General features: G+C 46.7%; 1 protein-coding gene and 2 long non-coding RNA genes across 3 annotated transcripts; all 3 read right to left on the bottom strand.

Annotated features, from left to right (window-relative positions):
- Positions 1-27,482: 27,482 nt before the first annotated feature.
- Positions 27,483-30,871, bottom strand: LOC142590584 (uncharacterized). The gene is made up of 3 exons (XR_012830195.1): positions 30,449-30,871; positions 28,382-30,317; positions 27,483-28,323 (listed from the first exon to the last, which is right to left on the bottom strand). It is a non-coding gene; the product is annotated as an uncharacterized LOC142590584 (long non-coding RNA).
- Positions 30,872-32,672: 1,801 nt separating this feature from the next.
- LOC142591271 (cholesterol 7-desaturase nvd-like) lies at positions 32,673-96,165 on the bottom strand. The gene is made up of 8 exons (XM_075703607.1): positions 96,089-96,165; positions 80,111-80,188; positions 76,703-76,865; positions 76,254-76,380; positions 52,656-52,844; positions 51,855-52,276; positions 34,963-35,136; positions 32,673-33,378 (listed from the first exon to the last, which is right to left on the bottom strand). The coding sequence occupies exons 2-8, from the start codon at positions 80,167-80,169 to the stop codon at positions 33,214-33,216; spliced, it is 1,299 nt and encodes a 432-aa protein (XP_075559722.1). The 5' UTR covers positions 80,170-80,188; positions 96,089-96,165; the 3' UTR covers positions 32,673-33,213.
- Positions 96,166-119,664: 23,499 nt separating this feature from the next.
- On the bottom strand, positions 119,665-138,263 carry LOC142590583 (uncharacterized). Its single transcript, XR_012830194.1, has 4 exons — positions 138,082-138,263; positions 137,938-137,979; positions 124,295-124,419; positions 119,665-121,146 (listed from the first exon to the last, which is right to left on the bottom strand). It is a non-coding gene; the product is annotated as an uncharacterized LOC142590583 (long non-coding RNA).
- Between the last annotated feature and the right edge of the window lie 5,916 nt (positions 138,264-144,179).

Below are 144,179 nucleotides of genomic sequence, written 5' to 3'. Positions count from 1 at the left end.
ACTGGCACAATGCCAGCATGGCCAGGACCGTGTTATCGCTTACGCCAGCAGGCTCCTCTCGCCCGAGGAGCGCAACTATTCCATCACTGAGCGTGAGTGTCTGGCCCTAGTTTGGGCGGTTGCGAAGTTCCGCCGATACTTATATGGCCGACCCCTTTTCCGTTGTCACAGACCATCACGCGCTTTGCTGGTTATACTCATTGAAAGACCCTACAAGAAGACTTGGTCGCTGGGCCTTACGCCTCCAAGAATATTCGTTCTCAGTCACCTACAAATCTGGCCGACTACACAAGGACGCTGACTGCCTGTCTCGCTACCCGGTAGACGAGCCTGACGACGCCGATAGTAGTACCACCAACGGCATTTTCTCTGTGTCTACCATCGCTAACATCGCCGATGAGCAGTACCGAGACCTATCGCTGCGAGTACTCGTCGAGCGTCTGCGCTCTACGCCTACCGACGCATCTGTTCGCCGATATGTCCTCCAGGGCGGCATTCTGTACCGAAGGAACTTCCTCCCTGATGGCCCTGATCTTCTTCTTGTCGTGCCAAAACATCTACGACAGACTATGGTCTTTGAGATGCATGACGCACCCACTGCAGGACTTCTTGGGGTAACCCGCACGTACGACCGCGTCCGCCGCCGCTTCTATTGTCCTGGTCTCGCTCGCTCCGTCCGACGCTATGTTGCTGCCTGTGATCCCTGCCAGCGTCGGAAAACACCTCAGGTGCTACCTTCCGGTCATCTCCAGCCGATCACCGTCCCTGTGGAACCGTTCTTTCGTGTTGGATTAGACCTCCTCGGTCCCTTTCCCACGTCATCCTCTGGGAACACATGGGTAGCCGTCGCAACTGATTACGCCACCCGATACGCTATCACGTGGGCTCTCGCTACCAGTTGCGTCACTGACGTCGCGGACTTTCTCTTGCGTGACATTATCTTAGTGCATGGCGCCCCGCGACAGCTGCTTACTGACCGTGGTCGTAAGTTCCTCTCGAAAGTTATCGCCGACATTGTGCGTTCCTGCTCTATTCAACACAAGCTGACTACATCATACCATCCTTAAACCAATGGCCTGACAGAGCGGTTAAACCGTACTCTTACCGACATGCTGTCCAAGTACGTTTCGAAGGACCACCACGACTGGGACGTCGCCCTTCCTTACATCACATTTGCTTATAATTCTTCCCGGCACGACACCGCCGGATTTTCTCCATTTTATCTACTCTACGGTCGCGAACCGACCTTGCCCCTCGACACGGTACTTCCTCCTGCTGCGATCTCAACAACCGAGTATGCGCGCGACGCCATCGCCCTCGCCGACCATGCACGCCAGGTTGCCCGTGCTCGACTGACGGACTCGCAAACCACGCAGCAGCGTCAGTACAACGCCCGCCACCGTGACGTACACTTTTCGCCTGGTGCACTCGTGCTCCTGTGGTCGCCCTCTCGTCACGTGGGACTTTCAGAAAAGCTCCTTTCGCGATACACAGGGCCCTGCCGCGTGCTGCGCCAGGTGACGCCTGTGACGTACGAAATTGCTCCTGTGAGCTCAACCTCGTCATCTACTCTGGCATCTAGCGATGTCGTGCACGTCAGTAGGCTCAAGACTTACTACACTGCTTCAGACTCCGGCCTTAAGTGGCTACGGCACGGCGCTTTTGCCGCCGGGGGTAGTGCTACGGGATAGTATTTCCACTGACGAAGAGGCGAGCAGTAAGAAGACGACGACGATTTGGAAGGTAGCGCGGGCTGTTGCCTCTTTGCCAAGCGCAGCGTTTTTTCTTGTAACTATACTTGTACATAGCTTTTCGTCTGCGTCTTCCTACGTAACAATATCTGAGAGGGTACGGTTCACAATTAACTTTGTAGTGCAATGTTTACAACAAAGTGTTATACTGTCGTATAATACATCCCCTAACTGAAGTTGTCGCAGTAGTTGGAACGAAAATTCGTGTTGAACCTTATCAAAGGCTTTGGCGAGGTCAATCTGGAGAATAGCTACTTGATCCGTACTACCCTTTATGCACTTAAGGATTGAACGTGCGATATGAACATTTGTCTGTATAGAGCGGCCTCGAATTCCGCATGTTTGATGATCACCTACTAATTTAGTAATGACTGTCTGCAATATATTTGTCAGTACTTTTGCAGATATTTTGTAATCTACGTTACATAACGATATCGGCTTATATCCGTTTACTCTCTTTATTGTTTCATCATCAGTGCTCTTTGGTATTAAGGTTGTGTGGCCCTGATAGAAAGATGGAGAAAGCTCACCATATTGATAGGCTTCCTCGAAAAGCTGCTCCAGAAAAGGACACAGGAATTCCTGAAATTTTATATAAAATTAAGCCCTAAGGCCATCAGGACCAGGCGTCTTGTTCTTCTGCAGCGTTTCAACGGCAAAATTAATTTCTTCTCGAGTTATTGACCCATCAACGCTTATTCGATCATCTTCTTCTAAGTGTGGCATAAGCGAAATAAACTGATCAGCGTTTTCTTCGTATCCATTCTGAGGCTTAACTGCAGGAAAAGATCTTTATAGTGATCTTCAAATAGGGTTATTATTTGGGACGTTTCTGTGTATATAGACCCACCAGACACAATTGCCAATATTTGCTTGGAAAGCGCGTATCGCTTTTCAATACCGAGAGCCCTTTTTTTGGGCTGTTCCTCTATGAAGCGAGTTGTGCGTGAACGCACCATTGCTCCTTTGTACACTTCCGTCTCATGTTTCTGTATTTGTGCGCGAACTGTATTTATTTCATCGCTATACAACCCTGGTTCCTGGCTTTCGAAATCGTGCAGCTTGTGAAGTAGACCATGAAGGTAATGCTTTTCAGCTTTTTTTTCTTTGAGACAGCTCACATGAAATGGCAATTGCCTCATTTTTTACTCTATTTTTGAACATTTCCCATTGAGCAAACAAAGGAAGCTGTTGACATTGTGTTATTTCTAGCCATAATTCTTTCACTTTGTTTACAAAACTTTCCTCTCGCATAAGTTGTGTATTAAGTTTCCACAGTTCCCAGTTTGGAGCAAACTTGCGAAATTTTCGGGGACCCCATGAAACAGCTACTAAACAGTGGTCTGTGAAAAATACAGGCTTCACGGCGTAGTTGTGAATGTTAGACCAGAGATTCGTCGAAACATACACACGATCAAGTCGAGCATGGGAGACGCCTTGAAAGTGCGTGAACCGCACCCAAGAAGGTGTGTAGGCGCCCACGTCTATTAGATTGTGATCGTCCGTTAACTGATGCAGGAAAGTAGCACTTGCATCATAACGATTAGTTAGGTATGAGTGATCTCTGGAATGACAAACACAGTTGAAGTCTCCCAACAGTACCAAATCTCCGTCAGTATCTAGGAGCGGAGCAAGTGAGAGGAAGAAAGCCTTCCTGTCACTCACTTTTGAGGGAGCATAAACGCAAATAAATCGCCAATTACGGGAATGAAAAGAGAAGTCACAGCATATAAGGCGGCCTTCCCCATCAACACGTAGCGACAATGAAGAATGATTTAACTGCTTTAACTAACAAGAAGCATCCAGCGGAAGCGCCACATGCTTGGCTAATACACACCTGGTAATCAGGTTGAAATGTTTGCAGCGCGAGGTTGACATCACCAGCAGACGATATCTTTGTCTCTTGCACTGCACCAACATCAACTTCATACTGCCTAAGCACGTGTAGTAACTGCTGCTGACGCCTTATATTCCTCAGCCCACGTACGTTGAGTGTCGCTACACATAAGGGGAGGGTGAAGGCGGTAGCCATTTTGCTCACCTAAAGATATTGTGTTTCATCGCCCTTGGCCATAGGTAAATCTGTCGTCTTGCTCCCTTTGGACTTCTTTGTGGCACTCTCCTGACTACGCTGATAAAGCCGGCGCGGCACATTACCACCAGGAGAGGAAGTTCGCTGAACACTAGGAGACACTTTCTCGGGCGCCTGTAGTGCACTTTCTGTTGCTTCCTCGTTGCATGGTGCCAGACGTTTCCTTGCCTGACTTATGTCCACCGCCTCTTCCTCTTATTCCTTGTCATCAGGGGGCTTTTCTTTAAGGCTTGCTAGGCAAGGTGGGCAAACTGAGTCATCCTCGTGAGAGCCGCTGGCTGCAACCAGCTGGTAGTTGTGGGAGACATGAACGCTAGACACACGACTTGGGGCTACCAACAAGACACGCAAAAGGGAAGGTCGCTCCTCGATGCGGTTGACCAAATGGGCGTCGAATTGATAACCAACCTCCTCCAACCAACCCGAGTAGGCAACAGTGTAAGTCGAGACACGTTTCCGGACCTGTCATTTGTCAAAAACGTAAGGGAATACTCATGGGCGCACCTGGGCGAAACATTGGGCAGCGATCACTATATCCTCAGCATCTCGGTATCCACGCCGAAACTCAAGAGAACAATTGGCGAAATTAGGCTTACGGACTGGGAGGCATTCAGGCAGTACCCCCCGCCCAAAAATGGTATAACGGACATAGCGGAATGGATGCAGCACCTCCGGGACGCCCACATTCAAACCACTAAAACCATTCAGCGCAAGGTCGAGACGCCCGAAGTCGACCGCCGGCTCTTACACTTGTGGGAAGCCCGTAAGGGCCTCCTCAAACGGTGGAAGCGACAGCGGTTAAACCGGAAACTACGTCTACGAATCGAGAAAATAACAGACGAAGCCAGAAATTACGCAAACGAGTTGACGCAGCAAAATTGGGTACAGTTTTGCACCTCGCTCAAGGGTACCCTGAGTACGGCGCAGACGTGGGCCATCCTACGTTGCCTGAGCGAGCCCGACAAGGCGAAATCGACAACCAGTCGGACGCTTCTAGAAATCGCCCACAAGTTCCCCGGAAACGACCAGGATCTGATTGACACCCTAAAAACCAGATACCTGGGTAGCGACCCCATACAACCCTGCCTCCTAAAATATGAAGGAGAACCAAGACCAGAACTGGACGCTCCCATCACGGAGGAAGAGGTGTATGCCGCGGCACGAGCCTCACACCACAACACTGCTCCCGGAGTTGACAAAATCACCAATGCCATGATTAGAAACCTGAGCCCGATGCACATGCAGGACTTGACCGAATACCTAAACGGGGAACTGTGGTGCAAGGGCCACGTACCGAACGAGTGGAAACACGCGGAAATCGTGACCATTCCCAAACCCGGCGAGAAGCCCGCGATCGACGCCCTGCGTCCCATCTCGCTGACTTCGTGCCTCGGCAAGCTGTACGAGAGGGTCATCGAAACCCGCCTCCAACATTACATAGAGGACGGTGACCTCTTCCCGCACACCATGCTTGGCTTCAGGCCGGGACTTTCTGCTCAAGATGCGTTCCTAATCCTAAGGGAAGAAGTTCTCAAGGGCATCCCGAAGGGAGGAGAACACCTCCTGCTCGCACTCGACCTAAAAGGGGCCTTCGATAACATCTCCCACGAGGCCATTCTCAAGGGACTGAACGAGATCAGCTGCGGGGAGTGCATCTTTAATTACGTTAAATCGTTCCTGACGGGCCGGACGGCAACCATCGGAATAGGCAAGACTCGATCGGATACGATCGACGTGCCGAACAAAGGAACACCGCAAGGGGCGATAATCTCCCCGATTCTATTCAATGTCGCGATGCTAGCGCTGACCAAAGCGCTGCGGAAGATCCCCGACCTAGGTTACGCCCTGTACGCAGACGACATCACGCTCTGGGCCACCAAGGGCTCCCTAGCGCGAAAAGAGGCGACCTTTCAAGAGGCCGCGACGGCCGTGGAGAGATTTGCGGCAGCGAGCGGGATGCGTTGTGCGCCCGAAAAGTCCGAAGTGATCCGGTTGCACGGAGGAGGAATCTACAAGTCCCCCGGCCCTATCGACCTCTATCTTTAGGGCCAGAAGATAACGGAAGGCAATAAGACTAGGATTCTGGGTTTTTGGATCCAGAGCAACCTGAAAGCCTCCCACACCATCCAAACCCTAAGGTCTGCCACCAACCAGATCTCGCGGATTATAAAACGAATTACAAGAAGCCGCAAGGGCATGCGAGAAGAGGACACGATTCGCCTCGCCCAGGCTCTGGTGATCAGCAGAATAACGTATAGCATGCCGTATCACTATCACTCGCTAAACAAACGCGACCAAGAACAAGTCGATGCCATCATCAGAGGCGCGTACAAAACTGCCCTGGGTCTCCCTGTCACCACCTCAAACGAGAAGTTAGCGGCCCTCGGGATCCACAACACCTTCGCTGAGCTGTCGGACGCGGTTATGGCATCGCAAAAGGCCAGACTACCGAACACGGCGGCGGGCAGAGCCATCCTCCACCGGACCGGAACGTCAACGGAGCTCCGTGCCCTCGATGGGCAACGATCACTCCCGCCAGAGGTCAGAGGCAAGATCAAGGCGAACCCGATACCGAAGCACATGAGTCATGAACTCCATGAAGGACGACGCAAGGCTCGCGTCGACAGACAGCGCCGACAATTCAAGGGTGACCCGTACGTAACGTACGTGGACGTGGCGGCGTACCCTGTAGGGGGCCTCTTCGCGGTAGCCGCCGTGAACGGGAGACAACTCCTTGACCCTCGCGGCCTCCGTAAGGGCAGAGACCCCAGCTGCGGCTGAGACCATAGCCGCGGCGCTGGTAATAAAGCAAGAAGACAGGGTAGGCAGGGAAGTCCATGTCGTTACCGACTCGCAACAGGCCTGCCGTAACTTTACGAACGGACGAACACCGCTACTGGCGGCTCAGATTCTAGGCCCGAGGCTGCAAGAATACCATCAAATCCCGTGGACGCCGGGTCACGCGGGTCTGGAGGGGAACGAAAGGGCGGACGCCCTAGCTCGAGCGCTAATCAACCGAGCGGGGCAAGACCAATCGTCTCATCAATCCCCACCCTTTACCTTCATGCCCCTGCCATCCAATTACTGCGACCGACTCGAGATCCAGCGACTCAACCGCAGGATTTATCCTCCGCCTCACAAAAAGCTCAGCACTGAAGATGCCGTAGCTCTCCGACTTATACAGACCAACACATTTCCAAACCTATACAGATACAGTAAAATGTTCCCACATACATATCGCGGCATCTGCCCCTGGTGCGGCGACACACGCCCTACACTCTTTCACATCTCGTGGGGGTGCGAGGGCAAACCTCAACACTTAAAGACTCCTAGCACGTCATTTGAGCGGTGGGAGGTACAGCTCGACCGGCGATACCCTGGCGGGACAAGAAGCTATCGTCCAGCAAGTACGTCGAGCAGCCATGGCCAGTGGAGCCCTGGAATGAGGACGCCACCCACTCGACCTGAAGAGCAACCACCTCGATGGTCCGAATAAATGTTTTTTCTCTCTCTCTCTCTCTTGAGCTGTTGTGACTGCTTGGCATTGGCTTCAAGGACTCCTGGTCTTCGTCCCTAATGCCACCTGTAGTCTCTCCGGTAGCATCTACTACCTCTGTAGAATCCATGAGATGGTCCAGTTGTGGCTCGTCTGTGCTATATTGCCAGAACGAAGCTTATTGGCGTACGTGGACACGCAGGCGTCCGCCGAGTGACCAAATGGGTGGCACTGTAAGCATCTCGGTGTTCTGCATTGTCGCCGAACGTGTCCCACACGCTTGCAACGAAGGCACAGCGGAGGCCTACCTGGGATAAGTACGAGGCACTGGTGTCCATAAATGGACATAATGTGCGGTATTGAGCTTACGGTGATAGTGTGCTTGAGCACCAAGGAAACCTCCCCATTGGTTGTCACCCACTGTTCCATACCAGTGCATCTCCATACTTCTTTCTCCACCGACTTCACCTGACCATAGGCCTGGAACGCCTCTTCAACGCGTAGTGGTTCAAGGTGAGGTGGAAGCCATAGTAATTTAAGCTTGATGTTTTTAGTCTCCGGATCTATCACCATGCACCTCAGCCCTTTGACACGGAGCTCACCACAGGCGACGAGAGTCTGTTTTGCCGCACTACTAGCCCAAGTAACCATCCATACATGGCTCATTTGATACTGTCCGACACCTACAATATCTGAAGTATTCACTACCTCAAGCAGAGCGTCTCGGAAGTCAGAAGCACGGTATGGTCTGCCACTCAAGTCCGCATGAAGGAAAATGGAATTCAGAACATCGTTACCGGTTGGTAGACGCGGGAGGACAACTTTGTAACTTGCATCTTCGTTAAAAACGGGGTCGACGATCCTCGCCCTAGGGCCGATACGCTGTTTCCAGCAGAGAGCATTTTCGAGCACAGCCGTTCCACACGGTTTCTTCTTCTTCCCCCTTGGTTCATAAGACAGGATACTTAGACAATGTTAAGCATGGGAACGCAAGTGCGGCAATATAAAAGCGACTCCACATTTTGTGCAAGCTATGCAGTGAGAGTCTAACGTTGAGTGTACTTGCAACCATAAGCGACTGCGAAAAGAAATCAGCCCGAGTAGTCTTAGGGTGATTTAAACTGAGGCACTACGCCATGTATACGTGTAGCGAGCTCAAACGGGGCACCGAAGACGACAGAGAAGGCAAATTTCTCTGTCGCTTAGCTTGTGCCGTTTGACCTACACATCGCTTCAATTCCCAACCTCCTTGGAACGGAAAGAACTTAGGTTCTATTGACCAAGAAAGTCTAGCCGTCTATCAATGACTTGCGCGTTTAATGTGTATCGCTCATTTATGGTGTGCGCACGAAGGGCATGGCTCTTCACATTCCAGTTTTAAGTTTCACGCAATTTTCTCACGAAGAGGCAAGGTGCTGCTTTGCATGCAGTTCATTCGACAATGCACGAACTTCGAACCATTCACGATTTATAGACAATACCGTTTTCGCCGCATGGCTCCATGACACGGACGAAAACAGCGAAGTGCCTGGGGAGTAACTGTTGCCGTTCGTCCTCCCATTGCTCTCTTTCCGACCAGGGACTAAACACTTACTCTCCGAAATTTTCACATGGCACGCACATTCATGCAGTTAGTCCTTTGAGGGACGAAAGCGCCCTTTTTAGGACTAACGGCGCAGTTACTCCCGTTTTCCCCGGAATTTTTCTTAGAGTATAGGGTTATGCACCCAGTTGCTATTTCCGCAGATACCTGCGGACGAAACTAGAAGCACTTCGTTTTAGATTCATTTAGGTTAAGCCTATTTCTTTCGCACCACGCATATATATAGCATATAGTACCTAAAGCTACGGCCTTTTGTCAGCAACTATATGCGTGGTGCAAAAGAAATAGGCTTAACCTAAATGAATATATATATGAATATATATATTATGAATGAATATATCCTCCAGAGTCCTCGCTGAGGCGACGGAGGACTCTGTAGGGGCCGAAGTAGCGGCGCAGTAACTTCTCCGACCGGCCGCCTTGGCGAACCGGGGTCGATACCCAAACTTGATCACCGGGTTGGTAGACAACCTCGCGATGGCGAAAGTTATACCTCTGGAAGTTTATGGATTTCTGATTCTGGATTCACTTGCGTGCAAGCTTGCGAGCTGCGTCTGCGAGCCGGGTAAATTCCTCCGCGTCAATGGTAATGTCGTATTGTTCTGGGAGGAGCATGGCGTCCCCGCACGATGGTTGCCTCACGGCCGTTGAGCAAACGGAAAGGATTGAACCCAGTAGTTTCTTGAACAGCAGTGTTGTATATGCGAATACAACGCAAGGCAAAACATCGCCCCCGTTCTTGTGTTCGCTGTCGACATACATGGAAAGCATGTCAGCGATTGTCTTATTTAACCTCTCCGTAAGACTGTTGGCCTGAGATGGTATGCAGTGGCTCGGCGATGAGCTGTGCCAATAAGCATCATCTGAGCTGTGAAAGCTGTACCAGGATCTGCAATTACTAATGCTGGTGCACCATGCCGGAGGACTATGTCGCGGATGAAAAAGTGCGCAACGTCACTGTCAGTGGCTCGCTGGAAGGCTCCAGTTTGGTACTATCGCGTCAGGTAATCAGTCGCAACCACGATCCAGCGGTTGTCAGCTAAATACTTAGGGAAGGGCCCGAGAAAGTCCATGCCGATTTGTTGAAATGATTGTGTTGGTGGTGTAACAGGCTTCAGCAAACCGGCTGGGCGCTGAGGTGGAGTCTTTTGGCGCTGGCAGTCGCGGCAAGTTTTGACGTAGTGTTTGACTTCCTCAGCAAGCTTAGGTAGTTGCGTTGTCTAATTCGGGCCAAGGTGCGAGCGAATACCAAATAACTTGAAGAGGGCTCATCGTAGCAGGCGGACAGAATATCGGCACGCAGTGCGGATGGAACGACAAGGAGATGTCCAGTTGCTGACGGGTAGAAATTCTTTTTATACAAGACATTGTTGTGGAGACAAAACGAAGATGGTGAACGCGTGAATGTTCGTGGAGGATGCGAACTTCAGCCTTCAAGATAGTCGATAAGTTTCCCGAGTTCTAAATTGTCCCGCTGTTGCTGAGCCAAGTCAGATATACTGACAGCGCAAAGAAAACGACCGTCATCATCAGCATCACTTGAAGCCGCTGCAAGTGAAGCGCACGAAAGACATTCAGCGTCAGTGTGCCTCCGTACAGACTTGTAGACGATTGTTACATAAAATTCTTCAAGACGAAGGCTCCACCTGGCAAGATGTCCTGAAGGGTCTTTGACATTGGCTAGCCCACAAAGGGAATGATGGTCGGTAAACATTCTGAACGGACGACCGTATAATTATGGCCGAAACTTAGCTATCGCCCAGACGACACCTAAGCATTCCTTTTCAGTGGTAGAGTAGTTAGTTTCTGCAGAGGTTAAGGTGAGGTTAGTGTAAGCAATATCACGTTCAACGCCATCTTGCCACTGCACAAGGACTGCACCGAGGCCGATGTTGCTATCATCAGTTCACAGTTCAGTGTCGGCATCTTCAAGTAAGGGCGGAGCCTGGAGGCGCCGTTGAAGCTCGGAGAAGGCGGCGCTTTGCTTCGGGCCCCAAACAAGCGGGATATCCTCCTTTGTTAAACGAGTGAGGGCTTCTGCGATCTTGGAAAAATTATCTACAAGGCGTATGTAGTATGAGCAGAGGCCCAAGAAGTGGCGCCCGTCATGTTTGTTGGCTGGCGGTGCAAATGTGGCAACAGCCATACTCTTTTCTGGGTCTGGTCGAACACCTTCATTACTAACAACTTGGCCGAGGAACTTCAGTTCTTGATAACCAAAATGGCATTTCTCTAGTTTTAATGACAGGCCTACAGAGAGAGAGAGAGAGAGAAAACATTTATTCGGACCATCGAGGTGGTTGCTCTTGAAGTCGAGTGGGTGGTGTCCTTATTCCAGGACTCCACTGGCCATGGCTGCTCGACGTACTTGCTGGACGAGAGCTTCTTGTCCCGCCAGGGTATCGCCGGTCAGCTGTACCTCCCACCGCTCAAATGACGTGCTAGGCGTCTTTAAGTGTTGCGGTTTGCCCCCGCACCCCCACGAGATGTGAGAGAGTGTAGGGCGTGTGTCGCAGCACCAGGGGCAGATGCCGCGATATGTATGTGGGAACATTTTACTGTATCTGTGTAGGTTTGGAAATGTGTTAGTCTGTATAAGTCGGAGAGCTACGGCATCTTCAGTGCTGAGCTTTTTGTGAGGCGGAGGATAAATCCTGCGGTTGAGTCGCTGGATCTCGAGTCGGTCGCAGTAATTGGATGGCAGGGGCATGAAGGTAAAGGGTGGGGATTGATGAGACGATTGGTCTTGCCCCGCTCGGTTGATTAGCGCTCGAGCTAGGGCGTTCGCCCTTTCGTTCCCCTCCAGACCCGCGTGACCCGGCGTCCACGTGATTTGATGGTATTTTTGCAGCCTCGGGCCTAGAATCTGAGCCGCCAGCAGCGGTGTTCGTCCGTTCGTAATGTTACGGCAGGCCTACAGATCGAATTGCAAGAAACACGGACTGAAGCCACTGCAAGGGTTGTTCAAATGTCTGAGAAAAAACAACGTCGTCGTCTAAATAGATGAGACATGATTCCTCCTTAATACCTGGCATACTTTGAAAGGTTGCGGCAACTGAGCATAATCCGAAGGGCAGCACCTTAAATTCGTACAGGCCGTCAGGAAGTTACGAAAGCAGTCTTTTCGCGATGTCGTTAATCAACTTCTATCTGCCAGTATGCGCTACGTAAATCCATTGAGAGGAAGTATCGGGCATGTCGAAGACGGCCTAGAGAGTCATCTATGTAGGGAAGGGGGTAGACATTTTTTTTTTCGTCACCCTGTTCAGTTTACGGTAATCCACACAAAATCGAAGAGTGCCGTCCTTCTTGACAAGGACAACTGGCGACGCCCGTGGGCTGGTTGATTGTTGAATTACGTCGTCTAGCGTTTGCTTCACTTGACAACGAATCGCCCCTGGCTGCTTTTGTGACACGCGGTAGGCGTGCACGGGACGTTCGGTCGGGTCCATTGTAATACGGTGCTTCGCGATGGGGGTCTGTGCGACTTTTGACGTGGGTGCGAAACAATCGCTGAACATGCATAAAATACTCCGTATTCGTTGTGTGTGGTTGACAGCTCGGGATTTACATCAACTGTACTGACCACCAAGGTGTCAATCTTGGAGGTTGAAGAAATCTCAGCAAGCGTAGGACCTATCGCATTCATAATATCTTCAAAGTGAGCGATGGCCCTTTTTTTGCCAGGTGTTGGTACTCGCTGCCGAAGTTAGTCAGTGAAAGCTCAGTCAATCGGCGGTTCAGTGAGAAATGCCGCGGGCATTCTTTTATTATTTCTCTCCTATGCGCAGCATCCAAATGATTCGAGTCAACTCTGCACTTCATAATTTCATCCTCTATTAAACACTCATTCTTCAGCAGCATGGATTATATCGGGACGACCCACAACTACCAACCTCGTTAGCTGCATGATGCATGCCTCTCAAGCAGTGTGTAAGGACAGCTGGATGTAATTTATTTTGACCTCAGTAAGGCGTTTGATGTTGTATGCCACAAAATAATCATTCAAAAGTTTACATACCTTTATCTGCACCCCTGTCACAGCGCTGATAAGAATCTACCTACGCGACCGGCACTGCTACGTTAGCGCAAATGCTCAGTCGTCAGAACTTATGCGGTTACAAGTGGAGTTCCTCAATGGTCTGTCCTGGGCCCTCCTCTTTTCTCGCTGTTTATTAACGACGTTCGGGCAGTCATTCAAAACTGTTCAATTTTGCTATATGCTGATGACGCGAAATCTTTCAAAGCGATAAAAAATGCTAATGATTGCGCCGCTCTTCAAAAGGACATTGCGAATTTTGCGTCATTGTGCGCTGGAAACCAAGCTGACCATAATTGCATCAAAAACGAAAATTGTAAGCTTCGCGCGGAAGAATAACTGGACTTTATTTCCTTATAATATTAAAGATGTTCTCCTGCCAAGAGCTCGGGAAACAAAGGGCCTTAGAGTGTACTTCGATAGCTTTCAGAGTTTCTCACCCCACGTTCAACAGACGAGGCAGTGCGCACTTCAAAGGCTCGGCACAATATGTCGGGTGACTGGAGACTTCAAACAACCTGGGCCATTTGAAACTTCATATGAGAGCGTATGAGTTCCAGTTCTTGAGTACGCGTCTGTCGTTTGGGGCGGCACTTGTAGGTCAAATTGTGAACTCCTCGAAAATATATGCAAAAAGTTCATATCTATTTTTAAACATCGATTCCGTGAAAGGCCTTCCATCCCTAAAGAGCTGACAAAGACACGTTACCTACCCTTACCAGTAGATGCAACGAATGGGATGTTCTTTTTCTCCACAAATTAATACATGGAAAAATCTGCTGCTCGCACTTGCTTTCTAATGTACGCTTATACATGCCGCAGAAAGGCACAAGGAAACAGCGCGCCTTTCAGGCTTCAGATTTTTGCGACCCTCACACTAAGAAAAAAAAGAGTACCGCTTACTCTTTTCGGAGAGTCTGGACTCGCCACGTATACGACACACTTTGTGGGAGACACCCGAACTCTCTTTCGGCAGAGAGTCCCGAGACTATCTGTGCTCGATACAAGGTGGTTACGTGACTCCGCACACAATAGTCATGCACACTCTCTTGTAGTAGTCTCCTAACCTTCTCAAAAGGGTTACACGACTACTGCTGAGGGAGTCCCGTTAACTATTCTGCATGAGTCAGACGAGTCAAGATAAAGGGTCACATGACCACTGCTCAAGGATTCGGGCAACTAGTCGTGATGAGTCTGACGACTCCAGCAGTGTGTGTCAAGTTACCCTTAGTGTGTGGTGCAGGACTCTTGCAAATAGAGTAAAATAACTAATCCATGTAAGTCGTTTGACTCTCGGATGGCAGTGTCGAGCCGCTTTTCAAAATGTGTCACCAACTTTTGCTGTAAGTACACACGACTACGGCTAGTTCTCAAGATGACTACTGTGAAAAGACAACGTATAAGAACCCATAGCAAACTTGCCAAAAAGGACGTGGCAGGTTAGCAACAATAAGTTAACATTTCATCACCCTTTGTTGTCTTCTGGAAAATTCAAATGTATTAGTCAGCACAGAATCACCATGAAAGCAAGACAGTTCTCATTACTATTAAACTGGAATCAATAGCCAACCAAGCAAAACAGCCTTAAATAAACATCCAATATGTAGCCTGCAGGTGCATATGCATGACACTGCAATGCAACTCAGAACCATAATGAGACCCCAAAATATTAGGTAACTCCTGTAGAAGTTCAATTAAGCACTGCACAAGTCTCTAATGTCAAAACATTTATAAGTCAAACCTGTTTCACTGTTCTTCGAGACAAGTTTTTATTTAGAACTTATGATTTAACATATTAAGCAAGTAAGCTACACATAAATAAAAAAGGCCGCACTTATGTACAAAGGAGACCCAGATAATCAAGTGCAATAAACAATATTCCAACTTAGATTACATAATCTATGCGTTACACTATGCTTGCTGAAAACAACTGGTCGGCAATTGATAATCCAATCTAACAGTAAGAACAGCTGTCTTACCTTATGGTACTCTTGTTGGCACTTTTCCCCCACAACTTGTGCGTGTTAGTGGCAGTTGAAAATTGATCTGAAAAATACCACATTAAAAAGTTGTGCATCAATTTTATTCTGTCATACAACGTGCAACAGTGTATAAAAGCTTCACAACAGATATTACAAAAATAAATACAGCAAAATTTATACTAATTGTTTATTTATGTTGACAAACATACTTTTGCAAGACGAAGTATAATAGCTGACACAGACAATTTCACAGATTGCAATACCCACTAATACAAAACCTGCCATATTGCAAACACGCTGACAAAATATGTAGCACAGGTAGCTGTATTTTGTTACGGCAAAGATTGCACATGAATAATGAGGACAAGGGAGGAAGCAGAACACATAAACTATACCCAGCTGCATGCATGCAGCTGTAGCAATACACATGGTGCACCAATGTCCAAAAGAAAGAGGAAGATGTGAGGAAGGCTTCTTTTACTCATCACAAGCTATCCTGTAAGAGCAGATTATGCACTGGCTGTAATCTACACTCAGCACACACGTAAATAAGTTACATTAGGTGCCACATTTACAAATCACTCATACAATGTTCTTGTGATTGTCCTTATTCAGATTTTTAACTTGGAAAGCATGACTGAGTAACATAAAGCCTCCCTATGGCTTGGCACATATACAGAAAGAAGTGTTTCTATAAACACTGGAAGTCATGGAAGGATGACTGACACATACCTCTTAATTCTTTTGTCTTTATGATTATCTACCACAGTAGTCTTTTGTAGAGTGAAACACATCCAGATAATACACTGTGGGCAACAAAGTGTGAATACCTGTTCTTGATTTCTACCTTTCTCTGGTGTCCCGCTAAGGTAAGATTGGTGCAAAAAATTGTCTTCTCAATGTATGCGTTCCCACAAAACAAAACAGGAGCAGATGATAAGCCACATTAATGGTGCGTGAAATAAAACATCTGTTCTTAACTTACCACTGCCATTCCAATCTGGTGCGATTTTCTGCTTTGTTGTGCACTCTAGCACAGGTGCTACGCAGTTCACTTGGTGCCCAAAGCAACTCTCACACCATAGCAGGATGTCAATATTGTTTTTCAAATTCTAAGCGAAACTCTGGTTATGGGGGACAATTGCAAACTTAGTTTTGCTTTGTATCTTCATAATGTTGTAGAGCAAGGTAGAAAGCAACAGATATTTATAATTTGGGTTGCCACTGTGCATTGCATGGATATGTTTCAATGAATGATAAAACTACATGGTAGATAAACATATGAAAAATAAGAGAATTAAGCTCGAAGTCTACCATATCAGTAACTGGGAATATTATGTGTAACTGAAATTTTGTAATTCCCATTGATGAAGAAACACTTTTGACAATATGTGCCAAGGCAACTAAGTCACTCATGCTCACAAAGGAAACAAAATAAAAACAAGCAAGATTGCAAGAAGTTCCAACTTGCAACCTAAAGTGAGACACCTCACATGACTGACTTATGTATTTACTGAGCATAAATTACATCTAGCGCATAATCTGCTTGTACAAGATGACGAAAAATGAGTTACTGCTGCTTTCTCTCTGGGGAATTTGGCTCTTCTGAACACATGCACATTGTGTGGCACAGCTGCGTGGATGTAGCTGGGCACAGCTGTTATTCAGCATCAGTCTGTTTTTATGGACCTGTACTATTATCGTTGTAATTTATAATTAGCAAATAGTCTAACTATTGGGTTGATCAGCTCCATTTTAAACAAAACATACTGACAGATTTCCCTGTTTATCGCTAACAAAGAGATGGGTACATCATTTCAGATTTCAAGAAACAGCTGTGGAACAGAACAAATGCTGAAGACCGAAAATCTACAACGACCAGTACCTTTTTTATTAAATGCCATGTAATAGCTCTTTCTGCAATGAATACCATTATTATCAAAAATTGTAGCCTGAAAAAATAATTGGCAAATATTTACAAAAGCGACAGGGATTAGAACTGCACGTTAATTTCAAATGTCTTCTTAAACAAGATCACAATATTTGAAGTTTCATTAACTTCAGCAAAACGCTGACATCCCATTATTGAAGCTAGTCAGTGCTGAAGGTATTGTTAGCTTGTAGGAGTCCTCAGACTGGCAGCTCTGGAATATTTGTCACCATACTTGGTGGAACATGCTTTGCTCTTTCAGATATTACTTTGCCAAAAAGCCTTCTGTAAGCCTTGTGTGACAATTCTGTGTGGAAGAGAAATCTATTTGATCATTACTTTTTGGGTATATGTATCTCAGAACTGGTGCTAGTCCGAGTTCTTACAAAGTAGACGTTATGGAGTACTGTAATTTTAATGCCTGCCACTGCTATAAATTTCTGGTAGTGAAAATTGTCGCACTTTCATGAAGCAGCTATGTTCAATAATTAGTGGCAGTCACCGCTGAAACACTCAGTACAAAACACAACATAAATACATGGAGTCAAAATATAAATGTCCAACAAGGTCACGTCTCAAGTCTACATTTCACAGAGCTGTCTTTTTTTCTGTTAGTGTGCCAATACCAATCGCACATTCACAAACATTTTAGTATTGCACTTCTGGTAAATGCAGGAAAATTCACCGTCTTTAACAGAAGCCCTTGGGAAGACAGCCCAGAATCACTTCGACAAGAGGACTTGCCTTAAGCTTTGCATCGCTATGTTGTAGGTCACTGTAGCAACGGGAACGTTTTGCTGATTGAATATTACTCGAAATATTTTTATTATTTGTACTAGAGGTTTGAAAAGAGACCCAATTGTAGAGTGCTTCATGCAGATTTCATATATTCCATTAGCTTCTGTTTAGCTGCTTCTTGAGTTATGTCCTACACAACAGCAAAATATAGTCATATTTGCAGGCACTTTCTTGTGTATTAAATTTTCACAAAAAGCAGTGTGCTGCAGTTAACTCAACTCCCTGTAGACTGCAAGGTGCCGATATCTATTCAAACAGCACGTAAAGTTACTAGAAGTATGCAAGATTAGTAGGCAGGCAGGCCTGCATACTAATCTTGCATACCTCTCATGTACTCTGAAAAAAAATTATTGAGAATACTTCAATAATTTTTTCACACAATAGCATGAGAATGAGCTTGTGCACTTATAATTGTCCTACACAAATTAAATTTCGCGTACATACTCTTCAAGATAAGCAGAACACCAATATCTAATTGAAATTGCAATCTGCAAAAATTATTTAAAGTGGCCTAATATTTTTTGCATAGTTCCAGAAATTGTACAAGCTGTTTGGATAGGTATCGCCACTTTGCGGTATACAACTAGCTAAATAAGATACAGCATGAAACTATTTGTGAAACTTTTATAAACAAGTGCCCATAAAAATATATTGCCACTATGTAGGACATAACTAGAGAACACCAGCTACACAAAAACCAATGACAATTCAAATCTACATAAAACTCCCTATGAATGGCCGTACATTCAAATTTCTAGCACAAATAATTTAAAAAGTTGTTTCGAGGAGCATTTCCCCTTAAGTGGGTGTCAGTGTTTCTACCAAAGGGTTACAAAATACCTTGAGGCATACCATAGGAAGTTTTATATATAGCACACACACGCATCTGCCTAAAAAGCCCCATGCCCTGCTTGCATTCCTTAGACATTTTTCTGCGTTCTGTTGTATGTCACCGTTTGCATCCCTTAACACTGACGGCGCAAACCCCAAAAAAACAGCCTATTAACACACTGAATCTTTAGGCTGTAAAGGGGTTGTATGCGAATGGGGGCAGCCAACTCTAGCATGAGAATAAAGAAATATTTGTTCTCGCATTAATGAAACCAGTCAAAATATAATCTCGCAAATGTGGAAATGAATGCACGAAGAACCTTGCCGATTGTTACATTAGTGTCCCGAACAAGATCTTTTGATGTTTATAATTCCTAGTTTAATTCACTTTCCTATATTAACTGGGCTCTGACCTAGAATACTAAGTGTAGGAGACTAACCCAGGCCTGGAAGCCAATATTTAAATCTGAAATAGACACTCATTCCCCGACCACATGGCACTGCTACGTCATCAGAAGAAGCATGCATCCATGGACATATAGTCTGTAAAATTATTTTTACATGATCTGTAGCGTTACTCTTGCACTAACAAATTCTGAAAATTAGGAAATACATCTGCTATTTAAAGCACTGTTGCAAACCCGTGTTTTTGAGAAATGCAATACTCAAAAGGTGTAATACAACCAATGTGTGCATGAAACCTATGCAGCTGCCTTTGACATTCGTCAGTGTGGCAAATAAGAACTGAGAAATGCCAAGGGTATCATAGCTTTCATGTTTCAAACCTTGTATGCGAGTACCAGTATCTTTGCAGTGAAAGGAAGTCACATTATTACCAGACTCATGAGAGGAATTTATGTTTCTCTAGTTCAATATATTCTTTCTTGTGCTCCTATATCCTTGAGTTTTTCAAAAATAACGGGTGCTTGAAATAAGTGCTCTATATTGCTCTCAAATTTATCCTGCACCAGAGCCTGTGTTATGTTACATTTCTTGAACACATTGCAGTGCTGTAGATTATCAAAGGAAGAAAAAATGCAGTAAGTTCGCATTTTAGCCTTCTGTACAAGAATTAAGAACCTATCAATTACATCCACAAGTACAAAAGAACTACGAGAAACGGGGCTTAAAGGCAGGTATACATTAGAATAGCAGGAGCTGATGGTGAGAATTCTAAGAGAAAGGAACTATTAAAAACTAGATACTAAAGACACATATGAATTATAATAACAGAAATATTTGCAAAGAATTTGAAGAGACAAATAGAATGTCTGTTCAAATCACTCCACCCCAACACTCATCCATGGTTCGATAAGTGATCACAGTCGGTGATGCTGTTTGGATAGATGAAAGTGAGGCACAACTGTCAAATAGGTAGCACATGTAGAGGGGTCACCAAAGGTTGCACACTGGTTGCACAGCAGGTTGCCTTGATCTCCGGACTCCCTCGACCCTGATGCGTTGAACCTGGTTATACGTCGTTTGCACGAGGCCTGGCCCGAGTGTGCGGCATGGCTTGGGTAAAATTTCGAGGCAACCTGAAAAACACAGATCCATATATTTAGCCCCAAAATATTCTGTACCATAGGGCAAATCTGAAGTTTACCCTCTGCACATTGCAGATGATCAAAATATTCTGTACCATAGGGCAAATCTGAAGTTTACCCTCTGCACATAGCAGATGATGAAAACAGACACAAGTCACCAGACTCAAGGTATATAAATGTGCAAAAGTGGAAATGAATGCAAAGAGCTGCTTATAGGATGGAATCCATCATTTTGTCTTTTGTGGATCAATAATAGTATATTAACATAATGTGTACATGACCCTCCCTATTTGTGTAGGTAGGCTATTCCATGCCAGCTGTTCCAACCTGGCACACGACCACTTGGAATTTTATTTTGAACACTGAGGGCCCTTCAATATAGAACAAATCTCAATTTCACGCAATACTTAAAGCAAAAAAAATTTTTACTGGCATAAACATTATGTCAAATTTTGTGTAACGCACCAAAGAATGCATCATAAAATGGCATAGCCAAAAATATGGTTCCTTCATTAAGAGGGCCGAATCTTTAACGACAATGAAGAGAGGCCTTACACCAAAAACTTAACTGCTTATTAGCCACGACTCAGTTTATTATGGCTGATTAAAAATGGACAAAATGGCTTATTAACTTTATTTTCATAGAAGTGACCTACAGCAAAAGCTGCAAATTTATGGAATCTATGTGTTTAGGACTTGGCCTGTGTGCAAGAATGGTATCAGAAAGATACATTATGCAGCAGTGCAGAGAGAGGAGGATGAACTTGGAAAAGAAGTCAGTTTTGGCGTACGTTTATCGGCCTACTTACCATTGAGGCAGCCCTAGTAAATTTATGCCAAATACCATGTATGAGAGTACATTGTATTGTTTTTAAATTGGTAAAGCTTTATCAAAGTAGTTTTTGTGTTAAGCAAGAAAAAAATTGTACAAGTGGTCTCTTGTAGTTTCAAAATTTGCATCGCATTTCGCCTAATACACATAGCCTCTTGGCGGCAAAGACAAAATGCATGGACTTGAGCATCCCTGCACGGATAGCAGGGAGTCTAAACTGATTCGAAGTTACTTCTGTTATTGCTGAGTGACTACAAGCCATTTCACTCAAAAAGACGCCGCTTAATTACAGGTATTTACCTGAATTTTTCTGTCGGCTGTCAGCCTGCTGGCATCATCACTAAGGCTGCCAACTCCCTAGTGGACATAGTCGGGACATGGTGGTGGCAGGATGCAGTAACAGAAGCCGCCAAAGGCTCCCAACTACCTAGTGGACGTAGTCAGGACAGGGTGGTGGCAGGACGCAGGGGTAGGAGCCGCCAGAGTGCACCTGCAACAAATTTGCACAAATGTTCTTAGTCCTACCATGTCACGATTTACAATAAAAATTGAGCTGTCTGTGTAACATGGCTACCAATACAAATAAAGATAAACAGTTAGGTCCTACGACACAACTAGAAGCCCGACAAAAAGAAACAGTACTTATGTTTATGAAAATCCAAACAATGAAACAAAAATGTGTAACTGGTTTGTGCATGGAAGCTCGGTTTAAACCTGAGCTCATACCATCAAGTGACCTGCTAGTCAACTGTAAGCCTGCCACCTTAAAATGTCATTGTAAATTCTTTTACATGCATTATGTTAAGCTTCATTAATACAAGTTCAAAATCTTTTAATATAAGTAAATCACCAAGGTAATTCAATTAACGAATTCCAGTGGTCGTTAATGCAACAAAGTGCAAGCTCGGAATGAAGCTGGCCAAACTGGGCAGTGAAAAATAACAATGTGATTCTCTACATCTTGTTTTCCTGGTTTTCGCTCTAGCACTGGAATATACAAGAATTTTGACATTCCTGATATTTCACCCTGCTAATTTTTATGCCATAATGCATAATACTTCAGCAAGAGCAATGATGCTTTCTTTTAACTGTAAATAGTGATAGAACAAGAAAATTTATTGGAGCCAACGTTTTGAGAAGAAAAATCTTCTCTGTCGAAATATTGGCTCCAGCGATTCTTGTTTAACGGCTCTTCATCAGTTCACGTCTCTGTCTTCCTGTGTACCTCTGTACTTTCAATGTTATGTCAATAAAACTGTAATAACGGATCATTAGTAAATGTAGCTGATGCGGAACTTGGGCTTGTTGGTAGATAACAACAGAGTAACTGCGCAACGTAGAGATACGGACAAAGGAGGCTTGTGTGTGTTGTCTCTTCCAGCCATGTCTCCCCTTTGGGCGATTACTCTGTCTAAATGTAAAACTGTTACCCTTTGCACAATAATAGTAAAATGCATAAAGACAGGAAAGTGGACACAAAAATTACAACAAATGGCATCATATGCTAATGAGATATGCAAAAGTGCCTGCTACGATCTGTCTCACCCATAACGTGCTGGATAAGATGGCGTCTTCTTCTGGATGTTGGCATTTCTTGAATACCTAAAGTAAAGTACATTTCAAAATTACAAAAATACACAGAACAACAGCAGTAGCAGAAGAGACAACGCATTGTTTAGTAAAAGTAAGTAAACTAATCTCTGATACACCGCAGACGAAATTTCCTTTATTAAATTAGTAGAAAAATACACCACACCTCATCTCATTTAATGCTGTGAGCGTTTCTTGGTACAAGAAAAAAAGGTATTTCTGCATGAAAACAGTAAAATAATCATAGCCTACTACTTTTACAAAATACGCTACAGCGACTAAGCCAACTACGGCTGTATATACTTAAAATTGTTATATGCACATTGCAATAGCCAAGACAGGATAAATTTGGGTTCATATGCAGCTCACCGGGAGATACAACTTTGCAATCAACTCATTTCTGCTTGCCAAATATCTGCACTAACATAAGACTACAAATAAAAAGACCCTCTTTTTCATAAAACACCGGACTCAAAATAGAAAATCCAGTAGCAATATTACAATTTCACCACATAACACAGCCAGGTTTTGTAAGCCTAGTAGGATTTACTATATAAATGTTGCAGCATATTCATGCTTTCAAATATTTACAACCGTGAAAATAAAGATTAAGTAAAAATAATACATTATATATAGGCTTAGATTGTGAGCTAATGTGTTTTCTACTTACAGCCAAATGCACAAAAAACTTGTTCTCTTTCAGCGCTTTTAAAGCGCTGTGTCTGTTCGCTTGTGCATGCAGCCGCTTTACCGCTCTTAAAATTTCTGTGCTGCCACATCGCCTGACACTGCCGTACAGCGTTGTAGCGCTTTTATTATTCGCGGTAATATACCTAAAGCGCTAGGAAATCTTCAGAATACACAAGCTGCCTTTTCGACTACCTGTCTTCGCCATGCGAAAGTCACACTGGCGCTAGTATTGTATCTACACTTCAAGTTACGCAGTACTTGATATTCTACGTATTTTTCGATGCGACAGGCCACTCGTCACTAAAGTCCTTAAGAACGGTGTTTCTCCTGGCAGTACAGCTTTGCAATAATTTCAGATGCTCTCCTGAGGCTTCCGTCGGTCAGTAGTATTTTCGCATACATACGCGCACGCATGCCTAAGAAACGTCTGTGAACTGCCAAGAGAAACGTGGCGCAAAATGTAGCCATACCGGAAGGGCCGAGTACGCGCCGTTTGTAAACTCGGAACAAAAGCTGATATGCTTACCTGAGACGTTAAGAGAAATATGGCACAGGTCACTCCCCGCTGGTAGTCGTTCGTATGCATCTGGTCGTCTCTGTCCGTTGCGATCTCCCATATCACAATAAAAGATGCTGTGCAAACCGCAGCACTTCGGGCGCTTGTGACGGTCCGGCGAGCTGCACTTGCGCGATGTCGGCAAAGACGAAATAGGCGACACGCTGCTACTGGCGGCGGTCCCCCTCGTCGCAATCACACAGCACGGACAGAAGCTCCCACCGTTACTTGCCGCAACGCCTGGTTGCAGTCGCCCCTAACGCGGCGATTTCAGAACCACTCAACGACAACGTACCCGCGCGTGATACAGCGCAACTGTAAAATGGCGTCATGCTACTGACGGCGTCGGCTTTGGATCATTTTGTGTCTGCACAACTGGGCAAAACAGTTGCGCTAGTTTCGGTTTTGTTTCCTTGCGTTGAAATAAAAACTGTTTTGCTCACTGATAATTTTACGTTACTTAAGTAATGTTCACGAATGAAACAGCCATGAATTTAACACGCGTCTTGAAATACCCGCTGCGTTCACTTGGCAGAAGCAAAATTTGCTCGTCCGAGTGTGGTTGTGTTTGAAATATCTATCGCTGGGCTGTCGGAGCGTGCTCGAAGTGTGAAGACGCGGCGTAATTGTCCTTAATTTGCTTAGCTATAATGGTGCGGCTGCCCTTGATTTCTGTCGAGTGCAGTTTGCTCTGATGTAAGGTAGAACTACAAAGCCACCCATGTTACTGAATGATCTAGTGCACCTGAAGCTGCCAGAACTCCGATATTTCCTCCACAAGTTCTTGCGACTGTGTGCCGCGATCACCAAATGGGAGCGTAGTCATTTGGCGGAGATTTAGCAACACATTTTCTAGAGCTATCGTTCACCGCTATATCACGACATGGAGAAGCAGCGGGGTTGGTCCTTAGTGAAATTTTCTATTTATTGCGAATTTTGCGATAGCAATTATATGGACACAACCGTCGAAATATATCTGTCGGTGTTGCCGTGACCTTACGCATAAAGTCAAGTGCGATAAGATCCTATCCTGCGCCGTTAGCTGTGCGCGTTAAAAGAAGTGTACGAGGGCGAGCCGAGATGTACAGTGTCTGGATGGGTGCCCCAAGTATCTATAGGTGGTCACGTGATAAAACGCGCGCAAGCCGGGGAAAGGAGGCGCTTATTTAGCACGCTTCTCCTCAGGCCGTTGCTCTAGCCCGGTCTGGCGCCACTCTCGCTCTGTCTTGGAGATAATTTCCGATGGGTGCAAAGTGGCGAGGGGAGGGGGGGGGGGGTGAGGGGAAGGGCGCTTTTATTGCGCCATTTCAAGTTTCGGAGGCGCTTCGAAGGATGAGGCAGCAGCAGTGTTCTGTCCGCTCTGTTCGCGCCCTTCATCACGCCGAGGCTGTGACAGCGAGTGTTCGCGGTCATTGAGTGAAATCTGTTCATGTTTGCACGTGCGCGTGTGACCCCGTGCTTGCTAATTTACGGAGTAAGCGATTGTTTACTGCAGTTTATTCAGGTGATGAAACTACGAACCTTGGTTCGTGCAGTTGTTCGTGCAGTGGTTCATGCAGCATTGGGGGGAAACTGCTACATTTTTCTTTTTAAATTTCTAGGGGGTTCAAAAGCAGTGCTGCGTTCGTTAATGTTTGTTTCTGGTCGCGGAACGCAACGCACTCCGGTAGCCCAGTGGCTTTGGTGTTGCGCTGCTGAGCTCGAGGTAACGGGAACAATCACACCCGCAGCAGTCGCGTTCCAATGGGGGCAGAATGCGAAAACGCGCGTATATTGTGCATTCCGTGCGCGTTAAATAACCCGAGCTGCTGAAAATAAATCTGCAGTTTTCCATTACCGTGCGCCTCATAACAAGATCTTGATTTTGGAACCTAAATCCTCAAAATTTAACTTTACGTAGTGCAATTACATTTACAATCGACACTGTTGAGTGCGCCTATACTGAACTTGTTATCTCGTTGCTGTGCTCTCTGTAGTAGCCAATGCTATATTTTTTAGATTTACTTATGGTCAGAATCCAGTTTGACAAATCTGGGTATTCCTTAGCATAGGATGCCAGCGTGTGAGATATTAACAAACATGTTCAAGGAAAATCGATATTTAGAGTTCGATGTAATTGCAGAACATGACAAGCTTGACGAAAGAATGATACACCGCATTACAACCAGGACAGGAAACCGAGGGCCTGCCTAAAACATAAGACGTTATCCGGTATTTCTTCTCCTGCATTTTAATCTTTCTCTCGCCAGAATCACCTCGAATATCAGAGGAGTCGCGATCTTGCACGACGACTCTTCGCGTGCTATTAAGAGTCAAACGACCCACACACAAATGTTGACTCTTGTTTTGTGACTCTACCCGCGCGAAAATGGGTCTTCGTAAGAAAAAAGAGAGTCAAGTTGCCGTGACTCACTTTTTACTCTCTTTTTTCTTAGAGTGCTCTATCTAGAGTGCAGGCGACATATAACGCCCATTCAGAGCACCTGGATATCTTCATGCCTAATTTTAATATTTTCCTGAAAGGAGTTGCAGAGGAATTTCAATAATTGAACAAAAACTCTCGTATCTGTTGTGTGTTTCGTCATTCTGTAATCCTTTTTCTGTTCCTCCACTTTTGCTTTGTGTTCTATTCGTGTACACATTTTGTGCTCTGTTAAAATGTGTATTTGCAGAAATATTTTTTATGTGCGCGCGCATGTGTACGTGTGTGCCATAGAGTTACTATACTGACTCTAGAGGACAAGCTACCCATAGGGCCCATGCATTGAAATCGGGAACCGCAAGAGCGCCGCCATGTTGCTACGCGCCGAGGTTGCCAGCTCCTGGGACGCTTGCTAGACTTGGTGACAGTAGTCAGTTTTAATCCGGCAACCGTAGCAGCGTAGCAGCATGGCGTCTCGCTTGTGGTGTCGTGATGTGTGCGTGCAGCCGTGTGTTTGGGCTTTATAAGTTGGTTCTTTATTCTATGTTGCGGGACTGTGTGGGTGTGGTACATGTTTGCCGTACAGGTGGCAGTTATGCAACCGAGGGATCATCCTGTTGAAGTTTCCGGCGGTATGCGGTTTTCAGCGGTCACGCCTGTTGCAGAAGTGTCACTCGACGAGGTTACGAGCTTGAAGCTGTGGTCAGATTCCTCGTTGGCGTTCTGTAATTCTCTTCGCACGGACGCGGTATGTTGCAAAAGCCGCTTTCGCGATCTATCGTCGCGACGATAGATCGGGTTTTTTTATTATTATAATTACTGATCCAGCTGTAGGGCACATGTAACCGACAAACGGAAGTCTCAGGAGAGCACCCGAGATTATAATAAAGCAGGCGGCGCAAGAACTCCAGGGCACCCAAGGGTACAGTGGGGGGATCAAAGCTCGAAGCAGAACGGTACATAGGTTGGGGCCGCCGAGGCAAATGTGTGCCAGGGAGTGTTCGCACGGACAGCTCCCCTGGCACGCGCAGCAGTGCCTCCCAAGGTCGAGATACATTAAAGGCACCTGCGCCCATGATCTTTCTTTTGCCTCGGTGCAGTGAGCACGATTAACGAGAATAATATGGAGAGCATCCGGTGCAGTCGCGAATGCGTCATGGCAAATGTAGCTCGCGTCGCCTGGCGTGTGTAGTAACATCAGAGTTGGTTGTATGAACTTTATGCATGATACGCTTTGTTACGGTACCTAAACGGAATGGGTCTAGAGGATGGTGTTGGAACATTTTTTCGTACCGCCCTAATCCTATACCCCCCACTACAAACACACACACATACCCCCCCCCCCCTTTTTTTTTATGTATACATACAATTCCTTGCCATGACGGATCATAGCCTCCTTTACTTTTGAACAATAGAGGAGGCTATGGACGGATTGAACAGTTCAAGTTGTCAACTTGTCAATAACTGTCATAGGAATTGCTGTAATAAACACAATTCCACGATCGGATTGTTTACTCTCATTTTTTGTTGTAACACTGAGGACTACATAGAACTTTATTTTGTATATGTGAGAGAAGCATGTGGATATCACGAGCTTAAGCCAATGTGCGATACACAGACAAAGCAGCTGCTACAACATGAACTGCATTGAGGGCCACACAACACATACGTAATTAAAGGTGCAAAATATAGGAGGAAGCTTCAAAATACGCTCTGTAGCACTGCAAAGTATAACATATATTGTATGTGTACAATAAATGTCCAAAAAACAATGCATCAATGTCCCATTTGCCTTCAAGTTTATTATCAAGTTCAAGTTTACTGAAGTTTATTATGAGCATATGTACAACAGGAATCTACTGACACACCCGCAGTCAAGGTGGCTGTTCGAGGTGTGCTGGCTGCCTCAGTGTAAGAAAAAGAAATTGGGTGAATGTCGACACCAGTGCCACTGCTTCTTGCCTCTGACCTGCAAGTGCCTCCACGGCATCTTTGTGCACAAGTGTGCTGGTGTGGCGAGGCGTAGGAGTCATCCGAGAGAAAGAGCATCGTTTACATGGAAAAGTGGCTGTTCACATTGCCTGTCGCTTTCCCTCAAATGTTTCCTTGGCGACTAGGGTGACACACCCGCAGTCGAAGTGGCTGTTCGAGGTGTGCTGGCCGCCTAAAAGAAAAAAATTAGATGAATATCGATACCAGTGCTATTGCTTCTTGCCTCTTACCTGCATTTGCCTCCACGGCCAGTAAGTATGAGGGAGTAAGTATGAGGGAGCTGCTGTGGCTAGGCGTAGTCATTGTCTAAGCAAAAAGAAAAGGCCATTCAAATGGGGAATTATGGAAATAAATGCAGTTGTTATGTCTGCTTCTTGCACTCTTCTTGCCTAAAAGTTTTCAAACATAGTGTCCAGTACACACCAGCACTCTGGCTGCTTCTGCTTTTTACCTGCAGGTGTTGCTGCGAGATCCTTAGTATGGCTGCGTGCAGCATTGTAGCACTTGGTGGAGGCACTTGAAGTGGTAGCCAAAAATATAAAGAATCCTCCTTGTCTGCATGAATGCTTTCAATTTCTAAATGCAGTGGTAACTATCACTATTAGTTCAAGGCCACCCACATCTATGTGGCAAGTGCCATAGCTCGAAACTGAAATTTTCTTTTGTGTTTCACAAGGCGTCTGATATGTCCACATTAGATGTGATGTGTTTGTTTTTATTTATCCCAGTGTGGAGAGAGCATCATTAAATTGTTTTTTATTTTTGCGTGTCTTGTTTTTTGGTTTATTTCTGAATTTATCAACCAGCAGTCTCATGATGCTAAAGTGACTTATGTAATGGCAATCAGCTTTTGTTTTGCAGAAAAACAACGCATTTCCTGACCCATTGTTTGACATCCTCTCACTCGCATAATTTTGCAGAGTACTCTACCTATATTGACTTGCTTGACCTACACTAAAGAGTCTTGCATTTTCAAATACGACTCTTTCCTTAAAATCATTTGACACTTCTCGTAATTTCTGTACCTTGGGCTTCTGATACTCTGCATTCACCATTTTTGCTTGTTTCTGACTAGAAATGTCTTCTTTAATTTAGAGCTTAAACTTTACCTTTGGAACACACGGAAGGGCTTGCCATTGCATATATGCATAAAAGGGAAATATGTTTCATTAAACATTTGCAAAATCCAACTGAAGATTGATGAATGCAGCTTGAAGTGTGATATGACTGAATGAGCCATAAAAGTAACTCATTTCACTTGGTAAATTAAAACACATATTAGTGTGATGTACAAGATACGTTACACTAACGTGGTGGGTTCTCTTGCTTATACAGCAAAATAATCGGTGCGCGAGAAAAAACATTATCTTTGCATACCCCTTGTACACACTGATTTAAGAAAAATGAGCTGGAGCTGTCCACATGATCACTTATTTTACTTGCGAGTATACTCAACAAAAGTGTGTCCCAGCTGCTTAGTGGTATTTGAGATTATGTCAGTATTGCATATGGTGCCTGTTGTCTCAAATAATTAATTTTGAACATGCTCGCAGGGATCTGATGTGCATATCTGCAGTTTATGGATACATGTAAAAGACTCAGCATCAAGTGCAAGTGAACGGTCCCACAAACCCGGAGTCGACCATGCAAATAGATTCGCTGCACAAATTTGTGACCAGAAAAATATTCCACATGAAATGGCATGCAAAGAAGTGTTGAAAATATTGCACAGTTAATAAAACGCCTACGCTATTAATATGTGGGTTGATGCACTCGCTATGCAAAACGGAGGTGAGGCGTGCAGACAGGACACAAGAGTAGAGTATTTACAAGCAAACAACACGAGCGCTGCCCACTTCTCTACTCTTGTGTCCTGTCTGCACGCCTCACCTCTGTTTTGCATAATGAATCCTTACCAACTAGCTCAGCTTTCTGTCGTTCTAAGTCTCGATCCACTCGATTTCGTCCGCATTAGGCACTCGCCTCTTGATTACTTCGTGGCACAGAAATACTCGGCATCAGGCTGTTTTTCTGCTGTGGCCTTTGTAGAAGCATGATTGCTCAAAGTGCAACAATTAAACAGATTCTTTGAGTTGCTTGCGGCTTCGCCAGTACAATTCCGGTGCGCTGGTCCGCCTGTCCAGCAATTTCCTACTGAAGGGAAACCTGCAAATAAAAACACCGCTCCGCATGTGGAAAAATGCTCTACTGTGACGCTTCTCAAACGATTGTGATGCACCACAAGAGCTGCCTACTCGCGTGATATTCTCAACAAGGAGGTACATTCGTTTACTTACATGTGAAGTTATATGCCAGAGCACTTCGGGGCTTCGGTGGCACATAAGGCACGAGTTTGCCATTGCGTCCGATGTCGACGCGCGATCGCATGTCAAACCTAAACTGTACGAAACTACTGCGCATCCAAAAAACAGATTCGAAACCGAAATTCGCGTCATTCTTTATTGCATGAATGCGTACATCGTGATTTACATAAGTCACGGACTTAGCGATCGCTTTCTGTAAACCGAATATTAACGTACCACCTTCATAAAGCCATCAGGTATGCGTTTTTAGATGACAAAGCATAAGGTGACCTGTACTTGCTTTCAGCTCTTTCAATAGTAATTGCGCTGGCCACATTGACCAGTAGCAACAGGGCGGCGCCCTAGAGGTTCCCACTTTTCCGGCCCAGCTTTTCCTCTAGAGTTGTTCTACTAACTCTATGGTGTGTGCACTGTTTTCCTGTGCGTTGCCTAGTGCGCCAGCCCCAATACACTCGAGGTTATTCCTGGACACTTTAACACCACCTTTGATTGGATTGGATTGATTGATTGATTGATTGATTGATTGATTGATTATGGACGGAGCGCTTGAAACCTGCTTCACCCAAGCCGCAGGTCGGCCCGGTATTTCAATATCTCCGGGATCGGCCCAAGCCCACTTTTTTTATTGTTGACGCACAAACACAATAAATAAATGGAAATGGGTATTTCATTTAGTATCATTTATTATTATTATTAGGGGCAGTGTGTTCAACAGAGTGATGCTGCTGCTGCTGGTGGTAATGATGATGATGAAGCAGCAGGGACGCAGCTGCCTGTTAAAATAATTTTATATGGGATGGGTGCTACAGAATGACTGGGTCAAGGAAAAGCGCAGGCGTAGGCATGATAATTAGGTGAGGCAGGAAGTGGTAAAGGTTAAAACAGACATGTAAGGAACATTTATGGATTAGCGGCGCATGGGAAGGCAAAAAGACGTGGCTTGAAGTTGCTTACCTATAGACAGGTAGTGATAGCAGAGATGAAGACAATTGATTATTGTCGTTAAAAGCGATATTAATGAATTCAAGAAATTGTGCCAGGTGCTACTGGTAGAAAATATGAGCGCGCATATGGATGATTTAGGCGGATATACTGATTACAACGGTTCCACGGAGCTGGATCTGTCTTCTGGAAACAAGAGCGAACTGGAAGACGTGGCTTACAGCTATCCAACGGGCTGTAAGTCACGTCATGTCATGGCAGCGCAGGCCAATGCGATGGTCAATCCACGTAAGTAGCAACGGAAGGTGCATGCGCACTGAGCACACTCCTTTGCGAGCGTGAAGCTGAGCGCAGTCCCTACTGCTGATCCACCTCCAACGCAAACAGCAATGCGCACGCCTGCTCCTGTGCGCTCAATGGTTACAATGAGCGGTTGCAAACGGTATACAAGGTGAACGTCCCACGTAACTCGAGCCAAGAATTTAAAAATGAAAATCGCGTCAGAAGAGATTTGAACCGAACACGTATTATTTACGCTGGCCTATAGTAACTCAGGCAATTTTACTGTTTTCCGCATAACTCACTCATTAATTAGGTTAAATTACCCCACTTTTTAATTATTGGCTGAGGACCCCAAGTATGATGCGCAGATTTGTAGTCCACCTTCAGAAACCACCGACAGAGTTGTTTCCTGTACGATACGTCTCACGTAGTCCTTTTTTCCCGGGTGACAAAAGAAGCCCACGAAATATTTAAAAAACAGTCACGTGACGGTGCGCTTGCGCAGTGGTATCGTGCTGCTCTCAAGCGTGCGTTCGGTGAACATGGTCGGCTGCATCGTGGCTGGCGACAGTGAAGCGGCAGGGCGTTATGCTGGTTGTAGGCAGCTGGGCCGGCGGCTCCCGTCTGATGACGGCGCAAATGCATGCTGCTGGTCGAGCGCTGCCGAGGGGATAAAGAACGCCCTGCCGCTTCCCCGTAGCCAGTCACGATGCAGCCGACAGTGTTCGCCGAACGCACGCTTGAACGCACGATACCACTGCGGAAGCGCTCCGTCACGTGGCTTTCTTTTTTCATATTTCGCGGGCTCCCTTAGCAACCCGGAAAAAAGGACTACGTGAGACGTATCGACAAAAAACAGCTCGATAGGTGGTTTCTGAAGGTGCTCTACAAATCAGCGTATCATACTTGGGATCCTCAGCCAATAATAAAAAGTTAGGTAATTGAACTTTATTAATTAGTGAGTTATGGGGAAAACAAAAAGTTGCTTGAGCTACTATAGGCGAATAGTATGCGTCCGGTTCAGTTCGCTTCCTACGCGCTCATATTTAAAATCTCCGCTCGAGTTACGTGGGACACCTTGTAAATGTGCCGACAAATAGCAGTCGCTATGCCGGGTTCATTGCAAAAGGCTAACTGACATTTCCTATGGGGAAAAGATGAGAGGGAAAAACATGGAGGTTTGTCAGTGCAAGCACAAGCTGGCTACTCTGTGTTGGGGAAAGGGATAAATGTAACGAAAGGTGATAGAAGTATGCAACGCGCTACAAACTTTGTCGGTCGCACAATTCACGAGTTCTTATGATTCTAAGCAGCGAATGCCTTGAGTGCAGAAACCCGACTGAATCTCTGTCCGTTCTTTTTTCAGTCGTCTCCCACCGCATAGTGGTAGCGCCGGAAGATGCACAGATACCCGATTTGGGATGCGGGCCGCGAAGCTACGCTCGAAAATAAGTTCACGTGTTAAGTTCTGGCCCGCTGTCCATAGTTCATGTGACACAGTGGGATGTCCGCGGTCACCAATCCAAGGTGCGCTCGCGTATCTCCTGCCACGTAGGACTGCTGCTGCTGTAGAACTGTGAGTACCACTTGCGGAAGGCGGCAATCGACTGGTCTTCCTTGACAAGCGTTGGCCTGTTTAGGTACAACTTGTGGTTCCACACTGCCGCGTCTCGGTCCACCTACGAAGGGTAAAAAAGGCGTAAGTGTGCACATTCAACGCCGCAGAATGAGTGAGATTCTTAGTACTGCATTGTATCACGTGTAACAAGCGAAGAATCTGCGTGAGACAACCCGCACAGTTCGAGAAAGGGCGCCAACATGGACCTCACTGAAGAACCAACTCCATCAGCAGAACGGAAAGCCATAACCACAGATCTGCAGCATGGTTGATCAGAACCTACAGTCTTCAGAGAAGCGCACAATTAGAATGTATGTGCATCGGTGGTCACTGACGTGACGTTAACACTTATAAGAAGGCGGGTGACATGCGGTGGAATAGCGGTAAGAAGGCGAAGATTATAGGGTTTTACACGGCGGAATGGTCACTTGGCCAAATCAACTGATTCAGTGTTTACAGAGATAATTACGGCATATAGGAGCAATACGTGCTATTCTTTTACAGAATGCGCACATGGGAACGCAATATTAGCTGCAGTTCTGAATTTCTGCATCATTCGCAGTGGCAACGACAGTGTCCTGTTAAATATAGAGGTGTATGTTACGGTTGACCGAAAGGAGTGCCGCAGACCCGTATCGTATACAGTTGTTGCTCGCACTTCTCATCGATTGAGAGTTCTAAGCTGCGCTAGTTTGTTTACATTGAACATGGCTAACAGCGCAGAAAATGGTTTGCCCTCCCGCCATCTGAGTTGTTCGCCATCACCTTATTGTTTGACAGCAATTTGCGCTACCTTCTGACATGGATGAGATATGGATGAGAATGACATGGATGAGGCTGCACAATTAAACGCGTGACCCTGCACCATGCATCAATATGACGCTTCCATACCGGCAATATTATTAGAATATTGTAAGATATCTACTGCAATCTGCATGCGTCATTTGCCACATATATACTTTGCAATTGGCACATACAGCGTATGTAAGGAACTTCTGCGCTTGTCACAAATTTGAAGCATAAGAATGCTCTATGAAGTTTTGGCGCACAGCACAGTGAAAGGGCGAGAAAAAATTGTTTGGCAGCGTCAGACGAGGAGGACGAGTGTTGTTTGCAGCAGGTGAACCTAAACATGCAAATGCGGGCCGGTTTTCGCCCTGCCCGACCACCCCTCATGAAGTGGCGTTAGCATACAAACAAATCAGTGAAACCTGGATAACGTTCTTTCACTATGCCGTTCAAAGTGTGAGCGCAGTACGTAATGCCTTTAGTTCACGGTAATTTTAGCAGAGTACAATCGAATGTTGACGCTAGTGAAGCTGCACAACATGTGTGTAAGTTATAAATGACAAAGAACGATATCAGTCTAATGCATGTTTGCCACAAGGTATAGGTAACATCGCTTATTTTTGTAGGGAACTGAGCGCAAAACACGTTTGCTCAAGAGGGAACAGGAACTTAGCTAGGCGCTGTTCATCTTCGCTCTTGGGCGTGCGTGTTTTGCGCTCAGCTCTGTATTCAACTTTGACAAATTTGCCCAACAGGCTCTTTAGAACTTAAGTTTTGATGACAGCCATTCTAGTAAACTTTCATTTTGCTTGTCTTTGTGAATCACGTGAACCATGGAAATCAATTTATCGCATACCATGTTTCGCAGCGTCATGGTGTAGAACCTCCGCAGCAGCCAACTCACTCCTGGCTCGAAATACAGCCTGTGTACCACTCTGATGTCGAAGGGGCCTTCTGATGTCAGTGATTGGACGGCCACGTAGTGTCCTGTAGGGCCCCAAACGGATATAGCGACGAGTGCAGGTCCTATCTGCACGAGTGATACAGCCAGATGGATCATTTCTGTTCAGTCACAGAAATCTTGTATATAGGTTGGTGAGAAAGATGTAAGAGAAAGAGGTTAACGAGGTGTGGGCCCATATGGTTACCCTAACGCGGGGGAAGTGGTGGCAAGGGCATAGGCCGAGAGTTTTCATTCCCCCCCCCCCCCACATATACATACACACCACGTGAATGCGCTACCACCCGCATCATAAAGCAGCGCCCTCAAATAAGCTGATTGAAAGTAACTGCATTGCATCTCGCAAACCGGAAGATACAGCGCATCACCTTGATAATGCTACGGAAGGAGCATCATCAGCAGGTTTCGCGGGTTGGCAGCTCTTCCTTCCTCTCATGTCTGCGGTCACACTCACTATCCGTCTCTCAAAGCCGAACAATTAGATTGATAACAAAAGCCCCTTGATAACGCGGCCGAAGTGTCGCTTTGACCACGCACGAAATGCGAAAAGCAATGCAATAGGCATAGAATGTTCCAAAATCCTGGTGTTGCTCGCACCGAAAGAGAGCGCGCGAAGCTAAATTTCGCACCAGAAACTTACTTCGGACCAAAGCCACATTAATGTGACCGTTTTATTTTTTATGAAAGTGTACACGTGCCGTAAAATTTGGTTAGTGTCAAAAAATAAGAAGTAAACCAACCGGGAAGCGACCAACGTGTAGAGAAAAGGCAAAAACGATGCGTTCAAGAAAGCAAGAATACCTTCTCTAAATCAGCCGAATTGGCAATCAGGTTGTACGCACAAAAAAAAAAGAAAAGAAAAGAAAACATCACATTTCAGCGCGCCCTTATTATATATGGATTCGTAAGGTCTGTTGAACACCAGCCTAGAGAACGTGTCCGAATAGGTCTCCTTTTGCAGGTACGCAGTACTGTGTCCATTGTATCACATGTTCAGTGGCTTTCTTGATGACCGACGCCGGAATTCTACGGCAGACATCCTAACCTGACGTCCGTCTCAATCATGTAAGCACCATCTTTCACATAACCCGGGAGGGGGGGGGGATGCCCTGCTCCCCGGAAAAACTCCGGAGGGGGGCCGTATAGTCGGCGCCTATGGGCAAGGGTAGAAAATAAAAATGGGAGAGAGGTGGACTTTTGTGTACAAGTATCTTATTGTCCGAGCCCTTGCCACTGGTAATACATTAGGCGTTGTACTGGGGTCGGGAGATTCTCTGAACATGGTGGTTGCGCTGCTCAAGGAGTCACCAGAGCATAAGGCGTAAGTGCTCTGGTTGATGAGTCCAGCTCATTGACGAGTTTAGAGGACAGAGTTCTGGTGCGCTGTAGACCTAGACGAACTGTAATGTTCATCACTGTCACTCAGTCCTGTCGACTTCAAGAACCGCGGCAGTGCTTTTGTGGCTCTGTAGCCGCTGCTGCGACATGCGAGGCGGTCCCACGATTTTGCTCTCACCGTAAGGTATCCCACTTAGCTGGCTTAGGGGCTGCTGAGGTCAATTCGTTAATAATTACAGAAGGGCAGTCACGTAGTCTTTCTTCGCCACGGTAGACATTTGAAGCAGCGCTGTCGGCTATTCCAACCAAGGATTAGTAACTGTTCGCGAACGCAAGGGCCAGGCGCAAGCGACCACGCAGAGGTGCTTGTAGTTAAAGGTGGGACAATGCCCTCCGCGACGGACCTCCCGAGGTCCTCCGAGCTGCGATACAACGGGCTCGAAACATCAACAGAATCATCTTAGGGACCCTGGACTGAGGGTTCCTCCCACACTGCTCTCGCCATTCAAATATTATTGATAAAGATGTTTTACTCTCTCTTGTCGTTAAAGAGGAGCACACAGCAATAAAACGTGAAGGACGTCCTGCATCCAAAGAAGGAGCGTGAAGAAAGAAAAACCAACTTGGCTTTAAGGAAGAGTATAGTCTGAACCAGGCACGTACCCAGGATTTCTTGTTTTTTTTGGGGGGGGGGCGCAACCCAAGGTAACCTCTCTGCCTAAATGAGGGGGGGGGCACCTTTATTAGTGTAAACGTGAATAATACCAACCGTTCGCCATAACACCGCGTAAATGCGCAAAAGAGAAATCAAATAAGGTCTATCTCACAGGTATACGCCTGTGAGATAGATTTCTCCTTTGCTTGACAAACAAGGAACCACATCAAATTGACTCGCGCAGGAAAGAAGCGCAAGAAGAACACTGCTAAGAACAAGTAAACAAGTGAAAGTGTATTTCTAGTAAGGTTTTTCTTTAAGTTAGCTCTGGAAGAAATACACAGAAATATATATTTGCGGAACAATCAGAGTTCTTTTGGATCCCTCGTTTACTGCTCTACCAAGTTAAGTGCCAAAACAGACTCGTGCTGTTATTTGGGAAGTTTCGTAACGATACGTGGATATGCCAGTCCCATACGACCGCGTAGAGCGCAGGACGCTGCGTTCTAGACGTGCTGAGCCCACCGCGGAAGGTTAGAAAAACACCCACAGAAGCATAGCATAGAAGTGGCTATGTCAGGCGGTTCGACTGATAACGGTAGAAGCGTCATTCAGAACATACGGAATCCTTTTCCAATTGCGGCGACGTTTTCTCTACGTCTTTTTTAACTAAAAAGATGTTGATACATAAATAGTTTCACAAGTAACGGTTAAATTTGTTAATTTTCGTTTTTCCTTCCTGTTTGGCTGTCGCCTCGGCTGTCTCCCTTAGTAGATCGCTTAATTTCTCAACACCTTGCGACTCTTGCTTCCAGTTGCCAATTTTGCATGAAAAATGGTGTACAGTTAGCGAAAAACCAGATGAAGCAACGGGTGACATTCGTACTGCTTATGGGATTAACGGTTATTGCAGGGTTTGATCATGGACGCTGTTTCGCATGATATTTGACACCTTATATAACCTATATCACTGGTGTATGGTTCCGAAGATATGCCAGCGTCGCGGCGAGCCGTCACTCGAGGAAATAATGAAGCAAAAGGAAAAGTTAAACGCAACTGGCGTTGTCTCCGGCTGCAACTCGTTCCACGAGTATACAGACCAGCTGACTACGAACTGAACTTCTTTCCTGGTCCCTGGATCAGCCTAAGCAAAGAAGGTTGAACTAACGAAGCAACAACGATGCGCTTGGCCGTTGCAATAGATGGTGACAACTGAACGCGTCTCGAGTTAATCGCGCGGGCACCGAATCGATGAGGAAAGTGTCCTTCAAAATCCGGGAGATGCCGATAACTACTGCCATCCAAAAGGAGCGAGAAAGACAGCAAAATGTTGACCGCCGAATAGCTGCCACGTCTCAAGATTGATATGGCGGCGCTTTAGGAATGTGTGTGAGGAGTGGTGGCGCGGGTGGGTGGGGGGGGGGGCACTTAGCTTCGGAGGGGTGGGGGGGTGCGTGCCTGGTCTGAACCATCTTTCGCTTGGAAGACCGGCGCAGAAGATGATGGGCAGAGCGAGAGAACACGGCAACCCCTTGCTTTATATTTCTATCCGTTTTCTGTGCGCTGATTAAGTCAAAGATGAATTTCTGCCAACAAGTCCAAATGTTGATTCCTACAAAACTTCTTAGCTCTGATTACCTTCCTCACACAAGAAAGTTGAGTGCGCCAAATAATGGCCCTCTCAGGCGTGGATAGGCGCTTTTAGTTGTGGGCGCGCGTACTACTACGAAAAAGCGGCAAATAAATGACAGACCAGGCCGAAAAAGTGACTGACCATTGCTCTGTCTAAAAGGTGCCTTTTACCTTACCCGCTCTTTTTCAGCTGTTTAGGCATACATATGATGCTTTCTTTGTCTATCTTATTCAAGAGAAAAAAGAAACACTTGCTAGCACGCCAGACAGCACACACATAACGGTACATTCAGCTGCTCGAAATCGATCGTTCGGAACACATTCACCTTGTTCTTTCAGAGCACCGCCTTTCACTTCAGAGAGCTCGGAGGCGCCCCCATATTCGACCTAGGAGCGCGAGCGAGATCTAGTGGACGAGCGGCATGTGGTTTTTGCAACTTTCGCTGATGTCGCGGCTTCTGCAGCGGCTGCTTAAGACGGATGCGCGGTTTGTTGATCCAGCATTGTTGTTGACAACAGAAGCTTTCTCTTTTCGGTCACCGATTGCTCTGGCTAGCGGCTGAAATTTCGACTCTTTTTTGCACCACGGAGGCAGTTGATGCCGCGATCGAAGCTATAGTTCAGAAGCACCTCCTGGCCTTCGAGGATACCTTCACAAAGTACATCCTCACCATGCTCGAAATCAACACCAAGTCTGTCTTGATAAGATTCCGAGCCTTCCCGCTCAAGTCACCACCCCAACGAATCAAGTCGCCACTCTCACAAACCAGGTCACTGGCCGAACAGCCCAGGTCAACAGCTCCATAGCACACACAAAGAACAAATACGTCATCAAGTCCTATCTCGACAGCTTTCTCAGCACCACCGAGCAAGGCAGAAAGAAGGCTTGCACGAACAGTCACAATGCCTCCCACTCAATCTCATCCAACCGTGAATCTGCCTGTGAAACTGAAAAGCCTGATTATGGCAACCCCTAAAACCACAACAAAGAGCCCGCGAAATACCCTGCGCCTCTGGCAATAGAATCGCCGGTCCTTCCACCTCTGCTATGCAAACCTACGAGAACTCGTCAAACAGGACCATCCCGATGTCACTGCGCTACAGGAAATCAACACCCACAATGTGCGACTTCAAGTCTACGCCGCTCATACACAAGCCCCCCAACGCACAGCCACCCTAACCAAGAAAACTCTCACAACACTAGAACACAAAATAGAAGACCTCCCCATCGAGCCCACCCTAGTGGAGATCCTGCCAGACGAAAAAACGCACCGAAGCCTCTTTATCGCCAGCATATACAGCCCTCCTGGTGACCAACTCCTGGAATTTTATATTTTATTTATTTATTTACTTATTTACAAATACCTTACAGGCCTTCCAGAAGGCATTGTGTAAGGGGGAAATACGGTAGGAAATAAGGGGGGGAATCGGGGAAGAATAAACATCAGTACAATGAAAGGAATATTCACGCAACATGGAAAATTAATACGACATTAGCAAATACAATATGAAAAGCAATAACAAAAACAGTAAACACAATAACATAATAGCATATTATTATTATAAACGTATTTGCATGTATACAGTAATAAGTATAGTTAAAAATTAGGATCACTGAAATTCTTTTTTTTAGCTTGTAGAGAAATGAAGGAAGAAATTCAAAAGAAGGCAAGCTCTGTTAAACGGTTGAAACGACATATTGATCAATTAGAAGATTGTGAAATGCACTGTGTTTCGATTGGCAAGTGATGTTATCTGGTAAAGTGTTTCATAAACGGACCGCACGGGGCAAAGCCGATAAATTAAAAGCGTATGTAGTGCTATAAATTCGGGTGTCGCTGAACTGATTGTTCAGTCTGTGACGTCGAGGATGCTTTATTCAGGTTTGATAAGGATAGGCCAACTGTGTGAATGAATATACGAAATAATAATAGAAGCGAAATATCACGGCGAGTACTTAGTGGTTGCAACGAAAGATGGACTTTTCTGTGGGTTACACTTGACTGCTTACTATAATTTTTTTTAAATGAAACGGCTCGCTCTATTCTGGATGCTCTCCAGGAGTTCGATTATGTATTTTTGATGAGGAGGCCATATACAAGAGGCGTACTCAATTTGTGGCCGTACAATAGTTATGTAAGCTAGTTTTCTTAGTGGTGACGGCGCAGTTCTGAAGTTGCGGCCCAGAAATCCTAACGCTCTGGAGGCGTTAATTGAAATGGAGGTGATGTGATTAGTCTATGAAAGATTGTGCGTAAGGAACACTCCTAAGTAGTTATATTCTGTGGTGTGGTCAATGATGTTAGATTCCAAATTATAAAAAAAGTGAGAGGTAACAGTTCTTCGAGAAAAGGAAATTACTTTGCACTTGTACACCTCTAGGGACATGAGCCACGTAGCACACCAATCACTGATATGTTCAAGATCATTCTGGAGTGCCGCGTGGTCAGCAGAACAGTTAATTGAATGGTATACAACGCAGTCGTCAGCAAACAATTGTACAGAAGAGGATATATTACTCGGCAAGCAGTTAATGTAAATTAAAAAGAGAAGAGGTCCGAATACACTGCCTTGAAGTACACCGGAGGTGACGTCAGACAGGGCAGAGGAAAAGTTAGCAACAACCTTTCGCGATTAGAAAGAAAATTACGAATCCATGATAGGGTTAGTGAGTCAAGTTTAATTGCAGAAAATTGATATCAGGCGACTATGGGCTACACGATGAAATGCTTTCGAGAAATCCAAAAAGATGCAGTCAATTTGTTTATTACTCTTCGTATGAAAGCAAGTCTGACCTGGATTTTAGTAGTCGGGTTCCGCAAGAAAATCGTTTTCGGAAACCATGATGTTTCGGGTAAAAAAAAAGTTATTATATTCAAGATGAGAATATATGTCGAATGCGATAATGTGTTCTAACATTTTGCACCAAATGAACGTTAATGATATAGGACGGCAATTTTTACGAGAACTCTCATCTTTATTAAACACAGGCACTACTCTTGCTGTCTTCCGTCTGTAAGCATAACATTTGTAAGGGATAGGTCAAATAGGTGTAGAAGAATATTGCTGGATACTAGTACTGCGTTTTTTAGTATTTTAGAATTTATACATCTATGACAAAGGATGAAGATATCTTAAGGTTATCTATAAGATGGACTACGCCTTTTAAACTGATAGTGATGGGAGTCATGCACGGGAAATCAAAATCGAGTACAATAGGTATGTTAGAACTATCTTCTCTTGTAAAGACGGATGTGAAAAATGAGTTGAATGCTGTCGGACATTGACTGTGAGGAATAGGTGAGCAGTTTTTATCCTGCAATGAAATATTACTGCACTTATTGCTAGGGTTATCTATGCTACAGAAGTTACTTAGATTACTTGTAAGGATTCCTGGTTGATCTTTTGAGAAATATTTATTCTAGGCGACCAAGAAAGCTGTGCAGTACTCCTGTAGATAGCTTTTGTATTTAACCCAAGCCAATGTTGTTTGTACGGGCTTCGCCTTTTCATGTAGGCGTTTCTTATTGTTTCTTATTCTGTGAAGAATGGCAGCAAACCATGGATTGGAATTATCGTTGATTACAGTAGCAAGAGGGATGTGCTTTTCAATTAACACAGCCAACTTATTTCTGAAGAGAACCCAATTTTCATTGACAGATCTGCTGTAAAATGATGGCTCCAATACATCATTAAAAGGTTGTCTAGCTCTGAGTTAATTATGCTATAGTTACCTTTATTGTAGTCTCTATTTTGCTTTGTGGTGAAACCGGTGGACGCGCACTGAATATCGATGGTCACTTGGAGTAGCTGGTGATCACCGAATTCATCTAAGTAAGTTATGTGTGTGACAGTTGCTGGAGCTGTTGTTAAAATGAAATCCAAAAGATTGGAATTACGAGTCGAGTGATTAACTACTTGAAATAGGTTAAAATCGAATGTTAAGGTAATAAAGCTTGCGCCTATATGACACGATGAGGATGAATTAAACGAGTAAATTAAAGGGAGATTGAAACCTCCAAATTGATACATTATATCTACCTGATACAGATCAATTACTTCATTAATACTGCCATGTAATGCAGTTAGGAACGAAAAATCAGAATCCGGCACACGGTAACAGTTACCGAGCAGTACATTCACGGTTGATACGGAGCAGACCACCCAAATGATTTCAAGGTTAGTATGGGTTTTAACAACAGAAGATACGATATTCTTTTTAATTCCTATCATGACACCGCCCCCTCTTTTCTTATCCCGGTCGCGACTGCATATGTTGTAAGTTGTGTTACTGGGGAAATTTTCGTTGTCAGTTATTTCAGGGTTTAACCAGGTTTCGCTAAAAGCAAGAGCATCCGAATTGCAGTCAAGAACACAAACAAGATCGCGCTTTGACATAATACTATGGATATTAGCAAACGATAATGATAAGAATGAGGAAGTATGCGTTTGCTTCCGTTTATATATTGATTGTGCACATGCGTATTGTGTCGGCAAAGGGAAAATAGAGGAATTCCAGATCAAGCTACAGAACAGGTATTCGGCTTTAACTCAGGAAGAGGACCTTAGTGTTGAAGCAATGAACGACAACCTTAGGGGCATCATCAAGGAGTGTGCAATAGAAGTCGTTGGTAACTCCGTAAGACAGGATGCCAGCAAGCTATCGCAGGAGACGAAAGATCTGATCAAGAAACGCCAATCTATGAAAGCCTCTAACCCTTCAGCTAGAATAGAACTGGCAGAACTTTCGAAGTTAATCAACAAGCGTAAGACAGCTGACATAAGGAAGTATAATGTGGATAGAATTGAACATGTTCTCAGGAACGGAGGAAGCCTAAAAGCAATAAAGAAGAAACTAGGAATTGGCAAGAATCAGATTATGCGTTAAGAGGCAAAGCCGGCAATACCATTACTAATATGGATGAGATAGTTCAAGTGGCTGAGGAGTTCTATAGTGATTTATACAGTACCAGTGGCACCCACGACGATAATGGAAGAGAGAATAGTCTAGAGGAATTCGAAATCCCACAGGTAACGCCGGAAGAAGTAAAGAAAGCCTTGGGAGCTATGCAAAGGGGGACGGCAGCTGGGGAGGATCAGGTAACAGCAGATTTGTTGAAGGATGGTGGGCATATTGTTATAGAGAAACTGGCCACCCTGTATACGCAATGCCTCATCACCTCGAGCGTACCGGAATCTTGGAAGAACGCTAACATAAACCTAATCCATAAGAAAGGGGACACCAAAGAATTGAAAAATTAGACCGATCAGCTTACTGTCAGTTGCCTACAAACTATTTACTAAGGTAACCGCAAATAGAATCAGGAACACCTTAGACTTCTGTCAAGCAAAGGACCAGGCAGGATTCCGTAAGGGCTACTCAACAATAGACCATATTCACACTATTAATCAGGTGATAGAGAAATGTGCGGAATATAACTAACCCTTATATATAGCTTTCATTGATTACAAGAAAGCGTTTGATTCTGTCGAAACCTCAGCAGTCATGGAGGCATTACGGAATCAAGGTGTAGACGAGCCGTATGTAAAAATACTGAAAGATATTGCTACGGAACAGCCGCCACAGTGAGGCTGCACTGAGGAGGAGGAAGACGACGTGGGCCCCGCTTGATATAACGTTGCCATTTTGGCCTTCCGTTAGCTTCCCTGTAAATAAATTGTATATAGTATTGGGCTCCAGCTACACGTAACATTAATTTGGTGAAAGTGGACGTTCCCCGTACCCATCATGGAGCTTCGCAGCGGTCGCAACGGCGACAGTGCAACTTCGGCTCCGGCCGGCGGCACTTCATTTACGCAACCGTCTCCGCCTGCAGCCCCGACCTACGTCGCCGTCTCACCCCCCCCCCCCCCCCTCGTGATCCTGGTGTTTTCAACGGAGTCGGCAGTCCTGATGTTGCGACTGGCTCCGCTTACACGAACGTGTCAGCACCAGTCACAGGTGGGATCCGACTATTATGCTTGCGAACGTTCTTTTCTACCTCGACGGAGCTCCACTTGCATGGTTCCAGACTCACGATGGGGAGATCTCGAGCTGGGATCTCTTCAAAGAGAAGCTCCGCGACCTCTTTGGCAATCCGTTCGGTAGCCAAGTCAATGCCAAGAAAGCCCTTGCCACACGTGTACAGACGTCGACCGAGTCCTACGTGTCGTACATTCTCGACGTCTTGGCCCTTTGTGCCAAGGCTGACCCGACCATGTACGATAAGGTTAATCACGTCATCAAAGGCATTGCTGTCGACGCCTTCAATTTACTAGTGTTTACGAACGTCACCAGCACCGATGCGATCCTCAAGGAGTACCGCCGTCTCGAGCATGCTAAAAGCCGCCGGGTATCCCAGCACATCACGCGACTTCCCAACACAGCTGCTACGTCATCCTGTGAAGTCCTCTTGCAGCAGCCGTCACGATGTGACAACTTGACCCGCATCATTCGTCGTGAGGTCGAAGCGGCACAACCGGCGGCCCCTTCATTCACATCACCTGATCATTCTCCGGTGACAATCTCCTTGATCCAGGCCGTCGTCCGTCAAGAGTTGTCCAACGTCGGCCTGCAATCCATTCGTTCCGTACGCTCGGAACCTCTCTCTCCACGCACGTCCCCACCGTGCACTTCTTACTCTTCTGGACAGCGCAACCGCTCCGAATGGCGACGCATTGGACATGTCGCTCGCCACTGTCGCAACCGCTGGACTTCTCCGACGCGCTATTCACCTGATTACCACCCTCGCCCCTCTAGCGCATCCTTTTCCTTCGCCCCTTCTGTGCCCGCTCCATCATCTGAGCCTGCGACGCCTTTGACACGACCCCGCTACTCCCGCTCGCCTTCTCCCTCCCGTCGTCAATCTCGTTCGCCCCCGTCACGCCGTGCTCCTTCTCCGACCTACTCGCCGCACCCCCGACCGGAAAACTAGACAGTGCAGCCTCTGGAGGTGAAGCTGCAATGACTACATTGGCACGAAATCCTCGCTTCACATTACCCACGAAAAAGAATCTTTTGGACGTTGTCGTCGGCAATGTTCCTCTGTGCGCGTTGATTGACACCGGGGCGCATGTGTCCATTATGAGTGCTGCTCTTCGCCGTCGGCTCAAGAAAGTTCTGACGCCCGCCCCGAACCGATTTGTACAAGACGCCGACAGGGGAACTGTCGCTATTGTTGGCATGTGCTCTGCCCGACTCACCATTGCTGAGAGACACACAGTCGTTCTCTTCACCATCATCGAGCATTGCCCTCGCGAACTCATTCTCGGTCTGGATTTCCTTGCCAATCATTCGGCCCTCATTGACTGTTCGGCCGGCTCACTTCGCCTTGACTTGCCTCCTTTTGCCGACCCTGTGGACCCGCCTCCAAGCCGTTTGAGCTGCATGGATTTTATTCGCCTACCGCCTAAATCTGACGCACGTCGACTTGTTGTCCTCATCAGCTGTACCTGACGGCAATTACGTGGTCGCACCAATTCCGGCAGTTATACTTACACATGGTGTTACCGTGCCGCACATTGTGCTGACAATTACTGGAAACCGCACCTGCCTTCCCCTTGTCAATTTCGCGCTAACCGCGCAAGTTCTGCCTCAGGGGATTTCATTGGCTATAATCAGCGCTTTACAGGACGATGAGATCGAGCCATTCACAGTGGAAGATCGTCACAGCTCAGCCCATACCGTGATGTCATCGCACGGTATTGACGTCGACATTGAGAAGATGGTTTCCTCTGACCTTACACCTGTTCAAGCTGAAGCCCTTTGCCGCGTTCGTGACGGCTATCACGACATTTTTTACTTTGACAATCGACCCTTAGGTCAAACGTCCGTCGTGACCCATCGCATACACACTGGCGATGCGAACCCTATTCACCGACGTCCATATCGTGTTTCTGCGTCCGAACGAGCTGTTATCCAACAGGAAGTCAAAAAGATGCTTGCAAAGGACATTATCGAGCCTTCCTGTAGTCCCTGGGCTTCTCCCGTCGTACTTGTCAAAAAGAAGGATGGAACGTGGCGTTCTTGTGTAGATTATCGCCGCCTGAACAAAATCACAAAAAAAGACGCCTACCCTTTGCCACGTATTGATGACGCTCTAGACTGCTTGTACGGTGCCACCTATTTTTCTTCTATCGACTTACGGTCCGGCTACTGGCAGATATCCGTCGACGACATGGACCGAGAGAAGACTGCATTTATTACCCCTGACGGCCTTTATCAGTTCAAGGTGATGCCTTTCGGTCTCTGTAACGCGCCCGCCACCTTCGAACGAATGATGGACTCTTTGCTTCAGGGGTTCACGTGGTCCACCTGTTTGTGCATTCGTACGACGTCATCGTTTATTCGCCCACATTTGACACGCATCTAGACCGTCTTTCAGCGATTCTTGATGTGTTCTGCCGCGCCGGTCTCCAGTTGAATTCGTCAAAATGTCACTTCGCTCGGCGCCAAATCACCGTCCTTGGACACCTCGTGGACGCCAGAGGCGTGCGACCTGATCCGGACAAAATTCGCGCCGTTACGAACTTTCCTGCTCCGAAGCCTACCAAGGACGTTCGTAGTTTTGTAGGGCTCTGCTCTTATTTCAGACGCTTTGTGAAGGATTTTGCGACAATCGCACGTCCTCTTACCGACCTCTTGAAGAAAGACGCCCCATTTTCTTGGGGACCTGACCATGCCGCATCTTTTTCGCAGCTCAGTATTCTCCTTACCACGCCTCCAATTCTGGCCCACTTTGACCCGTCTGCCTCAACGGAAGTTCGAACTGATGCCAGTGGTCACGGCATAGGAGCAGTGTTAGCACAACGCCAGCGTGGACATGATCGCGTTATAGCCTATGTCAGCCGAATTCTATAACCCGCTGAGCGCGATTATTCAATCACAGAGCTCGAGTGCCTCGCTCTTGTGCGGGCTGTTGCGAAGTTTCCTCCATACTTGTACGGACGCCCCTTCTGTGTCATCACTGATCACCACGCGCTCTGCTGGCTATCCTCGCTCAAGGACCCCACGGACGACTCGCTCGCTGGGCGTTACGCCTGCAAAAATATACCTTCTCCGTGGTATATAAGACGGGACGCTTGCGCCAGGATGCCGATTGTTTGTCCCGCTACCCCGTCGACGAACCGACTGATACGGACGCCATCGCTTGCGTTTTCTCTGTGTCCCAGTTGCTTGAAATCGGCAACGAGCAACGCCGCGATCCTTCATTACGAGCCCTCATCGACCACCTGGAGTCAACGCATGGCGACGCCTCTCTCCGGATGCTTCTCCTTAAGGAGGGAACATTATACCGCCGCCATCTCGATCCACACGGCCTTGACCTTCTGCTCGTAATTCCATCACACCTGCGTTCGACTGTCCTCCAACAACTTCACGACGCTCCCTTGGCTGGACAATTGGGCGTCTCGCGCACATACGACCGTGTACGCCGTCGATTCTTTTGGCCGGGTCTCGCCCGCTCCGTGCGGCGCTACGTTGCCGCTTGTGAGCCCTGTCAGCGCCAGAAGAAGCCCTCCACACATCCAGCTGGATGTCTCGAGCCGATCGACATCCTACCGGAACCCTTTTTCCGTGTTGGTCTAGACCTGTTTGGACCGTTTCCTCTCTCGGGCTCCGGAAATAAATGGGTTGCCGTCGCTACTGATTATGTTACGCGGTACGCAATCACCAGAGCCCTTCCGACAAATGGTGCTACTGACTTGCTAACTTTCTGCTCTATGACATCATTTTAGTGCACGGTGCTCCGCGCCAATTATTCACTGACCGTGGTCGCAGCTTTCTGTCGGCAGTCGTCGAGGACATCCTCCGCTCCTGCCCGACAAAGCACAAGTTCAGCACGTCCTACCACCCACAGACCAACGGCCTCACGGAGCGCCTCAACCGGACCATCACCGACATGCTTTCAAAGTACGTTGCGACCGGCCACCACGACTGGGATCTTCACTTACCATATGTGACGTTCGCGTATAATTCATCGCGTCACGACACCGCCGGCTATTCACCATTATAGCTCCTATATGGCCGAGAACCCGCGTTGCCCTTAGACACTTTGTTGCCCTCGGCCACACGTTCAACCACTGAATACGCCCGCGACGCGATCGCACACGCCGACCACGCGCGCCAGCTCGCCCGCACCCGTCTCACAGGAGGCCTCACAGGAGCATCAGAGACGCCTTTATGATTGCCGCCATCGCGACGTGCACTTTACTCCGGGTTCTCTGGTGCTTCTCTGGTCACCCATTCGACGTGTGGGCCTTTCCGAAAAGCTGCTGTCGCGCTACACTGGCCCATACCGTGTGGTGCGACAAGTGACCGATGTCACGTATGAAGTCATCCCCGCCGACCTCTCAGCTTCATCGTCGGGTGCAAGTGACATCGTTCACGTGGCGAGGCTAAAGCCATACCATACACCTTTCACCGCGGATGTGGAGATTAAGCACCGGGACGGTGCTTCTACTGCCGGGGGTGATGCCACGGAACAGCCGCCACAGTGAGGTTGCACTGAGGAGGAAGGACATGACGTGGGCCCCGCTTGATATAGCGTCGCCATTTTGGCCTTCCGTTAGCTTCTCTGTAAATAAATTGTATATAATATTGGGCTCCAGCTACACGTAACCATATATATAGCGGCTCTACAGCCATCATAGTCCTCCATAATGAAAGCAACAAAATCCCAATAAAGAAAGGCGTCAGGTAGGGAGATACGTTCTCGTCAATGCTATTCACAGCATGTTGCAGGAGGTATTCAGAGACCTTGATCGGGAAGAATTGGGGATAAAAGTTAATGGAGAATACCTTAGTAACTTGCGATTCGCTGATAATATTGCCTTGCTTAGTAACTCAGGGGACCAATTGCAATGCATGCTCACTGACCTGGAGATGCAAAGAGAAGAGTGGGTCTAAAAATTAATCTGCAGAAAACTAAAGTAATGTTCAACAGTCTCGGAAGAGAACAGCAATTTACAATAGGTAGCGAGGCAAGTGGTAAAGGAATACATCTACTTATGGCAGGTAGTGACGGCGCATCCGGATCACGAGACGGAAATAATCAGAAGAATAAGAATAGGCTGGGGTGCGTTTGGCAGGCATTCTCAGATCATGAACAGCAGGTTGCCATTATCCCTCAAGAGAAAAGTGTATAATAGTTGTGTCTTACCAGTACTCACCTACGGGGCAGAAACCTGGAGGCTTACGAAAAGGGTTCTACTCAAATTGAGGACGACGCAACGAGCTATGTAAAGAAGAATGATAGGTGTAACGTCAAGGGATAAGAAAAGAGCAGATTGGGTGAGGGAACGAACGCGAGTTAATGACATCTTAGTTGAAATCAAGAAAAAGAAATGGGCATGGGCAGGACATGTAATGCGGAGGGAAGATAACCGATGGTCATTAAGGGTTACGGACTGGATTCCAAGGGAAGGGAAGCGTAGCAGGGGGCGGCAGAAAGTTAGGTGGGAGGATGAGACTAACAAGTTTGCAGGGACGACATGGCCACAAGTAGTACATGACCGGGGTTGTTGGAGAAGTATGGGAGAGGCCTTTGCCCTGCAGTGGACGTAACCAGGATGGTGATGATGATGATGGATCAAAGCCGACCTTGCCCACTCAAAATTTACTTGGGCCACCCACAAAATTTGGTGGCCCACCTTCAAAATTGACCTTGCTCAATTCGAAAATTGAGTTGACCCACGTTCAAAGCCGACCTGGCCAACCTTAAAAATGTTACTTTGTCTAATTCGAGCTTATGACAAAGGGATCCCGTCAAGTGGCAGTCACGTGACCAAGTAAGAATCATGAGTTGTAAGGTCACACGACCAAGTGATGACATATGACAATGCCACGTAACCTGGATGTCGAAATAGTATGCACGTCAATATAGTCGACACGCCCAGACACGCCGTACCCAAACACGCCGCGGCCTCGACAAAGAATGCAAGAAGTATCGCGCGGAAGAGTAATAATGCTTTCGCAATCAATGCACGTAAGGAGACTTAAGTACCTCTGTAACTTTATTTAGAATGCTTCCGCTAGTTTATCGCAGTCTTTTTCGAAAATATTCGTCAGCATGACCTATCGGAAATTTACCACGCTCACACCAGGGTCATTGGGCGATTAATAGCACATTAACCGCTTCAAATGGCTTAAACAACAAGCGCGCGCACTGATTCTTCCGCAGCGCCAGGAGGCAGCTGGCAGAAAAAGCGTACCGTGCGCAGCGCGCGCGAAGAAGGCTGTCGCTACTTTCCACAATAGAGGTGTTTAGTCAAGGGGGGGGGGCAATCAGAGCGCACACGGTGACGTGTGCTCGAGCGTACGGTTAGACGACCGGAGGGAGAAGCACGGTTGGCGCAGGAAAGTAGTTGGCGGCGTTTCCGGAGATAGAGCATGACAAGTGAGTGACCACGATTGAGGTGGGGGATGGCACATCGATCTCCACAACGACAAGTAAAACGCTCCTCTCTCCTGACTTCAAGATATCGCGCACATAATTTGCTATGAACGTCCTGTACTAACCATCAAAAGTTCTCCTATAAACGCTGTGTACCAACCTGAAAAAGCCATTGTTACGAATACAAAAAAAAATCTACAGCATATCACCTAGAAGTCGCCGCAGACCACCGATTTGTGCCACTTTTCAGAAGCTCTAGGGGCTAGGCTACCGTTTAGCCGTTTAGTCATGTACGTAACAGTTCAATACTAGGTACCAGGTTACTTGAACTGAAAGCCAGCGTCACCTCATGATTAATCACGATAAAATATGCAGCTATTCGTGTAACCATGCCCTCACACCCCCCCCCCCCACACACACACACAACTCAACTGCAAAGAGTTCATAGCTATCGCCTTGATGGGATGATTAAGGCGATTAGCCCAAGACAATTTTTATGTCCAAGTCATCCACACGCTCACTGGTCCTTGGCGTTAGAAAAAAAATTGTCCACTCAGGATCATTATCAGATAAGGAAACGATTACATATTTGTACAAAAAGTTGACCTGCTTCACCAGGCAGCACTATGAAGTAAACAGGGCGTTCTATCGCAAAATGTTGTCCTGTTCAATCCACATTTCGCATTATTTCTAACAAAACGAGCTGGCAGGCTCTAACATAAGCATAGTGTCTGGAAAGAGGAGAAACTCAGCGTGTTGTTTGGATGTACCTGGCGAGCCTCGACATGATGACGCAGATAGTCGGGCTTCCAGCCGAGGATAGATATGAAGGCCTCAATGACCACCGTAGCCTCGTGCTTGTTTGGGCTCCACGTAACCACCCATTGGTGCTGGAAAAGGCGGCCCTTCCACGACTCGCCCATGTTCTTCTCGAACTCGGTGCCGTTGACCAAGCTGCTCGCCTTGTGGATCTTGTTGAAGTGACCCGAGTCGGCGCCATTCTCAGCTATGTCCTGGATGTGGCAGTGCACCGAGTGCTCGAATCGTCCCGTAGACTTCGACTCCAGAGTGTGGCTCAATATATCCTCTGGTACGTTCCATGAGGGTGCCTTGCCGTCTGCATGGTACCATACGAACACCAGGCCGAGGAGTTCCTTAGACGTCCAGACCTTCACCTTGGCGAAAGAAGGGGCTGCAGGAAGGAACGAGATAATTCATTGCGGTTTAGAAAGCTCGTCGCGGCTCATCGCTGGAGAATTACGTATATGATAGCTACTCTCAGGGCTTACTGTTAGGAAGCGCATTGCAATGAGAACTGTGTGAATGAATACTTTACAGAGTGGAGATAGTAGATAGTCTTGCTGGTACAAAGATATATGACGCAGCACTGCGTTGTATTGGCGTTGAAATAACTTAGAAAAACTTAGAAAAAATAACCAGTGCCTCGGTCCCTCTTGCTGGGAGATATTCAGTGCACGCAGGACTTTGGTAGTTTGCCAACTGGCCGAATGAACCCTTCAACCATGGTTGTGTGAAATCGTCAGCTCTGAAAGCTTACCAAGCCCACTCACCTTTGACGGAGTACGGCACGTGGGTGCAAGATCCGTTTTTACAATCAAACTTCCATCCGTGGAAAGGACACTCGATGATGTCTCCCGCCACACGACCCATCATTCCCAGGTGGGCGCCCAAATGCGGACAGTATGCGTCGAATACTTGCGCCGTACCGTCCTCACATCGGACTGCGACGAATTCCTGACCTGCAGAAAATCCACATTGCGTGCGTATATTAATGCAAACTATGGGTTCGTTTTGTTTACTTTTGTTACTTATCCTTGTTTGACCAGAGTCAGCTGTAGCATGTTCAGTGTGATCACGTGACCTGGCTGTAGATATAAAGGATTTCTCGTTCTGACAATAGTTATGCGGAAACGCACAACGTGGAGTTAAGTAATTAATTAAGGGAAAATGAGACATCCACTCAATCGTAGCAATTGCTACAAATAAAATCCATACGGGTTCCTCGAAAGAAAAACCTCGCAGTTGAAAAATTCCTCCTGGTCCGGGACTCGAACCCAGGACCACCGCCTTTCCGGGGCAACCACTCCACCATCTAAGCTAACCAAGCGGCTAGCAGAGGGCAGGGCGAAGTCAAATTTGTCAACTCGAAGCAAATGCAAGTCTTTGGCGTAATAGTTCTGCACTTCCTCCAATTGCTACGATTGGGTGGACATCTCACTTTCCCGTGATTTCTCGTTCTGAATAAAATTAGTTGGAAGTTGGCGCCAGTCCTGGCGTTGTGTTCTTCGCCCTCGTCTAGTGTGCGCAGTGTATTTCTTTGAACTTATCCTCGTTCGTGTTTACCTTAAAACATTATTTTCAGAATGTTTTGACCACAAGTGAGAACGCTGCCATACAGAACGTGCTTTCAGCAAATGGATTAGCGGGATTTGGCATCCCTAAGGACCGCACAGCCGGGCTATTGAAGACGGTGAAATGGTGTCGCTAGGTCACTAAATAGTGCATTAGAATGTACTGTTATACTTTGCGGTTAGATAGAAAAGAAGAAAATGATGTATACGAGTGTATAGGCCACGCCAGCCCGAACGCAGAGGCAACGCTTTTCAATGATTGTCGAATCGCTGCGGCATGTATGTAAATAATCAAGCTAACGCAACTGCCCAATCAGCCTATGACGGCGGCACCTGCATTTCTTTCGAGAGTCGATGTAGCGAAAAAACTTCGCCCATTTGCGTGTAACCTAACATTGCATCAATGAAATTACCCGACTTTAGTAGCGCACGCCTTCACACCTTGGACCCTAATTTATAACTTTATATTTCGACCGACCTCCCACGGCGTGACTGCACCCTTCTAGCCCGTCTATGGCTTGGACTAGCATCCTAAAAATGGGCAACTGGAATTGGAATGGAATGAATTGGAATGGCCAACTGCCAACTTTGTTTGACACTTCTGCAGGTGCAGCGAAACGATCGCTCAGCTTCTTTGCGAGTGCCCTCGTTTCGACCCGCAATGAGCGACCACTCTCAGCCACGTTAGACCAGCTGGACAAACTCCCACTCACGCAAACTAAAATTCTGGGGCACTGGCCTACAATGACATCAGCACGAGCCGCCATAAAGGCGCTGCAGTCTTACTTATGAGATACCGGACTGCGTGACAAATTGTGACTGAGTCCTCTGTTATGTGGAATGTATTAGTGGGACGTCCACACTAATATGACTACGTGGGGCCTTCACAGACTGCGACAACGCCCACAGATACACTTCTGCATCGTTTTTCACGCGTGAGCCTGTATGCCCCCATTTCGAAGACTCGCGATGCGTATGTGTGAAGCTCAGCGATAAAAGTTGGCACAGCGCCATGAATGAGGTCAGCGGCGCACACGGAGGAAGGAAACTCGGGAGAGGCCCTGACGTCACTCTCTGTGAAGCGAAAGCGAAGCCGGAAGTTGGCGTTGCTCATGGCGTTGCTCCGCCTATTGGGCCAGCTCTCCTCTCTTGTTTACATTTCTCGCGAAACCACGCCGCGCTGCGCGCAACCGTGCTGTTCGGACTCGTGCGCTCCGCAGCAATACTAAACAATCGTTAGCACGTTAGCATGATTCCACCAAAGAGGGCAAAATTTCCCGCGGATATTCCTTCATCCGTTGCCATTGTCGTGGCGCGGTACATTGCCTACAGCGTTGCATCCGCGTTCATTTCACGAACTTTAGTCCCTCGTGTCCCATCTGGCCACAGCAACATCCGGTAGAGCACGGTCCAGATAACACAGCGCAACAAAACACGGAGACCAACGCAAATCTGCCCGCACGGCGCCTTTGCCACGGTACGAAACCTACGGAGCAACACGTGTGTGCGCACAGACCAATAACAAAGCCGACATTGTGGCCCAAAAGGCGTGGCCACTACAGCAAAGAAATAAAACAGCAAAACAAAGGAGAACCTACTACGTCATTTCCTCCACACTTTTCTCCTAGCGCGCGGAGGGGGTAGGGCCTCTCATTAGTTTCCTTCCTCCATGGCGGCGCAGATGTCACGGCGGATGATGGATGACCTACATAAGTATAGGCGAGCGGCACTGCGGATCACGTCATCGGCACAACTGGCGTGATGCCAACTCGCACAGGTAGCGCTGCTCGGAGCGGATGGCACCTCACAACTCGGCTCTTGGAAAGAACAGTCGGTGCTTCAACGTTATGAAGTAGTATGGATGGAGTGGGTCCTTCCATAAGACAAAGGCGGGCTAGTTGGCTTGACATATTTGTGCAAAATTTTCTGCGCACTAAAAGACAGCAAGAAATGGACACAAAGACCAGTGCAGGGGCCCTTCAGGTCCTTCCCATTATCTTGCAGACAATAACATAAACAATTAGGTAAGCAATAAGAGAATAATTAGATAAACAATGATGGCCGAAACGAGATAAAGTACGCTACCGCGAAATACGGATTCACTACATGGAATGAGGGTCGCTTTTTTTCATTTATTCTTTTTCTCTCAACTTTTCACACCCCTTTCTCCTTTCTCTGCTACGCCATAGCCTACCGAATATATCTTCTGGTTAGCTTCCCTGTCTTTCTTTTACATTTCTTTGTCTCTTCTCTGTGAACATACGAGGTGGTAAATTTCAAAACTAGTTCTTTTTAACTATCCAGCGCTTCCTTGCCTTCCCACGCCACATTTTCTCTATCCTACCCCCGCCCCTTGTATTTGTATGGGAACTGCGAGCGAAGAGTGGCAGGGCTGTTCACTCGCTTCGAGACTGTGTCGGTTCTACCCATTCTCTGCCTTCTCTCCCCCATCCTCTCTTCTGTTCTATCTAGCTTCCCTCTGGACTTGCACGTTGGTAGAAAGGTAAGTGCTGGCGGGGCTCTCGGATAATTACACCTGTCAAGAGGCTAATGTGGCGATGATCCGGGAGCTGCAGAGGGCATTGTGCACAATCGACGCGATGCGGTCCAAACGAGTTTCTCGCGTCTCTTTTCTTCCCTGCCACGCTCCTTCCATGCATATACACGCTCTGAACCACTACTCAACGTGGCGTGCCGACAGCAGCAGCAGTGGGAAAGTCGAAGGAAAAGGCAAAGAAAACTTCGCTTTAAAAGCCAGGCAAGCACGGAGCTCGAGAAAGCGAATGCTCATCGTACTTTTTTACATTCCCAGCATTTGGTATGGGCAGTTCGTTCTGTATGGCCAGACGCTCAACAGCGGAATTTTGTAGCCCAGTTTTAGAGTGTTTGAGGCAGACCGTTGAGCGAAACCAGTCCGATCTACGGTACACAAGCACCTGGATGCTGTACGGCAACAGTACACATTGTGACAGAGCTCTCGGCACAAGCGACCTTCTTGCCGGATAACGCGGCAGGAACTTTCCACGGCATTCTGCACGTGTGTGGTCACTGATAGACGACTTGCTAACAAACTGCCACGCCTTTCCTTTAATTAAAGAAAGCCAGGGGGGTGTGTTGAGTAACACATTAGCAACTTCATTGACAGTGTGACGGACACAGGGACAACCACCCCGTTGGCCGTCGTGTACGTTTCGGACAGGCCATATCAATTTGCGCCTAGAACAAGATACGCGCACGTGTCCTCGCCAGGGCCGTCGTCATGCGCATGCTTCACGCAAAAAAGGACTACTTTTCTTAACTAGTTATAAATTTTACAACGAATGCACAGAGTGCGCCACAATAGTGATCGTGTGAGGCATGCAGTGTATAACGACGAATAAGAGGGAAACGTAAACCTATTTTTCAGGTTTACAGTGTTTATCTTACGAAATGTTTGCCGAGGGCAATACGGTTCAAAATTTTATGCAATTTCTAAATGCTCACGTTCCTTGAACTATAAGCTTGTAGTAAAGTTTACGCTTTTGAATCCGCAGACATTGATGTAATTGACGACTGAGTACTCCTGGCTTCACCTGATCAGTTAAGAACTGCTAGAAAAATAAGCAGCGGTGCATTGTTAGCATGTCCTACTTATTATGTTGTAACTCATGGCTCAATAACGACCATTGTAAGCTATATAGGTGCTCATCATAGACGAGATATTTTTCTGACATCTAGAAGCCAAGACACCTTAAAGACCGCCTATTGTCGACATTCGGGTTTTTCAATATTACATTTATTTCTTCACTTTCATTTGGTAGTACAACGCTGTGCAGCAACCCAGGGGCGTTGGTGGGCAAACAGCTACGTCGTTGTCGAGCTGTTCATGAGCGCACGGCGATTAAGAAAAATAAGGCTGCACGTGAGTTGGTAAAGGTCACCCAAACGTTGGCAGGCTGCTTTAAAGGGCCCTTCACCAGGCCCCATAGCAAATTTCGCTTATACGCTGAAACTTGCTACGTGTCTTCTAGGGAGCGTTCTGCCGCAAAAAGTTTTCAAGTCGTCTCCAGTAACAGCCGAGATAGAAATATTTCAGTATCGCCAACCCATGATTTCAGGAGGCGTGCTTCACCGCCAAAATAGACGCTCTCTCCACTTTCTGCGTCTAGACTCCTAAAGCAAAATTCCTTTCCTGCGTTCGCTCATATACCAGACCTCGAGGATCGCGTGACGCATACGTCACGGCGCATACGTCATTTTTACGCATACGTCATTTTTTTAAGTGAAGCTTTCTTTGCTATCGACTTTTCAAGGGAATTGCTGCTGTTCTGGCTGCTACTTCATTAAAACTTCTTTCTGGGCGAGTTGGTGCATACTTGACATAAAAATTGTTACAGCGCAATCACATGCAACCACAAAGTATGAAGGACGGGACACAAGCGCTTTGACAAGCATGCACTTGGGCTAAATTTTACCCACGAACTACTTGACGCAGATGTCTTAGTTTTTAGACCTGAGACTAACCTTTCATGAAAAGCACGTTTGCTGGGGCTACTTCCCTCGCGCAAAAAAGGACTTGTTACCATATGATTCAACGCATTCCAAAACAGTAAAAAGAGCTATAGCGTCGCACTGTTTGGAATCGTCTCTTCAGAAGTCGTGCCCGCACCTGATGCAGCAAAGTTTTGAGAATCAGGCCAGCCGACTTTTGGCGGCGGGGTTCCCCCATTCGGTCTTGATTGCAGTGTCTGAGACCCTCCTTCAGAAGCTAAAACTGGGATCACGAGGAAAAGATGACCGTCGGAAGACCGACAAGCCTTTGGTTGTGCCATACCTGCACAAGACTTCCCACAGTCTCAAGAAGGTAGCCAACAGGCATGGGGTTTCCGTTGTTTTTTCGGCACCCAACAAGCTGGCACAGTTATGGCCACGCATCTGCAACTCTAAAAAAAGAGGTTGTCAGCTAAAACATGAGAAGCCGTTCATCAAGTGTTCCACAGGAGTGGTCTACGCCATTCCCTTGAAGTGTGGAAAGGTTTATGTCGGCCAAACCGGCCGCTGCATTAATGAACGCTTGGGGGAACATGCCCAAAATTTAAGCAACTTAAAGGACAAGTACGCACATTTGGTCGCGCACGTAATTGAATGCACAGGATGCGAGGCTCGTTTGGGAGAGACGAAGATTCTTGGCAAGAGTGCCGACGCGACGGCGCGCGTCACTTTGGAAGCGTTCCACATACACAAATATGGCAGGAAGTGCGTAAGCACCCCTTCTGTATCGCTTTTTGCTGCAGAGCTTCATTTTTTGGAAGCGACTGCTTACTGATTTCAATGTATGTTAATATCCCTCGCCTTTTGGTAGCGTTTTTCTAGTTTTTTTCGTTTTCTTGTTTTTTTCTGCGCTGATTCTGTTGACTGCTGGCACGTCCGTTCATTGATGCGCATTGTCATTTTTCCCCGATTGTATCACTCCCTTCCCCCTTCACTTCTGCCTTTCCCCTTATATAAGGTATCCGTCTTCCGTCAATAAAATTTTGTTGACAGTAAAACAGCGCGTGTGTCCCGTCCTTCATACTTTGTGGCTGCATGTGATTGCGCTGTAACAAATTTTATGTCAAGTGGCTGCTACTGTCGGCGCACCACGTCGGGGGGGGGGGAGTTCAGAGCGTGTATATACATGGAAGGAGCGTGCAGAGAAGAGACGCGAGAAACTCGTTTGGACCGCACCGCGTCGAATGTGCACAATGCCCTCTGGAGCTCCCGGATTATCGCCATAGCAGTCTCTTGAAAGTTGTAATTATCCGTGACCCCCTCAAAGCGTTTACCTTACAACGTGCAAGTCCAGAGGGAAGCTAGATGGAATGAAAGAGAGGAGGGGGAGATGAGGCAAAGATTCATAATAAGGTTCGTTATAGCGCAACACAAGGACAACAGAAGGTATAAAACGAGGACACGTCGCTGACTCTCAACTGATATTGTATTGAAGATATGCCTAACATATAGATAGGTGCCAGTTGATAACCATGACATGCATGAGACACAGATGCATCGAAGCAACTGTGACAAACTAACGCATAATCAAAATTGAGATAGGTAACGCGCAGTTCCTTGTCATGAAGAGTGATAGACGGTTCGCTGATGCATGCCTTCTCCCTAATCTTTATATTGTAAGCCTCGGAGATTTCCCTTGTCAGTTGGCTGGCGTGTTTAAAAATGACACTAGTTGTGTAAAATTCGGGGCGACAACCGCACGACTTGCAATGCTCCGGGAGATTAAGTGGCGCAACGCCTTGAAGAGATAGCTCGTGCTCCCTAAGTCGAACGTTCACACATCACTTCGCTTGTCCCACGTACTCAATCAATATTTGGGGTTTTACGTGCCAAAACCACTTTCTGATTATGAGGCACGCCGTAGTGGAGGACTCCGGAAATTTTGACCACCTGGGGTTCTTTAACGTGCACCTAAATCTAAGCACACGGGTGTTTTTGCATTTCGCCCCCATCGAAATGCGGCCGCCGTGGCCTGGATTCGATCCCGCGACCTCGTGCTCAGCAGCCCAACACCATAGCCACTGAGCAACCACGGCGGGTGTCCCACGTACTCTCTACCATAATATAATGGAATGGCATACACAACCTCCTTAGCACAAGTGATGTACCTGTTCACATGTTTGACAGTGCATTTTCCCTGCACTTGCTTATCCTTCAAATTATCAACTGAGGGGCATATGCGACCTATCATGTTTCGCAGAAAAGCGAACATCAGTGCTGTACCTTGAACCAACGTCCCTAAGCCCATGCGCTAACTTGTCTACATACGGTACTACTGCGTTTTATTTTTCTTCTAATTTCGTTTTTATACCTTCGTCATTCATGCCCGATGCCGCGAAGCACACTTTCACTCACAGATGAAATAATCACTTCGGCGTAACCAGCGTCCAGTAAACGATTTACCTGATCAGAAAAAGAAGCTTTCGACATATGAGCATTTAGAATAGTCTTTGCTATAGCCCGCTTCACTACCTTAGAATGACCGGATTTAGAGTTCAAAATGGGCTTGACCGACCTGGGATATTTCCTGCACACATGAGACGCTCTTGTGTGCTGGAACATGTGCTCAAACATGTGAACAGGTACATCACTTGTGCTAAGCAGGCTGTAAATGTCATTACAATATGTTGTGGTAGAGAGTACATGGGACAAACGAAGCGATGTGTGAAGGTTCGACTTAGGGAGCACGAGCTATATCTTCAAGGGGTTGCGCCACTTCATCTCCCGGAGCATTGCAAGTCGTGCGGTTGTCGCCCCGAATTTTAAATAACTAGTGTCATGTTTAAACACCCGAGCCAGCTGACAAGGGAAATATCCGAGGCTTACAATATAAAGATTAGTGACAAGGCATGTATCAGCGAACCGTCCATCACTCTTCATGAAAAGGAACTGCGCGTTACCTACCTCACTTTTGATTATGCGTTAGTTTGTCACAGTTGCTTCGATGCATCTGTGTCTCATGCATAGCATGGTTATCAACTGGCACTTATTTATATGTTAAACATATCTTCAATAAAATATCAGTTGAGAGTCAGCGCCGTTTCGTCATTTTATACATCCTTTTGTCCTTGTCTTGTGTTGCGCTGTAACGAACCTTGCTATCAATCCCAACCAACTGGCCCAACTTGCCGTCTTGATGAGACAGAGAATGGGTAGAACCGACGCCTTGCCGCTCTTCGCTCGCAGTTCCCATACAAATACAAGGGGGGGGGGGGGCGAGGGTATAGGGAAAAGGTGACTTGAGAAGGCAAGGAAGCGCTGGATAAGCTTAAGTTCAAGGTACGGTACGTCTCTGCTATTTATGATAAATAAAACCATGCAAATATATCTAACGGACAACTTACGCAGGGCGTGCGGAAGCAGAGCCACATTAATCGAAGCGCACCACAGGGTCTAGGCGGTACAACGGAAGCGGTCGTACGTCAATCAAATCAACACTTCTGTGCCCGCCGCGGTAGCTTTGCGTTTATGGCATGGCTCGAGGTCGCGGCTTTGATCCCAACCGCGGCAGCCGCATGTAAACGGAGCGAAAAAAGAAAAAAAACGATCGCGCACTTTGATTTAGGGACACGTGAAAGAACACCACGGTGCCAAAATTAATCTGGTGTGCGCCACCACGGCCTGTATCATAATCCGATTGTGGCTTTGGCACGTACAGCCACATAATCCAAATCGAGATTAATACTTCTGCCACGATGTGATGTGCCATGTGAGGCAATGACAATGCTCAGCCCTCTCAGAGGTTATCAAATATGGCGCACAACAACGCCTCAAGCAAACACCTCTGCTTTGTGTTTTGTGTACTACGCATAGAAACAGTAGTGGTGCTCGCGAGGTAGCATTTAACAACTCACCACTCTCGTGTTGGACAAAACGTTGAAGAAACTATACATTCGCCGTCAACGTCACTGCTAATTATCTTCAATCAAAGCAAACAGCACAGAAAGCTTCGCTTACCTCGACTGCCACGTGCGTGGGATCTGCATAATTTTTTTTCTCCTCGCCTTCCGTTGACGGCGTCGCGTGCATGCTGTTGAGATTGTCTCGTTCTGCACAGCACACGATTTCGCGAGTTGTGCACGAGGACACCTGACACGCGATATAAGTCTGCACTACGCGAATACTGAGGCAGACAAGCGGATCTGAGAGCATGATGCCGCGCTGGAACACGGTAGAAAATGACATAGTTTCGGTGTCTGCGCGCATGACTTGGGAACGAGCAGACGAAACGGAAGTACATCTCTCGCTGCGGTGCGAAGTAAAGTAGAAACGTTCAGACATTCGGTTTGTGTGTTTTATTATTTCTCTAAGGTTTAATTCGCCTATTCTAGCAACATATTGCAGAAATAACAGATGTTGGCTTGAATAATTCTCGAAGTCACGTGTCACTACGAGCGAAGTCACAGCGCGAACACGTGTGCGGAGGCGCACGTGCACGTCATCCTCTGGCTGGGAGCGTGGCGGTCGCGAGAAAGGAAAACTGCGTTCGGTTTGAAATTTCAGATTTCTCCACGGCGCGTAGCGATGTAATACTTCGCAGACACGATCGTTATCGCGCATTGTATGCTGTGCGTTTGTCAGCACAATATGGCCAGACATGGTGAAGGGCACTTTAAGGTGCAGTAGAAAGCTGCATGCCGTGCAGCCATATTTCCGCACTGCAGCGGCTTCCCTGTCATTGTGACATGAAGGGATAGCATATACGCTGACTGTGCTTATGGTTTAGCACACAGCCATTCTTCAGTCAGAGCACATCTCAATACCGCTTTCTAGGAAAGGCGGTTCAGCTGGTGTCTTCATTCGCATGGCGTTCACCTCATGCTATTTGGATCGACCCGGAACAGCAGCATACACCCATTCGCACTTGTGACTCAACATGGAATTTTTGAAAGCCGCGTGGGTTTGACAGACATGATCGCACATGTCTACACCATAATCCTTTTAACGTTGCCTATACAAAATACTAGAATAAAATTAAGCGCGTAGGATGGCCGCACATATAATCCGCAATTGCAATGTTCTTTAGAGCGCAGCTCTTAGGCGCCCGTTCCTGCGGCAAGCATCGGCCTTGGCGTAACCGAGCGAACGAGCACAACAGCGAAGGATGAAAGAGCGATCGCGGAGCGTGAGATTAAAGACGCGAACGACAGAGACCATTGAGAGCGGCCCCTTGAGACCTGAACGTCGTCCCCGAGGGCACTGTGGTCGCTGCCCTTGCGTGAGCTCAAAGAAGGTGAGAAAGGAGAATTTTTCTTAACCGGATGTGACGTCACATTCTTGTTCGTTTGTTTTTTGAAATGGCTAAACTCAGATGGCATGGCTCGCGCCTCGTTCGCGCACGCATCCTATGCATATGATAGTGTCTTGGTTCGCTTCTTGTTTTTTGCGCATGTTTACAAGCTTTAATTTGCGGACACTGCCGAAGTCCAGGCCTTGGTGACATGTGTTACTCAGCTGCCGGTGCTACCACGACGCATTTGAAGCAAAGTGTCGTGCGATTACCCGTTCTCTTGCTGACACCTGCAAAAACCGGTTGTGCATTCGAGCTGTGGTCGATTTGATCTCGAAATTCGAAGGAACAGAAATGGTTGTCGCAGGATAATTGATTTGTTCGTGCCTTGAACAATTGCTACTGCAGTTCCTATGCGTTGCACCGATGTAAGTCGACCGGCGGTAGCTTCCACACGCAACCAATGCATGCACTCGACTAGTGGGAATGTCGTCCTGGAATATTCATGTCGTGCGTAGTTCTTTTTATCCGTATCTATAGGATGACTACGCTATACACCTCTTATTCACCCATGTAACACATTCCTGCATTTATTTACCTTTCTCACTGCTTGCGCTGACAGCGGTAGAGGCGTCAGAGGCTTTCATTCGTTGCCGATAGAAAGCGAAAGCGTATTTCCTTCACTTAAAGCTTGTTATCAGCTCTCTTGTGAGCCGTGGAGGTAAATCGTACAATGTGTATGTTGTGAGCGAGCTGGTAAACGAAACCACTTTACTGCTGCTGTCGCTTTTACGGTAACTTTCAAAATTAAACATATATGAGTGTATGAATCGGCTCACCAAACTTTCTATACAAGTCCGTTGCTTTTGTTCATATATCATGTGCGTAGCTTTGCAAGGGTGATATACACTGTAAAAAGAGCTACAAGGCAGATGACGAATACTGTCTGCTCTAATTGCTGTCTGTGCTGTTTTTGAGCTCCTCGACGTTGAAATTTTGCGCGTTCTGCCGGCGCAAGCAGCGCACTCCAGTCTTATCACACCTGGCAATCGCTCGTCGCGTTTTCGCTAGCGTGAATATCGAAAGAAGGCGTATGTTCATGCGGGGCCACAAAACCGTCAAAAACTTGTCCCACCGAGATTCAGTACACGCCAAACTTACTTTCTCACCACGACCGAGCTGCTTTTCGCTAACTGCGTCACAAGTCTCGGTTGCCTGCCGTAAAACACTGAATTCCTTGAAATGCGTCGCAGATTGTCAAACAAAATTTCTTACCTTGCCGTAGTCCAATAGTGAAGTAGTGGCGGCACGTCGAAGTGCACAAAAACGCAAGAATACACCGGGAGCCCAACAAATAAGCTACGTCCAAAAGAAACGGGTCGCCGAACAGGCGAACTTCACATGCGCAGCCGGCCTAGCTAGCTTCGGTGGCGTGTCTGGCGCTTGACGTAAGCATATGGCCTGTTTGGCGTGCCGCTAGCTTGTTGCTAGGTAGCGCAAGAAAAATAAGCCTCAAAGTATAAGTTCATTTGTACTCAAAACTTTTAAGTTTTAGCGGAAAAGAATTTTAACAAATAAAACGTCTCAGTTCTTTTTTTTTTTTTCGGTGCTCGCGTCAGCTAACGGATGGGATAACACTAGGCGTGACGTGTTTGCTGCTGCCAGTTTTTGTCGAGTGTCCCCTCTTGTTCAATTGAAGTTATTTCAAAAAGCAAGGAAAAAAAGCACGAAACATCTTGCACCTACAAAGAGGAGGCGATATTTTTATGCTGTCACGAGACTGCCGCAGCGGCTCGCCGCCAGTTGGTGTGGCTGCTCTGCCGTAGATGCGTTTGAACGCCGGCGCCGCGCCGCGCTCGTTTGACTGCTAGTGTGCATGGGGACTTTCTGCGGCGACGATCGCTCCTAGATAGCGCCGGAGTAGCGCGTGTCGTCTGTTCACCGATGATGCCATCGATAAGGCATGCGGCGAGCGCGTCAAAACAAAGCGCTGCATGAACGGAAGTCTATCTGCGGCGGCTGCAGAAGCAGGAACGGCACTGCACCGGGACTAGGCGAGGCTCGTCGCCGTAAAAAGCGGTGCGGCCGGACCCGGACCAGCGTCGGGACCTTCCTATGGAAAGCCGCAGCTGTGCATTCTGAATCGCGGCCACGCGTCAACCGCGCGCTGCCTCTCGGGTTCTCCCGATTAGTGAGGCATGCAGCCGCACCACTCTTAGCTCGTTTGCAACGTGCCGCATGATCAGATTGTCCGCGCCAACCAATATATCGCTAAACCAAAACACATATACAGCTGCGTTCAAATTTCGCATTAGGAAGTATCGCAATCGGTAAATTCACTCCCAAAGGTCGTCCTAATCGTAGAGTTTCATACAATTACTAGAGGAAACTGCGGCGCTAGTGTCTACGGGAGCTGCAAGCAGGATAGTTCAGCCAGCATGCGAATTATGTGTAGTATATGGATTTGCCTAAACTTCGTCCTTCTGGCTTTAACGGCTTCGTGTCTCTGCAAAGTGGTCATTTTAAAGAAAGTACTGCGTTATAAATAATGAAGTACACATTATTAAAGTTTTCAGACAGCAGAATTTGAACACAGGACGTCTACCATAGAAGCCCGATATTGAAAGAAGTATGCCACGAATGCATGCACAAGCGGAACCACTGCAGCTGCGATTATGCTTGCACAGTGTTATCACCTTTTGTATTGAAAAAGTATAATTTTTTTTAGTTTAGTTCACTTTAGGCCCAGAGAGCAATAAACGAAGCCACAAGAACTTCTAAACCCAAACACGAAGATCAGACAAATTCATGTATTACTCATCATTCCCATGGTGGTCAAACGATCACAGCGCCATAGATCCCTCCAGTAATTGCAGGAAACTCTACGGTCCTAATGAGCGCACTAAATATACCTTTGTGTATATTCGAGCTATAACTTGCACTTGATCACAGAATGTACCGCAGCCTGCGCGCCCCCGCACTGCGAGGGCGTTCTTAACTTACCTAGGATGCCGGTCTCAGGGAGATACTGTAATTATGCATGTTCTTTGATGTGTGTGAGTTATGCGTGTGTCGCATGACCTGTGTGTATAATTTTGTTTACCACTGAAATAACCTGGACTAGCATGCTGGGCGTGCTAGCGATCAAACCTCTTCAGTTTTCATGAAATAGCTGGAAACGCAACGGGCAACGTCGGTGATCAGGCGCGGCCGGTAATACCTTTCCTGTATCCTCGATGGCGTCCGGGAGAATCCGAGCTGCCCAGCGGTCGGATCGTCATGCAGGGCGGGCAGTACTTCTGGACGCAGCGCTGACTGAACAACAAGATGGTAGTCGGCGCGGACTTGTGAGAAGTTCTTCTTTACTAGTATGTTGTTTTGAAGCGAGAACGAAGATAATCGTCGCTTAAATGCCCTAGGGACAACGTCGGTGTGCCCTTCCAAATACTCGACAAGGCCTTTTAGCTCCGGGTCTGCTCGTTGCAGTTCAGCGAAGTCTTCCGCGCGTATTATTCTAAATAAGCCTTTGTCATCCTCGTCCTCTAGCGGCGGCGGGTCAATGGGGGCGCTTGACAGGCAATCGGCATCGGAGCGTTTTCGTCCGGACGTGTAGGTTACAGCGATGTCGTATTCTTGTAGTCTGAGGCTCCACAGCGCCAGTCGTCCTGAAGGAGCCTTTAAATTCGCTAGCCAACACAACGCGTGATGGTCGCTGATGACTTTGAATGGCCTGCCATGTAGGTAAGGGCGGAATTTCGTTGTAGCCCAAACGATGGCGAGACATTCCTTTTCGGTCGTAGAATAATTGCCTTAATTCCGCTTATGACAGCGACCAGCTAGCGTAAGCGATCACCTGGGCTAACCTGTGCCCACAAAAACAGGCTACACAGGCTACAAAAACAGGCGACAGCGGCGAGCACAGTCGGCGATTGTCAAAATCTGAACAGCGGGTCAAGCGCGTCGGCTTTCATACATCACACAGGGGATGGAACCATCGATAACATTCCAGAAACTTCCGATACATGCAGGCGCGTCCCGCACTGTGCGATAACATTTGTTTGGCGGTGATACGTGGTCTCCCGATAAAGATAAACAAGTACACGTGTCAATATATATAAGTTCTTCGAATGGTATCGATGGTTCTATCCGTTGTCACCGAGCCTTCTGTAATTGATTGTATGCGCGGCGCGAATTGTATAGTAATTGGCGTGGCACCAGCGATAATTCTGGAATCTTCGTTGGCTCATGTACAAAAGCCGACACGCTTGATATATATATATATATATATATATATATATATATATATATATATAAAATCAGCAGCCTGGTTACGCCCACTGCAGGGCAAAGGCATCTCCCATACTTCTCCAACTACCCCGGTCACGTAATAATTGTGGCCATGTTGTCCCTACAAACTTCTTAATCTCATCCGCCAACCTAACTTTCTGCCGCCCCCTGCTACGCTTCCCTTCCATTGGAATCCAGTCCGTAACCCTTAATGGTTATCTTCGCTCTTCATTACGTGTGCTGCCCATGCCCAATTCTTTTTCTTGATTTAACTAAGATGTCATTAACTCGCGTTTGTTCCCTCACCTAATCTCCTCTTTTCTAACTCCTTAGCGTTACACCCACCATTCTTCTTTCCATAGCTCGTTGCGTCGTCCTCAATTTAAGTAGAACCCTTTTCGTAAGCCTCCCGGTTTCTCCCCCGTACGTGAGTACTGGTAAGACACAGTTATTATACACTTTTCTCTTGAGAGATAATGGCAACCTCCTGTTCATGATCTGAGAATGCCTGCCAAACGCACCCCAGCCCATTATTATTATTCTGATTATTTCAATCTCATGAACCGGATCCGCAGTCACTACCTGCCCTAAGTAGATGTATTCCCTTACCACTTCCAGTGCTTCGCTACCTATCGTAAACCGCTGTTCTCTTCCAAGACTGTTAGACATTACTTTAGTTTTCTGCAGATTAATTTTTAGACCCACCCTTCTGCTTTGCATCTCCAGGTCAGTGAGCATGCATTGCAATTGGTCCCCTGAGTTACTAAGCAAGGCAATATCAGCAGCGAATCGCAAGTTACTAAGGTATTCTCCATTAACTCTTATCCCCTATTGTTCCCAATCCAGGTCTCTGAATACCTCCTGTAAACACGCTGTGAATAGCATTGGAGAGATTGTATCTCCCTGCCTGACGCCTTTCTTTACTGGGATTTTGTTGCTTTCCTTATGGAGGACTACGGTGGCTGTGGAGCCGCTAGAGATATTTTTCAGTACTTTTACATAAGGCTCGTCTACACCCTGATTCCGTAATGCCTCAATGACTGCTGAGGTTTCGACTGAATCAGACGCTTTCTCGTAATCAATGAAAGCTATATACAAGGGTTGATTATATTCCGCACATTTCTCTATCCCCTAATTGATAGTGTGAATATGGGCTGTTGTTGAGTAGCCTTTACGGAATCCTTCCTGGTCCTTTGGTTTACAGAAGTCTAAGGTGTTGATGGTTCTATTTGCGATTACCTTAGTAAATACTTTGTAGGCAACGGACAGTAAGCTGATCGGTCTATAATTTTTCAAGTCTTTCTTATGGATTAGGATTATGTTTGCGTTCTTGCAAGATTCCGGTACGATCGAAGTCATGAGGCATTGCGTATACAGAGTGGCCAGTTTTCTAGAACAATCTGCCTACCATCCTTCAGCAAATCTGCTGTTACCTGATCCTCGCCGGCAGCCTTCCCTTTTGCATAGCTCCCAAGGCTTTCTTTACTTCCTTCGGCGTTACTTGTGGGAATGAATGAATGAATGTGTGTTTTTTATTGGCGCAAGGGCCAGGTATGGCCAAAGAGCGCCATGCAAGTGTTAGTGATTTCGCAGTGGAGTGATGGGTTCTATGAAGTTGATGTGCCGTGGCTGTAAAGGGGCCTAAAATATAGTCACTGTAAAGTGCGTAAAATGTACGTGTAATAAAATTATGGCGATGACAAATGACGTGTACTATGAGCATTAACGTGCATTGCAACATAATGATACGATATAAAAATGCATAAGTTTCTAAAATTCACTACAGCACCATGGCCTCGTTAGAGCCCTTGACATACTAGGGCCTGGAGGCATGTGCTATATAAAACAACTATCACAGCGGCTCCCTCTGGAAAGAGGATGCGCTACGAATTTATTGGGCTCATAACATGTAGTACAACCTCATTTAAAAAATTCAGGAGTACTTTGGTGTTGAAAAAATGGCTCCTTACCAAGAAACATAGCTGGGTGAGGAGGTACGCAATAACGATATGCAAGAGGAAAATGTTTCTTTCAGATTCGGCTTTGCGACACTCCATGAGGACGTGGAGGACGGTCAGCCTCTCACTACATCGACCACAGGTTGGCGGTTCATTTCCAGTAAGCAGAAAATTGTGTGTACTAAATGTGTGGCCTATTCTTAGGCAGCAGAATGGGACATCTGTTCGCCGCGATTTTGTTGGGGAGGGCCAAAAACCTAACTGTGGCTTTATAACGTGCAGTTTATTGTTTATTTCTGCGTTCCACATGCGTTGCCAGTGTTGTTGCAGTTTCTAACGCAAGAAAGGCTTCAGATCTATGACAGGGAATGCAGCTGTATGAAAAGTGTTCAGTGATGTGAGTGATGTGGCCATTTTATCAGCCAGTACATTACCCTCGATACCTCTATGGCCAGGTATCCAACTTATTATTACATGCGTATATGATAAATAAATGCTGCATAAGAGTGAGTAAAGTTCAATGAAAACCGGATTTGTAAACTTTTGTAAGGAGTTCAGCGCTTTTACAAGGCTTAACAAGTCTGCAAATACGATTGCTCTGTCGAGTTTTAATTTATATGTTTTATTGCGGACAGTACTGCATAGGATTCTGCAGTGAAGATACTTGTTAAAGGATTCAACACGTCAGATTCAGAAAATGAGGGACCAACTGCAGCAAAAGATACGCCAGAATGTGATTTTGACGCGTCTGTGTAGAATTCGCTGCAGGAGTACTTCGATTGAAGTTCACGGAAATGCATAGCAATTTCAACCTCAGGAGCGTGCTTTGTGACCTCTACAAAGGGTATGTCACGGTCTATCACCTGCCACTCCCAGGGGGGTAATAGCTTAGCTGGAGGCGTTAGGCGATGTTCGAGAACTGGGACATCCATTTCGGCGCTAAGTTCTCTTGCACGCAGTGAGAAAGGAAGTCTCACAGAGGGTCTATTGCGAAAAAGTGTTTCGCACGTCAAGTCATTAGCAGTTGTGAAACACGGATGTTCCTTATTTGAGCGAACTTTAAGGAAATAGTTAAAGCTGGTGTACGTTCTCTGAAAATGGAGTGACCACTGATCTGACTCGACATATAGACTTTCAACAGGGCTTGTTCTAAATGCGCCAGTGGCCAGGCGGATACCGAGATGGTGAACGGGGTCTAGCATGTTTAGCGCATCCGGGGCGGCAGAGTGATAAACCACGGCACCGTAGTCAAGTCGTGATCGCACTAGGCTCCTGTAAATATTCAATAAACACTGTCTGTCGCTACCCCACGTTGTGTGGGATAGGATTTTAAGTAAATTCATTGTTTTTAGACATTTTACTTTAAGAAATTTTATATGTGAGATGAAAGTAAGCCTCGAGTCAAGTATTACACCTAGGAATTTGTGTTCATTGTTCACAGGTATTTGTTGCGTGCCCATTTCTACGCAAGGATCTGGGACCAGACCTCTTTTTCTTGTGAAGAGGACACAAGAACTTTTGTGGGGGTTGATTTTAAATCTATTTTGGTCTGCCCACTTGGACACCTTGTTTAAGCCCTGCTGTACCTGTCTTTCAGACATTGTAAGGTTGCAGGATTTGAAACCTATCTGTATATCGTCTACGTAGACGGAATACAAAAATGGCCGGTGGCAGTGAAGGGCGAATTGTGTTCATTTTAACGATAAAGAAAGTACAACTGAGTACTCCTCCCTAGGGTACACCTGTTTCTTGTATAAAATGTCGCGACAATACGCTGCCGATTTCGATAAATAGCTTTCAATTATGTTCAGCATGTTTCCACGGATGCCCATTTCCGACAGGTCTCGCAAGATCCCGTAACGCCATGCCGTGTCATACGCTTTTTCCATGTCAAGTAGTATCGATAGGAAATACTGTTTATGTATAAATGCATCGCGGATATTTCCTTCAATGCGCGCAAGATGATCGGTTGTCGACCGCCCTTCTCTGAAGCCACACTGATAAGGCTCGAGCATATTGTTGAGCTCAAGGAAATGTATAAGTCTGCGATTTATCATTTTTTCAATAAGCTTACACAGACAATTTGTTAGAGCTATCGGACGGTAACTTACCGTCAAGGAAGGGGCTTTTCCCAGCTTCAGAACAGGAGCTACGATCGCTTCCTTCCATGTGGATGGGAGGTATCCCGCAGCCCAAATTGTGTTAAAAAGTGCGAGTAGTGTGACTTGTGTGCCAGTATGCAAGTTTCTGATCATGTCATACATGACCCTGTCAGGTCCCGGTGCAGAGCTTTTGCATGTATTGAAGGCGGCTCTCAGCTCGGCAATACTAAAAGGCCGGTTATACGGTTCATTCTGTCTGCATTTTCGTGTGATTGGCTTTCGTTCCTCTATTTCTCTATGTTTAAGGAAGGATTGGGAATAGTGGATTGAGCTCGACACACGCTCAAAATGCTCCCCTAGGGTGTCTGCCTGCTCTTCTAAGGTATTTACTTGATCGTTCACCAAAGGCAACGGATTTATTTGCTGCCCATTTAGCTTTCTTACGCCATTCCAAACTTTCGCCTCCTGTGCGTAAGAGCTGATACCTGAAAGGAACCTCACCCAGCTTTCTCTCTTCTCCTGACGCCGTATGCGCCTCCCCTGTGACTTTATTTGTTTAAATTCAATAAGATTTTTTGCATTCGGCGACCTACGCAACATTCCCCATGCCTTATTCTGCCTCTTTCGCACATTTCTACAGTCATCATTCCACCAGGGAACACGTCTTTTAAGTGAACCAACCACCATTTGTTCGCGGGATAAACTTTTCAGTGGCATCAATAATAAAAGCAGTAAAATATGCGAGAGCTTCATGTATACTAAAATTGTTTATAAAATCGAGTGGTAAATGAGTAAATTCTTTAAAATGCTGCCAGTCAGCCGATGCTGTTTTCCAAATGGGAAACCGGGGAGGGTTGTCATGTTGCGTTATTGATTTTAAAGTTATAGGGAAGTGGTCACTTCCAAAAGGATTCTTGATCACATTCCATTCAAGATGAGGCAGAACGGAAGCAGAGCCTATTGCTAGGTCTATGGATGAATATAAATTGCGTTGAAGGCTGTAATTTGTTGGTTCCTTCTTATTAAATAGGCAGGCATTAGAGGTCAGGATAAAATTTTCAATAAGTCGGCCTCTTGCGTCGCAGCGCGCGTCTCCCCACAACGTGTTGTGGGCGTTAAAATCACCAAAAGTATGTAGGGTTCCGGCAGCCTGACTTATCAGGTTATAGAAATCGGTTTTTTTGGAGATGATAGCTTGGAGGTATATAAATGGAGCAGACGGTTACCAACTTCTTCAAAATAATCGCTCTAATTGACACTGCCTCGAGGGTTGTCTGTAATGCCACCTGGCGACAAGCTACGGACTTGTCTGCAAGGATTGCTACACCACCGGACGAGGTGTTAGCCTCATCACGGTCCTTGCGGAAGATGGTGTATTGGCGAAGAAAGTTTGTTTGTGTGCGTTTTAGATGTGTCTCTTGAACACACAGCAACTTGGGATTGTGTTTGTGCAGTAGTTCTTTAATGTTGTCAAGGTTATGGAGAAGTCCTCTAACATTCCGCTGTAGTATTTGTGTATCCATTATGATATATGTGTTGGGTGCTGTGTGTTTAAGAGACTGAGGTTAGCTCACGGGCCTTTTTCTGGCGCCGTGACGGGAGTTTTGTCTCTTTTGGATCGATCGAGAGTGCCTCGCCGCTCCTTAAGCGCTGGTGGCGCCGTCTTGCTAGCGGTTGTGTCCATCGCCTCTTGCGAGGCGCTGGACACGCGCTCTTCCGAGCGCTTTGTTTGACGTGAAGGCCTCGGCACGTTGGACGAGGCCTTTGGGGGCATCTGCCCGGAGGTAGATGGCCCCGTCTGCTGGGTTGGCGTAGCAGCACTAGCTGCATCCGCCGGGGGAGGGGGAGGGCGGATGGCGTCACTGCCGGCTCACTGAATGTGGGTCGGACAGCCGCCGGAGACCGTTGTGGCGCTGCGCCCTGACGCGCCACTTCGGCAAATGTGTTCTTGGGCAGGTAGGATACCCGCCTGCGTGCCTCCTTGAAACTTATAATTGACTTTACTTTTAACGTCACAATTTCTTTTTTCCAGGTTGGGCACGACCGCGAGTATGCAGCGTGCTCCAGTTTACACAATGGGGAGAGTTTTCACAAGATTCCGAGGTGTGCTCATGAGCACTGCATTTCGCGCAGGTTTCACGGCCTCGGCAGCTCTGTGAACTGTGACCGAAACGCTGGCACTTGAAGCAACGTAGGGGATTAGGAACATATGGGCGAACACGGAGCTTGATATAGCCGGCCTCGATGGACTCGGGCAGAACATTTGTGGCAAAAGTAAGTATCAGGTGTTTCGTCTGTATTTCCTTATTATTCTTCTTCCAGCTCCAAGAGATCATCATCGGAGACTACGCCACGGGTGGTATTCATAGAACGATGCGGAGTTACTGTTACTTTGGCGTCGCCAAATGATACTAGATTGGGTAGCTTTTCATATTGCTTCTGGTTGCGGAGCTCCAGAAGAGAGCAGTTATGACATACACAGTTATGACATACCAAATCGCCCAAACTGCCAAGCTTTTGACCTCCAAGAGGAGATCACCGCTTGCCATTCTGGATGCTTTGTAACCTGTACCAAAAACTTGGGTAAGAGACTTGGACACGAGGAATGGGGAGATTGTTCGCACGGGTTTGTTTGGTGTTTCGGAGTGGACTACATGGAAGCGAGGGAAAGTTTCTTTTTCACGGGCAAAAAATTCTAAGACATCATCGGTGCGCCCCCTCTTCAGGGAGCGATCAGGTAGTGGGGGAAAGGAAGTAGCCATAGGAGATAATAATTTAACCTAGGTTGGTTATTCACGCAAGGTTAACCCTTGCTGCCTGGAAAAATTGGAAGTAAGCGGAAGCTAGGAGAAGACAGGAAAGATGAAAAGTGAGAGAAAGGTGAAGGCTGGAGGGAGAGAGAGACAGGAAAAGGCAACTACCGATTTCCCCCGGGTGGGTCAGTCCGGGGGTGCCGTCTACGTGAAGCCGAGGCCAAAGGGGTGTGTTGCCGCCGCCGAGGGGCCGTAAAGGTCCAAACACCCGGCATTGGCTCAACCCCCAGGATCCCCTTTTCCCCGGACACGGCTAAGCCGCGCACAATTAGAAGCGGGAGGGTCGAACCCTCGTGTGCTCGGGTACGTGATGTCGCAACACACCAAACGCCTGCTGACGCAGACTGCGGGCGTTACTTGTGGGATTTCAAATTCCTCTAGACTATTCTCTCTTCCATTATCGTCGTGGGTGCCACTGGTACTGTACAAATCTCTATAGAACTCCTCAGTCACTTGAACTATCTCATCCATTTTAGTAATGATATTGCCGGCTTTGTCTCTTAACGCATACATCTGATTCTTGCCTATTCCTAGTTTCTTCTTCACTGCTTTTAGGCTTCCTCCGTTCCTGAGAGGATCTTCAATTCTATCCATTTTTATACTTCCTTATGTCAGCTGTCTTACGTCTGTTGATTAACTTGGAAAGTTCTGCCAGTTCTAGTCTAGCTGTAGGGTTAGAGGCTTTCATACATTTGCGTTTCTTGCTCAGATCTTTCGTCTCCTGAGATAGCTTACTGGCATCCTGTCTAACGAAGTTACCCCCGACTTCTATTGCACACTCCTTAATGATGCCCATAAGATTGTCGTTCATATCTTTAACGCTAAAGTCCTCTTCCTGAGTTAAGGCCGAATACCTGTTCTGTAGCCTGATCAGGAATTCCTCTATTTTTCCTCTTACGGCTAACCCATTGATCGGCTTTTGATGTACCCGTTTCTTCCGTTTCCTCCTCCAGTCTAGGCTAATTCGAGTTCTTACCGCCCTATGGTCACTGCAGTGCACCTTGCCGAGCACGTCCACATATTGTATGATGCCAGGATTCATTTCTAGTCTCGCCATTCGGGCTCCTCCACGTCCACTTTCGGCTAACCCGCTTGCGGAAGACGGTATTCATTATCCGCATATTATTCTGTTCTGCAAACTCTACTAATAACTCTCCCCTGCTATTCCTAGAGCCTATGCCATATTCCCCCACTGACTTGTCTCTAGCCTGCTTCTTGCCTACCCTGGCATTGAAGTCGCCCATCAGTATAGTGTATTTTGTTTTGACTTTACCCATCGCCGATTCCACGTCTTCATAGAAGCTTTCGACTTCCTGGTCATCATGACTGGATGTAGGGGCGTAGACCTGTACGACCTTCAATTTGTACCTCTTAGTAAGTTTCACGACAAGACCTGCCACCCTCTCATTAATGCTATAGAGTTCCTGTACGTTACCAGCCATATCCGCATTAATCAGGGATCCGACTCCTAGTTCTCGTCTCTCCGCTAAGCCCTGGCAGCACAGGATGTGCTCGCTCTTTAGCACTGTATATGCTTCTTTCGGCCTCCTAAATTCACTGAGCCCTATTATATCGCGTTTACTGTCCTCTAGTTCCTCCAATAGCACTGCTAGACGTATATATATATATATATATATATATATATATATATATATATATATATATATATATATATATATATTGTCGTCAAAGTGTGCAAACGCAGTTGGGACAACTGAAAATTTTAGTCAATGTGCGACAATGCGATACGACAGTGCTAAGCGACGTAATGAGTATGGAATTTCTCGCACATATGTAGACGGAATATCTTGATCTTGAATATCTTGAGCTTTAGGCCCTTCGAGTCAGTCAGATATTGTAGGATAAGGGAAACTTACCTAAGGCGCTGACTGATTTGATTTTTCCTACAACAAGTTCCGTCGACTCAAGCACTGGAATCCAACCATTTGGAAAAACTGGCGGAAGAGCCCCAGACAGCAGCCTCCGTGATTTTGGTTTATGTGCCTGAAAAAAGTATTACATATGTTTTGTTGCTTCCGTGCATAATAAACAAATCATTGTTACACTTATTATGCCGCTGACAAAGTGTCCTTTAGGTGATTATTCAGCGATAATTTGATGAAACTGAAGGTTTGTCGGCTTTCAAGGTCGCAATGCAACGAGCCTATTCATACGTCAAAATTTGTTTCTGTCATCTTTTCTGTCTGTTCATTCTTTTTCTAAATACGTAGGATTACGGCCGGCATCAGCGACTATCTGAGGTATGTTTGCTTGCACATTTCTTAGACCTAACAAATTTAATAAAAAAATTTGTCGTCTTTCTCACCTTTTTTGTGAGGCTACTCTTGGACATCATGATTTTCCAAAGGATAGCGCCGGCTGCTACGGCAACAACAAGCCCCAGACATTGATCGTAGACCGTGCATTGTATGCTAATCTCTGGCAAGTGAAGGTGAAGTTCCGTTCTTTCACCGCTGACGGTTGCGTTCCTGAAAATTACGCATAAATTGCAATAAACCCACCAAAATAGCAGCAGCCTCGAAATCTTCTAGTTCATACATTCCTACGAACTGCAGCGAATCTTTGCCTTTGGCGCCAACATCAGAAGCAAAGCAGCTATCTATTATATCTCCGGTACCACTAACTTATATTTCTGACGGAATGCTGGTGACTGGCACGTTCCCTGACCGAATGAAAGTTGCACGAGGTAATCGTATTTAAAGGCGGCAGTAAAAATGGCCTCAGTAATTATCGACCAATATCGGTATTGCCGCATTTTTTTTAAAAATCGCAGAACGTGTTATTTACAAACGATTGTATCAATTCATAAAAGTTAAAAATATCTCTAAACACCAGTTTGGCTTTTAGTCTGAAAAATCAGTGGAACCTGCGCTACTGCAGACAAAAGATAGCGCATTTAGTAACTTTGAACAGCGACATTTTACAGTGGGAATTTTCCTTGATTCCCGAAAAGCCGATGATTCGATCAAACACCAAATCTTGTTTCAATACTTAACGACATATGGTATCTGTGGGTTGGTGCTTGCACTAATAGAGAACTACATTGAAGGTAGAATGCAATGCGCACAGCTTCACGAATTTCAGTCATGTTTGGGCGATATAACTTTGGGGTCCCACAGGGATCAATTCTGGGTCCTTTGCTTTTTCTTTTATACATTAATAATATCACTAATATTCCTTTAACTCCTGTCATTGCCATGTGCGTCATGTACTTTTCTGGTGAGATCTTAACACATTAGAGCAGATGCTAACACCTGGCTTAACGAGCTTCACATCTGGCTTAATGTAAATGAGATTAACTGAAATGTACACGAAACACAGTACATATTATTTCGTCCGAAAAATACTTCGCTCTTTCATGACACAAAATAGAGCATCGACAATTCTGTAATACCACCCGTAGACTCTTGTCGATTTCTGGGAGTCTTTTCTAGGTTTGACCTCAGTTGGTCTGAACTTAATATATTTGTGCTAAGTTATCTAGGTCTTTTGGTATGTTATACAGACAAATAATTTTTTGCCGTTACGTGTTAGGAAAAGAACTATATTGTTCATTTATCCACTTTCACGTAACATGCTGTCACCTACTCTAGGAAACGTGCAGCATTATAGATTCCTAAAGTCTTTCTTCTCCAAAAAAAGAAGCTTAAATTGGTTTGTTCTAATCCGTCCTCATCGACAAATTCATTGTACGAAACCCAAAACATATTACCATCTTCACAGTTGTATAAGTTTTGCTTAGCCACACTGACTTTTCCGTGAAGTTAAACACAATTATGCCGCCTTTTCAAATAAATGTTTAAACAGATGTAGTATACCAACCTACACACCATTTCACTAACGTGGTCAAGACCAGGTACTGACTATGGTACTAAAACTACAGAATCAAATAATTTTGTAGCGTAATGCATACCCATCCTTAATCAAACTCGCAAATGAAAACGCATCTATGCCTCGTTTTTTTTTTTAAAGCAACTTCTCCTGCCTCGCTTTAACCTACAATAGATTTTCCATGACGTCTCATACAATGCTGAGAAATACGTCAGTGATTCATACTGATTGGCTAATTTGACGTATTACTCCTCTGTGGAATGCTTGTCCAATGATTGATACATGCACTGTTAGAGATTGTATAATCTTTTTCACTAACAATCGTGTTCCAGCGTTGTTATGTTCATTCTTGTTTGCATACCCGTGTAATGAGTACTGTAATTATTATTGTATCCATCATGTTTGTAATGATTTTGTTCCAGCTGTCAGACACGTAAGTCTGGGGTGAAGGCCTTGTCAGGAGACATAGGAGTCTCCTTTTACCTTACCTCGTGGCCATATTTCACATTGTCCGTTAATGTCTGAAATAAATTGAAAACTGAAAAGACACATCGAAAGTATTTCGTTGCCACGGACGCCTCATTACATCGAAGAGCATGAAAATAGTGTTGCAAGAACCGCCGCATGCTTTCTGCAAAAACATGTTCGGTAGTTTGCTCGCGCCGAAACGGAGGCAATTAAGAGTGAACGTTGTTATTCCGCGCCAAACAAATGCTTCCCTTCTGCATGTCCCACGCCGAACATGTCACTCATTCTGTGATTAACACTTCCTCTTGTCAGATATTTCAAGTTCATGTTACTGAGGGGGCGTTTGCAACTCACTTAATGGGAGTAATAAATTATTGTTAACCAGAGTATGATATCAAATTAGCAGCAATTAAGTTGGCTTACTGATTCGATTTATCTATTGATTTAGATGTTACATTTAATATATTAGAAATCTACCTATTCTGTACCAATTACCAATATTTAGAATGAAGCGTGAATTACTGCACCCATACTTCAAGGGGCGTTTCCTCTGAAATACTTCAATTGCTTATAGCTTCTTTTCTAATGAATTGTCTCTAATAAATTGTTTCAACCTCCTAGCACAGTTGTTTTATTTTATTTAGTTGCCGAACGCTTCTGTGATGCAAAGCCCAGCTTCAGAAGTGCACGACGACATTCTGGTATAAAAGAATACTCAAATTCAAGTCAACGTTCTTTTACTGCATATAGCAGTTGTGAGCTACAGGGAATAGTCAGAATGTGTCCTTCCGTTCGCAAGAACTCAAAGCTATTTTTGTGCAACATAAAAAAAAATGATAACGTAGTGGTGTGGGGAATCTAACCAGTGTTTATGCGACTTAAGTCGAGCACTCGACCGCTACTCCAAATCCTCCTCCTGCTGCCATCAACCGTTACATGCTGTGGAATATGGCTGAACGTCTTCGTTTCAGACTGACCAGATTCCACGGGCTACGTAAAAGGATTAGCAGTATTGCTAAAAGTAGACACGAACGATCTGCGTCGATTTTTCTGGCAGAGAAAGCATCCTGGCGCCTTCACTCGACGCACTTGTCTATAGTCATACGCTGTCGCACTTTGTCTATAGTGAATACTTCCTTTTTTTTTCTAGCCAAATGCCACTCGCGAAAAAACGCTAGCGGTAGTCAAGTGATCTTTCTTGAGTACAATACAGGTTGCTCTAAAGGCTGGCCACGTGGTCGCCATCTCGAGTTTCACCGTTATCAAATCCTTACATGCGAAAAAGAGACAAAGATAAAGCAAGTAACGGCTTTGATGCGAGCCGTAGATGTCGGCCCTGCCAATAGCTTGACACGCTACTTCATAAATTAAGAAGATGACAAATTCTCTCGCATAGAACATCTTGGCAACTTACCCTAAAAAGGCAAGCGATTGCGCACCAGCACTTTCCCAGGACGACGAGTTCCTCTCCATGGCCACCGCTGCAGGCTCACTGCGAAGCACCCGAACTTTAGTGAGTGAACTGGCCACGCTCGCCAGCGCCTGTCCTGTTTATATCTAAAGTTTCCGCCACAAATCGTCACTGAAACGTGGACGCACCCTCCCTCTCTCTTGTTCGGCTGTTCTTTGCCCAACCGCGCCGCGAAAACGAAAACAGCGCTAGTATTTCAAACGGTGGTCGCCAAAGCGGTGCCCTCGAGTCAAATGGAAGGAAGAGTAGCTTCCACCTCCTCACCAGCATTTAGCCTTTCCGCAGTGATAACAGGGTACCAAACACAGATGTCCGCGGTCGGTTCTCCAGTGGCGAGCAATCGAAGAAAGTCAGCGGGTCAGCCACATAAAGAAACGGATAAGCGAAAAGCACATGTTTTTATACGTTTCAGAGAAAAACAGCACGCGACATATCCGGCCTGATTTTCTGACAGCCGTATTTGATCAGGGACCATTTGGCCAACTTTTCCACTAACCACCATAGACAAGACAACGATTCCCCCACTGTCTTGTACACGCGCTTTAAAAGAGGGAGGTGGGAAGAAAAAAATACGGCTGTTGGATCCGCTGCACTCAGCTAATTTCTGAGCGCCGGATGAAGCACCACCAAAAACAGTCTCTTCTCTTAAAGACATGAGGGCAGGGTCGTGGAGTTTTGAAAGCGCTTTCTCGCACCATGAGCGTATCTGTTTTCCTGTGTCGGTGGCATCTTTCCCAGAAGTGGCTCACGTCCACGCTATGAGGCAGAGCTGGGCGCCGTATTCGTTACAGGAAACATACCACCGCCATCCTCCCCCCCCCCTTTATTTTCGTTTTCGTGCACGATCTTCCACATTCAGTGGAATAAGAAGGAAAGGAGGAAACGAAGAGGGTGCAGGACCGCTATAAAAATGTAAACGTTCCGGAAATTTTTAAGTGAAAGTATCAAAATTTTCTCACAAGAACTTTGGAAATATTGAGAACAACACTGTGATGGTAACAATGAACAAAGCATTTTAAGCCATAATTTTTTGTTAAACACATTCAGCGGGGGCACTGACGATCAGAACATTCCGCGAAACGAGATAATTAGGATACTTTCGTTATGGTTATACATTTTTTCCAGCGCTTTTCGCACCATTATGTGTTCTCATCTCTTCAAGATGACCACAGGTATGAGCGCTGAAGGGTAATTAGCTAACTTGGTTTTTAAGCATCAAATGCTTTTTGCTCCCGTTATCGGCGACCTTCAAGAGACCTTGAGCCAAAAGCCGGAGCCGTTATCCAGGCACACAAGAACATCCGGGCAAGTTGCGAGAAGAAAACTAGATCATCCGGCCAACCAGTCAAGACCACATCACAAGCGCTAGTTACTTCCCAAACAAGTTACAAAAAACATATTGCTTTCGAGTTCTGCCAAAGGTTTGTTCACAATGACACTAAAGCTGTAATGTCCAGTGCGCTGAACTTTTATTTGTCATTTACAATAGCGACGTTAAAAAGGCTGTACACTCGATTGTCACCTTTTGGCGCTGAGACAGTTGCCTGTGTTCCTTTCAACGCCAGCGGTCCGTGAGGTCCGCTGCGCGTCCGGCGCGCCGGCATCACCAGCGTCTGGCGCATCGCGGATGGCTGCTTGACTGAGACGACACTTGCAATGAGGTTCTGTCTGTGACACAAAACTAATGCGTCCGTACGGGCCAGTGCACAGTATGGTGTCGTGCGGTGTGGCGAGGTGGGGTGTGCCGTTGCAAACGTGCACTACATCCCTTTAAGACTGCGGCTACTATCATCTCCAAAAAGTATGCTTTGCCGGTAGCCATTTCATGCTTGCATCTGCTGTGGATCACGGGATAGCCAGCACTTTTACCTTTAGAAATCATGCTGAAGTACATCCTTTGTGATTGCTGTCACAAAGAGTACAACGCCAAAGCATATGCCAAGGTATGCGTTTCTTAACGAGGAGTCTCAAAATCTATGCATTATTTAATTTGAAATTGCTTTGTTGCCAGTGTACGTGGTTAAGCGCTGTGGTTAGTGCGTGCTTGAGTGATCCTTCGCCGGCCATAGTTTGAGAGAGAATACGGAATTAGCCATGGGTGTTGGTTGCGGTATAGATACACGTGTCTGGAATCTCGTAACTTCGCGTTGCAAAAAAAAAAATTGAAGGGTGTAACTCTCATTTTGCATTTTCATTTTGCAGTTTGCATTTTCCCCGGGAGGGGGGGGGGGGTTGACCAGCTTTTATATATTGCCTTCACCAACAGCTGCACTTAAAGAAATTTCGTGTGACCTCGAAGAATTCTTCACTGAGGTACACCACCAAGAGACGCCAGTCTCTTGGTGGTGTACCTTCCTTCGTGTGACTGTCTTATACTTCGCTATAATACAGTCCGGCTATAAGCGGTGATGCGCAGGACTCCTATTGATTCTGATTTCGAGTGAATCCTGCTTGGCCTCGCTTCGGCTATTCAGTGAATTATATGTATTTATGGCTTCTGCATGCAAGTAGCGATGTTTCCATCCGGAATAATTTTTTTTAATTATCAGAAGAGCTTTTTTTCGCGAGTCGTTAGCATTGCCTGCTGGAAAGAGAATGAACACTGAGACATATCATTCACGTGCATTTCACACGCCGTGATAAAAGACTCTGCCGAAGGGATCACTGAAGTCTGCAGGTTTTCTTTTTTTCAGCGTCAAAAAATTTGACGCAAGGTGATCATACAGCAACATATTCATTCGCTAGACATTGGCTATCCATACCGTTAGAAACGAATGTTAGTTGGCTATCACCTTCTCTTTAAAATATATAGTGAGCGTTGTCCTGCGTATACCTTTAAATATATCGTTTTTATGCAGTGAAAGATTTTAAAGTATGCTAAAGTAAAAAGAAAAGACGAAGGTAGCCGCCACTGGTGCTTCTAATGCGCTTGTCCTCGTAATGTCAAGATTTGCAGAAATGAAGCGAAAGTATTAAAAGTCGTGCACATCCGCGCCAACAGTGATGCGGTAACCTTTTACCCACAATAACACTTTAAGTGAAAAGATAGAGGCAACTCATAAGAAACCTCAAGTGATGCGGGTGCCAGAACTGGGACACTGACACTAAGGGGGAGGGGGGGGAGACAGTAGGCTTCGGTGTCGCCGGGGTAGGGGACTCGGGCCCATGAGCCCTCCAGTAGTCGGCGCCTATGCCATTGGAGATCCCAATGTCGCACAGCGGCGACCAGCAGCCATCTCTGGCTGCTCCAGCGCGGTCAACCGGCGCCTGGATGCGTCAGGTGCGGCCACGCCCTTTATCAGGAAAATTAGGCGAGGACGTGGAGCAATGGCGCACCCACCACAAGTGTGTCAGCAAGTACAACGGCTGAAACTCCACGGCTCGGGTAGAAAATGTCGTTCTCTTCCTCAAAGACACTGCGCCAGTGTGGTTCGAAAACCATGCATGAAGATACATTCACAACGTGGGACAGCTTCGTCGTTGCTGACCTCACAGAGTGCTTTGGAGATTACACCACAAAAAGGAAGCGGGCGGAGCAGACATTGCTTCCGCGTGCTCAAGTTCCAGGTGAGACCTGTACTGCATACATTGAGGCGGCTTTGATGATATTAAAACGGCCCATCCTTGAACGTCTGAAGAGGACAAAGTTGGACACCTTCTGAAAGATATTGCTCAGCATGTGTACAATTCCTTAATCGGAAAGAAGAGCGTCGCCTCAGTTTCCGGCCTCAACTGGCATCGCCGCACGTTTGAGGCCTTGAAGCTGTGCCGTATCATGCCAAAGTTCGGGAGGTCAGCGCATGTTACAACGGTTGCAAGCGTTGATGACTACAGCTTTCAGTTTGACCTTGCGGAAACTGTGAGGCAAATCGTCCGCGAAGAACTTGAACGACACACCAAAGGTTGCCGATTTTGAACAGATTGGCTGTGCCTCCAACCAGCCTAAAGAGCACGCATCTGCTATAATCCCATTGCCTGCCATGCCAGGCGCTGCAGACTGTCAATCAGATGCGATAGTATCGACGTTTCTTTCCCGACGACATGACGCATGATCAACGAATTCGTAAAGCTAACACCAAGAATCGGCATTCGCAAGACTGCGTTTAGTATTCGTAGCGTCCCAGGGTTGGGACCCCGAAGCCTACAACGTCGGTGGCGCATCGCCTCTTGGTTACAATTGTGGCGCCATAGGAAACATTGCTCGTTTTCGTCGCCGGCGTCGACAGACAAGATATGTCTCACCGCCGACTTGGCCTAATTTCGAACATGGCATTTATGACGACCACTGGCAGACAAACCCTGGTGTTGCGAACACCACGGGCTCGCCACCCGGGAATACTTTCCGTCGACATAACAGGAGTGGCTCGCCAGCTTCGGACCACAACCTGACGCCACCAACCAGTCGCCAACGCCGCTCACCGTCACCAAGACGTTCCCGGACACTCGAAGCGAGCGGTCGCATCGCCCCTCGCTCCGACGACTACGGCTCGCCCGCCACCTCTCGCGCACGCACGTCTCCGCCTTCCACCGCGCTTATGAGCGCAGCCCTTTTCAGGGCGCGCACGGCAGCTGGCACGATCTCCTGAGCCACGCTACCGCACGGAGACCCCATCTCATGGGTGACCCTCCGAAGAAGCAGCATAGGAAGAGGCCGAAGAAGTCAGTTCCTGGCTTCAACGACGACTCGGAGTACCGACGAGCCCTGCAGCACCACCCACGTGGACGGCAACCACGCACCGGCAGATCGCCTCCTGCCTTACGATGGAAGCGCGGGCTGAAAGCACGTACGCTACGTGCACTGTCGGCCGACTCGACGAGCTCCACGCCGTCATGCCCGCCTTCGCAAGGGAGTGTGACGCCATCCGTGCGCGCCCATCTGCGCTGGACACTCCCTTCCGCGCATTTCCTCTTGATACGCCGAAGACGACTGCCAGCGGTCACCATGCACGCCGCATCGTCCGCTTCAACGGACACAACCACAGAGGCCCCCACTTCGGCTGCCTCTACCGACGACAGTGCCAGCACCTTCTTGCCAACCGCAAGCATGATTGGTGCCGACACTACGTCCTCCCGTACGGACGCGACCACCTCGCCCGAGGCAAGTCCTGCCAGGCCGGATTCTCATCACTGTCGTCGCCGGCGGCCTGCTCGTCGCCCCCGCTCACCAACACCGAGCCCACCGCACCTGCGGCGGAGGAGGGCTCGCGCTCGGCGGCAGTGGCTGCTCCCGTCGACGACGACGACCCAGCTGACAGCCCCTCGTTCAACGAGAGCCGGCCGAGAGGGCCCACCCCTGCCCCAGCTGCTGAGGAAACAGGGGGCTCATCCAGAGAAACTCTCCGCTGCTGCTCGCGGCCGCCGAGGACGCCCAAGCCTGCCAGCCGGCAGCGGTACAGTAAAAAATTACCGACGATTACGTTACTTCCTAATGCGAAATTTGAGCGCAGCAAATAAGCTGTTTCACCTTTTCGATAGATTGAGGCAAAGAAATCGAGCAACACATGTATGCGCTATCACAGAATTTTTTTTTTATTTTTCACACGTATTCCTTTAACAAAGACTCCACTAACAGTTCTTGACAGTCATGAAGGAAGCTTTGTGGTCGGAGAAATAGACTGATATATGTTCGACTTGGTACACCAATGCTTGATTCTCAAAGACGAGATCTATACAAGTGCCTCGCGAGGTTGTCACAGCCGTGGGACGCGTTACGAGCGAGAGGAACGGGATGTTCTCCCGCATAAGTGTTAGGAAATTGCTGTTTGTCTTTATGTCAAGCCGCCACCGATCTGGCTCTCTGATTGCCACCGCACAGGGCGAACGGCAGCGGCAATTTCGGCTCGGGCGATGCACATATACAGATCCGCCGCCACCGATCTGGCTCTCTGATTGCCACCGCACAGGGGTTGCATTGGAGGAGGAGCGAAGAAAGGAATTAAGTTCGAGCCGGCGCTTTGACAACCGGAGACTCGCAGGAAGAGGGGGGAGGGGGGCGGCGTGTACACCCAGCGGCAAACGATGGGGGCAGAAGCGCGCGCAGCAAGCGGACAACACGATAAAGGGAGGAGGGAAGAGATAGCAGCGACTGACTGATGCCGCTGACGCCGATAGTGAGTCAACCCCAGCTGCGGAGTTGGTTTCAGGGACAACGAATAACCGGCGCGTCGGCAACTGAAGAGCACCCTATCCGCCACACAAGAACAGGGGGGGGGGACCCTTTCCTCCTCTTTCTGCATGGCGGCGACGGTGTTCTATGCAGTCACGTTATCTTGACTCTCTAGCGGCGTCAGCGGCATCCAGCGGTATCAGTCGGTTGCTGCTAGCACTGGGGGGATGAAAGGGGGGCGGAGCTGGTTACGAGGCCGACGACGACGCGAAACCCAGGAACGGACGCCAAAGAGCAGCGCTCTAAAACAAGCCGCAAGAAGGAGACGCCGTTACCGACGGTTCGTCGACTTCGAGCCGCACACCCCACCCGTTGACGACGGTGTCGCTCGCGACACCACCGTCACGATTCTCTACCGTCCCATCGGGCGCACTGCCACTTTCCTCGCACTCTCACGAGACGGTATCGCTGCGCAGCTCTCCTCTTTGCCAGGCGTGAGACGCGTTCGCGTGAACTTCCGCCGGAATGTGGTGGCTGTTGACGTGACGCGCGGTGCCGACTTGGCGCCCCTCCTCGAAGTGTGCGACATCGGCCACGTGGCGGCGCGACCCAAGGCTCTACACAGCAACTCCTGTGTGGGTGTCATCCATGGGGTCGACACTTCTTTCGACGCCCGCACAGTTCGAGAAAACCTTGAGGCCCCCGTCGTGGTGCTTTCATATTCACGGAGTGGCTCGAGCGTCACCGTCACCTTCGTTGGGAGCGTTGTGCCGACAAACATGCGGCTCTTCAAACGGCTGCCCGACGTACGTGCTCGTCTGCCCCGACCACTTGAATGCGACCGCTGCGGCGTCTTCGGCCACGCCGGCGCCACCTGCTTCCGCGACGCCCGCTGCCTCCGCTGTGGTGAGTCGCATGCCATAGGAGACTGCCCCGCAGAGAAGCCCCGCTGCATTAATTGCGGCGGACGTCACCCGTCAACCGAACCGAGCTGTCCCGAGTGGAAGCGCGAGAGAAAGGCGGCCGTGTTGCTGTCATCGTCTCAGCGGCCCCTTTCGCGCAAAAAAGCGATTGAGCTAGCCGGCGCCGCACCGACCGAGCCGCGTACAGCCGCTCCGTGTACGTCTGCTCGCTCCCCGCAGGGCCGATCTTAAAGTGACGCCCTGCGCGGCCGCAGCACCCAGACAGCAGCAGCTGAGCCGTCAAGCGGCCCTCCAACCGCTGCGAACAGCGACCCCAGAGACGCGCTAATAGCCGCTCTCGCTGCTGCGCCATATGGCTGCACTCCGTGCCCTGCTCGTCCAGTGCCCAGCCATCGACGGCAACGTACGTCAGATGTGTGACGCGGCTTTCGCCGCGCAGGAAGCACTGCTTCATCACGACTAGGCGCGTCACCGCGCCACATAAGCGAAGGCCACCAACTTGCCCGCGCACGCCGTTCTGGCCGCCGCCGCTGCCGCGTCTCTTTCACCCTTCTTTCAATTCCCTCTCCCTCTTGTGCAGCACGGTTGAGGTGTCCTCACCTGAGAAACAGTTACTGCGCTGCACTTTACCCCAATTTTTCCTTCCCAACCAAGAATCTCTATCTCTCACCGTCACCACGGCGACGTTCTACGTCACTACCACCGTCGGGAAACTAGCTGGCGCGGCCGATGAAGTTAAGGTTTCCGGACAGTCTGCGTCTCTGCGAAATACTCCTCCGCCCATTATGATGAACAAAGCGCGTGCGGTAATTGATAGCATAACCGTCAAATGCATTAGTGGATACTTAATTGTGCTACCGTTTTCGTCATGAGTGTGACTTTCAAAGAAAGCCTCGGTCGGAAAGGTATGTTCCCGTGGAATGATGGTGTGATGTTTCGTGCTGATAGCGGAGAGTGCCTTGTTCCCCTTGGTATTTCTATTGCAAGTGTTTTATTCAAAGAAGATTTTAAAACAATTTATCATACCACCGCGCTGCACTCGTGTGTTTCTCGGGATTGACATTCTACAGGATTGTTGCGCTTCGGTTAACTGCGGCACAGCCGCAGTTGCTTCGAATAGCGCGCTTCTCTCCACCCTTACCGACACATCCAGATAAAAACTATTTTGTTGCTTGGAACGAGTTGTTGCGACCGCCTTGGTCGCTGTCACGTGTCCCGGTCAATGTCACTACTGCCAACTTTTCATCGTTTGACGAGCAAATCCAACCACTTACGTCGAGCTGCGCAAATAAAGACGTACTTGTGCCACGCCCCCTCGTGACAGTAGTGATTGGCGCATCACATTTGTTGGATTCCAATTGTTCTTCCGTCCCTCCTGCGCTCCCATGCGATATGAAGCTCGCTGAATTTGAGGAAATCACTTACAGCTCCATTACTGCTCGAAGCGAGGAGGAGTAGTCTCATACTAGCTAAATTCCCACCGAAACGCTTCTCAAGAGCAGACCCTACGGATAATCAACAAACCGCTGTCCTTACATGAGCGCCGCGCTCTCGCACAAGATTTGCTGGCACATCTGTGTTCTATTTCACACAAGGTGACAAGCAGGTTTAACTCACACGTTCTCGTGCTCGCCACAGAATCGATGCCGGATCTGCAAACCGGATTCGGCAAAATCTTTACCGCGTGTCTTCGAGAGATAACAGTTATCGCTGAATAGGTGAAAGACATGCTATGGAAAAGTGTTGTTCAAGAGTCCTCTATTTCGTGGGTAGCACTAGCAATCTTATAGTAAGGAAGAAGGACGAATCGTGGCGGTTCTGTGTTGATTACAGGACACTAAACGCGGTCACCAAAAATGATGTGTATTTTCTTCCTGTGATTGATGATGTCATCGATTGTCTACCTTCCCTTGCCTACTTTTCATCAGTGGATTTGCAATCAGGATATTGGGAGATACCCATGCACCCAGATGATAAAGAGAAAACGGCCTTCGTGACATCAGACGGTCTTTATGAATATAACGTCCTTTGTAACCCCCCAGCAGCATTCTAAGGATTTATGGACACTACTCTCCAAGCTTGGACTTAAATAGGACATTTTTTGTACTACCTCGATGACGTGCTGATTCTTGGCAGCACATTGAGTGAGCATAACGAACGTCTGAGTCTTGTTCTGGATTTTGTCGAAAAAGCTGGCTTGATCCTGAATTCCAAGAAATGTCGTTTCGGTTAAACCCAGACGTTAGTATACTTTGGCATCTGGTCGACAAAAACGGTCTGAGGCGAGTTCCACAGAATATTGAGGTAGCCAGCTCCTTTAAAGCGCCGAAGTCAGGGTCATTGCTCGTATTTTCGTCGCTTCGTCCCAAGGTTCACTGACGTGGTGTACCCCCTAACACGTCTTCTCCAAAAAGACGTCCCTTCTAACTGGAGATCAGCTTGCGACGAGGCGTTCCGCCTGCTGAAACTTCTACTAGCGTCGGGGCCCATATTGCGTCACTTCGATGCATCCTTACCTATGGAAAGGCACGCTGCTGACAGTGACATCGGCAGCGGTGCCGTGCTAGTGCAACGTCATCAAGGAGCTGAACACGTGGCTTATGCTAGTCACCCTTTGACTAAGGCGGAACGCAATCACGCTGTCACCGAACAAGAATGCTTGACAGCTCTTTTCGCTGGCCACGAATTTAGGTCCTATATCTACGGACGCCCGTTCACTAACGTTACCGACCACCGCGCGTTATTCTGGTTGGTGAATCTCCATGACCCGAGTGGTCGACTGGCACGTCGGGCTCTTCGACTGCAGGAGTACGACTTCGTTATTTCCTACAAGTCTGGACGTCCCCACGTCGACGCAGACTGTCTATCCCACCCAGCCTGCAATACTTAGGTGCAGCAGCTAGGCAGGGCTCAGTTTTTGTTTTAATTATTTATTTTCACAAATTTTTATTGCCCAACACAATCTTTATGCCTATCCCACCTTCTGACGGCGACGGATGTGACGAGAAAAATTTTGATGACTGTTTTGCGCCCATTTCTTGTGCACTCCCAGACTCGATGCCTTTCAGGGCAGAGCAAAAAGATATTAGGTCGACACCACTATTTGTAGCTGCATCGCGTCCTGGAGCCACCGGCCGATTTCGTGCCCGTGACGGCCATGCTTTATAAGACCAGTTATTCGGCTAAATGCGCACGCTCCCTTCTTGAGGCGCCGCCGAGTCTGCGAGCGTCATGCTGAGAGTAATGCACGACGATGCGGCCTCTGGCCATGCAAGGTTCATCAGAACTTTGAACCGTACATAGGAGCATTTTTACTGGCCCAGAATGCAAGACACAGTCAAGCACTACGTCGCCGATTGCGAACAATGTAAACGCCACATGCATCCCGCAAATGCTCCGCCAGGTCGTCAACCTCTGCCACCGCCTCGCCCCCCCCCCCCCCGTGTCATCATTAGTGATCGTGATCGTCAGTTCATAGCGGGCGCCGTAGAAGAACTGCTTCGTCTCTGCCGCTCACTGTGCCACCATTCAACGCCTTGTCACCCTCAGACAGATGGGCGTGTAGAACGTACGAACAGAACTAACTAGCATGCCATATATACGTGTCTTCCGATAGCAAAGACTGAGATGGCGTTTTCCGGATCGTCTCCCCCCCCCCCTCCTATATGCTTATAATACTCCAAAGCATGAGACGACCGATTACACTCATTTTTTTATCTCCTTTAAGCACGTCCAACGCTAAGCTGCATTGACACAGTACTACCGTTTGACCAAAGACGCTGTGTCTCGTCGAAGAAGTTCGGCGTATATTGCTCGTCATCGTGCGGGGCATCGCAGCACCAATAGAATGAGCGCTGACAGCCTACATCAGTCTGTGTCGTACGCTAAAGGAGGCTTTGTGTAGTCGTGGAGCCCGCAACGTAACGTGGCTTATGCAAAAAGTATTTACCCAGTACACGGGACCATTCGTCATCGTACATCGTCTTAGCGATTTGACGCTTGACGTCAGATGGTGGTCGGTCGATCTAGCCGGACCTAGTTGGTACATGTTGCTCGGCTTAAACGGTTTCAACCTACACTTCCTCAGTGATTTGGATTTGCCTACACCCTTTGGGGCGTATATTTTCCACACAACGATAATCGTCATCTGTCTTGCTTGCGCTTCCTTCCTTGAAAAAGCTGCGCTCGCTACTTTCCTGTCGAGAATGCTCTTAGAACGACTGAAAGTTGAGCTAGTTGGTAAGGATTCATTATGCAAAAAAAGAGGTGAGGCGTGCAGACAGGACACAAGAGAAGTGGACAACACGAATGCCGCTGTTGTCCACTTCTCTTCTCTTGTGTCCTGTCTGCACGCCTCACCTCTTTTTTTGCATAGAGAATGCTCTGTCATGTTGATAACGGGCATGCCGTTCGCGACTTGGAAGTACCGGGCTCGCCGCGTAAAAGAAAGGAAATGCGTGCAAGACAAATGACGATTATTGTTGTGTGGTAAATGGCGTAATTTTGCTTAAGAGTGCAGCGGGCTTCGCCTAGGCCGGAACCGGGGATTGCTGCTGCATGGGCCGGGCAATGAGAAGAGGAAGACTACGTTAACCGGCGCAGCCTATTGACGCCATCTATAACAGACCACGAACCTCGTCCTGTAAGATAAACACAGTTCAACGATAACCGTAACAATACGAAACCTTGCCCATGAAATTGAGAATCATCAAGGAAAGATTGTTAATAAAATGAGTTCGAGAAGCTATCCAACAAAGTGTGACTGGCTTTTATAAAATCAAAACCAAGACAAGCGACGTCAAGCGCCACAGACTTGACTCATTTTTTGATGCGAATATCATTTTCTGCTTCAGCCGTTCTGAGCCTATCTATCTATCTAGCTATCTATCTGTCTGTCTGTCTGTCTGTCTGTCTGTGGCGACCATAACAACCATCGTCACCGACTATGACGACCTTCCTTAGCTAGCTATCCAGCTGCTAGGTAGATAAAGATAGCTAGAAGAAGCTAGCTACCTACCTACGTACCTCTTACGCCGATCCAGTGGTCAAACTTTTCTGCTTGCTTGAGCCTACTTCCTTCATCCAATTTTTCCCCATTTCTTTAAAGTGCTGAAATTGCATGAAATTGGGCCCCTAGGTATGTGCTTCTTGTCGTGATGCCGACGCGGACGCTTCATTGTCGTCATTCCAGCCTTCGCGATATCTTACTTCGATCATTCAATTCCGATCCAGTGACTCAGGTTGTATGATAGCTCCAGCCACTAGGTATGGGCTCGTGGTCGCTATGCCGTCGTGATAGATGCATTGCCGACATTTCAACTTCATCATGCGACACTTGTCATGCCGTTGTCGTCACGCCATGGAAAGACATTGGTAAAGAGCGGACAGTCCCGTAGAGCCCTGCGGCCGAGCTACTGCACCGCCGCCAGCGCCCTAAGCGGCTGGTCAGACCGCTAATTTTGTCTTCCGAGATTTTAGACGCGTCGTTTAGCTCTGTTTTGGTTTCGATAACAATGCTTTCGATTCTTGTTTACCTTCTGGTGCAGAAATGTTCAATACGTCGTTCCAAGTGGAGCGCATGAGCTTTAATATTTCATTCTTAAGAATGTCGTACAAATGGACGTAATAAACTAGAGGAACGCAAACATTTTGCTGGAGAAGCCGCCTAGCTTCCCGAAGAACCAGCAAGGCTGAGTCAGCTCATGAAGATTGGAAAAGTAATGCGATCAGGGCTCTCTTTATTGCAATTCTTTTACTGTTTCCGAGCCGCTTTTCTCAGTTGCACACTATAGGAGTTCCATGCAAACAAATTTTTTTTCTTGTTTACATAGAGAATTGGACTGAAAAAAATACTGGACCACACACTTGATAAATGCACAAACTACAAGCAGTGGCGTTGTAACGGGGGAGGGGGCGGGGGCCGTGGGTTTCGGCTTTCAGGTGCCAGTAGGGAGGGGGGGATGCCATATATGTCTGAAGCCCCCCCCCCCCTTTCTGCCGGCTTGACTGGGCGTAAATGGTAAAGAATGCTCCGGTAACCAGCAGCCCGAGCTCATGTACCCGATGTACCAGATGTGTAGTGCCGCGGAATTGTCGGCTGCAGCCTGATCAGCGTCCTACGTAATAACTACACGAACGTGCGGGCTAAAAAAATTTAGATCGCTAAACCATTCGCCTTTTAGCGGAACGTTTCGTGTGCGGCGCCGTTGTGCTCGGAGCGGGTGTCGCTAAACATATAGTCTGGCGATGGGGCTCTTGGGTCCCTTTTCCATTCAGCCCGCGCTGTCTTAAAATATGTTATCTTAAATAACTGGTTATGTAGTAATTATAGCGGAAACGTTGCAATTCGTGAATTGAGTACACAAGGTCTTATTAACTAAAAAAAATTTTCCCTATACAAAATCGTCTTGGGTGCTACAGCCTACAGTACTTTGGCACTGTGGGCGGCCCAGTATGGCAGTACCTAAAGAAATATGAAATAATGCACCAGTGACGTCGACCTGTCCTCTCCATTCACTCTAAAAAATTTACGCCCTTTGTGGCTTATCTTGTCCCTCAGCAATAATCACCGTCTGTCTTGCCCGCATTTCCTTTCTTTAACGCTGTGAGCCCGGCACTTCCAAGTCACGAACGGTTTGCGCGTTATCAGCGTGACACAGCATTCTCGACAGGAAAGTAGAGAGTGCCGAGTTTTCAAGAAAGGGAACGCTAGCAATGAAGATGCCAATTTTTATTGTGGGGTAAATATAGGACCCAAAGGGTGCAGCAGTTTTAAGAATGTCACGAGTGCAGACCAACAGTAGCGCAAGCATGGAGGAAGGAAAAACTCTTTTCTTCCTCCATGAGCCCAAGCTTTCGCTGGCACGGGCTTCACCGCTGCCTTCACTTTCTTTGCATGGTGACGCCAGAAATCGACGCGAAGCGTGCTCTATTCCGCTCCCAACCTTGTGGCGGTACCGCAGCTCGGATAATGACGTTTGTCAATAGCAACAAATAAAGAAAGGCTTTATGAATCAGAATGAGGAGAACTCGTAATGTCATAGCTTTGCCGCCTGCGCAGCAGAGAAGCATGTGGCGTTTTCTAATCGGATGGGGAGCTCACCGTCACTGACACGCTGTTTAATTTTCGTTTCGGTACAGGGCTGCCCACAGCCAAAATACTGCGCGCCGTAGTACCTACGACGAATTTTGTTAAGTTGTTGGGCGACATATGACTGTCGAGCTTCAATTTTGCAGATGCAATATTGCCTCTAAAATCGCTAATTAAAACTTTATTGAAATATTTGTTACTTGCGAGCCATATTTTCCACAATACCGCATCTGTATTGGCTGCCAACCATTATAGCAGAGTGTGAGAGCGGGCTAGTTGGTATTCCCTGCTGAAGTGACTAGCGCAAGAGTCGACACAGGACACTAAAAAGGCGACAAGGACAAGCACAAACTTCCAACCGGTGTTTATTACAAAAAGGTAAGTATATATACTCTCGCGCACTTGATCATAATCAGTTACAATCGTGCAAGTCGACATGGTCATCACAAATAAACAAGAGCGCATCATGGCCGCGCCAAAGCAAGGCGTCCTCCTACATACAGACCTCAGGAATGCACATTCTTTAGCAGTCAATGCTAGGGATGGTTTGCTAACGCAGATGCCTTCTGCGATAGCCGCTGCCTAAATGGTGATTCTAGTGCTTTCCTGCCCGTTGTTTGCTACTATTTCCGTTTTCTTTTTTTTTTTTTTCAAAGAGTGGATGACATTTGCACTGGGAGCAATGGATCGCAAGGAAACCCTCTCTGCTTTTTTGAGTTTTCTGATTATGTTCCTGTAGTCTGTGACTTTTTGTAATAAACATTAGCTGGAAGTTTGCGCTTGTCCTTGTCGCCTTTTTAGTGTCCCGTGTCCACTCTTGCGCTAGTCACTTCAGAAAGTATTAGTCTGACAGCAGATGTGCAAATGTGCTTATCACAAGTTATCAGTACAGCACCCTGTGTTATTTTGTGCAGAGAATAAAACAGCATATATGCCTGCTACATTCGTGATCTTTGGGAACAAAAACGAAGGAGGGGGGGGGGGGGGCATGCGCGGTATCCAAGGCGGCTGTGCATATATGCTTGAACATCACGCCTCCCTCTCCGAAAATTTGCGATAATCTCACCTTCCTGACTACAGCGAGGGGGGGGGGGGGGATACGGGCCCCAGGTGCCAGACGACCTAGCTACGCCACTGACTACAAGAATGCTTTAGTAATGTAATTTTTTTTAATTATAGGGTTTAACGTGCCAAAACCACTTTCTGATTATGAGGCACGCCGTAGTAAGGGACTCCGGAAATTTCTACCACCTGGGGTTCTTTAACGTGCACCTAAATCTAAGTACACGGTTGCTTTCGCATATCGCCCCCATCGAAATGCGGCCGCCGTGGCCGGGATTCGATCCCGCGATCTCGTGCTCAGCGTTTTTAGTAATGTCAAGCAACGCGTCAAGTAAAAGTGGCACTTGCGAATCGGGCCAGGCGCATACAGCATGCAGTGAGGTAAACATCCTTCACAAAACGATCCCAAATGTGCGTTGCAATGCTCGAGCCGCGCGCCAAATGAAACGTTTGCGTGATGGTACGGGTGAGCCACATATAAGAAGTCCTGTGCTTTAAAGCGAAGGTCTTGCAAGTGACTTTTGGAAATTACGCGTTCGATATAATGCATATGCTCTTCCGGGGAAAAGATTGGTGCAAAAACAAACGGATGGCTGCGCGGTAAATGGATGCCATGGCTCAGATTTTATGCTATACACGTCTAAAAAAACGCTTACCCAGCATAACAGACGCCTTGTTAACAGTGTTCTTCACGCAAGAAACAGCAAAATTATCTCGGCAGAGAAAAAGAAACACCTTACCGCACGAGCGAGGCGCCGGGTGGAAAAGCACGGTGGGGTGGGCGTAACCAGCGGCATATGACCGGCGCAACATGAACGTCTCCATGAAAACGGGACGCGTGGACGTAACCCCGTAGACATATGATAAGCAGCCTACCTTTGAAGTAAAGTGGAAACACAAATCGCTACGCCGCCAGACGGGTGGTCAGACCCTTACTTACGCGGCCGCTAAACGGCTCGGGTGTCCGGCCTGTACGTAGGTATGTTTCTCTATGGTCACGCCGTCGTTTTATAATTGTCATCAGTTCAGTAACGTGATCCCATTCTCATACCGCCTTGGTCACTCCATTAACGTCATCCTTTCTTCACCTTTGCAATGCAATCATACTGTCGTCATTTAATCGTGATTACGCCGCCATTGTCATGCCGTCATCGTCAGTCGCTATCATGACTCCATTGTTAGACCGTCGTCGTAATGCCGCCGTAGTCGGGCCAGTATCGGCACCACAGCTTCGCTATCCGACTCTCGTCATGCCATCATCTTCATATAGGTTTCGTGATGCAGTCATCGTCACGTCGTTATCCCGATTCACTGGTCGTCATCCCATTGTCCTCAAGCCGTTGTCATGCCGTGTCGTCACTGCATCGTTGTCACAGCCGTCGTCACGCATTCGTTGTCTTAAATGTCGACGGGATACCATCGGGGTCGTTCTATCGTCATCCCTGTAATTTCGACATCCGACGCTCATAAAGCCGTCATCGTCGTAAGACTCGTACCGCTGTCGTCATGTCGTCGTCACCCTGTCGCTTCCCTATTGTTTATTCAGCATCGTCGTCCCATTGTCGTCAAGCCGTCGTCTAGGTGCGATAACACCGTAGCCGCGCGCCGTGTGCTGTATGTGCAAGTGAAAGCATGCGCGGGTTCAAGCCAGGAATCAAGGCGACGATGGTGGCTTGATCGCTTGATGTCGTGCGCGCAAAGCACTGGGAAGAGAGGGGGCGTTCTATTCCGGCGGCGACTGTGTAAACCTGTCCAGGAGGTGTTGGTACGGCGCGCTGAGCGCGGCCGCGCGGACCTTACCTTGAAAGCGATCTGCGATGAATCGAGTCCGCCACGCGCGCCCCATCTGGAAAGCGATGGGTACTGAGTCTAGGTGCGTCGATAGCTCATAGCTTCGTGTGCGCTGTGTTCTCGCCGCTCAGTTCACGCTGAAGCGAGAGGCAGCACGAAGGTCATTTCGCTCGCTGTTACTGCTGCTCTTCCTCACGCCACCGTTTCGACAGCGAGTGCCCGCGCTCATCGTGTGAGATGTGTTTGTGCTAGCATGTGCGCACCTGACACCATGCTTTTAGAGCGAGCGCAGCTAAAGCCTAGACTACACGTACGCTTGCAGACGCGCGCAGGCTCGCCTCTGCGCCTGCCGCGCCTCGCGAGGAATGGTGGTTTGCATCCGCAAAGACGCGCTTCTATGCGCGCGACAGCACGCGTTCACTGGGCTCACTCCTAGACGCTTTGGAAGACGCTACTTCGTACCTTGTTATTGCCAGTGTTTCAACATGGTTCGATATCTATAAAAGTAATTGCTATATTTTTGGAGCTCTTAGATCAGCACAAAAAGGAAATATTAAGCACTTTCTTGCATGACAAAAATCTGCTTCACTGAGAGTTGAATGTACAGCGCCGTAGCTCCGTAGCCAGGCGCGCCGACGCGAGGCAGCCCAAGCGCGCGATTACAGAGAGCAGCTGTTCACCGAGATCGCTCCACGTTTCGACGCGTACGAGCCGTGCCGCACTGCGCAAGCGCGCATCCGCAAGCGTACGTGTGGTGGCGAGCGTCGGCGTAACCGAGCGAACGAGCCCAGGGAAAGATGAGAACGAACGCGGTGCTGCAGCGGGAGATGAAAAAAAAAAGAAACCGGCGAGAACTAAGAGGCGCGAGGAGAAAAGCGGAGAGGAGAGTGTAGCGGAACCATGAGGCGGAAAGCGGAGGAGGGAATGGCGAAAGGGTGAGCAGGAAAGCGGAGTGCCGGCGGCGACCAGGCATGTAGCAAGCAATGAGCAGGCATCAGGCATGAAGCCATTGCACATGCGCTATTTCGCCTGCGGCGCCGCCAACATTACAAAATGCACCCGAGCGAGCGACGCGTTTCCGTCGTCACGCTTTCTTCCTAAACAATGAGCGACGCAGCCGGTGAAAATGTTTCGTCGACGAAACGTTTTAACCGGTTGCGTTTAGCAGCAGCGGCAGATTTGCCGCTGCCCGAGCAGAGGCTCAGCGCCGCCGCCGAGAGCACCCTGTCGTTCAGAATCAAATTCTTTGACACAATACATCGCGAATTCAAAACACGGAAACAGCTGCGCTCAAATTTTGCATTAAAGGGAAGCTGAAGAGTCTGTCGAATTCAATAAGACGCTCATATACGGATGCGGGAACCTTATAAACCATGAAGGTAAAATTTTGGGGGGGATTTTTCACTTAGCAGCGACGTAATCGTCGGTTAAAATTGCGCTGTAGCTCCGCCCCCCGTCGAGCGCCGCGCGCTGCTGCTGACGCTGACGATGCGAGCGGAGACCGGAAACCGCGGCTTAGTGACGTCAACACTGGTGTTCCGCTCCTTCGCAGTCTCCGCGACCGTGCCTGACCGGGCTTATTTCTGCGTGCGTGCCGTCCTAATCTGCTTCGCTCGACCCTACATTCCTTTATTTGTGTGTATATAGGAGTGGTAGTTGACGTGCGCAGCTTCAATTGAACTTGTAGGCCGATCATGCCGGCGTTCTGTGCAGCCTACGCTTGCACGAACACCAGCGGCCGCGGCGATGTTCCGATGTTCCATTAGTTCCTGCAAGACAAGAAGCTTTCAGCTAAGTGGGAGGCTGCTGTAAAGCGAAACAACTTCAAGCGCTCAAGAACAAGTGTTGTGCTCTAACCACTTCCGTGACGATTACTACCGGAGTTTATCAATAATGCGTGCTTTGGGTTCTCGTAAAAAAAAAAATAGCACGCTGAACGAAAGGTGCATGTTTATCGCCCACCCTTGACGCAGGTTTCATCGCCAAGCGCTGCGAATTTTCTATTCGCACGTGTGTTGTGAAACAGCCTGCATGCAACTACCATAACGCAGTGCAAGCGTAAAGTTTGCATGTGTTGGAAAGCCTGCTCACGCCAAGACGCTGCACTCCCCCTTCTCTCGCACACATAAGAAACCGACCATCTCACGTCGCCGACGGAATTCGCCGGTTACGAGTAGCGTGCGCATGGAGCGCTCATGGTAGGCGCCGCCATTTTGTGAACGCAGTGGCGCCGCCTATGAGCAGCGCCATACTGGCTTGGGTGAAAGCGATGTTTTGCATGGCAGGTATACGCTCGGCGGTAGGTTCTGGCGTTTGTTTTCGCGGTCGTGCGGCCTGTTTTGTATAACGCGCGTTTTCTACGAGGTAAACGGTTCTGTGAGACGTGCTGAAGTGGTTTAAGGCGTCATGGCCGGAATTTCTGCTGGCGTTGAGGTGGACGGAACACGCAGCGCGACGTGTGAGCGCATAGTTGAGCCTACAATCGGCCTCGGAGCTCAGTTGTGTATTTCTGAATGTTCCAATTACTAATGTGACCTTATTGTAGTATTATCCTCTATTTCTAAGCTGCGGTTTAGGAGCCATGAAACGTAAGCGACGATCGTAACAGCGTGGGTACCGTTCTGCTACGATAGGAGTTGTGCTGTTATACTTTGGCAAGCGTTCAAACTGTTCGCTGCCGGTTACATTGCGCGACCATACTTGGTTCGATGGATGAGGTTTCCACCCCTGAATAAAATAGTTTTGGCAAGTAATAGCAGCATACCGTACAGTCTGAATTAAAATTGTCCAGCAAAGGGACTGTTTACGAACTGCGCGAGCGTCCTAAGCAGTCGTATGTGCTGGATTACATATATCTTTGTTCTATATACCGCATGGTCCAAGCATACGGCATCAGCGGTTATATATTTATAAGCGTTGTGCGGCGTGACTATGCGAGGTCCTACTGCGGCGTTAGCCCGTTTTATCTTGCTTTTTCGAGAAAGAGGATGACAACCAAATTTTTTTTTCGGTTGCGTTCGTTCCGTTCTCTACGACACACTCACACGTATTACGGAAATTTTGTCCTCAAAAATAGGCATCGCATTCTTTTTATGCGATCCGTCTCATATATTATGGCTGTATGCAGGCCAAAAAGACAATGCCGAAGCGCACAGCTTACATATATATCGTGCTGGTTCACCGAATGCAGTAATCGCTGTGTTGAGCAGCGCCATGCATCGGCCTCATGCAGGAAGGCTAGCGTATACATATGGTAATTTGAAGCCTACTAGTCTTGAAATGCGCGAGAACGATGCCTGTGCCTCAGAAATATTTGATAGCGCCTGCCGCTTAGATGTTTCTTAGTTGCCTTAGTTTGGGGGGGGGGGGGGGTGGAGCGTTCACGAACATGCGCTCTTATGCTTCATGTTTTACTCCCTATACGCCAAGCGAGCAGATAGTGAGCAGGTTTACCATTTCATGCTGCTAATACAGAGACACCGGTTTTCTTTGTTGAATTAAAACCGATATAAGCAAAATAGTTCACAACACATACACACTGCGACTGATAATGTGCGTACACCGCGGCTGATAAAGCGCGTCACATTTTTGCGCCCCCAAGAGATATTTCCGCCTACTGTAGTTACCATATATGAACGGACATGGAGTAAATTTCACAAAGTACAATCTAAAACATCTCTAAATCGTTCCGCAGCACGCGACAGCAATACTTTCAAGCAGCGCCGCACCGGATCGCCCAAGCCAGAGAGGAGGAAAGGCGCTCCGCGCGCCCTATCTTCCTCGCCCGATGAAACGGTCTATACTACACGTGCTACAACAGCCGGTAAACTTTTCCCGCGTTTAAACCGTCTGTGTAGATTGCCGACAGCTTTGGGGCAGCGCACAAATGCTGAAGATCGCATCACCGCTTACGTTCTACGAGGAGGCATGCAGGAACATAACACTACAGTTGTTTGCCCGGAAACGTACTCACTGCAACGCTGAATGCAGCTTAGCAAAAAACATACTCGCCAAAGAATATTTCCAACACAAGGAGATGCTAACACTTCGCCTACGTTCGCGTGGAAAGCAGTGCTTGCACCAGCATATTTTGCTCCTTGGCGAGGCCGGCTCTTCGCAATCGGCTCGTACATGTAGTATGTACTAGTATGTACGTACGTGTAGTATGTACAAGTATAAACCCCTTACAAGTGATCTTGCACGCGACAGCGACAGCGCTACAAGCGAGGCGATGGCTGTCGCGTTCACTCGTCGTCTGCAAGCCGAACTCCACGCGAGCGACGGCTTTGAGCGACGATTTCCCAGTATGAGGGCGGCAATATACGCGCCGAAACTAGCGTGACGCATGCTTTATCAAATTAAGTTGATCTATTTTACTGAAGAAGGAGCATAAAATATTTCTGAAGGTCTTGCACTAGGTTCTTATTCTTGCACGTGTAAAATTCAATAGTTTGCTCGTTCCGTGCGACAAGCAGCAGTATTTGAGTTATGTACATCCAGTTTGGGCTTCGCACAATTGGCTAGTCGCTCATAGCATTTCCGGGCGACGAGCGACGAGTTCTAGATTTCTAGAAACGAACGATCGAGTGACAACACCGAGCGATTTGTTCAAGCGACGGCCCGTTTTGTCGCTCGAAACCGTCACCCGTCACCGTGGCGCGCAAAATCGCTCTCGTAAGTTTGGACTTAACGCCGAACTCCTCAGAGAAACGCAAGCTCTCGAAAATTTCCATGACCGTCTCAGCAAAACACCACCAAACCACTTTGCACCGTGCTTCGTGTGTAGCGGCAGCAGTCGGTCCGGATGAACACCATTGTTGGCGTCACGAGGCGCCCGACCAATCACAGGCGGAAACGAGGCGCGCGAGCTGGGCGTGTCTGCTGCTGCACTTTCCGTCGAAATAAAATATGTTTGCGCTTTCTTTTATTCAATTTCGATGCGATATTCGAATTCAGAGGGTTGAAAACCACGGCGTACTGCTCTTCACTCATTTTTTCTGGAAAACCTTTCAGCTTCCCTTTAAGAAGTATCGTAATCGTTAGTGAATTTTTCTTAAAATTTATTTAGTAAGCGAATAATCACGAGTTTACACGACCGATAAAACTACTATCCTTACTTCGTGTATCAGTCTACTAGTTTGCTTTTGCATTCGATGCTTCGCCTTTCGGGCAAAACTGCAACATTTTCTATTTATAAACTGCATGAAACGTACCTTTCAACTGACTCCCTGACGAAATGAACGCGTCGTGAAAAATTTTTTTAATGCGAAAGCATTATTTGGCTCATGAGGCGAAAAATTCGGCGTAGTTGTCGGCGTTGGCATGACCAAAGTCATCGAACCGTCGACCTTTGGTGTTAAGGCGAAGTTAATTAAAGCACAGTTAATTAAGTTAAGGCACTCCAGCCTACGACATTTGGCGAGAGCAGATCCCACGACATTTGGTGTTGATAAACGTGCAGTCAAGGCCGTCATCATCATCATCATCAGCCTGGTTCGCCCACTGCAGGGCAAAGGCCTCTCCCATACTTCTCCAACTACCCCGGTCATGTACTAGTTGTGGCCATGTCGCCCCTGCAAACTTCTTAATCTCATCCGCCCAACTAACCTTCTGCCGCCCCCTGCTACGCTACCCGTCCCTTGGAATCCAGTCCGTAACCCTTAGTGACCATCGGTTATCTTCCCTCCTCATTACATGTCCTGCCCATGCCCCCCCCCCCATTTCTTTTTCTTGATTTCAACTAAGATGTCATTAACTTGCGTTTGTTCCCCCACCCAATCTGCTCTTTTCTTATCCCTTAAAGTTACACCTATCATTCTTCTTTCCATAGCTCGTTGCGTCGTCCTCAACTTAAGTAGAATCCTCTTAGTAAGCTTCTAGGTTTCTGCCCCGTACGTGAGTACTGGTAAGACACAGCTGGTTATACACTTTTCTCTTGAGGGATAATGGCAACTTGCTGTTCATGATCTGAGAATGCCTGCCAAACGCACCCCAGCCCATTCTTACTCTTCTGATTATTTCGGTCTCATGATCCGGATCCGCGGTCACTACCTGCCCTAAGTAGATGTATTCCCTTACCACTTCCAGCGCCTCGCTACCTATCGTAAACTGCTGTTCTCTTCCGAGACTGTTAAACATTACGTTAGTTTTCTGCAGATTAATTTTTAGACCCACCCTTCTGCTTTTCCTCTCCAGGTCAGTGAGTATGCATTGCAATTGGTCACCTGATAAGATGATATTAGTGAATTAATGAACTTCTCATGTCAACTAGTGAACATGTTTCAGGAATTATACCCCTTGACAATAATTTATTGAAAACAGTGGGCAGGCTATGTCGGAGCATCCGTTGCCCGTACATTATACGGGAGAAGGGAATGTGCCAAATTTCTTTCTTGCGAAAGGAGTATTCTAAAAGATTTTGACTGAGGCAGGATAATTAAGAAAACTAAGCTGGTTATTTTGGATACAACGCTTATATTTTAATGCTAAGTAATATTCATACACGGTATTAATCGGAAAAATCTGGTAACGAGCAAACAGTTCCCGAGTGTGAGCAAAGTAGTCCACGTTTGCAATGTAGCGTACAGCTTTCTTTTGAAGCATGTATATTTTATTAATATTTGTTTTAGTGGTAGTACCCCAAACCAAGAAACAATAATTTAGGTGGGATACAAACAGCGCATTGTAAATAATTAATTTTATGTGTTCGGGCAGAAAATGCCGAAATTTTGTGAGAATTCCGGTGCACTTTGCCAGTTTACTCATAATGAACTGAACTTCAGTGTCCCAGCTCATGGTCTTACTAAAAATTACTCCTAAAATCTTGACAGTGTCTACAAACTGGACACGTGAATTGCCTATGTATATATGTATAACGGGTTGAGTGGGAAACTGTCTTGTACTGAATAGAACCGCTTTAGTTTTTTGTGTTTATGAGTAAAGAGTTTGCTTCAGACCATTCCTTGAGTTTATCAAGAGCATTGTTAGTAACAGAAACCAGAGATTGTATGGAACTACCTGTGAAAAATAAGCTTGCATCGTCAGCAAAAATGACAAATTTCGGCTGGCTAACAGTCAAAACAAGGTCATTTATATATGCAATCAACAATCTGCTGTTACCTGATCCTCCCCAGCTGCCTTCCCCCTTTGTATATCTTCCAAGTTTTCTTTACTTCTTCCGGCGTTACTTGTGGGATTTCAAATTCCTCTGAACTATTCTTTCTTCCATTATCGTCGTGAGTGCCACTGCTACTGTATAAATCTCTATAGAACTCCTCAGCCACTTGAACTGCCTCATCCATATTAGTAATGATATTGCCGGATTTGTCTTTTAACGCATTCATCTGATTCTTGCCAATTCCTAGTTTCTTCTTCACTGCTTTTAGGCTTCCTGTGTTCCTGAGAGCATGTTCAATTCTATCCATATTATACTTCCTTATGTCAGCTGTCTTACGCTTGTTGATTAACTTCGAAAGTTCTGCCAGTTCTATTCTAGCTGTAGGGTTAGAGGCTTTCATAGATTGGCGTTTCTTGATCAGATCTTTCGACTCCTGCAATAGCTTGCTGGCATCCTGTCTTACAGAGTTACCAACGACTTCTATTGCACACTCCTTAATGATGCTCCTAAGATTGTCGTTCATTGCTTCAACACTAAGGTCCTCTTCCTGAGTTAAAGCCGAATACCTGTCTGTAGCTTGATCCGGAATTCCTCTATTTTCCCTCTTACCGCTAACTCATTGATCGGATTCTTATGTACCGTTTCTTCCGTTCCCTCCTCAAGTCTAGGCTAATTCGAGTTCTTACCATCCTATGGTCACTGCAGCGCACCTTGCCGAGCACGTCCACATCTTGTATGATGCCAGGGTTAGCGTAGAGTATAAGGTCTATTTCATTTCTAGTTTCGCCATTCGGGCTCCTCCACGTCCACTTTCGGTTATCCCGCTTGCGGAAGAAGGTATTCATTATCTGCATATTATTCTGTTCCGCAAAGTCTACTAATAGCTCTCCCCTGCTATTCCTAGTGCCTATGCCATATTCTCCCACTGACGTGTCTCCAGCCTGCTTCTTGCCTACCTTGGCATTGAAGTCGCTCATCGGTATAGTGTATGTTGTTTTGACTTTACCCATCGCCAATTCCACGTCTTCTATAGAAGCTTCCGACTTCCTGGTCATCATGACTAGATGTAGGGGCGTAGACCTGTACGACCTTCAATTTGTACCTCTTATTAAGTTTCACAACAACACCTGCCACCCTCTCGTTGATGCTATAGAATTCCTGCATGTTACCAGCTATACTCTTATTAATCAGGAATCCGACTCCTTGTTCTCGTCTCTCCGCTAAGCCCCGGTAGCACAGGACGTGCCCGCTTTTTAGCACTGTATATGCTTCTTTTGTCCTCCTAACTTCACTGAGCCCTATTATATCCCATTTACTGCCCTCTAATTCCTCCAAGAGCACTGCTAGACTCGCCTCACTAGATAACGTTCTAGCGTTAAACGTTGCCAGGTTCAGATTCCAATGGCGGCCTCTCCGGCCGCCATTGGAACCGTCGACCTTTGGTAGGAGTCGAACTTACCGGAACAATAGAAATGACCTTGCGCTGTGGCATAATGTCTAAGCATCGCGCGGTGGTCGCAATGCTTTAGCGGCCCTCGCCGTGCATCGCTTGGACCTTGTTCGCTAATACCATTCTTAACTATGCACTATGTGCGATTCTGATCTAATCGGCGCTTTTGCAATCCCCCGCTATCACTCATAAACAAAGAAAAAGTTCACATTTAATGCTAGAATGTGACATCATATTTCGGCAAACTCCACGGTACAACGCGGGTTCGATAATTAAACATCGAAAGAAAGCGCCAGCGAGGCGACACAACGCCACTATACATTGTATACGTCCGTCAGAGAAAAATGCGCTAATGACGAACCGGACGGGCCCACCGAGTCTGACTATATAGTGAGAAACGCTATAGAAGGGCCTAAATAATTAAATTAAGGGGTTTTGCGTCCCATAACCACAAGGCACGCCGTAGTGGGGCACTCCGGAAATTTTGACCACCTGGGGTTCTTTAACCTGCACCTAAATCTAAGTACACGGGTGTTTTCGCCCCCATCGAAATGCGGCCGCCGGGGCCGGGATTCGATCCCGCGACTTCGTGCTCAGCAGCCCAACACCATAGCCACTGAGCAACCACGGCGGGTACAGACGGGCCTCTGCTTTCTTCTATGATGATAGCGTGCTGTTGGTTTTGATTTCAGCTTTTCTCGCTTCGAAGCATGGATGGAAGGAGGGCTTCACTCTTATGCATGCTTTGGCGCAGGCTCGGCGCAATTTTCCGATAAGATGCCGTTTCGCCACCGGCTGGCGCAAAGACACCGCTCTCTACGCAGTTTGGCGCAAATGGCGCAGCTGTTCCATCACTGTGCGCAACCATTTCTATGCTTACCCAGCCAGAAAATCGTCCGTCCGTCCGTCCCGTAAGACGATCGCTTTCAAGATAGCGCCCACAGTAACGAGCGAATTCACCTTCGAGCTGCTTCTCGTTTCAACACCAACGAAGCGGCGTGTGCTCACGGAGCTCTCAGCACACGCCTCACTCTGCCACTTTCACCGACCACTTTCCAGATAAAGGCCCTCGCGTCTCAGTTCAACGCTTAGCAAGCGGCGAGAACACGGCGCGCGAAGCTATCAGCAGTCGGTACTCCTCGTCGGCATCGCAGATCGCTTTCAAAGCACGGTCCGCGCGGTGGTGCCGCCGCCCGAGTACGTTTGGTCACGCTTCACAACGGTTTGACGCGGATGGATAAAGCGCTAAAGAGCGACAACGATTATAATGATCTGAACGTCAGCAGCGCACCTGGCGCCACCCCCTGCAGTACTTTGCTTGCGTCATCAATGCTCCTTGATTGCGGCACCGTCCGCACCTGTTTGTGTCGCCGCAGCGCTGTCGTTTGTACATGCCGAATCAAGTTTCATAACATTGATAACGACACCGGGCTGCGTGGAGATGAGCAAGTGGCACAATGCTTACGCATACAACTCCCACAGGAGTTTCTATAAATGATCTTTTACTGTGCTATGTTGACCGGGCTACCATTCTATACAGGGTGTCCCAACTATCATGCACGAAGATTTAAAAAAAAGTAAAGCCAGTTCCACGCAGTGAAAGCTGTCAAAACAGCGAAGCTGGTGGTCGTCTCCTCAAGTTACAAGTCGTGTTTAGGGCGATTTTCATGAAACTCTTTTGTTGCGTTATCGTCGTTTTACTGGATTATAGCTTTGGTTCTGGATTGCGCATTCTCTTCAGTGGCGTGAGGTTGTGATCAAACCACATGTCTATCACACAGTTTGCAGCTGCGGGCGCACTCACGGTCGAGGAGTTTTTTCTTGAATGGAGCATCGGCACCCTCCGTGGAAGGAACCTCTCTGCGTCGACGTCTCTGCTCGGCCTCCTATTCTCGAAGTTGGGCTTAGCTCCCCTCTGCTGGCGCTCGGTTTGGGTTTCCTTCTCTTGAAATTGGGGGTTGGCTTGCCTCCACCGGCGCTTGCCTTGCGCTTCCCGTGCTCGATCCTCGGCGGTAGCGGCTTCCCTCCGCTGGCGCTTGCTTGCGCTTCTCGCTTTCGAAGCTCGGTATTTGTGCGACGTCGGCGCATGCGCTCGTGCCGAGCGGAATCCATGGGGCGAAAGGGCGCGCGCAGGTGAAACACCTGCTCATATACCCCTATTCTCCCCCCTACCCCGGCGCGCGCTCTGCCCCCATACGTGACACCGGACGGCGAAGGCTCGACTTAGAACAACTCCGCTGTTAAAATACGCAAATACCACGTAACTGCACAGAACCAATATCGTTTTCCGTCGCTCGGTGACACTCAGATTATTTATTGCATTCCGCCTATTTACATAATTAGTCTTAATTAATCAACCTATGAAATGTTATATTTACATAAAAAGCGTCCGTGAGAAAATTGTAGAGCAACATGAAAAACTCCCGATGCAGCTATCTGTTGCTCAGTACCTGCTACATAAAAAAAAAGTTCGGCAGGTTTTACTACGATGTCTACCAACCTGACATTTCCAAATTCCCAGAGTTTTCCAGGTTTTCGCTGAGCGCCCTGAGCGCCGCGATGCTGAACGAATAAATGACTACCATTCCACTATGTGAAGATGGAATGGCAGCGAAAGCACTTTGCTTTTCGTTCGAGAGACATGTCGTCAGCTTTCATTTGCTGTACAATTTTCTCATTGACACTTTCTATCTGATTATAATATTTGAGACATTAATTAATTAAGACTAGTTACACAATTAGGCGGAATGCAAGTACCTCCAAGTGACAGCAAACAACATTACCTTGGTTGTGTCCAGCATGTAGCATTTGCATATTTTTAAATGTTTGTGCATTTATTTGTATTTGTGCGTTGGGGTACGCCTTGTATATTATGTGTGCCTTCTGGATTTTCCTACGTTCCGGGGAAAATTAGAACATTATAAGTTTACTTGCTTTTGCCGGTGCTAAAAGTACTCTAAGTATACAAATATTTGAATTGTCAATTTTTTCAGTCACATCAATTGGTTTTCTTGTCATAGATGCCATCTGAACAACCGGATCACAAAACATGCTTTTGAAAAAAAAAACGAACTTTTCATTGATGCCTCTTAGTTCAGCTAGGCAGGGAAAATAAGTTTTAGCAAATGCTAGCAAATGTTTGGCAAGGAAAATAAACGTGGGGAACGAGTTTTGAATTTCAAAAAACACGTGGAAATATTTATAAGCTGTATCCGTGATGATCAAAGAAATTCTTGTCGACCCAATGGGCAATATATACCGTACTTTTCAGGCTGCTCAACGAAAGTGGTAGTATGTTTGCACCACAACATGCCCAAACTAGACAGCCTATCCAAACAAGGAAATGGCTAGTCTATCAGTTACGTTGGGCCTCTGGATATTTGAGCAAAATGTGGGACAATTTTTGCATGGGATGGCTTCAGTCATCCTTGCTCACTATGTCACCATTGGAGTGACAGCAATGTTGCTAAATGTGTGTAGAGGATGTGGGGATGCGCGACTCTCACGCGTCCCCTGATATGTTGTTTTTCCCGCAAAGCTTCCGTCTCCTGCAGTGCGGCTTCGCCGCGTGGCCTGGGGCCCGCGGTGGTCGGCGTGGTCGAAGCTCAGTACGAGAGATGGCGCGAGTGTTGCGCTGCTAACGCCGCCTCACGGCAGGGTTACTTGGGGGCGCAAGGGAGAACACGCTCGCTCTTCGGTTCGAGATCGTCAAGCGGCGCGGACGTTCCGCGCGTGCGCCGATCCATGGTCGGCGAGACCGTCTCGTGAGGCTTCGTTCGAACATGCCACCGTTCGCGTGACTGTACGCACGAACGACCAGGCGTTGGGATCCAGCATGGGGGCGAACATATTCGCTCGCTATCCGGTCGCGGTGAGTCGGACTTCCTAGATTTGTCGCGCGCCCATCGGCATGTTTTGTGGATAGCAACTCGGCTAGCAGGCATTGATCTATGAAAGGTGCAATAAATACGCTTGTGATTGTTTGCACTACTGTACTGTCGTTCCTTTGTCCCAAGAGTGCGGGTGAGAACCTCACAAGGACAAGCACTTTTATTGGACTGTGGTGCTATACATGCAACAAACTTCAAGCACAATGGTGATTTTGCATTTCACTTGCATTCATATGAAGCTACTATGGCTGGTGGGCAATGTCTACACACATGGCAGTAGCTTCAAGCCTTCACTATTTATTGAAATTTTGGTGTTATGTGCTAAAACCAAATTATGGTTGTGACGCACACCCAAAGTAAGGAACTGCGATTGATACTGCCCGTCCAGGGTTTCTTTAATGTGCGCCTAAATATAAGCCCACAAGCATTCTTCAATTTCGCCCTCATCGAAATGCGGCTGCTGTGCACACGAACCCGAGTTCAGCAGCATAGCACCACAGCCACTAAGCAATCGTGGGGAGCCTCTGTGCCTTTGGGAAGCCATCCTCGTATTGTCCGATGTAGTGAAGAACAGGCGGGCCCTTATATCAGTGTGTGTACCTGAGTTTTAGAGCGCAGCTTTTAGGCACCCGTTCCTGCGGCGAGCGTCGGCATCCCTCAGCGTAACTGAGCGAATGAGCACAGCAAAGAATAAAAGAGCGAACGTGGAGTGCAGCGGTAGATGAAAAGCAGCGATAACGAAGAAAGTGCCAAGAGGAGAGCAAAGGAGGAGGGTGCAGCAGAACCATGAGGCGGTATGCAGAGGAGGGTATGGAGAAAGCGTGAGAAGAAAAGCGTAGTGCCGCACAAGACAGGCTTTGCGGCGACGACCACTACAACATGGCGCCAGAGTAGCGCGCATCGTCTGTTCATCGATGACGCAACCGATACCATAAGAATCCGCTTCCATTCCACCCTGTGAAAGTGGATCTACAGCGAAGTTGTTGCCTACATTACACGCCACCACCACGAGCGACGTGCGCAGAAGTGCAGCACGCATCCTCATTCTTCTAGGCCCTCCGCCAAGCGCAAGTGGATTATTGAACTAAATGAATGTTTAAAAGTAACATGGGCCAGAAGAAAATTCACATGCCCAAGTGGCTATATCACGTTTGACACGATGATGAAACGTAATTACGTCATTATCTCAAGTGCCACGTAATGACGTAATCACAGCAAAGATCATGCGATTACATTATCACGTCAAACATTATGTGATAATGGCATCGTTACGTCACAATATTGCTTGATGATGTCATCTAATCACGTCAAATGTGACGTCACGCGATGGCGCTATCGTCAAGTGATGCTGTCACCTTAAGATGTCATGTAATGCCTCTTTGAGAAGCAGCACACTGTGCATGTGCCGTTTCTTTGCGCAGTCTCCGGGATCAGCCCATGATGATGTAACTGGATAAGTAATCGTGTCAAACGTCAGGCAATTACGTGTGCATGCCAAGATCGCATGACAACAAGTGAAATGTTACGTTGCAGGATAACAGCATTGTCACATTACAATATCACCGATGATGCAATTTGATGATGTCATCACGTCCAAATTAGGAAGGCCACGGTGTCTCGCACGAGAGGCCCTTCCTCTCGTGCGAGGCAGTTATTTGAATTTGCAACAGATGTACACACCAACTTAATCTATAACTTACAAAGTGATTGCTTGTTTCTTGATTTTTAGAAGGCATTCGCCCGCGTCGCGCATTGTCGCCTAACATCAAAGCTGTCCGCACTGAAATTGGACTGTCTTACCTTGTCACGGCTCCGTAACCTTCTGTATAATCGTCGGCAGTTTACTATTGCAAATAAGTACCCTTTCTCCGTAACAGATGTTTCTTCTGGTGTACCACAGGGTAGTGTCCTCAGTACCTTGCTTTTTCTAATCTTTATTAACGACCTACCTCAAAATTTGTCCTCCAGTATAAGAATATTTGCCGACTGCATAATTTATCACCCAATGAAAAATTCAGATGATCATCTCGTTCTTCAGCAAGACCTTCAACAAATTATTAGCTGGTGCAAATGGCTAATGACTTTAAATACCTCAAAATGCAAAGTAATGTCATTTACCCAGAAGGTGGCAACCTCACCGTATCCTTACCATATTAATAATTACACAGTTGCAATGGCTACACAAAATAAGTATCTAAGAGTTCTATTCACATCGAATCTTTCTTCGACCGAGCACATCACACCCATTTCAGCTAATGCCTCCCAATCTTTGGGGTACTTGCGAAGCAACTTAAGAAATGTTCCTTCTAATGTTTTCAAGCTAGTTTACCTAACTCTCGTTCATCCCAAGCTCGAGTATGCATTTCCCATTTGGTCCCCTCACCAGAAATACCTCATTGAAACGCTAGAACAGATCCGGAACAAAGCAAGCTGGTTCCTCATAAACTATTACAGCTACCAGTCCAGTGTAACACAAATAAAACTTTTCATCTGATTATATTATTTGAGACATTAATTAATCAGGACTAGTTACACAATTAGGCAGAATGCAAAATATAATCTGAGAACCTCCAAGTGATGGCAAACAACATTACCTTGGTTGTGTCCAGCATGTGGCATTTGCATATTTTTAAATGTTTATGCACTCCTTGCGCAAATCCTTGAGCACTCGCTGAGGCATTGCCCTTTTATCACTGTTCCACAAATTCCTTCACTCCACTTGAACACCCACATGCTTGAAACTACCCTACTCCACGTCACATAGGCTTCATAATATTATTTCAGCAATGCCCTCCTTTACGGTTCTACAAATGCATTCCATTACTCTGCTCTTCCTTGTGCTATCAGATTATGGAATTCGCTCCTGGATAGCATTGCATGCCGGTCCAACTACGATTCATTCCGTGACGCCTTGACTGACTACATGACTAAAGAAATGTGAAGTTTTACGGTTGTTGCACAGTGCTTTCTTGTACTTGCACTGTCTTTTACACCTTATTGTCGCATTATTACCGTTATGTCGCTATATTTACCCTTCCAATGGAAGGTCACGTTAGTAACTTTTCTGTCTTTTTTTTAAATCTTTATAACTGTTTGACACTCTGGTCTTGTTAATTACACAACTTCATTGAAAACATCTGTGTGATTTATTCCTTGTTATTAAATTATGTTTTCTTTTTTTCCCAGTGAATCGTGAACTAAATAATTCTTTTCATCTCAGTTGCACATACAGTTGTAGTTTGTAAACTGATGCGGTTTTATAGATGTCATATATTCTATGTATTTTCTATGTTTACTCAATGTTTACTATGCTTACTCAATGCCTCACTTTGAGGCCTGTAAGGTATTGTTAAATAAATAAATAAATAAACATGACGTCACTCGGTGACGTCTTCGTCAAGTGATGATGTCACCTGCTGACGTCATGTGATGCCTTTTGGAGAAGCAGCATACGGTGCGCTGCCCGCTTCTCTGTAGTGTCTCCAGGATCGACCCACAGTTTTGTGGGAGTAAAAGTGCCGCATGTGGACACGAGAAAACAAAACCAACTAGAGGCTAACAGCTTCGCTGCAATATGGAAGCAAAACGCTCCATGAGTGGAGGTCTGTCTGCGGTGGCTGCTGCAATTGCGCCCATGCGTCACCCACACGTTGCCTCTCACATTCTCCTGATTGTGAAGCATTTGCACCACATTTTTCTCTGTTTGCAACTTGCCGCACGGGACAGATTGTCCACGCCAGCTAATATATGTCCAAATGAAAACACGTACAGAATTGTATGTAAATCTCGCGTTAGGAAGTATCATAATCATCTGTGAAATTTTTTTTCAATACTTTTTTGACTACTGTTGCCAACAGAAATGGTCTCTCCTGATAAGTCAGATGCCTGAAAAAATTGCGAGGCACAGGCAACCTTTCACTATCTTCAGCTTAATGAGGCTGCAGAAGGGTGCTTTAAACTTGGATACATTGTATACAAGCCTTAATTGACAGCTCCTAGTAAAAACAATTTATCCCCCTCTCACACAATGTTCCCATATCAGCACACATGAGATGCCTGTATAAATAAATAGATAAATAAAGTAAATGAAAGCAACAGCAAAGCAAGCTAGTCAGACCACAGGCCAGCTGTCTTGACAGCTCTATGCAGTCAGCACTGCTTACAGAAAGCAAGCCAAATTGATCATGGGACCTATTAGTATCATGCGGATTGACGTAGTGTAGCTCCTGCAGTACATTTTAAAAAAAATATATTTTTCATCAGTTTTCATTAACCTTATCTTGTCAGGACATGCATATTCACTTCAAGTTATTTCGTCTTCAAATAAAGTAAATGCAAAGTAACTGCAGAGTAACTTTTATTTGCATAAAATACATAGTAGTGCTAACCTGTGTAAGTGCATATAATATAGAAAACCTGTAAGCATTTAAGCAAAGTGATTAAGAGGTAGCAACTTTAGGTGTAATCAAAAGTTGGGATGTGCTACACAGACAAAATAAGGCATGAGAGTTTGTTGCTGGGCTGGTTTTTGTATTTAGAATGAAACCAGCGCAAGCTATACGGGCAGGGAACAGAGGCTGACAAGTGCTGACTTGTGAATGAAGATTTATTTTGCGTGCAGCAAAATACATGCACGGAAAGGATTGGGTGCAAGGCAGGGTGATGAGAACACCAAACATGACTCTGAAGGTGGGGGAGGAGTCCAATATCTAAACAGTGGCAGCAAGCTAGCTTTGTTCGTTTCTACATTAGAAAGTCTCTTGTACACTGCCCCCTGTCTCTCATATGACGCATGTGTCAGTGGCAGTTCGGAGTTTCTGTTTGTTAAGCTGGAAGCTGTGTTTCATGTTGTGTACAGTGTCCCAGCATGAAGATTGCAACATGTTCCTGAGTGATCTCCAATCTGTTTTTATGCTGCTAAGCGAAATGAACAAAAATGCAATCATCATTGGCAATACTAACATTGATGCAGTTGACTCTCTTTAAATGGAACCTCAAGGAACCATGGAAATTGGTTCCGTTTATCAGGAGTTCCATTTACTGAGGGACAAAGCTGAATACAATTGCACGAATACAAAACCAACCAACCATGAGGATGGTGTCCCGTTTAAGAAATTTCTGTTTATCGAAATTCCACTCTATTTTCGACAGCACCCAAAGCGAATACACCGACTTATTATCTTCATGTGGATTTACGAATCTTATATCTACTCCTACATGAACAGCAGAATTTCGCTCAACATGTCTTGACCATGTGCTTGCAATTCCACACTGCCTCGTAGTCTCGCTTGGACTTATGACACAGCTGTGGCAGATCACCTCGCCATTCCTTTTTTTATATTGTGTAGACGATAGTCATAAGAATGACAGCATGTGTGGATTTGTGAAGAAAATTGATTACCAGAAATTTGCACTTATGCTGTCTCAACTTAGATTTGAAGACCTTGGTGAAATGTATGCAAGTGAACATTGCCGCTACTTTGTCAATAGAATTCAAGCTGCGCTAAAGGACTGTAGCATCATGAAGAAGAAAACATACTATGCACACTCATTATGCCCTTGTATGAGAGAAATTGCACTAAACTCGATTAATATACGAGATCACTGGCACACTAAAATGAAACAAATAAGAGGAAGCGTATATTACAGTACTCAATACAGAATCCAGAGGAACAAAGCTATTGCTTCCATGTGTAAAAAAATGCTTTATTTTAGTAAGCAAATAAACTCGTGTAGCGGCACTTCCAAGAAACTATATAATTTGGCCTACCGCTTCAAGTCGGACACTTCCTGATTTGGCTTCCTCCATTGACAAACAACTTTTATCAGATCATTCTAACGACCACTTTTGTCCAGTTGGTACTGATTTGCTCTTACGTATGGGTCTTGCAGATGAACCTTCTTTGCTAGAGTACCATAAATAGACTTTTGGTTTTATAGAAATAAGTAGTGATGAACTAATCAGTACACTTAATTCAGTGGATGCTAGTAAGGCTACGGGCCTAGACAGTATTCCAGTGTCCATAATTAAAATTAACATTGGTGTCCTAGCTGGTACCTTAATTGCATTGTTTAATAAAGCATTTTTGCCTGCCATGTATCCTGAGATATTAAAACTTGCCAAGGTAGTCCCTATATACAAAAGTAGGAATCCTAATGAATTTGGAAACTATAGGCCAATCTCAATCCTGAGCTGTGCTAACACTCTGTTCGAAAACGTACTGGCTCATATAATTACACAATTCCTCACATTCTGTCATCATCCCAGCATGATTTCTAGAAATTTAGATAAACTACCACAGCCATACTTTCTGTGACTGACATAATTAATGAAGCACCCAGAAATAAAAATATTTCTATTGGTGTATTTCTGGGCATTAAAAAGGCATTCGACCCCGTGGATCACAATGTTTCATGCAATAAACTAGAAAGATATGGGTTTAGGGGTGTGCGACTTTACTTCTTCAGCTTCCTTTTTCTTCACTTTTTTTCTTTTCTTTCATTCTTGTACTTATACATTTATTAAATTGTTTTTTTTCCACAAGCATCATTTCTTGCTGCTATTTTTATTTTCTATTTTAGAGAGACAATAATAATAATAATAATATTTGGGGTTTTACGTGCCAAAACCACTTTCTGATTATGAGGCACGCCGTAGTGGAGGACTCCGGAAATTTTGACCACCTGGGGTTCTTTAACGTGCACCTAAATCTAAGCACACGGGTGTTTTCGCATTTCGCCCCCATCGAAATGCGGCCGCCGTGGCTGGGATTCGATCCCGCGACCTCGTGCTCAGCAGCCCAACACCATAGCCACTGAGCAACCACGGCGGGTTTAGAGAGACAATAGTTCACTGGCCTCCAACAGGGCAGATAATCCCCCGCCCTCTCCCGTCGTCCAAGCCCCTTCCACGAGAAAAGTAACCTACACTGACACATCAACTGGCTGACACATGAGGCTACCTCACATTCCTCCACCGGCATTGAATATCACACCTCTCTTTTCAATTCTACACCCTCACCGCCAACACACCCTTGCTTGTTGCCTCACCCAGCCGTATTACTCCCTCTACCCTTTGGAAGAACCATACCTATATATATACTGTGCCAAGGAAAGCCTACATCACCTTGAAAAAGGCAAGTCCATTTGCCTAAACATTGGCTGCAGCTTTCAACTTGTTCTCATTTTGCTCAGCAACTACACTAGTCACTTGATGACCACAAGGCACCACTTTACCAACTAAGCAAGCAAATTATGGTTGTAGCTGTTCTCCTCCACTCTCGATGTTCGGGACACACCGTCAGAGGTGGTCTGCACAAATGAGCTAACGGGTAACTCCAGCATTTTTTAGTTTGTTTACCGACCATCTGGGGCGGCGGGCTTATATCTGCCTCCTCCAACATTCGACAACCACTTGCTCACAGTGTTGTCAACACAGACATAAATGATGAAAAGAAATTGACACATAATATGCCTTGTAAAAAAAAAAAAAAGAACAATGCTTCGCAAGACAGGTCATGCCACACTTCATTGGCACACATCCAAAAAAGCAAACACAGCACAGAGCATGAAAAAAAAAAGCAGAATAAGAAAATAAGCACGAAGAGTTATTTCTTCCTAGACTTACTTAGTCTTGTCCATTCAGTCAAGCTCACACAAAAATCACTTTGAATGTGGCTTTCTTGTCTCTACCCAATGCCAATCAAGGTGTTTGAGGCTTCTGGTGTTTGATCTGAATGCTAGTTTCAAAGGAGGGAAAATGATTCTTGGCACACCTTCTTGAGAGCCTCATCGCTCTTCTGATCCTTTCTGAATAAGTTGGCATCGCTTTTTACCATGCCTGCATGATTGCTGGCTTTGCCTTCACCTACTTCACCCTTCCCTGCTATCTCCTGCCTGCTTTTTGCGTTCTCAAGCAATTTATTCAATCAACTATTCTTCTGCTTCTGCTGCTGTCACCAGCTTTGGGACTACCAGAGGCATGTTAGCTGTGATGCTCCAACTTTCAGGATAATACCTTTCCTTCTACGAAATGTCCTGATTCTGTGCGGACATAAGAGTATATGCATGGGTGCAATTAGTTTGTGAGAGCACACAATAAAGGTCTCTCCTCCCCTATGTCTGCAAATGATGGGTGACCTTGCCTGATAGCCAAAGGGAGCACCACCAAGTTAGATTCAACCTTCTCACTGAATGGCGGTATTAGCCAGGTTTTTTCATGCGACTGCACTAATTCATGTGGAATAGTGCTCTCTTGAATAACAATGCTTTTGGCCCCATCATTACGATTGCTGCTATGCTTTCACCCTTGCAACGTAACGTGACATTCAACAAGCCATCCTCACTCTCATCGCTGTGCACTGCAGCTACCCTGGCTGTCAGTATGTCATCGCACTTGGTTTTGGCCACATATTAGGGCCATCTTTCATGTAAAGGAGGGCAGTTAATGCGAATGTGTCCCTGGGATCTGCATTTAAAGCACACCTATGGCCTGTTATCCATTCCTTCCAGATACAGCTTCTCCGGTCGGATGCTCAGACTGTCTGCAAACTTTGCCATTCTGTGGGCATATCTAATGAATGATATCTAAATGGCTCCACCATGTTGCGCTTCAAACACTATTACATTGGTGGCAGTCCAACGATTGCTTGCAACAGCGTGGCCACTTTTGAGGACTTGAACCAAGTCTTCCCTTCACGCAGGGGGAAAGTATGATGATGACGATGATGCCATATGGGGTTTAATGGAACCAGGGCCAATAATGGCCAAAGAGTGCCAGGAAATGGCATGAGGTATTCAATGGTGTGTTCAATGACAAATGGTATAGATGTAACGTGGCTGTATAGTAGCCTAAAATATTCGCTGTAAATATATGATGTATGTATTAAAACTGTGACATGTGAGGTGAGCTATGAACATAAAGTATCTCTTGCAAAGTGATAGTAAGAACTAAATGTATGAACATTCAGGAATATTCCATGCCCTTGTGCTCTAAATGCTACAATCGCAGCCATAGCCTCCAATAAGAGGCTGTGCTACGGATCACCTTGTGTGTATAACATTCAGTAAACATGCAGCATTTAAAAAAGCTAGATCTGATTCGCTATCAAAAAGTGGGTTATTGCCAAAGAACATTGCTGGTTGAAGAAGAACTTGCTGATGGTATGGTAAACAAAAGTGTTTTGTTTTTTAGCTTCTATTTCACAACATTCCAGAAATATGTGCAGAACAGTCAATGTCTCACCACATTTGCCACAGATAGGTGGGTCATCACCAGTCAACAGGTATTAGTGCATGCTATATGTGCACCTGATTCTTATTTGATACGTGATGACCTTGGTTCCTCGTGTTTTTGCTATAGGTGGTCAATTCCCTAACTCCAAAATCAAGAATGAGGCTGACAGATGGAGTAGCAAACTGTGGTAAAAAGGTTATAAACAGAAATAGGGTGCCTCAGAAAGGCTAGCGAATGCTTCGATAGGAGGACCTATCTTCGTCAAAGGTGGCCTCGTCATCCTCGGCACGTTAGTTTTAATAGGTTAGTAGAGTGACGTCACATGCGGTTGTTGGTAGTTGCAGCTGGTTGTAAAGGGAGAGATTGCAAAGAAAATGAGCCCTCTCGGCCGACGTCTCTAAGCGTGGTTTCTAGGACGAGGGGACAAGAGCGGGAGAGTGGGAAGGCAGGAAGAAAAAAAAGAGAAAGACAGGAAAAATGTGACTTAATGAGCTTGGCAATGTCCAAGGTGTCACTAGGCACTCAGTCTGCAGTGGCCAGAGAATACTAGCAGTCTTCTGCTGCTCCATAAAGCTGGTCGATCCTGCTGCACTCATAATGTTTCATGGCACTCATACAACAGCTATCTGCACAGCCAAACTATTTGGCCCCGCCAAAGAGCACAGGGACAGAGCCGCACATTTTCAAATGCACCACTTCAATTGCTGTCCTCTCATCACAAAAGGACTGCACTTCAATTGCAGTCTTGTTACAGAAAGATCGGATCTAATGTGACACATGCTTAATTACATTTAATATATTAAAATCTTGCCACTTTCAAGAGCAGTCACATAGCCTTGTGCAAAGAAGATTTTATTAATTTGGCACTACATCCATAAGTATATATTTATCAACTCACTTTCTCTGTAATAACTGATAAAAGTATTCATTTTATGGGCATTTTTCCACCAACAAAAATGAACAATACCATACAGACTCGTGTAAGGGCAGTACACCCTATTTGGCAGCCCAAAATTTGTGAACAAAATTCAAAAAGGAGAAGCCGTCGCATTTCGTGGCCTGATGTTGTGTGCTGCACATTTTCTCAAGCCACTATTAGATAGAGAAATCTGCACGTTAACAACTCTGATGCAACGGCTCTGAGGTGTGCACGAGTTGCTGGCTGGGGCGGCTCCATTTTCACCAAAAGGTTTAGTCCCCTGTAAGGGCCGCACCTCGCCAGAATTATGAAAAAATAAGGTGTGGCGGGTGGCCCTTACACGAGTCTATACAGTATAACTGAAAAAAAAAAGAAAGTTAAACTACAGGATTTGTGGCTCTTGGCAGCAAGAAAATCACGTGTGGCTTCTACAGAATGCCTAAACAGCAAAAACATTTACGCCACATGTTTATCATAGGCCTTAGGGACAAGGCAGCCCAGATTACAGTTTAAGATTTAAGAGTCTCAAGGAACACTTAACAAAAACGACAGAATACGCAGCTAAGCACAAGTGTTTTGACAGCATGTCCAAAGTGCTCCCTATTCTGCATCGCCCGCACATACACGGTCACAAAGTCCATGGTTCCCCACTCGGCTATACGTCCTAAGAATCGTTCCTGGCCACGGCATCGAGGTGCTGCTTGGTGAGAGAGACACTTCACTTGCCACCGTCTTTGCACTGAGATTCTCTGCATAGTGTACCCTGTGCACGTGGCTCATAACGTTCTCATGCCGAGCAAATTTCTTCAGACAAAGGCGGCATTCGTACGGTTTTTCTTGCGTGTGCGCACGGATGTGAGTGGTGAGGTGACCCTTTTGTGAGAAAGTTGCTGGGCACAAGTGGCAGACGTACGGCCGCTCTCCGCTGTGCAACCGCAAGTGGCTCACCAGGTTGGACCGGACGGAGAACCTTTTGCCGCACTCTTCACAAGCCCAGGGCTGCTCGCCAGTGTGCGTACGGGTGTGAGTCACAAGATGCGATCGCGCACTAAATTTCCGACCGCACTCGTCACACTTGTGTGGTTTCTCCCCGCTATGAGTCAAGACGTGTTTGTTCAGATTGGCTCTGTGTGCAAATGCCGCAGGGCACAGGGAACATTTGTGGGGCTTTTCACAAGTGTGCGCACGAAGGTGCATAACTAAAGATCCTTTCACAGCGAATTTTTTGCCACACGTGGTGCAAGCATGTGACTCTGTGCCCGAGTGCATCCTCATGTGAGCACGGAGGTACCATCTGGAGCACAAAGTCTTCTGGCACACGTGGCACTCCCAGGAGCCAGTGGTCGCATCCTTGCCTCCAAGCTTGGTGCTGCATGCTCCAATGCTGTCAGGAATCCTGCAGCAGGGAAGATTTGTTGTGGAGCATAACACTATACTCAAACCTCATTATAACAAAGGTGAAGGGAGACTACATGGTGAAATCACTTTATATCGATTACTTTGTTATGTCCATTTTTGCCATTTACTGCAATGTATGCCCAATGGGGTGCACAACTGTAAACATGGAAATAAGATGAAGGCTTTGCGGCCTGCGGAACGGTACATGGCTACGCATGCAATAAAATTTGAATAAAACAACAAAAGAATCTTTGGAGTGTGCAATGCGTGACTTATTAGAGCATTTTGCTTGAGCATCCTTATGGTCCGCTCTGCTCCGAGCTGCCCTGTTAAGCCAAGCGGAGTGGCGGGCGACTTTCATGTTTTAGTAATGCGTTTAGCAGAGCGGAGCGGACCTTTTGTAGTTGCAGCGCCCTCTGGCCGAAACCAGGGTAGTGAAACAAACAGAATTTATGAGCCATTCCGCTATGTGAACGTGGATGACCAGCGAAGCTGTTCAGCACCCGACAGAGAGGCGACACAGAATACCGAACAAAGCTACGAACACCTTACCACCGATCAAGAAAATGAATGTGTTCATACCACATGAACACATTTCCCTTGCCTCCAACTGAAAATCCCAAGGAAGTGAAGATGTAGAAACTACTCAAGCAGAAGTACCATGAAGTGCACGAAGCACGTACACACACCGCCTACGAGGATATCCAACAATTCCTTGATCAGTTTAGTGTACACTACGCCATGATGCACATGACCAACCAAGAGCAGCAAGAGAGGGATGAGCCATTGCATTGCTCAGGGGGTACGAGCCATTGCTGATGATGGTAGTCTTTGCTCGCTGCAAGTTTCGCGGAATCCTAACCATAAACAGCCTTGGAGGATATGAGTCATTAACGATGATGATTGATTAGGAGAGTATGAGCCACTGTTGATGACGATAGATTTTGCTCGCACACATGAAACCTTCATGGAACCCTAGCCATAAACAGCTTCGCTGTAATAAAAAATTCCATTGGTCACTTTTTGAAAGCAAAACAAATATATATAATTGATTTGTCCATGAAGTAACTAGACATGCGCTTGTAATGTGTTACTGGTCCATTTTATCTAGCGTAATTAAAGCATTGACTTGTGAAATGCCACGTGATAGCCAACGAGCTTGGATTCCGCATCTAATGCAATCCTCTCCGAAGCCAAAACGCTGCACAGCATGCACCATATTTTGCAGCACATCCTCCCACACTACAGGGTATTCCAATGGCTCAGCACTTGCAAATTCTTCCAGCAAACCTTTATCTATGTGAAATCGCTTTCCTGGCTTGTGGTGCGCAGAGGAACATAAAGGCGTGGTTGACATGGACGGCATGGTCAAGAATGTCCGACTGGAGGCAGCCATCTCAGAAAAAGTGAGGCAAGCAAGGTGGCTCGACGCATGCGCCAGGGAAAGCCTGTGCATCGACCACCCTCACTAGCGAAAGACTGCTGTGACTGCTTCTCCGGTTAGGCAGCTTGTATGCAGACCGCGTTTCCCACTCCATCAGCCCATTCACGGCTAAGTGGACAGGACATGTGCATTCGTGCTTCTGCTCCTGCTGAGCGGAGCATAAAAATGTCAAACTAAAACACTCTATTAGAACCTGACCCAACTTCCTTTAGATAGCTGCCTCCTTCTGTTCCATTGTGATTGTCCTTCATGTCTGCTTTCCACGTGGCTCATCACATTCAAGCAGCAACGTTTGGCTAAAGTTACACGGGACATCCCATATAATTTATATACAGCGTGTCCCAGCTAACTTCAGCTAGAGTTAAAGAATATGTGAATGCCACGTAGGTGAACAGACCAAAGGTAATGTTGTTTGCCGTCACTTGGAGACATTCAGATTATGTTTTTCATTCTACTTAACTAGATAATTAGTCCTAATTAGTCAATCAACAAGTAAAATATTATAATTAGATAAAAAGTGCCAATAAGAAAATTGTAGAGCAACATGAAAAACTCCCAATACAGCTATCTGTTGCTCAATACATGCTACATAAATGTTTTTCCAACCGTGAAAGAAGCCCATGAATACACATAAAGTGCCTCGAGCGGCCTGTTGTGTAGCAATCGGGAGTTTTTCATGTCGCTCTAATTTCTCTCATTAACACTTCTAATCTAATTATAATATTTGAAAAGTTAATTAATTAGACTAATTATATAATTAGCCAAAATGAAAAGAAACTTATTTGCATATCTCCAAGCGACGGCAGGCAATGTTACCTTGATTCTGTCCCGATACATATTTTTAAGCTCTGGCTAAAGTTAGCTGGGACACCCTGTATACATATAGTGTGGGCTTAAGGCAGTGCAGCGTAGGCTGCCGTAAATCCACTCCATAAGGTGATACTCACACTGCCATGAAGTAAGTTGCACCTCAAGGTTATATTCGCATATAACCACACCAATGCTTCTGACTACTCTGGGTGCTCCCGGTTATTTTGTATTTCAGGCAATCCCCACACAGTCTGAATAATCCATCAGCTACTCTATGTTGCCTTATATTAGTGTGCATAATTATGTTCTTTTTCTTGGGTGCCCTAATAGTACTCTTACCTTATAACGGTGACCACCTTATAACTGAATAAGTACGGTACTTCACGCACACTTATCTGTGGCAGTTTAGCAAGAAAACTTGCAGTCAAAGCCATAAAGGAAGGCTTTCACTCATAAGGTTTTGTCTCTTAACAGCAAGAAAATAAAACTATGGCAGAAATGAACTATACATGAAACATGCACACGGCCAGATACATACGCATCCCAGCTAACGTTCGCCAAGCTGTTAAAGAAAGAACTGGCCCGATATAACATTATGAGACCTTCAAGAACTGGTAATCTGCTGTCTCCTTACGCAACCAGAGTAACTTTTTGTACGTACTAATTATCCAGCTTATTACGGAATATTATTTGAACAATTTCTAATATTTTTATTTCAGTGCATAACTTACAATAGGAAGGCTGTACTTGTACCCTAAAGCAACCCATTCAATGGATTCATTGTGCTATGTCATGCTTAATTATTTCTTCCACGTTTTGCTTGTAGCACTCAAAATAGAAAAAGTGCTCAATAATTGAGCATCACAGTGCCTCCTACAAATACAAAACTAACTTTTTGTTGTCCGTCATAGTGGCAGAACCACGTTTCCTTTTCGTCTCGCTTGTTGGAGATTCTGGGCAAAAGCTGGACAGCACGGCTGCTGTTCAAGAAGTTTGCCCTCTGGCAGCAGCTGGACACTGCAACAAAAAGATATTGCCATTACTTACCTCAGTTCAATAATAACGAGCTATGAGGGAACCCAAATTTAAGGGATATTTAACCGCGCTATACTAGAACTTATGTCATGGAGGATGGCAGTGTTTAAAGACAATGGACCACGGCCATGGCTGTTCACATACGAACCATTCCTATGCTGTTTCAATACTTTGCTAACAGAGCCGCTTCATTGCCATGAAACTGACTCCTTCAGCCAGCTATTCATCATTAAAGAGAATTAGATTGAAGAGGTTTGTGAGAGGCCATTGCGAGGCCATTGTGAGGCCACGGGAGGTCATTGAAACGCATTACTGATGCCGATATACACTTGAAATTGATGCAATGCAACTTGTGGCATTTCTGGCTACCAACAATCATGCTACAACCGGCATTTTGAAAGTCCTCGATAAGGCATTGAAAAAGTTCATCACTTTACTCAGCCCCACGAGGTGCTGCACCAAGTAGAGTGCAATAACTCATTCTGACGCCTCACATTACCTCATTAGTGAAGGTAAAGATGTACAATGTACTTAACCATAATGTTAGATGAGGTAGATTAAGAAATGTGATCTGAATGTTACTGACAGAACATAAAATAATTATTAAACAGAGCTCCACCTGTCGTTTGCGACCTGCAGTAAGTTCATGGTTATAACTGCAGCCCTCACAACTCCGTCCTCAGCCATCCTCAACCCTGGCAGTTGGCTGTGGCTAAAAACAAATGAGTGCTGCAGGAAAGGCACAAATAGCATTAATATCAGGAACCTGCTACCTGAGAAACATGTTAAGTGTACCACGTCTACCCAGTGTATGCATTTATCATTTGGCACGAAGCAGGGGGGGGGGGGGGGCGGAGTTCACTTGCAATGTTTGCAACATCACATTCTGTACTGTTTCATTAATTAAACCAACAAGCATGGAGTCATGCAAACATAGGCTAACAGATCTCACTTGACGAATGTGAACACGCGCTGCCACAATGCTGGCGTGGTAAAGAACGGCAGTAGGGGGGAGCATACCTTTCACACTGCCTCTGGCTTCACCGTGTCGCAGAAACTTGAGATTATGTGACCTCTAACACTAGGCACCCGAGAACACAGCACACACACAAAGTTACCAGCCATCTCTACTTGCTCAGCCCACTACTTCATAGATAGGGAGCAAGGGCTGCATATGTGCTCAGTCATATTGACCGCCATGTGGAGCCACGGTTGGGAAAGAGGAGCAGACGCACGCTCGGTGTTGCTTCAGTGCAGGACGAGGCAGCCCTGCACTGAGCATCACCAGGAGATGGCGCGGTCCCTCTTTCTTACTTCGCTTCAGACTGAATCAGAACAGTCTCCTGCATTGTGAATGTTGAAGTGTGAGCATTTACCATTTCAGTAAGTGTGCCATTGAAGGGCTTTTATGGCACGGCCAAGATGAGACTGGATGAGACTTACGATTCATCTCTCTCTCGTTTGCTCTTCTTTGCAGAAGGTCTCACTCTCTACGAGATGCAGCACTCACTTCCTTTCTACGTTTGCATTTTGCCAGTGTAATTATTTTATTTTTATCATACAGAGCAATAATGCATTTTCTTTAAAGAATTATGCAGCTGCTGCACTTGATTATTTACGCATGCACAAAAACTGACAGAGTTGTGACGGTGTCTTTTTTTAATGTCGTCCGGCAACTTGCGCAAAAATTTATGCGAAATAACAGAAACCGCCTTTCTCTACCAGTGCAATACAAGCTGTGCATTGAATTTCAATACCATCGCAGCAGGTGACAGCTATAGAAAAAAAGAATGTTAATAAACCTGCAGTCCACAAAAAAGCGGAGAATATATGCTATACTTTCTGGACCATAGTTTACAAATTATGCAAGTTTAAAAGTTGAAATTTTGTGGAGTGGGGAATATACAAGATTTCTTTTTTAACGGTTGCAAGCATATATGTAGAAAACAAGTACACACTGTGCGGACAAATTTTTCTCGTGCTATAACACAGAGAAATTGGCTGTGTCATCAGTGTTGCTGCACCCTTTAGAGGTGACCTTTTGTAGGGAAGGAGCCTGCACAGCATAAATCTCGGTGAACCCTGTGCCCACAAATAAGGGCTTCTGGGGTGTTCCCATGGTAGTAACTTCCCATGTCGCATCCCAAAGCATCTATTAGGCGTGGACGCCTTCTACTTACATTACATTACATAGGAAACATTACATAGGAAACCAGCTGCCTGCTGCTAATAAAATATACAAGCCACACAAAGAAAACAGTAGAGAAACTGCTGTATGTACTCCAGATTATATTAAGTTTGGCTTAACATTTCCGCCAATAAACAGTGGACGAGCAAGGGAAGCCTCAGTGTGGGAACTTGCCTTCATCACGGTCCTCACAAATATGTCTGCTTGTTGAAACGTTGGCTCCAGGCGGAGGCTTCCCTTGCTCGCCTCTGCTTCAAACAGCAGATGACCAACCTGAGGTTAGTGTGTACCCAAAAAGCTTTTGAAGTTTACTCGTAGAATATTAAGTTTGGCTTAACATTCAGCCAATCAACAGTGGACGAGCCAGGGAAGCCTCAGTGCCAAAACTTGTCTTCATCACAGCCCTCAAAAATACATTTACTTGATGTGTTGGCTTCAGGCTGAGGCTTACTTTGTTCACCTCTGTTATTCAATCTAAGTGTTCACCACCTTGCAACAACTTTGCCTTTCTTGAAGAAATAAACCAAGATTTTTTGTTTTTCAACATGAAATCGTAAATCAAGTTCTCCAAGGATCTCTGAGCACTAGTTAGGCTTGTTTATATGTTTGTTCACAGAATATTTCCAGAAGTCCTTGTAAGCCTGCTTGTCTCCATAACGTTCCTTGCTTTGATGAATACAATGGGACAAATTTGTTTGATTTCACCTTTCAATCCCATTAAACAGATGGCTATCTGTCTTTCTGTACGTTGTAAGCTCACTGACTGACAGCATTAGGTCCATCTGACCTGTACGAAATTTGGGGCACGTACTGCTCCATTCACCATTGACAATGAACAATGTAGGCTTATTTGTTTGAAGAGTTTTTTTGCCAGTAGAGGCCTCTAGGTCACCTGGCGACATAATAAAGATATCGGTATTAATGTTAGAGTACCGTATCCACAAATACCACTCCAACAGCGGCAACAAAATGGCCAAAACCAGCCAGCGAGCAATGCGACCCACGCCACCGACCATATTGCTTACTACATAACTACATAATGATGATATTAGTTTTAATTTTGCCAGCACCATCTCTCGGTCTTATAGTTTAATTCACAACGTCAATACTACTATTATCTCCGTTGCACTGTGGAAGGTAAAGCTTCCCTTCTCTAAGTATCGTAGGTGTTCTACGATCAAGTCTTGTCTCGGATGTGCCAAAACTGCTCTCCAATGAAACAATTACTGGAACAGCTGACACCAGCACTTCAGCAATGACAATACGCATGACTGTTTGGCTTGCTCCATGTACAGTCATGAGTAAAAGTTTGAAGACCACAGAATCAGCAATAAATTTAAATATATTCAAGTGGAGTCCTGCATCCTGGAATCGGTTTACAAGTGAACCTCGATATAACAAACTTGTACTTGCAGCGAAAAATTTCGTTAAATAGTGAATTTTGTTGATTTGAGATTCTAAAGTTTCAGCAGTGAAAATCATTTCACAAATTCTCAGAACAATCCTGGTGGATAGTATCATGTCAGTAATCACTTATAAGCAAATCCCAAAAACGTTGCATTCTAAGTAGCGTGGTTTTCCAAAATTGGATTCCAAAACATGCTTTGGAATCCACCTCTGAGAAGTTGGCAAGAAAACTGAAAGTATCTTTGAAGGTAAGCAAGAGAAGGTGACAGGCCGTCAGTGGTTGCGCTCCTGTACATGCCCTGCATTTCCCATAACTTGAAGAAGGTTGCTTCCGGGTTTGGTGTCCAGATGGTGTTCACAGCCAAGAACACATTGAGCAAGGTGTGTGCCACCATAAGCAGTCAGAAGGAAATGGGCAACTACAGGAAGCCACATGAGTGCTCTATATAACATGCAAATAGGTGCAGGTCAATTTCTATATTGTAACCTTGGTGCCAAAATGGTTAAAAATAGTTATACTATGCCCTTGTTCATTCACATACACACTACTGTCTACTAATCTGGAATACAACTACTAAGACAAATTTAGACAGATTAATAATCCCAGAAAAAAGAGCTGTGTGTTGCATAGAGAGCCTTAAATGAAGTGGCCACGCTGCACCATACTTTTCCAAGCTAAAAATACTCACAATAGATAATCTATTCCAACTAAGGCTTGCTATGTATAAACATAGGGAAACTCTTGCATGACCCAAATACCCTGTCCACATCTTCATCATCCGACAACTCACAATATGACGTTAGGCTTAACCGACTTAGATGTTTAGAACCAAATATGGTACTCGGACCACTCGCCTACCTAGTACCTAATTTCCTAAATAATCAAGAAATCGCTAATATGACTCAGGAATGCAGTTCTGCTTAAAGTCAAAAGAAAAAGGTTAGGAATTATCTTTTGCTAAGCTCCTAATGGTACTTAACTGTCCTTGCAGTCTAGATAACTTTTCTTTTTATTTTAGTCGTTTTTCTTTTAAACTTGTTTTTCCTATTTCCTACATAATGTTTTGTAACACTGATCAGTATTATGTGCTTGTTTAAATATTTCCTTGTTCTCTTGCATTACTGATACTATATTATGTATAAAGTGTAACAATCTTACTTCTTTGTATACTTGATTGCTTGCCGCATACATTTTGTTCCTTTTCTTGTTTCTACATCGTCACACTGTATTTTCATGATGTTCCACCCCCTGAGAAAGGTACGAGTAGGGAGGGGGGAGCCTTTGTCAGGCAGTTGCATCTGTCTTTAGCCCCTACATCCCAGACAACGTATTGTCTACATAAAGCATTCAAACATACTGTCACAGCCTAGTAGGAGATGGGAAAGCCGGTGTCGAGGACGTGTAAAAGCACTTTATGAGAGCAGTCAACACGACGTCGTTGCTGTCTCTGTTTTTCTAATCGCGAGCTACTTCAGCGTCATTCTCATCGCCTGGCACATACCCGCAGCGATCATATAGGATGTGGCATTTGCCCCTCCTTTGGAAAAAAATGCATCGTACCGATGCACCAATCTCCGAAGGCTGTGCACAGACGGTAAAATGTTGAGGTCATGAGGAAAAGTATGGCTTCATACGAAGCAAGTGCACAACCTTGGGCAGATGCTGCCGTCATTTGGAGCAGTTATGACTGTCGGGGACAACTTTATAATTCACATCGCTGATGCGGCACAGAACTGTGTACGGGCCGAAGTATCTTCGCAGGAGCTTCTCAGACAGCCCCTGCTGACGAATAGGAGTCCAGACCCACACCTGGTCACCTACGTTGTATGTGACGGCTCTGTGTCGACGATTGTAGTGTCGGGCATCGTATTCCTGTTGTTCTTTGATTCGCATACGCGCAAGCTGCCTGGCTTCCTCTGCGCGTTACGTAAATTCCTCGGCACCAGTCTCGTCATCACCGCACTCGTGTGGCAGCATTGCGTCCAACATTGTTGTCACTTCCCGGCCGTAAACGAGGTTGAAAGGTGCCACGCGTGTTGTCTCTTGGCAAGCCGTGTTATATGCAAATGTAACATATGGTAAAATCTCGTCCCAGTTCCTGAGGTCGACGTACATACTCATCATGTCTGCCAGAGTCTTATTCAACCGTTCAGTCAACCCATTGGTTTGGGGGTGATAAGCCGTGGTCTTTCGGTGAGTGGTACCACTTAGTCGCAAAACGGTATCCAGAAGCGCAGCCGTGAACGCAGCTCCTCTGTCCGTTATGACCACTCTGGGAGCACCGTGCCTTAGGACGATGGCTTCGATGAACAATTGCGCTGCTTCGGCTGCTGTTCCACGTTGGATAGCACCTGTTTCGGCGTATCGAGTAAGGTAATCTGTGACGATGATTATTCATCTATTTCCGGCAGTAGACAATGGAAACAGACCTAAAAGGTCCATGCCAATTTGCTCGAACGGTGCTTGCGGTATCTGAACAGGATGCAGCAGTCCAGCTGGCTTGCCGGGTAGGGCTTTGCAGCGCTGGCAATCCAGGCACGTCTGTATGAAACGTTTCACAATCGACACAAGTCTCGGAAAATAGTACTTTAGCCTAATTCTTGCCAATGTTTGAGTGTGGCCTAAGTGACCAGCTGTGGGCTCGTTGTGACAGGCATGTAGCACTTCGTCGTGAAGAGATGCGGTAATGACGAGTAGGTAGCTGCTGCCACTAAGTGAAAAGTTCTTTTTATAAAGAACATCGTGGCGTAAGCAGAATGAAGGCAGTCCTCTGGCAAATAAGCTCGGCACGCTGCTTGTTCTTCCCTCTAAGTAATCGAAAAGAGGAACAAGATCTGCGTCCTCGCGTTGCTGGTGTGAAACTGCCACAGTAACTAGCACGCCTAGAAAAGCCGTGTCATCATCGTCGTGCACTGCAGTCTCAACAGGAGACCGAGAAAGGCAGTCGGCATCGGTGTGTCATTTCCCCGATTTGTATACAACAGTGAAGTCGAACTCTTGGAGCCCAAGACTCCAGCGGACCAGCTGGATCTTTTAAATTAGTCAGCCAGCAAAGTGCATGATGATCACTGACAACAGTGAAACACCGACCATACAAATATGGCCGAAATTTCAGGACGGCCCACACCAGTGCGAGACATTCTTAGCCTCTGTTTTTGATAGCATCCTGCTGGCGTAAGCAATCACTCTTTCAGCGCCGTCCTGCCGCTGTACAAGCACTGCGCCAAGGCCAACATTACTAGCGTCGCTATGAAGAATCGCAGGGGGGTCTTCATCAAAGTGTGCGAGCACGGGAGGCGTCTGCAGTCGTTGTCGTAGGTCATCAAAAGCCCGTTGCTGGTCTTCACCTCACACAAAGGGGACATCTTCTATGGTAAGATGTGTTAATGGCCATGCGATACGTGAAAATTCCGCGATAAACCGTCAGTAGTAGGTGCAAAGGCCCAGAAAACGTCGCACTGCCTTTTTATCTGATGGCGTTGGGAAATTAGCGACGGCAGAGATTTTATCAGGGTCAGGTTGGACACCTTCACGACTAACAACGTGACTGAGAAATTGAAGTTCTTCAAAACCAAAATGGCACTTTCAGGTTTCAAAGTTAGGCCAGCTGAGTGTATTGCTTCAAAGACCGTCTTTAGCCTCTGTAAGTGTTCCTCGAATGTGACGGAGAAAACAATCATGTCGTCGAGGTACACCAGACAGGTTTGCCATTTGAGGCCTGAGAGTACCGTGTCCATTAGACGTTGAAACGTTGCCGGCACAGACCACAAACCGAAGGGGAGCACCTGAAATTCATAAAGTCCATCGGGTGTCACAAAAGCGGTCTTCTCATGGTCTCTATCATGAACTTCTATTTGCCAATAGCCGCTTTTCAAGTCCATCGACGAAAAGTAATGTGCGTTTCGTAGCCTGTCCAGTGAATCGTCGATACGCTACCGCGTATCGACGATTCACTGACGTCGATCCGCGATTCACTGACGTCGATCCGCTACCGCGTATCGACGATTCTGAGCTCGCAGAAAATGTCGACGTCGTCTGAGCTCGTAGAAAATGTGACGAGGTCATGGACATTAATCACTGCACCGTACTCTCTCAAGAAATCCATCCCCAATATAAGTTCCTTGCAGCACTCAAAGAGAACGATGAGGGTGGCGACAAAGGCTGCACCGGCGATTACTATCTTGGCTGTGCATTTTCTAATCGGCGTCATCAACTGGCCGTCGGCAGTTCTGATGTTGGGCCCGGTCCACTACGTCTTCACTTTTCTTAGCCTATCGGCCAGCCTTTTACTTATTATTGAAAAATGCGAACCAGTATCGACGAGAGCGGCCACTTGGTGGCCGTCAATGCAAACGACAAGATCGGCGCTGACGGCGTCGGTTACAGGGGGTGTCGTTGGAGTCGTCGGAGTTGTAGAGTCGTTAATTGTCGGAGATGGGGGCTCTTAGATATCTAGCCAGTTTGCAACCTCACCCCCGGAGGTCACTGCGTCTACTTTCCCCGGAGCGGGCTAGGGGACCTGCCCCTAGAGGCGTCAGAAAAATCGCGACTGGTCGGTGGGGTGCAATGAGCCGGAGAAGGGGAACGCGATTGAGGCGTCGTTGAGCCTTCTGGCCTAAAGTTTGTAGAATTTCCGTCGCAGCTACGTGCAACATCAGACGTAGGGTAATTGCAGTTGGGAAATCTTGGATACCCAGCCGCGTGGTAAACATGTCCTGTTTCACCGCAATGAAAGCATAGCGGCCGGCGGTCAGCGGTGCGCCACAAATCGGTCTTTCGAAGCGGATAGCCGGCAGGGGATTCACCATAGAAACGAGATGCAGTGATCGACTGGCGGTGATACGGCATAGTTGGCGGAGGCTGTGACTGTCGAAAATAGGGCGTTGGGTGTGGTGGTGATGGCAGCATCGAAGTGGTGGGAGGTGGACGACAGACAGCTTCCGCATAGGTTAATCGTCGCGGCACCACCTGCCAGTCGGGCGAACAAAAGGCCTCTCGAACTTCCTCCCGAACGATATCAGCGACAGAAGCCACCGCTGGTGCCATGGGAGAGATCCCGAGCTGCCGGATCTCCTCGCGCACAATCTCTCGGATGACTTCACGCAGAGACGTGCTGCAGCTCTCAGGTCACAGTTGTCGGTGGGTTCCTCACGAGCCCGGCAAACAGTTCCTCCTTCACTCCATGCAAGAGATAGCGCAACTTCTTTTCTTCAGCCATCTCAGGGTCTGCTCTGCGGAAAAGGCGAGCCATATCTTCTGCAAACATGGCAACGCTCTCGTTTGGTTTTTGAATACGGGACTCGAGAAGGCGCTGCGCGTTCTCTTCTGTCGCTACTAGTGAATGTGTCTAGCAGCTGGGTGCGGAAGGCATCCCACGTGGTCAGATGTCTCTCCCAGTTCACAAACCATGTAAGTGCACTGTCTTGAAGCGCAAAATAGACATTAGACAACTTTTGCTGGGAGCCCCAGTCATTATAACTGGCGACACGCTCAAATTGGTCCAACCAACCTTGGACATCTTCAAAAGCGTCACCATGGAAACTTTCTGGGATCTTGGGATTCTGCAGCATCACCTGCGACGGAGTTGCAGTGGCCATGGCGGAAATCGGTAGACGCGTTTTTGCAGGGTCCTGCAAAGGGTTGAACTCTGGCGTCAGGCCTAGCAGGCGGTGACTGTATCGGTGAACAGGAGTTTCGACGAACGCAGGTAATGCCGCATTCAATCTATGGCTCCGCGAAGGGGTGCTGATCATTAGGCAATCCTACCCAGCACCTCCACCAGTGTCACAGCCTAGTAGGAGACGGGAAAGCCAGGGCCGAGGAAGGGGCAAAAGGACTTTATGAGAGCAGTCAACGCGACGTCATTGTCTGTTTTTCTACTCGCACGCTACTTCAGCGTCATTCTCATTGCCTGGCAGATACCCGCGGCGACCATATAGGATGTGGCAATATGACACACACCAGCCGGTTCCCCTTGTACAATATGGTTTTGCCTACGATATACCACTGAGCTGTGGCAGCACTTACATCACACAAACTGTTTGTTGCTTCAATAAGTGGCTCAGGAAGCACAAGAATTAAAAGGAACACTGAATTTCAGTCTTTCTGCTCATTTCTGAGAGTGTGGCTGCAGCACAAAATTTTCACACAAAAGTTTTCTACAGCCATCGTGCCATTGTGATCAGTTTGCACACGAGATTGTACAAGCATATTTCATCTCACAAAATAGCAGGCATGTAAATGAGCCCTCTTTATCACTTGTACGCAACAAGCTTACCAACCTTGACTCATGCCTCACTGTGAGATGATACTTTCTTGATTCCATTTTTCAGTCCAATTAGAACTACGCCGCCCATTTCATTTTGTCCAATGATTCTCGTCATGCTAGTGTCTCCTCCGTGAATGCAACCCTTGTCTTCTGATCTCACCTTGCTGTGCAAGAATTCATGTCTATGTTTATTTATAAAATTTATTACACATCCCAACTTTATGAACCAACTTCCACTTCGTCCATCTTATATTAACGCGACTGCATTAAGGAGCCCGTGTCGCAGAAAATCCGGTTTCCGGTGTCGGACGTCGCCTCGGCAAGAAGAATTACGAAGCAAATTCAGAACCACGCATACCCAACCAATTCTCTACCACCAAAGCTGCTCATACCTTGTCTTTCATATTTTACAAAGTTATTCCTCGGAATTTCCAGACCGGCAGCCCACAAACAAATGTCATAATAAAAAAGAACACCGGCAGCGCATGTAATTTATGTTAGCTCTTCTCAGAGTGAAATATTAAAAGTGCAAAACAATAACAGGAGATCAACCCACGCAAGAAACCTTGTTTTCATCAAAAGCTCACCTTCGTGCATAGTGTTCACAACCAGCATTTCCCGGTAAATGTTACGGTTACACAAGCTACAGTTGCCGGGAAGCATGAAAGTTCAAGTTTATAAGAATTGTATGCAAAATTAGCACTACACAGGGAGTCCCAAAGTTAAAAACTGTCAGGGGGACTCCCATACATGAACAAGATGAAAAAAAAAAAGACGAGATACAGATCAAGCATTGGTTACGGTGGCTTTAGAGACAATTTGATAAAATAAGAAACAAAAAAATAAAAGAAATAAGATAATAAAAAAGAATAAAAAAAGACTTAAAGAAATAAAAGATAAAAAAAGGAAAAATAAGAATAATAAGAAAAGAAATAAGAAAATAAATAAGAAAAAAAAATAAGAGGTCTTTGAACACTATCGCGTTCCACTCCTTAAGGCGAAGTTTAGGTGTCCTCCAAAATTTTCATAATGTGTTGACCCTCAGTCCAAGGTCAGAGCGCCGATTTACCGCTCGAGTGCTTACCACCAACTCCTTCATCCGGCACACCAGTACACAACAGAACACCTCACTGCGTTCATCCCTGTATCACGAACAGTACCAACTTTAAGAAAGTGTGCCACAATCATACCATGTCTTCCCACTCCTCTCTGTAATACCCTGTGGGCTTTGAGAGCATTATCAATCAAGTCTGGTGGCATCAAGTCCATCAGAGATGATTAATTATGCAAAATAGAAGTGAGACGTGCAGACAGGACACTTCTCTATTCTTGTGTCCTGTCTGCACGCCTCACTTCTATTTTGCATAATGAATCCTTACCAACTAGCTCAGCTTTCTGTCGTTCTAAACATTAGAGATGATTTTTAGTAATATATTCAGAGACAAACCACTAGGAACGTTATTGTGCATGCGCCGTCATCGAGAATTGTAAAAAAAAAATTTTACACTTTCTATATATATAAAATTTGCCTAACAACAGGGCATGCATCATTACATCAATAATGACAGCTATAGTGTAGGTGATAGCAACAACGGCACGTGCAACTGGCCTGACGTGCAAGTGGCCTGACAAAAAAAAAAAAGAAACTTCGGGGGGGAGTGACAGAGGAGGGGGGTGTAGAAACTTTAGCAAAGGGTGAAGAACGTAAATTCCTTGTCCATCAGATGCACTATGAGGGCACCAATACAAAGGTACGCATGAACATGAATCTGACCTGCCTCAAGGATTTTCCTTTCGGGTGTGCCTTTGGATCTGCTTTTAATCTCGACTCTATCGAAAAGCGGGTTTACAGCCACAATCCCTGCAGTTCGCAGGAAGGTGCGCGGAGTTGCTCAGGGCCTTTTAAAAACGAAGGATGTCCTCTTAGCCTGTCATTTAGACAGTGCCCCGTCTGCCCAATTTAAACTATCCCACAGTTGAGTGGTATATTATATTTCACTTCGGTGGCCCAGGAGGCAGGCGGTTTCATGTGTTTCTTTCCGTAGGTCTTGTTCTTCTTATGGCCATTTTGCAAGGGCGCACAACCAAGAAAGCTCGAGAGGAGCTGTGAAGACGAGGTCAACGCCGTGTTTCTTCCCCAATCTTCTTTAGGTTGTGTGAAATCGTTTTGTCTCTGAAAATATACTTAGTTGCAGGTGAGCGTCTTTCCTGTCCATGTCTCCTTTTTCCGCAACACTTCTGTGCTACCCTTTGCAAAAATCATGTCAAACCAACTAGCCCAACGGCTTACTATTTCTTTAGAGGCACTGAGGTCAGCGTTGAATCTCTCTGCCTGCAGACAAGTGCAATCAAGGGCCCACAACACTACATCAACACTGCAGCCCGTGAAGGTAGAGGCTCCGTAAAGGTCAGTATGTTGTTATAGCATTGAGAATGCTCACGGGCATGAAGACATATATTTGTGTTTTCACAAACACTTAGTAAACGCAAGTGCATACTGGTAACAGACGTTAGTTGCTCTTCAAGAGCTCCTGTGTTCAAGAAATTAATCCTGTGCAGAAACAAACTTTAGTGCATTTCATAGACTAAAAAAAGAACGGCTGTACAATACAACAATTTATGAAACTCGTGGCGTACAGGGGTGATCACGCTAGTCTAGAGCCTCGAGCAGCGTACGACGGAGCAAATGAACTGAACGGGTTTCACATTTTTCCACTTGCATTTCGAGTTGTTTCTTCGCAATGTGGTACCTCCCTTAATATTTGTTTCTTCCTTGCGCAGAGCTCGGCTCGATCGCCGTACGTAGACACGTGGGATCACCTCTGCATGCGTTTAAGTGTAATGCAAATGTAGTACGAGCATCGAAACTGGTTCCAGTGCCTCAGGTCGTTACGCCAGTCTTGAAGTACATTTTAAAGATACCTTAGCTGTGAACACTCGCTACAGCACCGTTTGAGCACTGCGGCACGCTGCATATAGGATTACTATTTCCTTTTTTCCTCATCGGCGCGTCCATGCATACCGCCAGAACGAACCGCCGAAGTGCGCCGCAGATTTTCGCAGATTTTTATCACCGGGTGACTGCTACGGAGAAGGGCCGCGTGGCGCCGCCTGCGTCGCTGGAATGACCGAATAGCTTCAGCTGTCAGTAAGCGCATGCGTCGTGTCCCTCCTCCTACGTGTATGTCTCCTTTTGCGCTACCAATCATGTATGCGCACCAACTTGCCAGCATTCTATCTTACTGCAATTAAACAGAACACTTCAGCTGACGTCCAACGAGAGAGAAGATATTTCCGAGCGCTGCAAATGGAGTCGCGTTGTATTAGGCACCAACGAGCAAGGAAAACAAGATCGGCGGTGCAAAGCACAGCTGGCACGCGCGTCCCTATCCGCCCATCTGCAGAGCACTCGAGTGAAGACACGACAGGCTAAAGAGCAAGATGGTTGGTGTAAGATACTTCACCGGCGCGTCTACTTGCACACGTAGGCGACTGAAAGTAATGAAAATGATACAATCCGGACGATACACGATGGATGCGCCCGAGGCCGCAGTGCATTGAACGATCAGTCCCTAAAATGTCACTACGTGCTCAAACCTCGCGGTAGACAACGCTAGGTATAACCGAAAGACTTACCGCAGCTTTCTCGCGTCTTTCATGCTGCAAAGTTTCGTCAACCTGCGAGCAAATGTAGGGTGTCAGACTCGCGCCCGATATTCACGCACATAAACTACGATCAAACACGGCGCCACTTTCTGCAATGTAGAATGAACGTCTCGCCTGTTGTAGTTGCTGGTTCATCGTGCTGCGAGAAGTGCTCGGAAGCTAAATCTTTCTTAATTATGCAGCTTTAACGACATTAACGCATTAACTAAGAGAAAACAAGTTCAGAAGATGCACGGAGGACGTGAATGTTTCGTGTACTAGAATACGGCTGAGTGGGGCAAGCGGCTGGACGGCGCATGCTTTGCAGTGAGACGCGCGACGACCAAAAATACTGTGGCGGCGCTGCGATCGGGCTGCACAAGGTCGCGCCGTTGGAAACTGCTGGCAATACTTTTGAGAAGCGTCATTCGTGCTACTTTGCTCGCTGGTATATGCGTTCAGACCGCTCAAACGGTGTTTATAATTGCATATGACATGTATTTATGCCTTAGGAATAGATGCCTTTCTTTCTCTTCTTTACTTCATTTTTTTTTTAAATGCCGCTCGTGGTTACACGTGCAAATAGGGCGGAGTGCTGGCTTTCATTCTGCTATGTTATTGTACAGATCCCTTCGGTGAACAAGTGTTTTTCTTGTTCTTCATGCAGCATGTACCTGCTGTGTGTATTTTCGCGCATATAGTTTTCGGTCTTGCGAAGCACAAACGGAAAAACATATGTAAATTCCCATTGGACCACAGATCTCCAGTGAACGTGCAAAGGTCATCCTACAACGGAAATTCCGACGTCCGTCGGATGTCCACAGAAGTCCAAATGATGTACTAGGGATGTCTGCAGGATCTTCCAACGCAAAAGAAAAGCACATCTAAAGAACGTCCATCGTACATCAAAATCGGGTATTCAGACATCCACAGGTTGTTTGAAGATGGCCCATTCGACCACCAACGTCCTATAGATGTCCAACTGCAGATATTCAAAACGAGACATTCGAAAGTCCCTAGGGCATATGTAAGCCTGTGGATCATCCTTGCATGTCCAGGGGATCGTCCCATTCGCGCGAATTGACGTTCATAGGCAGGGCCGGATTAAGCAAAATGGGCGCCCTGGGCTAATGCGCATGCAGGCCCCCTTTCCCTACTGGCGGCGAGGAGTTACGGAGTCGCCATCTATCGGAAGCGCTTCGCTGGCGCAGTATGAGGGATCACGCGGCGCGCTCCTCATAGGTTTTGCTGTCAGCGCTCACTGAAAACACCACGCGCGAGCTCTACCGGACATTTCTGTAAGTACTTTCGAAACGAGAGAAGTTTCTTACTGTCTAAATAATAACCTTGGGCAAACTGAAAACACACAATCGTTTACAGACGCTATCTCTTTACCGAATACGTACAGTGAACGCCACTGCGCGCGGTCGCCGCGATGGAGTCTCCCGAACCGGCTTCTTGCGTGAAAGGTAGGTAAACGCTGAGAGCAAACTATGTGAAATATGTTCTTATAGTGTTTGTATAACTAAATGGAGCGTAATAGAAAGAAGCCTCAATGCAGCGATCGCGCAGATTCGCAGCGACCGACTGCGCGTCTGCATGCTTGTCCGCGCACTGCTTCGCTTTCGCCGCGCACTGTTTCGCTTTCTCCGCGCGCGTGTTCTCGCACCCTATCATGAGCTTTATGCCGCAGAATATGAGCATTTGACAGTATACAAGCAACCATTGTGGCGTGGGAGCTATCAGAGCTGTAAAAAAAATAATTTCATTGTAGAGACTTCGACGACTACAGGGACTATGATGTGCCGTCGCGACGATTCAATCTTTTTTTTTCTTCTAAATTCTTTGAACTTTCAATATTATTTCTCGAGTTGCGTCGCACTGTATGTTTATCGGTGTTCTCAGCGTGCAATTTCCCGCTGCTCCTTTTTGTGTAATCCAATGCATTAATTCATAACACGAACATGACCATATGCCATGCTTTCTTTAAGTGTGCTTCTTACCGCTGCCTTTCCACTCCACCGAACTTGCCAGTATCTGTAACATCGACAAGTTGATAGACCAAACCGTCATGACATTATAGTCGTGCAGCAGACTCGGGCGAGCGTCTCAGTGCGCGTCTTGAGAACATCGCAGACCGGGGGCCGTAGCAGATATCTTCCTCGCGTCTGTTCTTGCTGCATACCCGAGTTGTAGCCGATGGCTGTTTGCCGGTTTTATGTTTCGCGAGCCAAGCTTCACGCAGCTTCTTGTCCTGCGGCTACGTGTGAATAAGGCTGACACCGGCCTCCGTTACGTGCGTCCAGCCCTGCGGCACCGAGCAGTAGCCTACCATGTTGCGCGCCTTCAAAGGCAGCCGTTACCTATTCTAGTGCGTTCAAGCGTTGTAAAGGAGACACTCGAAGCGGGAAAATTTCGCCACTAAATGAAGACCGCAGCATACGAGGGAATTCAAACACGCTTTCAGCTCGCTTCGGCGCTCGCGAAGCAGCCGACGCGGCCGCTATGTCCACGTGATCCCTCCTAGCACGTCACGCCGACGGTGGCGCCAGCTTTTCCAGTGGTGGAGCTCGAGGCCAATACTGACCCCTCCTCCCTGTCACCTGCTACGCTACTGGAAATATGCCATGTTTCATTTGAATTCCACTAAATTAAGAAGAACGAAGAACGATCAACGGGATTATTATTATTAATTATTATTATTATAAGGAAAACAACAAAACTTGCTTGAAACGCGTGCTGTTGTAAACTCCAACACATATGTTCACTTTGTGATTAATCTGCATTCTGTTTTCAGCAAAAGCTAGGCTTTAAGGAAAAGTTTAGTGCACTCAAGACGAACAAGAACGTAGAAAAGACAACACAGCTCAGAGAGAAGAAGACGAAGTGTGTCACCAGCGGACGTGAGTTCCTCAGGGACCCGCTTTTTCGTCTTAATTTGTGACTTTCCTCGCTTGACCTCCACACGCACTTGCCAAAATTCGGTCGACAACTTCCCGCCTCACCAGGCGGGAGGACTTTTTGGCCTCCAAGCCGTACCAGCGGCTGCCACGGCAACCGAAGGAGTTGGCAAAGAAGGGACCCCGTTCTTCCCAGCGCTTGCCTGATGCAAGTGGAGAGATGGATGCTACTGCAGAACAACAAGCGCCCACTGTGCAACCGGCTGGCAGTGACCACTTCAACCCAAGTGCGACAACGGATGCTGACCTCTAGGCGAACTCTCCCAAGAGGGCACGTAGTGACGATCATGAGCCGTACAGCGATGCCACGTACAATAGTTGAAACCGCCGACATGGAAACGGAAGACAGATCTTTCACCACGGTGACGTACAAGAAATCACGCCAAACGGGAATACCAGTGATTTTCAAGCTTACCGACCCGGAAGCGTCGATCGTTTTGGAAAGTGAATCCAAACAAGTTGTCCAGTGAGATTATGAATTGTCACGGCAAGAAAGAAGGTACAATCATTTCTTCTAACGAGGGAAGGTAACTTTTCCGTCAATGTGTCTTCTCTCACTGCCTCTATGACACTGCTTGGGTTAACTCATGTTGCTGGCCTTGCAGCGGAACCATACGTGCCGCCATCATACACGAAAAACCTAGGAAAAATAAGACATGTTCCCATTCAGTACACTGAGGAACAACGACTTGAGTACTTACAAGATAGCGGCGTCATTTTCGCTAAAAGGCAGACCAGATGGCTCCGGCGAGAAGATGGAAAAGTGGGACCATATGCACTTCGGAACGTCATCCTACAATTCTTGCCTGACAAACCATTGCCAACACGCGTCCTACTTGGATTCACGAGTCATCCAGTCGAATAATATTTAGAACCTGCAACTCGGTGCTACAATTGCCAGCGATTTGGCCACGTTGCTAAGTCCTGCCATGACCAATTGAGATGCAAGATCTGTGCGGGAGCGCATGATTATAGGGCCTGCACCTCTAGAAATCAATCCAAGTGCGCCAACTGCAACGGGGACCACACAGCTTCATACGATAGATGTCCCAAGCATCAAGCGGCTTCATTACTCAAGAGACAAGAAATATTACATGGTCGGACCCCGAAGCAAGGCTCGCGTCCTCCCAATTTAGATGCTGTCAATCCAGTGAAAGCAGCTCCTCCGTTAAAATCAGCAGAGCGCAAGAAAACGTATGCGATGGTGGCTAATGCTTTACAGCAGACGAAATGCAAACCAAGCAGGAAAGAGAGCCAACGAAAGACGTCGCCAAGTGTTGTCGACCACTAACATGAGTCTCAGCAGGCACTGATCCCTTTGAGAACACAAGCACCTGCGCATGTCTCATGTGAAGCGGTATCATCTCAGCAGCATATGGTGATGTCTATGCTCTTTATTGCGTTAAAAGCAATTCTGCGGACGTTTCCTATGGCAAACAACCTTCCAGAGGTGAGCGATATTCTTTCGTTAGAACCACTGATACTACAAAAGTCGCTTACAACATAGCATAATGGCTCGTCAGATGGATAACTGCTTTCGGAACACAACCGTCTTTCAATGGAATGCAAATGGCATTCGATCTAAGAGTGCAGACTTCAGGAAGCTTTTTTCGCAATACAGGTTTCCCGTTGTGTGTCTTAACAAAGCCGGTGTAGACCATAATTTCCGTCTTTCGAACTAGGTAATATATTCATGTTCACGAACTCCGAACCGTAGCCGAACTATGAAATGCGTCAGACGTGATCTACCTTCCTGTCTTCTGTTCTCCTCGGACTCTGATGTGCCCGAGTTCGTTGCCTGTAAAGTTCAGTTTAAAAAGCTGCTAGTGACTATTATTTGCGTTTACAAGCAACCAGCATCGCGCATTCCTTAGTCAACATTCATGCATTTCTTTCAAATGATTCAAAGACCAGTCCTATTCTGCGGGGACTTCAAAGCTCATAAAGTTACCTGGGGCATTTGCCACACTGATTCTAGAGGCAGATCTTTAGAAAAGGCGATATGCCCATGCGGCGTTCTTGTGTTCAGTGATGGGTGGATTACCTCTTTAAGAGGCTACAATTACGCTAGTTGGGGGGGTCTTGATCTTACTATTGCCTCCCTTGTCCTTACGCGCGGTAATAGATGGTGCACAGAATATGAGACACCGGGTAGTGACCACTACCCAATTCGCATAGCGCATTCTCTTGTGCATCTGGCGAGATCTCCCAGAGTAACTAAACTTACTAATTGGCAACTATTTCGATAATATAATTCTGCGGTACTGAACCAAGTAAATGACCTGGACACATTCATGTCATAGGTATTAAGTAATTACTCCAGAGTTACGCAATACACAACTGTGCCAGAGGGACAAAACAGTGTCGACGCAGACTGTGAACGGTTTTGAGCCGTTAGACGGAGAGCAGAGCGTAGGTTTCGTCGTTCCTGACGGCTTGAACATTATCAAAAAAGTCAAGCTGTACACAGAAAATCCATCTGTGACATGCAAAATCAGGGACAACAACACTGGCCTGAGTTCGATACGTCACGTACCCCCTTCACTCCCTTGCTGAAAATTTGGAGATTCATAAACGCCCTTGGACCTCCGGTATCGCAGTGTAGTCCCTTCAAGCGCATTGCTACAGCTCTTGGTGTATCTGAACGCGAAATTGCAAACACGTTCTGCGCAACATTAGTCAATTTCGCAGAACCTGTATCAATTCAGGATCAATCTATCTTTTCGGTGCAACCACAGGTTGAAAATGCTTGCAATTTACCTGATACCTAGTTGTATATTCTGTTCTCTCAAAAAGAACTGCAGTACGCTCTCTCGAAGACAGGCCAAGGACCAGCGACTGGTACTGACAACATATCTTATTGTACCTTGAAAAACCTTGGCCCAACAGGCACGTCCACTCTCCTACACGTCTTGAACAAGACGTGGAAGGAAGCACATGGCCCTATGAGTTGGAGGATCCATAACGTAGTCCCATTGCTAAAACCTAGCAAAACGCCACTGTCTATTGACTCCTTCCGTCCTGTTAGTTTAACGAGCTGTGTTTCAAAGGTGACGGAAAAGATGATCAATATTAGACTACAATGGTGGATAGAATCCAGCAGTTGTCTACCAGATAAAATGGCTGGCTTCAGAAAACGCAGATGTACAATGGACTGCATCTTTGACTTGCTAACATTTGTTGACCACGAGATTATCTGTGGGAACATTGCTGTTGCGGTGTTTATTGATATTAAGAAGGCGTTTGACTCGGTCAATCACCTTCCCACGTTCA

Source organism: Dermacentor variabilis, chromosome 8 (genome assembly GCF_050947875.1).
Source record: "Dermacentor variabilis isolate Ectoservices chromosome 8, ASM5094787v1, whole genome shotgun sequence".
In the NCBI taxonomy this organism is placed as follows: domain Eukaryota; kingdom Metazoa; phylum Arthropoda; class Arachnida; order Ixodida; family Ixodidae; genus Dermacentor; species Dermacentor variabilis.
This window is presented reverse-complemented; position numbering and strand designations above follow the sequence as displayed.

Coding starts and splice junctions, on each gene's coding strand:
- LOC142591271 (XM_075703607.1), bottom strand. CDS start 80,169: ATGGAGAGGAACTCGTCGTCCTGGGAAAGTGCTGGTGCGCAATCGCTT. Junction 76,866..80,110: donor CAATCGCTTGCCTTTTTAGG/GTAAGTTGCCAA, acceptor CGTAATTTTCAG/GAACGCAACCGTCAGCGGTG. Junction 76,381..76,702: donor AGAGTAGCCTCACAAAAAAG/GTGAGAAAGACG, acceptor TACTTTTTTCAG/GCACATAAACCAAAATCACG.